This window comes from Arachis hypogaea, chromosome 15 (genome assembly GCF_003086295.3).
Source record: "Arachis hypogaea cultivar Tifrunner chromosome 15, arahy.Tifrunner.gnm2.J5K5, whole genome shotgun sequence".
Taxonomy (NCBI): Eukaryota; Viridiplantae; Streptophyta; class Magnoliopsida; order Fabales; family Fabaceae; genus Arachis; species Arachis hypogaea.
This window is the reverse complement of record NC_092050.1, coordinates 32687976-32832154: the sequence shown is the minus strand read 5'-3', so window position 1 is coordinate 32832154 and position 144179 is coordinate 32687976. Positions and strand designations below refer to the sequence as shown.

General features: G+C 33.5%; 6 protein-coding genes and 1 non-coding gene across 8 annotated transcripts; 5 read left to right on the top strand and 2 right to left on the bottom strand.

Moving 5' to 3' along the window:
• The first annotated feature begins 22274 nt into the window (after positions 1–22274).
• Positions 22275–25668, top strand: LOC112750148 (zinc finger CCCH domain-containing protein 48). Its single transcript, XM_025798721.3, has 8 exons — positions 22275–22475; positions 22970–23471; positions 23742–23927; positions 24028–24129; positions 24282–24440; positions 24678–24857; positions 24973–25070; positions 25181–25668. Exons 2-8 carry the CDS (start codon positions 22974–22976, stop codon positions 25323–25325), a joined length of 1368 nt encoding a protein of 455 aa, XP_025654506.1. The 5' UTR covers positions 22275–22475; positions 22970–22973; the 3' UTR covers positions 25326–25668.
• Positions 25669–45712: 20044 nt separating this feature from the next.
• On the top strand, positions 45713–53660 carry LOC112746982 (exocyst complex component EXO84A-like). Its single transcript, XM_025795074.2, has 7 exons — positions 45713–45886; positions 47622–47719; positions 48288–49338; positions 49956–50462; positions 50808–50996; positions 53245–53381; positions 53534–53660. The coding sequence occupies exons 1-7, from the start codon at positions 45713–45715 to the stop codon at positions 53658–53660; spliced, it is 2283 nt and encodes a 760-aa protein (XP_025650859.2).
• Positions 53661–65209: 11549 nt separating this feature from the next.
• LOC140179190 (zinc finger BED domain-containing protein RICESLEEPER 1-like) lies at positions 65210–66918 on the top strand. Its single transcript, XM_072217854.1, has 2 exons — positions 65210–65897; positions 66347–66918. The coding sequence occupies exons 1-2, from the start codon at positions 65210–65212 to the stop codon at positions 66916–66918; spliced, it is 1260 nt and encodes a 419-aa protein (XP_072073955.1).
• Positions 66919–69508: 2590 nt separating this feature from the next.
• LOC112750147 (uncharacterized) lies at positions 69509–71758 on the top strand. The gene has a single exon (XM_025798718.3). It carries the CDS (start codon positions 69732–69734, stop codon positions 71679–71681), a length of 1950 nt encoding a protein of 649 aa, XP_025654503.1. The 5' UTR covers positions 69509–69731; the 3' UTR covers positions 71682–71758.
• A 6479-nt stretch (positions 71759–78237) lies between these two features.
• On the bottom strand, positions 78238–82417 carry LOC112750146 (uncharacterized). 2 transcript variants are annotated; one of them, XM_025798716.3, is made up of 10 exons: positions 82152–82417; positions 81711–82023; positions 81226–81309; positions 80741–81124; positions 80478–80613; positions 80159–80321; positions 79929–80057; positions 79452–79646; positions 78706–78828; positions 78238–78441 (listed from the first exon to the last, which is right to left on the bottom strand). In XM_025798716.3, the coding sequence occupies exons 2-10, from the start codon at positions 81928–81930 to the stop codon at positions 78334–78336; spliced, it is 1542 nt and encodes a 513-aa protein (XP_025654501.1). In that variant the 5' UTR covers positions 81931–82023; positions 82152–82417; the 3' UTR covers positions 78238–78333. The 2 variants fall into 2 exon arrangements, with proteins under 2 accessions (XP_025654501.1, XP_025654502.1); XM_025798717.3 differs by having other exon boundaries at positions 81711–81967.
• Positions 82418–87670: 5253 nt separating this feature from the next.
• LOC140179189 (uncharacterized) lies at positions 87671–111132 on the top strand. Its single transcript, XM_072217853.1, has 9 exons — positions 87671–87881; positions 87929–89148; positions 89254–89413; positions 90277–91191; positions 91300–92277; positions 109763–109843; positions 110517–110641; positions 110729–110827; positions 110914–111132. The coding sequence occupies exons 1-9, from the start codon at positions 87671–87673 to the stop codon at positions 111130–111132; spliced, it is 4008 nt and encodes a 1335-aa protein (XP_072073954.1).
• An 18915-nt stretch (positions 111133–130047) lies between these two features.
• LOC112753181 (small nucleolar RNA R71) lies at positions 130048–130155 on the bottom strand. The gene has a single exon (XR_003177576.1). It is a non-coding gene; the product is annotated as a small nucleolar RNA R71 (small nucleolar RNA).
• Between the last annotated feature and the right edge of the window lie 14024 nt (positions 130156–144179).

Sequence of the window (144179 nt, the reverse complement as noted above, 5' to 3'; positions counted from 1 at the left end):
TTTGGTCAAAATCAATCCAAATCAAAATAAGTTATTAAATTAGATTAATTTATCTTAAATTAAGATTTATTAAATTAAATTCTACGACAAGGTCTCTAAATTTTAGGAGAGCGATAACCAATTTCATTTTTTTATAATGCAAATTTGAAATTTCCTAAATCATAACTCTTAAATCAGATTTAATTGAATAGATCTCGCTTTTAATTTTATTCAAGTACCAAGACCATCTTTATTTAAAACAAGTTACCAAAGCTGATTTCAATTTCTTTTCTAAGTTTAAAACATTCCTCAGAGAATCAGAAACCATTTTGTTTCGTCAAAAGCAAATTCAAATAAAATGATTTTTCAATCCAAATTTTTTCAAATAACACTTTAAATCAAGTCTTCTAATCTCTACTTTAAAGACAACCTCTTTTAAAGGCCCAAAAATCATCCAGTTTATAAACCAGAATCTTAATTGAAACTATATCATCAGTTTTATTTTTAAACAATTTTCTTCAAGTCGCAAGAATGCTGCAAAACGAAATCTTTTCCATGATTCGTAAAATCGAGTAAAACTCTTTTTTATTCAACCAAGTTTCCAGAACAATTACGAACTTCATTTACTCCTAAATACTCATTTTTTTTAATTAACCAAACTAAAGTAAATAAATTCTCATTTTTTTCATTATTCAGTTTAATCCAAACTTATGAAAATTTCAGCAATATCTTTCCTAAAATTTGGACTTTGCCATTCTTCTCGGATCCCATCCAAATCATTTCTCAACCTTTTTCAACGGATTAAAAGCCAAATCATTTCGAAATCAAACCAATTTCAATATCGAATCATTTTTCAACAATTCAAGAAACGAATTCACCCACCACCAATTCAATAAAATCAATCAACAACCAAAACATCCAACATTTTCAATCAATCAATAAATCAAAATTCTCAGTGACTCTAACCCAATTAAATACTCATTATTTCTCGGTTCTACAACAAATACAGCGACACTTCAACAACAACCAATTAAACATTCTAAATCAATTAAACAAATAATTATATCAATTTTTATAAGCTCATGATTAGGAGTGGCAAACGAGTTAGCCTGCTCCGTCCCACCTAATGAGATGGTTCCGAATTCCTCTCCCGCCTCGCCTAACGGCGGGTAGCCCGCCAATTTTTTTTAAATAATAAATTATTAAATATCAAATAATATATATAATTTCACAATCATTTCAATAAATTTATAATTTCTAAAGACATAAAAAAATTATAATTTCTAAATTCACAAACATTAAAGTCTTTATAATTCTAAATATGTAATAAACATAATTATTAACCAAGTTTTTTGAAATAAAATAATAAAATCAACATTATAAAATAAAACAAACATTATCCAAGACATATAATTAAACATTTTCAAGTCTCTAATCAATTATGTTGGAATAAATTAATTTTAATAACCCAGATCATCCATATTGAATCATCAAAAATATATCATATCATACTCGAATGCGGAAGCGTACCTGAATTCATAAACATGAATCATACGATCGGAAGAATTTGGATCTTGTGGTTCTTTCGATCTTCCTCAACCAAAGCCTTCTGTATTCCTAGGAGGCTGAACTGCAACTCTTTTGATGGGGAAAGAGTAACAAAGGCGGCTTTGGTATATTGGGGACCGAAACCCTGAAGGTCTATTTATATTTGAGCATGGCACCCATTAAACCCTTAAGCCCAAATAAAATAGTATCTAAGGCCCAAAAGATAATATATCTAAAATCCAAAAGATAATTATCTAAGGAACAAAAAATAATATCCGGTTTTATTCTTATTTAATTCCAAATCAAAAATAATAATGACTTATTCAATTAGTATTTAAAACAATAAATGAGATCATCATTATATAAGTCATTTAATTTGAAATAGCATAATTTGTGATTATAATTAATATATGTATTGCCCATAAATAAGTTAGGAAATCAAATAATTTCCTAACAATCTCCCACTTGGGCTATACATATATTATTTCTTGACATAATCACATCTTTATAAACTTTATGCGCGCATTTGAATGCTATTTCTCTCATTACTTTAACAATCTGGTCCGTCTCATACATTAGATATGGAACTACCGCAGCTTTTATCACATTAAATGCCGTGACTAAACCACGCCAATCACCATCCTAATATACTCAACGACATAGATCAAATTTGGATGAGTAATATGGAAATTACATGCCAAGTGATCTCATGCATGTCTATTTCCAGCCGGTCCAACTTTATTGAGATCAAACACAATACAAATATTGTAAAATGAACATTTCACATAACATGAAATAAACCATCAACTTAAATCTGCAGAAAAATAACTCAATATCTGTCATAGGATATATAGCATAAACTCCCACTAAACCAAGGCATCACAAATATTGACACCCATCCGAGCAGTGTGCTCATGAAAAACTTTAGGGGTCAATCCCTTGGTAATGGGTCTGCTAGCATATACTCTGTTCCTATATGTCCTATGAAAATCTGTTTTTCTCAAATTTTCTCCTTGACAACTAAGAACTTGATGTCTGTATGCTTCGATTTTGTCAAACTCTTATTGTTATTGGAGTATAGTACTGCTGACTTATTGTCACAAAATATCTTTAATGGCCTTTCAATGTCATCAACTATATGAAGCTTAGTGACAAAGTTTCGCAACCATATGCCATGAAATCGGAATCAGAGTACCTAATGATCTCCAAATTTTCTGATCTCCGATAAATAAGCATGTAATCCTTTTGTTCTCTTTAAACAACGCATTACGCATTTAACAGCTATCCAATGATCCATATCCGGATTGCTCAAGTATCTACCCAACACTCCCACTATAAATGATATATCGGGATGTATGTAGACTTGAGCATACATTAAATTCCCTAGTGCTGATGCATAAGGTTTATCATGCATTGTTGTCTTCTTAAGATCATTTTGGGGCATTGCTTGAGACTAAACTTGTCTCCTTTAACTACGGGTGTGTCCATTGGTCTATAACTTTCTATGACATATCTACTTAAAATCTTTTCGATATAGTTCTTTTGTGATAATCCAAGAATACATTGAGAGTAATCTCTTAGTATCTCGATTCCTAATACAAAAGAGGCATCACCAAGATCTTTCATTTCGAATTTGTTCGATAGAAATTTCTTAGTTTCATGCAACAAGCCTATATCGCTACTGGCAAGTAGAATGTCATCAACATGTAAGACCAAAAGAATGTATTTACTCCCACTGAACTTGCGGTATACACGCTCATCTATAATATTTACCTCAAAACCGTATGAGGTAATGACTTGATGAAACTTGTGATACCATTGATGGGAAGCTTGTTTGAGACCATAGATGGATTTTCTCTTTTCTATTAGATCTCCTTAATGACACTTCTTGAGGTTGTTGAGCTTGCTGTATGGATTGGGATTGAGGGGAATTCTCATTATTTTTTCTGTGCTGTAGCAGTATCTTGAGCAACAACAATATTCTCATTGTTCTCTTGTACTGTAACTAGATCTACAGTAGGATTCTCATTGTGCTCTTGTACTATAACTGTGTCTTGAACAATAATAGGTACAAAGACCTGATCATTGTCAGTTATAGAATCCTCATCAAAAGCAACATTCCTAATATTTCCTTCCCCCCAAACTCAACATCCTCAAGAAATCTTGCATTTTCCGTCTCAAAAATAGACCTTGATGCAGGATTGTAAAACTTGTACCCCCGTGAACGCTCAGCGTAACCAACAAAGTAGCAACTAATTGTCCTTGAGTCCAATTTTTCTTTCATGCAGCCTATAAGGTCGCGCCTCAGCTGAACATCCCCAAATATGCATATGCTTTATACTAGGCATTTTCCCAGTCCAAATTTCATATGGGGTTTTGTTAACTGCTTTGCTTGGCACCCTATTAAGGATGTACACTGCGGTCTTTAAGGCTTCTCCCTAGAGTGATTCAGGCAAGGAAGAATGACTAATCATACTTCTCACCATGTCCTTAAGAGTTCGGTTCCTTCGCTCTGCAACACCATTCATGCTAGGTTTGCCTGGCATAGTGTATTGCGGAACAATGCCACACTCCTCTAGGAAAAGAGCAAAAGGCCCAGGACGTTGCTCTCCTGAACCGTCATATCTTCCGTAGTATTCACCACCACGATCAGATTTGACAGCTTTAATTTTCTTTCCAAGTTGAAGTTCAACTTCATCTTTGAAAGACTTGAAAACATCCAAGGCTTGGGACTTTTCATGAATTAAATATAGATACCCGTAACGAGAGTAATCATCTATGAACGTAATAAAGTACCGTTGTCCATTCCAAGAGACAGTAGGGAATGGGCCACATATATCGGTATGTATTAGTTCTAAGACATCTTTAGCTCTCTCGGCACCTAATTTCCTTTCGTTTGTCCTTTTCCCCTTTATGCACTCAATGCAGACTTCAAAGTCCGCCAAATTTAGGGGTCCGAGAATTCCATCCGACACGAGCCTCTGAATTCTCTGTTTAGAGATGTGGCCTAGGCGTTTGTGCCATAATGATGCCGAATTCTCATTCAGTTTTTTTGTTTTGTACCCGTTTGCAGTATTTCATTATTATAGGAATTTAAGTTAAGCCTATATAGATTATCCACCAAATGACCAGAGCAAATATTATTCGAATTGTAAAAGAGACTGACTTTATTGTCTCCAAATGAACAAAAATAACCTGATTTGTCCAAACGAGAAACAGAAACCAAATTTCGTCTAAATGACGGTACATAAAATGTCTCTAATAAATCCAAGTAAAATCCACTCGTGGAACATAATCTAAAGGTTCCTATAGCTTCGACTGCAACTATATTACCGTCTGCCACATAGATGTATCTTTTAGCATCACTTGGCGGTCGGCTCCACAGGCAACCCTGCATAGTAACACTTACATGAGCAGTAGTAGCAGAATCTACCCACCAAGTATCAACAGGTGCATAACTTAAACTAGCCTCAGAACAAACGAAAGTAAGAATTATACCCTTCTTTACACGCCAAGTGGCATATTTGGTACAATCCTTCTTCATGTGTCCCACCTTCTTACAGAAGAAACAAGTTGAAACTTGATCTTGTTTCTTAGCCTTTTTCTGCTGAGAAGGCACATCCGCAGTAGTATCACGCTTTCTTTTATACTGAGAAGATGAAGCCATGTGAGCACTTTCAGTCTTATCTTGCTGTAGCCTCTCTTCTTCTTGCACACAGTGAGATATAAGCTCATTTAAGGACCAAGTGTCCTTCAAAGTGTTATAACTCACTTTGAATTGCCCAAAGTGTGCAGGAAGGGAAATCAAAATGAAATGCACGAGTAAATCTTCAGACAACTCTAACTTTAGTGCTTTCAATTTTGAAGCAAGATGAGACATTTCCATAATGTACTCCCTTATGTTCCCGTTACCTTTATACCTCATGGAGACAAGTTTGCTCAAAAGACTACTTGCCTCCGCCTTTTCATTCTTAGTAAAGAATTTTTCTACATCCTTTAGGAACTGTTTGGCATCTTTATCCTCAGTGATTGAGCCCCGAAACGCCTCAGGAATTGAGCGTTTCATGATCATGATGCTCATTCGATTGGATCTCTCCCACTTCTCTATTTTAACCTCATTGAGGTTTTCCGGAGTGGAAGTGGGTTTCTCCTCTCGAAGTGCTATATCTAGGTCCATACAACCGAGGACAATCTCCACGGTATCCTTCCAAACTTTAAAGTTTGAACCATTCAGCATAGGAATACTGCTAATTTGCGCAGAAACATTGGTAGCTAAAGCCATAGTTTCTGGATCAGAACAAAAAGAACATGCAGTAAATATTAGTTATTAATGGGTAAAAAATCCATATTGAGATATCTAGCACAACATTAATTTTCAATCTTTGGATAGAAAAATTAACTGTAAGTGATACTCTCATTGCAGTAATCAAATATTGTCAAAATTCCTGTCACACATTAAGCCTTTCTTTGGACCGACTTAATGCGCACATGGAAACTTAAACTTCGCAACCTATTTATTACCGCATATATTCTCTATTAATTGGCCAAACAATAACCTTCCTTTGGGCCGATTATTGACCGCATAATTAATAGAAAATAAACAGAAGTATGCAATGCTTATTATTTGGCCAAACAATAAACTTCCTTTGGGCCGATTATTGTTTGTATAAATAATAAACATTACTTTATTCTTAATTAGTTACCCAAATATTTATTTACCATTAATATGTGTATGTAATTCGGCCAAATATAGGCCTTCCTTTGGGCCGACCAATATTCGCATGAATTACATATCACCATATTCTTAATGTTTTAAATAAATCAATTTTCACAAAAGAGGCTACTTTGGCAGCATAATGTTCAATCAATTTATTTCAAAACCAAATCTTTATAAAAATAGATGGGTATACTAATTTAAATTGTTACCAGTTTCCTTATGTAACAAAAAAAAATACTTAAATCCTAAAAAGAATTAAATCTTAATAATGTCTTTTAAAACCTTAAAGAAAAACATGATTATAACTCATGTGTCGAAAATTCTTGATCCATTAACATTAAAATTAATCATTATAATTCAATAATACTTTATTAATGTTTTAAAAAATAAAACATTTATTTATTATATAAATTAAACGCCAGTTCGGTTTCATGTATATATAGTTATACCTTAAACAATGATAATATATATAAACAATCATACATGATAACACATTTATATAAGGAATTGCAATATCACGGCACTGGCATTAACAAAAGGAAATTAATCTGTGTTTGTGCAATAGTACCAGTATACGACGCACACACATCATACACATTTATTTCTGAATTCACAAATCAAAGGCGCAGTACATTCACATGTACAAAATTCATTAACAAATAAATCAATACATATAAAGAAGGCACTGCAATTCATAAGGTCAGTGTATACACATTAAAAATTAAATAACGAATTCACCGGATTCACAAAATTGAATTCGATCCGAACAACGCAAACATGTTTTGATCCGGTGAAATAAAAAAAAATTAATATTTTTAATGGCTCAATTATGGATGGCTCTGATACCACTTGTTAGAATAAATTAATTTTAATAACCCAGATCATCCATATTGAATCATCAAAAATATATCATATCATACTCGAATGCGGAAGCGTACCTGAATTCATAAACATGAATCATACGATCGGAAGAATTTGGATCTTGTGGTTCTTTCGATCTTCCTCAACCAAAGCCTTCTGTATTCCTAGGAGGCTGAACTGCAACTCTTTTGATGGAGAAAGAGTAACAAAGGCGGCTTTGGTATATTGGGGACCGAAACCCTGAAGGTCTATTTATATTTGAGCATGGCACCCATTAAACCCTTAAGCCCAAATAAAATAGTATCTAAGGCCCAAAAGATAATATATCTAAAATCCAAAAGATAATTATCTAAGGAACAAAAATAATATCCGGTTTTATTCTCATTTAATTCCAAATCAAAAATAATAATGACTTATTCAATTAGTATTTAAAACAATAAATGAGATCATTATTATATAAGTCATTTAATTTGAAATAGCATAATTTGTGATTATAATTAATATATGTATTGCCCATAAATAAGTTAGGAAATCAAATAATTTCCTAACAAATTAAACATAGAACATAATCCAATTATAACTTAGAATATCTTCAATTATCATCATCAATTACAAAAAAGAAATGACGGGCTCGCCAGAGAAGTCCACCCCACGCCGTCGAAACTTGCCAAAGTCAACGTATTAGACAGTACAGGTTAGGCGGACTTTTTAATTATGACGGTTTTAAATTTTCAACTCAACCTTTTTTTTTTTTGCAAATTAAGCAAGCCAACCCGACAAATTTTGACACATTTGCCATCCCTACCTATGATAAAGAGATTAGTTGCTCAAGTTATTGTAGCACTTCTTGATAAGGAAAACTAATTTTAATTATTTGAGATTAATTTTCAATACATTGTTTGAGCTATGAATTCAATTTTAATTTAGTTTTAAACTACCTAACATGGAAAATGCATTTTTATTTTATTTTTTGATATGATAAATAGTATAAATTGCATAAAATTAATGGAACATAAAATCTAATTTCATCTAAAACTTAAATTAGATCGAATTTAATAATTAAGTTAAACAGTCATGCTACACATACAAGCCTTTTTGGCTTATCAGTCTTACAAGTTGGACCAAGTCCAACAAAAACCACTCTCACCCAACTCAAGCGTGTTAAACACGCGTCTTACTGAACCGTTTCCAAAGCGCGTTACTACATTATGAACGACTCTTGTTCTTCTTCCTCAATAAAAAACGCAATTCAAGGCACATTCGAAAGCTCTGATGAAACATTCAAACTCCTCGCTAACACTTGACGAAATCAATAAGCAAACATCAAAATCTCCATCAAAAAATACCAAACAGAAAGAAGAAACATTATTCAAGGTACTGTTTCACTGTTCTTCTAGGTTTTTAAGATTTCTCTTTCTGATTTCAAATGTGAAGCATTACATCGTCGTATACACTGTTTAAAGTTAATCTGTTTCACTGTTCTTGGTTTAGATTTGATAGTACTATTCTAATGAAACTTTTCAAGTCGTTTACACTATTTTACGTACTTCTAGTGAATAGTTTAACGTGTGTTTTTATCTGTTTTTGTGCATGTTTTGTGCATATTTGCATGTTTTTTAAGTGAGTTTGTATTCGTATAAACTCTGTATTGTATTTCAAGTGAAATCATTTTTGGGGGTATATGGCCGATTTTTGGGTGTATATGTCGGAATTCGAATGTGACTGGTGCTTCTAGTGGCATTTTGAACTTAAATATCATTTTGAACTCATATAATGTCATGTAATCCAAAAAAAAAAATAGAGGTGTATGGGACTAATATATATTAAGAGTATTGAAGTGTAACTGGTGTTGTTGTACTAGTGCTTGACCTTGTAGTATCATTGTATGTATTTTTGGTTGAGTTGAATATCATTTTGAACTCATTTAATTTCGTGTAATCGAAAAAATAATAAATGTGTATACGACTGGATTTGGGTGTATGAGGATGGTATTTGGGTGTACGTGATTGGAATTTGGGTGTATGTGTGTGATACTTGCCTGGTATTTTTATCTATTGACAGTATTTCTTATTTCTTACAGTAAAAATGACAACCAAGAGCCAAGGTAAAAAAAATACAATGTAAGCACATATATATATCTTAGAACAAATCAATTATTCCTAATGTAAATATAGGTTATTTAAATGACTCTCATTTTGCTTTGTTTACGGCAAACCAAAGACTTGAAATGTGCCACGAGATTATTCAGTGAAAAGTTTGAAAACATGAGCGAGCCAAAGAAAGCCATCGTTCGCGAATTAGGATTTGGTGGCCTCATGCACATCCCGCCAATGAATGTGCCACATAAACTGTTAAAGGAGTTGGCTAACTCCTTTAATTTGGACAATAACAAACTGGACACAGGCTATGGTTCTTTTAAAGTTAAAGCCAAAATAATAGGGGCTGCCCTTGGCCTCAATGCATCAGGTAACTGATTACAGAAACCTCTATGCTTGCATTTTCTGTAATATATTCTTTGTAATATCTTATTCTGATATCATGTAATCAAGTAATAAATTTAGGTGTATATGAGTGATATTTGGGTATATTTCAAGTGATTTGGAGCGTAAATTATTTTCTTTTTTATAGGAGATCTATTTCCCGATAAAGTGAGTTATAATGATCTCTCGGAGGAGAACAAAGTGATTTTTAGGAGGTTCCAGAGGAAGATATTAAAAAATCTGACCGATGAAATGATGAATATCAGTGTTGACAACGACCAAGATTGCCTGATGTTCAAGAGAATTTTCATCCTCTATATTAAAATGGCATTTTTGTTGCCAACTATGATAAACAAAGTATCTCCTGTCCATCTAGCTCCAATTTTTCAGATGGACAAGATAACGGAGGGCAACTGGGGTGCCCATGTGTTGAATTTCATCATCAAAGACATAACCAATTACCATTTGAAAAAGAAAAAATCAATTGACGGCTGCCTCTATGCCTTGATGATCATCTATTTCCATCTAAAAAAACACGCAGACAAGAAGGAAGAAGCAATCCCTGGACCTCCTTGGGTTAGCCACTGGAATAGAGAACTGTTGGTTGCGAGGATCAGAGCAGAGATTGATGGTCATATGGTAACTAAATAGAATACTTCTATCTAGTTTGGATGTATTTAGTCAATATTTGGGTGTATGTCATCTGAATTGATGTGTAATTGGTTTTAAATGTTTTAAATGTTTCAGGGCATCGTCAGGAAGGCAGAAGTAAAAAAGAAGTTGAAGAAAATGAAAGAAAAAAAAAGAAAGAAAAAAAAAAGAAAAAGACAAAAAGGAAGAAGGCAAGTTCATCCGAGAGTGATTCATCGGAGAGTGAACTTGATTTTTCCTCTGAGTCTGAGTCTGAACAAGACTCAGAGCAAACAACAGAAATAAGGAAACAACCTACCCGTATCGCTAAAAAGTAAGTAATATTTTGGGTGAATTTTATAATTTTTAGGGTGCTTTTTGCTAATGATTGGTTGCCCTCCAAAATGGTATCCAGAAAAAGGAAGCAAATTTTGGAGGATTCCACTTCATAGAGTAAAAGTGAATCCGATGATGAGTAAGATTCTAAATTGTTATTGCATTTCTTTCTTTTCTATTTATTATCAAAATTTAATATTTTAACAGAGTATTTCTCATTTAATTTTAGAAGTGAAGAATCGTCACCAATAAAAAAAATAAAAATCAAACAAAAAATTAAGACTCCACCCAAAAAGTATGCACTACTTTTGATAATATTTTACCATCAATTTTGTTGTGTTTGTCTGATTCATACTTTTTTTATTTCCAGGACGCAATCCAAAAAGAGAAAGCACATTGTTGAGGATTCGTCTTCTGAAGAACAAATTCAATCCTATGATGGGTAAGATACTTTGTAAAACTATCTTACCCTTTATCATCAAAATTATATTTGTTAACATGTTCTTTTGCAAGTACTGTCAGAACTTATATTTGGGTGTATATTATCGATTTTAATGTTTTTTGGTTTCTAATTATTGTTTTTGGTTTCCCAAGATGAAGGGAGTTGGGCTGCCATCGACGGAAGGTCACTATGACTCATTCGAAACGTAAGATCCTTTATTTGATAGAATTTTGATATCCTAATTTAACTAAATAGTATTTTTACTGAATGAAGTTTATTCTATGCTTAGAATGTCGGAGGTGAACTTAGGAAGTGAGAGTGATCCTTTGTTTCAAGGACAAACAGATCAAAGCAGCGTAAACAAACCCGCTGATAGCATGTAATTTCTATTTCTAATACCAGTTGCTTAATTCTTTTTTTACCATCTGCTTCTAATTCTGTGTATATTTTTTTTAGAAAAAAAAAGCCCTTTAATGTTTTACGCAAGAAAAAAAAAGGCAGGAAAAAAAGAAAAATTTGCAACTAAGTAAGTTATAAAAAAACAGAGCCTGTGTTTCTTTTCAATTCTTCAGGTGTATTTTGACATTATTTGGGTGGATTTCAGGTTGAGTCTGGAAGAAGAATCGGTCAGTGACCCAGCTCAACAGAAGATTATTATTGTTCCGATGGAGACACATTCGGAATCTGAACCACTTGATATGTGAGTTTTACAACTAAATTTCCACATTCTAATAATCTATTTTAAGGGAGTTTCTTAACTTTTTATTTTTGTCTTGTTTAGAGTTCCAATACAAGTACGCATGCCTCTATCCCAAACAACAGCAGCAAGCCCTGTGCCACCAGTTGAACCATCCCCTCCCCCCCCCCCCCCAAAAAAGTCCCCAAGCAAAAAAATTAATGTAGAAACAACCAAGTGGTAAAGAATGATATTCGGGTATATTTGGTTATTATTTGGGTGTATTGTTCTCTTATTTGGGTATATCTCTTCGGAATCCTTTTCTCTTACCCTGCAACACTCCACAACTCCAGAAACCTGATGAAAGCACACCCACAGTGCCACCGGCTCCATCTAAAATGTAAGTTTTATACAATATAACTCTCTTTCGATAACATTCATCTATTCTTATTCTTATAATATCATATGTGTCAACATGCAGTAATCCACCCCCTAAAGCCACTGCTGCATTAATGATGATCGCCAACACAGCATCCTATGTACCAAAACAATTTCTGGCATCGTCATTCAGCCTCAGCTTCACTGATTCAAGTCAAGAAGAAACCTTGACTCAAGAGGGGCAACCAGGATCTCAGAAGGGAAAAATTCCTCAGACACCTATACTAATGAAAGAATTAGAGGAGCTGGTGGAGAAAATTGCAAGCGCTGGGATTAAGGTAGCAATGGACTTTGCAAAGGGTAAAAGTCCACCGCACGAAAAGCAATCGGCTGGCCAAATTTTTGAAAATTTTGAAACTCTTGCAAGGAGTAAGGAATTGTTGGCTGAGATGAAAGAGAAGTGCTATCTTAGGGCCACATATGTGAAAACATACGGGGATGGAAGTACTAATGAGTACGACCCAGTGTGCACCCTCAATGCCCAAGAACCATTAATACTGTCAAAAATTCACTTTGCATCTCTAGCAGCTAGCAAATATATCGAAGCTGAGGTAAAATTAAGACAAGATTAATGATTTAATTATGACATGTGATTGCAATGTTGGTTGATTTAATTGATTTGGGTTTTGTTTTTTCTAGATTGTCAATGCTATGTGTCTGATTCTGAACAGATGATGAGCGGATATTTTATACGCTTTTTGCCATCATTTTCATATAGTTTTTAGTATGTTTTATTTAAGTTTTATTAAGTTTTCATAGATTTTAGTGTAAAATTCACATTTTTAGATTCTATTATGAGTTTGTGTATTTTTGTGCAATTTCAGGTATTTTCTGGCTGAAATTGAGGAGCTAGAGCAAAAGTCCGATTCAGAGACAGAGAAAGTGTTGAAGATGCTGCCTGGATCTGAACTCCTTGCACTCAAAAGAGCTTTTCTGGAGTTATAGACATCTAAATGGAGCGTTCTCAATGGCTATGGAGAGCTAACATCTAGAGATTTCTAGCAATGTATAATAGTCCATACTTGGATTCAGAATTAAAGGCCCAAAACTGGCGTTCAACGCCAGCCTCCTGCCCTATTCTGGCGTCCAGCGCCCAAAGGAGAAGAGACCAGCGTCCAACGCCCAAAAAGGACACCCTAGCCAGTGTTCAACACCCTAGAGGCCTCCTAGCATATGGATCTCAATTAAGCTCAGCTCAAACACTCACCAAGTGGGCCCCTGAAACGGATTTTAGCACTAAAAGACTGTTTTACCCTTTTTTATGTAATCCTTAGTCATTAGTTTAGTATTTAAAGTAGAAGATCACTCTTTGTAAAGGAAATTTCGATCTTCTTCCAACTTTTTGAAACTTTACACGTTTATCATTGTATTTGATGAGCGAATATTTTATACGCTTTTTGACATCATCTTCATATAGTTTTTAGTAGTTTTTATAGGTTTTAGTGTTAAATTCACATTTTTGGATTATACTATGAGTTTTTGTGTTTTTGGGCAATTTCAAGTATTTTTTGGCTGAAATTGAGGAGCTGGAGCAGAAGTCTGATTCAGAGACAGAGAAAGCACTGCAGATTCTGTCCAAATCTGACCTGCCTGCATTCGGAAGAGCTTTTCTGGAGCTAAAGAAGTCCAAATGGAGCGCTCTCAATGGCTATGGAAAGATGACTTCCAGAGCTTTCCAGTAATATATAATAATCCATACTTTTCTTCGGATTAAAAGGCCCAAAACTGGCATCCAACACCAGCTTCCTGCCCCCTTCTAGGCGTCCAGCGCCCAAAGAGCAGAGCCTGGCATCCAAAGGCCTAGAAAGGACCCCCTAGCTGGTATTTCACGCCCAAGAGACCACAATGCACGTAGATCTCATTAAAGCTCAGCCCAAACACTCACCAAGTGGCCCCAGAAGTAGATTTTAGCACTAAATAGACGGTTTTACCCTTACTAGTCATCTGTTTAGTATTTAAGGGATTAACTTTATGTAATTCGGAGTCTTTTGACCACTTTTATGTCACTTTCCAATTTAGGAGAGCACCATTTTCGTTTTTCACTTTATTTTTACTTTCAGTATGGGTTTCTATACCTCCTAGGTTGAGGGGAGGAGCCCTGCTGAGTCCTATGAATTAATAAAACTACTATTTCTTCTTCTTCGATCTGTTTCTGATCTATCTCTAAGATGTATATCTGATCTTCATCGTGGTAAACAGGATGATCTAACAAATTAGCTCTGTTCATCACATTAAGACAAATGTGCCTGACGAACACCCGCGTCTACTTGGGTTCTTGTAAATACTCGAAAGGAAAAGCACGAGCCAACAGCTATGTTTATACATCTCACAGACGGTTAATCCACGATTTTGTTGGGGACTTCTCGAGACACCAGTTCAGCCGATTTTCGGAGAGATTAGGGTCTCCGTGGTATAGGCTAGAATCCAAAGAAGTATCATTCTCTGATTCGGAAGATTTGACCTTGTTTGTGGCGTTTTAAGTAGGATCGCCAAGAGAATGGACTGCTATGCGCTTCACCCTTCGTCAAATTGAAAATCACGACCACTGGCCACGGCCGTGTTCATTCTGTAGCAGAGGAGATCGATGACCACGGGCAATGGCTTTGATCACTTACAGCCTGCCATAGAAGAAGATCATTCACAAGCAAAGAAGACAGTGGTACTAGAGTTACTTCAGAAAGACAAAGCAACTCAAACTCTCAACTCTATTCCTATCCCTAAAACACTTGTTTTACAGATACAAATTATGAATAGTTTTCTCTATCTAACAACCTTTTGAGTCTGCTTGACTAAGACCTGCAAGACAACCATAAGCTTGCTTCAAGCCACAATCCTCGTGGGATCGACCCTGACTCGCTCAGGTATTACTTGGACGACCCAGTGCACTTGCTGGTACTTCCTGCTGTACGAAAAGGTGTGGGATTTTGCGTACGTGCGCACCAGTATTCTCTATCAGTCTGTGTCACTAAACCTCCTAAGTTTAGGCTAGGAGCTCTGCTGAGTTTAATGGATTAATAAAAGTACTATTGTTCTATTTCTAATTTGTGTTTGATCCTCTATTCTAAGATGTATCTTCGTTCTTCATCCTAAGATCACGTGCTTGACAACCACCCGTGTTCTTCTTGGGTTCGTGTGACTACGTATCTAGAAAGTATTGAACCACTAGCTTGATTATACAATTCTTAGACGGTTAATCCACAACTTCAATGGGGACTTCTCGAGACACCAGTTTAGCCGAGGTATGGAGAGATTAGCGTCTTTGTGGTAGAGGCTAGAACCCAAGGCACAGCGTTCTTTGATCCGGAAGATTCGACCTTGTATGTGGCGTTTTAAGTATGATCATCAAGGGGGAATGAACTGCAGGAGCTTCACCCTCAATCATACTGGATCCGCACTAAACCTAGGGTTCAGCATTGGAGGAAGATTAGCAACCGCGACCGTACGGTGTTGATCACATACAGCCTGCCATAGAAGAAATCATTCACATTTGGAGTAGGCAGTAAGACCAAATTGATCCAGAGGAACAAAGTATCTCCGAGGCCTTAACCATCCTCCTATCATTGTATTCACCATCAATTGAGTAACGTTTTCTTTAATTTACTTTTATGCGCTTTAAACAAACAAACAACTCTTCTACCCGCCTGACTAAGATCTACAAGATAACCATAGCTTGCTTCAAATCACAATCCTCGTGGGATCGACCCTGACTCGCTCAAGTATTACTTGGACGACCCAGTGCACTTGCTGGTTCAGTTGTACGAAGTGTGGGAATTCGTGCACAAATAGACAAAATATTAAAAGATTTGAAGAAGAAATTTACTATCACCCCCCCTAATATTATGGTAAGGTGTATTGGACTCAATTTTGGGTACATTTGTGTAATGTTTTAGGTGTATTAAATATTTCTTCTGGTGTTTCTTAAATGCTGCAGAAAATGGCTATTAGGAATCATGGCGGTGGCGAGTTCTTACAACCAAAATAAAAAAAGCCATTTATGATTGAGGACTACAAAATGTTCATTCCTTTTTTGGATTTGAAAAAATTGGCATCCCATCCATATGTAAGTTTTCTTTCTAAAACTTCTAATCAAAATTCTTTTGTTTATGTGCCAATTAAACTAAAACACTATTCAATATAGCCATACTTCAGATATTTGCACATGTTTGCTATGCGGAGCATTGGTGATTTTGGGTGGCTGATGTTAGAAAGAAAAAATTTTGGATCCTTGACCCAGATCACAAGACGTGTCCCTCCAAACCTAGAATGAAGCTTAATAAATTTGTTGTAAGTTGATTCTGTTTTTTGTGTTTTAATCTTTGAGTGTATTTCTGTTCAAAATAAGGTATAGTGTGGGATCCTTTGGGTGTATTCATTTATTAGATTTATTCTCTCTGATATTTTGCTTTGTTTTTTGTTTTTAGGGGTATGTGATTTCCCGAATGAGGGTATATGCCGGGGGGCACCTCTCAAAAAAAATAATTGTGAAATTAAACCGCCATACATCAACATTTCAGGCCAAAAGACAAGGTATGGATCTTTCTCTCTAAAAATTGTATTTTCTGTTGCTGTGCTATTTTAATTTGCTCATTTATTTTTGGTTTTCAGCTATGATTGTGCTGTTTATGTAATGAAATGGCTTGAAATTGTCGAGCCTCAAAATATTAAAAATGGGAAGTATGACTGGGACAATTGGACACAAGTAATTGTGTTTAAAACTGTATAACTCTCTATTAATTAACTAAATTAACAGAGTTCATTGAACGCTTACTCTTTTAAACTGTAGGCGGAGGTGGACCACTTTTGAGTTGAATATGCTTCACGAATTATATTTCATGAGATTAATCGAGACAGAGATATAGCAATAGAGAAGGTGAAGCAATAAGATTGTCCAAATCATCTGCAGTGTTATTGAGTCCATATTGTCAAATAGAATCAGATGATATTGACAGTGATTAGTTGGAGTGGTGTATAGTGTTGGAATAGTTTGAACATTTTTTGTAAATATTATGAATATTTAATCCAATCTTATTATAAATTATTTTTCATAAATAAACTGGCTGTGCTGTATTCAAAAGATGTCAATTATAGGTAAAAAAATGAAAGAAAACAACACCATACGTGCTAATATGCCCATTTTCTTTAGTAATACACCCAAATATAGCCGGTATACACCCAAATTGAGTACTCACATATTTCTATGAAAAAACCAACAAGGTGGTATGGAAATTCTAGTATTTGATTGTATACGTATAGTAAATTTAAAACAAACAAATATAAACAAAACACTAATTTCTAACACAAACAGCAGCATCTGAAAAATATAAAAAAAGAAAAATGTCAAATACAAGAGACTGCAGAAATACACCAAAAAAATTGAATGTTACACCCAAATAGTTTCACTATACACCCAAAATTCTATCCCGTGTTGTTGGATCCCTGAACTGATAATTCATAATATGTCCGTGATATTGGCTGGAATTCGTTTGCAATCTGTTTGTCCAGCTTTGAACCTAGCCTATTTTTTGGACGTCCTCTTGTTCGAACCTTTGGAGGGATTTGAAGCTCGTTAACCGATTCCAAGTTAGCATCTTCGTGAGATAACGAACATGTCCCCTTCCTTTTGGCTTTCAGTTCTTCTATCTCAACCACGACGTTATCGTAGGCACGGTGCAGAATGGCGGTGAGCTCCTCAGATTCTGATGCAAATTCACATATATTTTGCGAACGAAACACCAATTCGTCAAACCTCTTGCTTTTTGGTGCCAACAATGGCTTGTCGTGGCTGCTCTTGATGTGTGTGTCTCTTCTTTACGTTCTTGCTCCATCGTTCCAATTCGTCACACTTTGGTTACTCGTTCAAAGCTCAACACGCTTAAGGATTGACAGCACAATATCCCTCTTGACTCGAATAATAAGCACTGGCATTTCACTTGGGCTGCTACCAAGTCATACGTAATTGTAAACTTATTGAATGTTGAGCTAGAAACTTGTTCAGCAACTTCGTATACTGAATAGCCTAAAGCAGAGTTCGTTAACCTTGTGATGCAATTCATCTTTCCTCTAAATTGTGCTTGGACTTTCCTAAACTTTTGGTGAGTGTACACATGTTGAAACTGAGCTTCTATGGAAGATTTTATTGCACAAGGTATGACAGTGTAAAAATCTGCAGCATCCAATTCTCTCTCTCTTTGCTCCCTGCTTCCGAGGCAATTATCATATTGTTTGACGAATTGGATAAGTGAGTTGTTCCGGGTAATGAACTTGTTTAAAAATGCATGCATGCTCTTGCTCCTTTATGTGTTTCTCATCCCGGCCCAAAAGTGGTGATCCAGATAAATTGGAATCCATATATGACAGTCTTCGTATAGCTCTGTAAAACACACCCAAATCAGACTATAATACACCCAAAAACATGCAATTTACACCTCTACTGCAGATTTTAAATGTCATTACCTAAAAGCCACTTGTTGTCCAGAAGACCATACTTCAACAGAAAATCATTCCAATTCCTATCAAATGATTTTTTGGTATGAGAGTTCCAAACAACATGGCTCATTTCTTGTTCGATTTCTATGTGTCCCTGGAAGCCGTTTAATTTACCTGGAATCTTCTTCATGATGTGTCGATACACCAATAGTGAATTGTTATGGGCATACAAGCCTCAATAGCCCTTTGCATCGATGTGCATTGATCGGTGAGAATCCCTTTTGGAGCCTTTCCTCCCATACAATGAAGCCAACATTGAAAAACCATTTGAATGATTGAATATCTTCATTTTTCATCAAAGCGCATCCAAGAAGTGTTGACTGACCGTGGTGATTCACCCCGACAAAAGAACCACAAACCAGATTATACCTGAAACAGATTACGACAAAACAGAATTAAAATCATTAAATACATCCAAATAATGACTTTATACACCAAAAAAATCCAATATATACCTCTGCAGCATATTCATAAAACAACATTAATTTAGCATCATAAACCAGAACAGCATATTAGCTGTTTGTATTATAGGTGGTGTCGAATGAAATAACATCCCCGAAATACTCACAGGCAGCTCTGCTCCTTGCATCCGCCCAAAAATCATGCTTAATCGACTAATCATCCTCGAGTTCGAGCTCGAAAAAGAAATTATGATTCTTCTCTTTCATTCTTAATAAGTATTTGCCAAATTCTTTTGCATCGTCTAGTTCTGAAACATTCCGCACTTCTCTCGTGATGTAATTCCTCACGTCTTTTTCGATAAAATTTAACTCACGATGACCCCCAGCTGCTACAACAAATGATTGGTAAGTTTTGCTTGGTCTGATACCGACTTCCTCGTTATTCTCTATGGTACGACGCATGGACATGCTTAGTTCCCTATGCTATTTGAGCATCTCTGCTTGATTTGGATATCAAGAATGTGAATGATGCAACATGACCTTCGAAATGATCCAAACACCAACGTCCTTTAATATGTGTATATAAATTCTTGCAGGACAATTTAAACCAACAGAGGGATTTGTCTTTTCGGTGGGAGATATTTTCGATTTTCATTTTTCCTCTCTGCTATATGTAATCAATTGATTCTTAATTCCGTTTTCCTTCTTATTTGTGCTCCGAACTCTTGTAGAAAAATCTGCAGCCTTCGCATAATCCTTGTAGAATTTTGCATCATCTTCAAGTGTGTTAAAAGTCATTCCAACCTTGGGAACAAACTGCTCTTCAACGACACAGAGGGGCTGCAAAAAACACCCAAAATACACGATATTAAACATAAGCATAAACTATAGAATGCAAATACAACTATAAAACTATCATCAAAAATAACAAAAATTAGATTCATGAATCATCATTAAACAGAAACAGAAACTGTAAATACACCCAAACTTTCCTAAAATACACCAAAATATTCCTAATTTACACCCGAACGTCTGATATAAAATGCAGAAAATTCATCAGAACTAATACATTAGATTCAATTCAAACAAGGAATAGTGAACAGCAAATTTCACAGGCAAGGTTCATGCATTATTCAGCTACACAATCATAAACTACTAACTGGATTCAAATTCAAATTCAATTATTAACTATAATTAAACCACACCTCAGGAACTTCATTGGATTCAAATTCAAAATCCACTTCACTCTGGTTCAGCTGACAATCTGAAGTTGAATCATCCATTATCTTCAAAACGGTTTTAAAGCTTGATTTCAGAAACAATGGAAAAGGAAAAAAACAAAGAAAGAGAACAGAGAGAGAAACTTACGTAAACGGCGACAGAAAAGGCAGAGAGAAACACACGAAAGAGATAGAAGAGAGAAGGCAAGAAAACGCAGAAGAAAGAAACGAAATCCTTTCGAAGAAGGAAGTAAAATATTCGCGCGTTGATTAATTGAAAAATCTGTTAAGAAAGTGCGTGAAACATACGTGCCATAAGAGGCGCGTTTTAGGGCTAAGGGAATTTCAGCACTTGTAAAACTTGTATAGTGAGAAGGCTTGTATGTGGAGCATAGTTATTAGAACCGGACCGGATTGGACCGGCCGATTCGACCGAAAAACTGATAAAACCGGACCCAATACTAGTATAGTCCGACATTTAGACTGCACAAAATTAAGAACCAAAACGAACCAGTCAGATATAGAATAAACCGATAAAAACCAGTCAAACTCGCTAAAGACCGTCTGACCGGACCGCTTGAAATTAAAATTTCAAGAAATGTGTGAGGTGGGATTCGACCCCTGTCTTCATGGAAAAAGAACGTCCTTTATATCCACTGAGCTAGCATTCCCCTTATTAATTAATATACAAATTATAATATATAGGTATCTTTCATCAAATAGTTTACTTCTATATAATTTATTTTAATTTTAGTTATAAACTTACTCATTCTTAAATTAATTATATTTTTTCTTTTCATAATAATATATTATTTATTAATATTATTTTTTAATAAATAATTGTAATATATAATAGTATAATAGATATAAACTAATTAATAAATTATTAAAATTTTAAAATAATAGTTATTTTAATATAAAAACAAAATAAAAATATTTATCATGGAATAAAAGTAACAAAATACTTCATATTCTATATTATTTTAGAATAGCTAGATGATATTCATAAAATATTAGTAAAAATATGTATTTTAAATTTTAATTTTAAATTTTTTATTATTTTTTATTTTTTATTTATATAATACCGGGTTAATCGGTTCAACCAGTGACCCACCGGTTGAATCAATAATCTAATGACCTAATAGTTTGACCGATTTGATCACCGATTCAGTTCTGATAACTATGATGTGGAGATTAATTATAAGTTAAAAAGTCTAATATAAACATACCTAATAAATCATAAAATTTTGGTTGGAATGATTTCTTTTAAATTTGTTTAAACCGTACCGGAAACATGTAATGAATGAATAATCATGATAATGATAGTGTGTTAGGCTTTTAACTATTAACTCCAATTTGAGTTTGTGTTTTGATTTTTTTTTTCCCAGTTAGTTTTGATATTTATGTCAGCTTTAAACTTGAAATCTAGAAAATTTAAATCTTATTATTTATACCCCATAATAGTTTAGATTTGAAGAAGAGGATTTAGATTAGATTTTAAATCTTTTTCAATATAAACTAATTTTTATCGATTTAAAAATGATACACATAGGAGAAAAAAATGCTAAAATTAAAGTATCATAAAAAAATGACAAAGACTAATGTATTTTAAAATGTAAAAAATACAATATTTTTTTAATTTTATCATCTAAATTATAAATCCTAAACTCTAAACTCTAAACTCTAAATTATAAATTATAAATTATAAATTTTAAATTATAAATTATAAATTTTTAAATTTTAAATGTAAATTATTAATATAAAATATAATAAATAGAAAATTAAATTTTGTTTAATTAATAAAGAATATAGAATTTTTTTATTTAATAAAGAGCATTTAGGATGAATTTAGAAAAATCATATAGTGAATGATTGAATAAGATACTTCTATTACGGTTATATAATTAAATATATAAACTATAAATAAATCACTTCAAACTATAAATAAATCCAATAATAAAATTATTAAATATTTTGTTATTTATTATATAAAAATAGCTCCGTTGATTTTTCCCGGTTTAATTTAATTTCGGATCGTATGAAATTTTTTTTTCTGACTTACCCAAACAACCAAAATCATTTACATTGTAACTGCTCAGCGCAAACGTAACCTATAAATAAAGGATCTTCACTCCAATTTTTCTTTGCACTATTATACAAACACTTTCCTTTTCTTTGAATCTCTTTGACTTTTTGATTCACCGATTGAAGTCCTTATAGTTTTACTGCGCATCTGGATCCCAATTCTACTCTCTACTCAGGTTTGCTCCTTAGAACGCTAGCTTCTTTGGAATTCTCCATTTACTTTCTCCTCCTATTTTGCCATGGATGATCTACGTGAGGCGTTGTTCTCTCCGATAGGATTGACCTCGCTGAAGCTCCGTGCAATTTCCTGGTGGAAAGTTTGTATTTTTATTTTAGGGTTCCATTTAATTTCATTTAGTTTGACGTTGAGAGCAAGGTTAAATTATTTGAGGGGGTTTTGTTTGATTTCTCATCAAACTATGTAAATTATTGTCATTATGAAATTTCTTTATTCTCTTGCTGTTCATAAGTTGTATTTTAATTAAGCTGTGTTAAGTTGGTTGATGGAGAGTTGTGGAGTAACAGAATTTGGGTTTTGATGAGGGAATGGGTTCTGCTGCTTCTTGTGAATGGGTTGCTGTTTGAGTTTTGGAAGATATCAATGAGCAATGAAGGGTCTCGTTCATAAGAATACTGTGTGTCTGATGTAGATTGTGTTTTTGTTTCATAGTATTATGGCTGTTATAACAACAACAAGGAGGACTGAACTTTTGGGTCGAACAACATCCCCAACATGTAAGTACTGGCTAGCTGGGAGATGCAACAGAAATCCTTGTAGATTTTTGCATAAGTTACCAACCTTGTCATCCAATGTATACTATAAGCATTCAAAGAAGCCCCATTCTTGTGTTGAGAAGATGAGAAGTTCCTCTGTTAAGAAGCCAACAAATTGCGCACCAAAGGCCGTCAAGAAACCAGCAAATTGTGCGCTGAAGTCTGTTGTGTCTGCTGAGAAGCCAACCAAATGTGAACAAAAGGGTGTAGTGATTGAAAAGATTGAAAATGTGGAAGATGTGGCCGCTCTTGCTATGGCTTCTGTGGAGAAATCACGCAGTATTTGTAAATATTGGATGACTGACAATTGTGTGCATGGTGACCTGTGTCAGAATTTGCATTCATGGTTTTATGGTGATGGGTTTACCACACTTGCAAAGCTTTATGAACACAAGAAGGTACATGTCTCATTCCACCTTTTATTATTTGATATTAACATATGAAAGTATATTTTGTTTAGTGGTTTTGCTAAACTAATTCTTTAGTGAATTGCTTTGGTTTATGAACTTAGATGGTACATTAATTTTGAAACTGAAATAAGTTTGGGTGCCAATAAAATTATTTTTTGAAATGTTTACTCTAATTAAGTTACTCAGTAAGTGCCATTGAGTTAGATCCTACTATGCCAATATTAGTGGAATAGCTAAGTATCAAATTTTTGTTGACAGGTTGTCACTGGGATTGCACTGCCATCTGGTTCAGACAAACTTTATTCTGGCAGTACTGATGGCACAGTTCGCGCTTGGGACTGCAACACCGGCCATTGTGTTAATACGATAAGTGTTGATTCTGAAGTCACCTCATTGATATCTGAGGGCCAATGGATTTTTGCTGGCATAAAGAATGCTGTGAAGGTAAGAGAATACTTCACTCTTTTATTTTAGTGTAACAATGATGTCTTATTTATAGGAACTTTAACTGTATGCTGATAATTTGGTTGTGGTTGTTGTTAAGGCATGGAATATTCAGACTGGTGCAAATGTTACTCTTGATGGACCTAAAGGGCAAGTCCTTTCCTTGAATGTTGGCAATGATATCCTCCTTGCTGGAGCAGAGGTAAATTACCTTGCAGTGATTTATGGTTGTTATAATTCAATCGTTGTTTATAGTTAGCCATCTGCTAGTTTTGCTGTTTGATTAAAGCTGTCACATTTCTGCTCGTTCTGTTGTCTATTAGTTTTTAAATAATTTGTTTATTTAAATTGCAGGATGGTGTTATTTATGCTTGGAGATGCAACTCTGAACCCAAAGCTGAGTCTCCTTTCAAACTGGTTGCAACACTAAGTGGCCATACTAAACCTGTAGTTTGTCTTGCTATTGGATGCCACAAGATGCTGTATTCTGGGTCCATGGACCATAGCATTAAGGTAGTGTTTTCTGTGAACTTGCAATTTGTTTATTTATTTATTTCAATGTGAGATATGCTTCATGTAGATCCTTTACACCATCCTCACAATATTTTGTTTTTGGTGAATGGTTTCATTTGTAATTTAGTGATGATCAGTCTTGGCTGTTTATACATTATTTCCCTGTTAGTTATGCAATCAGTCTTCTTTTCTAAACCAACAGTGGGTCTAAAATATTTGTTTTCCTACTGTCTACAGGTTTGGGACCTTGATACATTACAGTGCACGATGACACTTAACGGACATACTGACATAGTCACATCACTTATTTGTTGGGATAATTATCTATTATCTGGTTCATCTGATTGCACGGTCAATGTGTGGGTGTGCACTGAGGAGGGAACTCTAAAAGTGGCATACACTCACATGGTCGAAAATGTAAGTTGTTTAACTACTGATATTTATGCACAAATATGTTTTAGCTGATATTTTAATTTTGTTTATGAAGGAGGTGATTGGTTTGTATAATTAACATTTTTTTTTCTTATTCTAGGCTGTTCTTGGACTGTATGGGATGTCTGATGTAGACGCCAAGCCAATATTGTTCTGCTCGTGCAAAGACAATTCAGTTCGTATGTATGAATTGCCTACGTGAGTCACCATCAAGCTTTTGTCTAGTTACTTTTGCTGCAATGTCTCTGTATTATATGGGGCTTGTTTTTTCTTGCTGCTGTAGCTACTTAATGTGCTAACTTCTACAGGATTTTAGAGAGAGGTCGACTATTTACCAAACAAGAAGTTCGATCCTTTGAGATAGGCCCTAATGGACTTTTCTTCACCGGAGATGGGAGTGGTTTGTTAAATGTGTGGAAATGGTTGGAAGAGCCCAAGGTGCCAACCTCCTGAGCTACAACAACAAAAGGTTTTTGGATGAAGAAAGTCTACAAGATCATTGGTTGGATCATGTTCTATCTGTGATATAATAGGGGGAATTTTGCATGTATAATACCTATGATATGAGAAAATAGTGATGTTTGTGTTTCAATTTGTTATGCGGTGTATTTGTCTTTTGTTTTGTTGGATAAGTTGTAATTACTCTTTGGTTGGTTCCTTGTTCCTTGATGGCAATGCCGAAGGGGAATAATTAACTGGCCATGGAATGTTGTTTTGTTCTCCTCTTTTCTGGGTTGAGTTGTATAGAACAATTTAAAAAGAATTTTGTATATATAATATAACAGTTTATGTATTATACAATTTTCAAGATCATAAATTTTGAAAAAGGTGAATGCTTTTTTAAAATTTTCACACGTTATTTAATTATTATAATATTAGATCATAAATAGTTTTTTGGGTGACTACAGATAATTAACCATTGTCGATTTTGATTAAAGACAGATCCAAAAGTCAAAATAATAAGTCAACATAACAAATTCAAACCACAGTTTATATATAGTTAGTTTAGATTTTAAATCTTTTTTTATATGAACTAGTTTTTTTTTTAGTTAAAATGACACAGACAAATAAAATCTCTAACTTAAGGTATGATGAAAAGATTATATGGTGAATGCTTGAATAACGAGTTTAATTTATGTGGTGTATAATTAAATGTTTAAGAATATTATTATGTATCAAATAAATTCAACTTCAAGCTTTTTTTTGGAAAAAAAAAGTTTTGCTTTAATATGGGGTTTTCAATTAAAAAAACATGATTCACATGGCAAGTAATTTGGAATCGAAATTTTGCTGAAATAATTATCATATTTATAATTGTGTTATGAATAGTATGGGATTAACACTTCAAAAAGAGTTTTACGTTGTTGAAGAATCAACACATTAAAAAGAGTCTTATAAAACATTAAAACCTTCGACTCCCCCACTATATGAGCTCATTTTTGTGGTGATGGACGGATGGTTCTCCGGAGCCTACGGTTAATGAACTAGCTCATGTGGTGGGAGAGCGCAAAATCTTATAAAGCTCTTTTTCAGGTGTTGGCTCTCTCAGATTTTCTTTTTGGAAAAGTCTAGGGCCAGCAACTTTTTTAAATTCTGCCCAGCATGTAACCAGCAAGGAAAAGTGAGTCATTAGATGAAATTTCACACCAATCTCACACTATTAAAATCATCATTAATGACTATTTGATGGCTACAAATATCAAAAGTTGCTGGCCCCCTAGCACTCCTCTTTTTTTTAAATAAATTTAATTATTTTATTTATCGAAATATATAATTTATAACGTATTTATTAATTTACATCACATAATTTATCTCGTTTATACGATAAAAGAAATAATTATGAATGTAAACAGAGATAAGCCAAATTTTGTTTTGTACATATCTCATTTGTAATGTAAATGAGATAAGTGTATTATTATTAAAAAATTATAATTAAAATAATATTAATAATTCAAATTTTTTAACGTACAATTAGTACTTAAAAAGGTTGGCAGATTAAAATAAATATATTTGAACCATTAATACTCAAAAAGAGTACATAAAAATTTTTAAATTAAATTATAGATTAAATTGGATTGATTTAAATTTTAAAAAAAAATTATGTGTTCAAATTCTATGATGAGAATAAATACGATAATTGTGCCAACTCCTACAAATCGAAAGATAGAAATCGTGAAGTTCACTAGGATAAATAAAATAGAGAAAGAATGGAGAGATAACCGTTTCAATTGTGTATCGATTAATTGTTAGGAGATGTTGATAAGGACAAATAAAAGTATAAAACAGAAAAAGAGTGGAAAATAGCTATTTCAATTGTGTGCCAATTGTGAGGAGATCCATTTCAATTCTCTTCCTATAACACCCTAATATTCAAATCCTTATACTCAAGTCATAAGTCAATGATAATAAGGTGATACCACTGTTAAGGTGGATTACAATACATAAATATAGATATAATTGAAAGGAAGTATTAATCGAGGAGTCTGAAAAGAGTGAAAATAAAACCGTGAAGCGTAATACTCACATATCGACAAGAAGATAAAGCGTGAATCAAGAATGATATAAAGATAAAGTCGTAGAGAAGAATAAGAAAAAGACAGAATATAAATATATAACATAAGTAAATAGCCACTAGTCGCGACTCGCAAAATTTAGACCGGCTAGGATACAGAATAAAAACAATTTGACAACATTAGGTCCTATCTCTCCCAAAATATACATAAGGTCTCTATAAGCAGGTTCCAAAAGAGATTAATACATAATATAAGTTCTTCAAAATAAATCCGGAGAGATTCTAACAGAAAGTAAACAAAGTTCAAAGATCTTCCCCATCTCTCAGATGAAACACAGCTCACTGCTGCGCACCAGGACCTGCATATGAAAAACAAGAGATATATATGGAGCCCGACCCATGGGTTTCCAGTATGGTAAAAGTGCCAAATAAATACAATGTACTATAATAAGAATTCACTAAGCATCTTAACTTCACACCTCATCATATCCATCTTATTATTCTCTCTACTCCATAACTTGGCAACTATCTTAAGGGATTTCTAAGTCTAAGTCAACAATTCTCGCCTTTCTTTAACTCTCCAATCAAACAGAATCATAACCAGAACAAACACCAGCCCTCAGCGTCAACCAACACCATCATGAAAGACCTCTCAATTGTACAAACACAAGCAATACAATCAAGTAATACACAAGTAGATTCAAGTAAAACATGTAGCATACAATCATGTAATATGTACAATTAGGCAAACCAGACAACTAAACAAACCCAAACAAATCAAAATATATGCAAATGATGTATGCCTGCCCTATGACCAATGATATCATCTGTCGATTATACAGTCAAAACTGACACATCTGGTAGCTAATCCGGATATTGTCATCTCTACTATTTACTCGCTATATTGCATAGCCTCGCAGGGTGAGTGCCTTGTACACCTCACAGACAGAGGAAACCTCGCAGGGTTGAGTGCCCTATACACCTCGCAAGCAGGATAGCCTGTATTTCTCGTAGGGTTAGTATCCTACCATATCATCATATAACCATTCACGATTTCACCATCATTTTTATTATCTCGCAGATAGAACAACCTGTATCTCTCGCAGGGTGAGTGCCCTGTACACCTCGCAGGCATAAAACTTGTGTCTCTTTTTATAACCATAATAACTAAGGGAAAATTCTCAACCCCAACTCGTCCATCAACCTCAAATCATCGTTAGTCATCTCCATTTTCTCATCTCAATCCATTCTCACTCTCACGTCTCAGCATTTTAGGGATATAGTGCCCGGCACATTATTGTTCCAAGAATATAGTGCCTGGCACACTTTCTTTCAATAACTAACAGGTTCGTTATTCTTCTCCAAGTTCTCAACTCATAAATTCTCATTCTTAGCTTCTCTATCCTCTAATTCACCGGCTCTAGACTCGTATCGAAGTTTATAAAGCTTTAGGAGACCAAAAGAATGATTAAAATACATAAAAACACACTTTTTAAAAAATCTGAGGGTTTCGCGTACGCATGCAGGTGGCTCGCGTACGCATGCAATGAAAACTGGGGGGTGTCGTGTACGCGAGCTTTGGCCGCGTACGCGAGTGGTAAAAACAGCAATGTTTACTTACGTCGCATACCACATTCGCGTACGCGAGTCTTTAATTTCGACACTCCCGCATACGCTTGCCTCCTTCTGGGTACGCAAGGCCACTGGACAGTGCCCAGTGCCCGTGTCGCGTGGCACCTCCGTGTTCACGAGTCTTGCAGAAAAGGTAAAAAGCTATTAAGTGTAAAAGTCAGTTTTTAAACCCAACTTTTAAACCTTTATATCTTTTGGTACAAAATTCATTTTTCAACCATTCTTGAACCGTTGAAAAGATCGATGAATGAATTTTTATAAAATTTTAGTTTTTTAAAATTTTCAACTCCGAGGGCCGAGTTACAACCCATCAAAATTGACCAAAAATTTGTTTTTAACCAAAAGTGGTATTTACCAATCTTTCCAAATGTCCACAAGCCAAAACAGTTTTCACTTATCAAATTGACCACAAACCAACCACATTCACATATTTACACTCAACCAAATTCAAACCTACTTCATCCACACAATTTAACCCAAATCGATCAATTCCACACCTCAATGCCTCAATTCTCATTATTCATAATCATTCCAATTATTCACACATTTAATATCTAAAATCCATTCAATCTCATATATCATCACACCATACAAACACCACTTATATTTCTTACTTTTTTTCAGCCTCCGGCCCAAGATTCACGATCTCCGGTCCAATTCATCAATTGAATATATATAATTCAACACATACTATCATCATTCAAATATGCAAAATCAAACAATACTTATCCAAATCATTATTTTATGTAACATATCATCTATACACATCAATTCTAACAAAACAGACAATTCAAACTTAATCCTATGAGCAATCAACTTAGGAATTCTCATCACACTACACGGTACTTAAATGAAACTTAAACTATACCTTGTTAACGGTGGTTCACACCCACACTTAAGCCTCGTTCACAAAGACACCCACAATAATTGAATTTCCACTTCCAAGCTCACCCAAGAGTTTTACAAGCTAATTCAAGTTCCCAAGAGTACCAAAAATTTACCCAACAACTCTAACACAATCAATATAATACATATGTCAACATAGGATTCATAAATTTGATAAATCACAAGAATTTTGAGGTTTCTTATCTTAACTCATGAAAATTTGGAACGAAACTCACCAATAGCTCATACTAAAGTACCTCTAAACAACCAAAACCACAAAATTTCTCAAAACCCAAAGTCAAAACTTGAAATTGAGAGGAGAATGAAAATTAGGCATGAGTTTTGAAGTTTCATATCACAATACCTAGATAGAACTAAAGATCTTGTTGAGAGCAACGTGTGGCCACAAATGGCTCGTCAATTGGAGCTCTGGATCAAAAGTTATGAAGGATTGAAAGTTTAGGGGAGTTAGGGTTTCTCTCAATCCCTCTCTTCTCGTGCAACTGCACACTCTCAATAATGAGGGTTGTGTTGTGCTTAAAAGGCTTAAATGAAGCTATATATATATTAGGTTTGGGCCCAATTTGAGTCCGGTTTTTAATCAATTTAGCCCGTTGGCCCAATTTTGGGCCAAAACCTTTAAGATTAGCGTTTTAATCCACGCTTTAAATTATTTTTATTTTCCCAAAATAAAATTTAACTTTTTACCCTCTATACTCACAATTAATTTTTTCAATCGCAATATCGGCCAGTCGTAAGCCAGCACTGCCGACTAAAATGCCACTTCGCGTTTTACGCCGAAAACTATATTTTCCAACTTGGAAAAGTCCTCCGAATCCAAAAATCATATTTAAATTATAATTCTAAAATTTTCATCTCCGACAGTCCATATTTAATTAATTAATTATTTATTTAATTTTCGTTAAATTGAGATTTTACATCTTATCCACCTTATTTAAAATTTTATCTTCAAAATTTTCTTTTCTATCTTCATATATGTTCCCTCAAGTTCAACCAAACTCGTACCATCTCATTCTTTATAAAACATCCCTTCCCTTCAAGGGTTCCATCTAAATTAAATCAATCTCAAATCCTTCTCAATCATCTCATACACCAAATAATTTCTCAACACTTTAGTCTAAATCAATCCATTGTAGCCTAAACCACACACTCACACATTCCATTCTTCGATCCTTCATCAATCCTCGAAACAATTTCATATCCCACGTCACTACAACTCTAATGCCACCAATCACCGCGCTTCCATAGCGCAATTCTGATTATTAACCACCAAGAATCCAATCATGCATTCACATCCTATTCGCTTATCGAATCACAAAATCTAGGCTCACTTTTAAGATTTCTCACCCTGGCCTAAATAATGCTTACGCTCACCCAAGAACTCAATCACAATCTCTTAAAAATTCTTAACCTTAACACTCACATTAGCTAATCATTCAAACATATACATCAGTTTTCTAACAATAGTCATAATCTTATTCCTACATAATTGCTCACATCCAAAATATACCAATGCCATTTACAAGTCTTCTCTCTACTCAATCATCAAGATCCAATCAATTCAAGCCTAATTAAACCAATCACTTTCAACTATTCGCCTCCAAGTATTTCACTCAACAATCCAAAATTAACACACCAATCTCATATATCCCACAGCCAAGATTCCCATTTCGAGTACCTCGCTCATGTCCATGAGACGACATTCGAGTTCTGTCCACACTAAACAAGTAACACCAAGGTGATCAATCTCAATATCCCAAGTTAAGTGCTTCAATTTACCAAAGGTATGCTCATTAACTTCATGCTAGACATATTAGTTAGATACCCTAACTAGTACAAGCACGGACTCAGAGTATGCATTGAAGCATAAGTAGTCCATCCCTCAGGCTCACGAGGACGAACTACTCTGATACCATAATGTAACACCATAATATTCAAATCCTTATGCTCGAGTCATAAGTTAATGATAATAAGGTGGTACGACTCTTAATGTCACGGCCCAAAATGAGCCATGATCGGCGCTCAGGAATATAATCCCCAAGCAAGCCTAACCGACTCAAATATAAGTTGAATAAGAAAATTTCAAATATTTTAAATAAATTTACAATGTCTAAAATGAATAATTACATATTTTTAACAAACAAAAATATAAAATAAATATGAGTGGATCCTGCCTGTGACATATGGAGCAGATGACGTCTAAGAACTCAACAACGAATAGATACCCATTGTAGATCATTACTCTTAGATAGAAAGACTCACATAATCAAATATTTATTCCTGAAAAATATTTTTAGAAAAACGGAGTGAGTTTTGCAACCCAGTGACTAGACAGTACATCTATAATTCACATGAGACCATATAAACATAATTTCAGTTAGAAGATAATAATTTATATAAATAAGTGAATCAATAAGGGAGTTCTCATACAGAAATCAAATCAAAAGTCCACACTTGGACGGCTCCACCTCTATGGGTAGCTCTTTCCTCTTGTGTGTCCTAACGGAATATCAGATCTAACGTGTGGCCTACACGTTAGGCTAGCAACACCCCTGCTAGCTGGAGTCTGAGTTAGATGCATCTAAGTTAACGTCATAACCGCCGTTAACTACGGTTTTCTAATACGAGCCTCCCAAACCAATTCAAAATATATAATTTCAAATGTAATAAATTCTTCAATCTTGCAAACATATAAGGTATTAAATCAAATCAATTCATACTTTCTCATCGAAATCTCTTTTCAATAATATTTTCTCAATCTTAAGGCATTTCAAACATATTTCACAATTCCAAAGTAAGAACCAACCAAATCTTCAATGCTTCAAAAAATACATATTCAAGTAAAATCAAATATTTTAAAATAATATAAAACTTCATGAAAAAATATATATAGTCTCATAAAACATATAGTCTCATGTACATATTAAAATGAGTTTAACAAGGATAAACATTTAGCTTTAACAAATCAAATATTCAAGCCAAATTAAAATCCTTTGATAATAATCTTATAAATATAATTATAAGTTCAAAGCGCTGTATATCAAAATAATTATAAATGCAAAGCCAAACAATTATAAATGTAAAGCCTACTCACAAATTGGTCCCGAGAGACCGAGGAAACCAAACCAGAGTGCCAAGATAAAATGTGAGAAAGGTTGAAGTAGAATGGAATGAAAGAACACGAAATTCGGACCGAGGTAGTAGCAACAACTTCGATTTCTCACTGCAGCAACCTCAACAACAACCCTAGTATCAATAACATAGAACAACCACAGTAACAATGGCAGCGAATCTAATAGCCTATGGTGGTTTAAAAACTGAGCAAAAACAGAAATAAACATCAAGCAGGATAGGACAGAGTCAATAATAGAGCTTTATGGCAAGACAAGGCAGAACAAGGTTAGTCTTACCAAAGAAAAAGAAAATAAGGGATGGAGCATCAGCAGCTCCGGTGACCGGCCGACGTCGACGGTGAAGGACACAATGGAATAGCGGTGGCGGTAGTTCCTCTCCTCTGACAGCGACTCCCACAGCAACACCACAAGCTCTGAAGAAAAGGGAGAGGCAGGGCTCAGCCCCCGGCGGAGTAGAGCAAGGGTAGAACGCGAAGCAGGCAGGCTCAACGGCGAGCTCTGGCGGTGGCAGTTGGTCGACGACGGCGTAACAGCTCCTCCCTCCTCCACATACCTATTTCTCCTTGGTCGACCCTCACGCTTGCCACCACAGCGACGACAATGACGGCAACGGTGTGACTCGACGGCAAAGGTTCCAATTGGCTCCAGAGGCAGGACGGTGCATGACGGTAATGGCGGTACATCTCCATTCTTCTCCGTCGCAATCTCGTGTGCGGGCTCATCTCTCTCTCTCCCGTGACAATGACGCGACAGCGATGCGGCAGCATAACCAAGCCTTGTCGTGCGGTCTCTCTTCTCCCTCCTCTCTTCTCTTCTTCCGTCTCCGTCTCCGTCTCCCTCTGTTTCTTTCTATCTCTTTTCTTTCCTTCTTTGTGGTTCCAGAGAGTGAAAAGCATTGGTGTTAGCGCGTGTGTGTGTTAGGAGAGGGTTAGGGTTTAGAAAAAGGGGTAAAGGGTAGTTTAGGTATCTTCATAAAATTAGGGGGTATATATAAAATGTTTCAAAAAAAAAAAAAAACTTGAGATGTTACATTCTACCCTCCTTAAAAAAATTTTCGCCCTCGAAAATTGATACAGTATAAAAAATGTTATATGCGTTTAGCCTTTTTACCAAACATGAGAAAAAAGTATTATCGGGTGCAAAAATTACAACATAAGTGTGTGTTAAAAAGATGCGGTTGACATTTAACACTCTTGTTCTCTTGATAAGTCAAATACACATGGCGCTTTTCTCTCTGTCCATCACTCTCAAAGTAAATCCGAAAGTCAAATATCAAGACTAACTTTTCAACTTGTACCAAAATCTCCTTAACTTCCTCCTCGAAATACTCTTTCTTCATAATCTTCTTGACGTCGCCATGTCCTAAAACTAACGTATTGCTCGTTGTATCTAGAGATTACACGTTAACCAATAGAATCTCGAGTTTACTCAAAGGAATACAAAACTTAGGAAGAGAAGAACAAGCATCTCAGATGATGTTCGCAAGAATTCGGAAGGATGTGTAAGATCGCAATTAAACATGGATGTTCAGAAACAACGAAGTGTGCTAGAAAGAAAGTCTAATCACGTCTTAACAATGAAATCTAAATCCAGAAATTTCGATAGAAACAATAAAAGAAAGATAGAGTATTAGGTCGAAACAAATTCAAGTTGAATAGGAGTGCATAACTCACAAGAGATGACCACTAAAGTCGATGGCAGTGTTCACAAAAATTTAAGAGAATAATTAAGAACACAATCAAGTAGGATATCCATCTACAACAGATACAACTAAGAGAAAATCATTTCACAATCTCGAAGAAAAGATATGAGACGAACATTTCAAAGAAATTATAAAAGCATAAATACTATCACGTCAAACAAATTCAAGTTGAAACAAAAAGATGAAAGGTCTATGAATTGAAGATTAATAAGGGTTATATGCAAATATTTTCCCTCAAAAACCCTAGAGGATACTTAGGTGTACCATCAAGCAAGGATATGCATAAACAAAAAGACAAAATCAACAACAGAGAAAGCAAAGCAAAACACAAATTAAAAATACAACACCACATTCTAGAATAGGCAACTTAACCGTCATAAAAAATCGAAAACGGTAACTATCCCAAAAATTAGTATGCTTCTTTTTCCCTTTTTTTTTTATAGAAACCTTCAACTAAGTACCTTTGAGATTATTATCATGACTTTGGACATTAAATAATTATGTCAATACAAATTTGATATCTCCTAACTCAAAATAGTAAATAGATTATGTAAAACATGACAAGAAATGCAATTGATCTCCTCGTTGTCCTTTAAGACAAAATTTACATATATATTTAGGTATTTAACTCATTATGGTCACTGTTGGTAAAATACAATAATGTGATTTCCTATAATCATGCAATTAGACTTAGTATTAAGTTAAAAATAAATTCACATATAAAATAATGATAATAATAAAACTAAAATTTAAAGTATTGGCAATTAACATACTAAGATCAGTTACTATAACTATTTTTTTTTTTTGGTTTTTTTTTTTTTTGACATAACCCAAGCACATAGCAAAAGAATTTCAGAAAATTGGTATGGGATCATATTTCATGTAAAGATAAAACACCAAAAAGAGAATTCACCTTCATAAATAGTTCACTGAACTAAAGACAAACTCAAATATATATATATATATATATATATATATATATATATATATATATATATATATATATATATATTGGATCTAAATATAAAAAAATATATCTCCGAAATTCTTGTCGTATCTTGAAAAATATATCAAAAAAAAAAAGAACCTCCTTTTTTTTTTAATAGTGTCTTTGACAAAATTACAACCCGACTAAGAAACACAAAAATAATCACTACATACAAATCAAAAAACTCATAAGTCCAATCAATCACAAAAGAAATTGACTTGTTACTTAGAAAATCCCAATGATCTCTATTAATATTAGTCATATAATCACATTTTGAGTTCAATCATAGTAGGAATTCACTCATCACTCTTCTCTTCATATACATTGTCCTGAGTTCCCATATATACGAATTGTAGGCTTGTAGCTTTTTAAAGAACATTTAGCTCATGCTGGATTTTATTATCTTGTTATCAGAATATAAAAAAATCAGTCAAAATGGCAAAATTAACATTAAGAATACTGTAATAAAATTAAGGTAAAAATATCACTTAGATTATCAAAATCAAGGTACAAAACTTGGCAAGACAAATTAGGAAGGATGTAATTTCAATGTATTAGAAAGTATAGCAGATTTATTGGTGAATCTCTATTTTAAGTCAAAAGTTCTTGTCTTCTCTATACCAAAAAAATTCACAAGAATAGCATTTAAGTATATACACAAAATACAAAAACCAAAACGCAACTGTATCACATGAATGGCATGAGACATGATAAGTGTGGTTCGTGTCAATATTTTTGTTGTAAGAATTAATAACAAGAAAAGAAAAAAAAGTTTCTTTTTTTTTTTTACCAATTAATTCATGGCGATAAAAAAAACATAAATAGTAGTATTATCCCATGCACCCCATTAACATAACACTTAACATTAGAACTCCCAACATATGCAACAATTCAAGGTTCAAATCAGAACATGGTTAACTTGTACAAGGTAAAGTAACTTCAAACAAAATATTTTTTTTTGAATCGTAAATTTGGAACAAGAAAACAGCCGAAAATTAGTAAATGAATTAGGAACTTGTGAGTAAAGCGTCTTCAGTGAAAATCCAAGCAAGCAAAGCATTGTAGAAGCACAAGGGTAAAACTTGCATTGATTAAAACAAAGGTCTATAAAGGAAGGAAGCTTGAACATTCAAAGCACTTTTCCATAAAATAAATAATGTTATAGTATTCAAAAATCAAACAAATAAAATGCATAAAAAGAGAGAAATAGCTAACAAGTATAAGTTCAAAACTTTTGAAAGGTATTCAAAACAATGCTCAACTCGGGTGTTGAAAAACAACAATAAATCTTAGATTTCAGAACATGATTGAAAAACAAATGAAAGAGGAAAGAAATAACTTTTCCAGAATTCAATACAATATTCAGTACACAATAAACTAAACTGGTTTGAGTTATTTTTCACAGCAAGATAAGAGTATTAATCCAAAGCAGCATCAACCAGTAGGAAAATGAAAAAGGAAAAGAAAAAAGAAAGCACGGATTTTGAAGAAGTGACTACTACACAGAAATTTCTATGCACAAAATTCATGCCCCCATAATTTGCATGCTATTTTGAGTTTTCTTACCATGAAAAATATGAAGCGCTGTCAGTACAGAGCATAAGCAAAATGAGTCAAAGTTGAAATCCAAAAATTTTAGAATTAAAGGAATCATAAGATTGAAAAGGGAAGAACTTGAAGGTTCCCAGAAGAAGTAGTGCCCTTGAAAGAAAAGCCACGTTCAACAAAGAAAACCATAGCAAAACAAATTATCAAACAAAAAAGCTCAATCAAACTTTCAGATCGGAAAAGATCTTCAAATCAGCTAACACTTCATAAAAAATTTGCCACACCTAAACAGAAAAAATTATAATTCCAATATAGCAAACAAGAATAACACTCCATGCATATGTTTGTCACGTAGTTCTTCTACCTGAGCAACCGAATAACAGCTTTTTTAAATTTATTGATTCGAAAGAAAAAATTACGAGTGGTTCAAAATTATGTTAACTTCAAAGATCATCAACATAAGAAGAACAAACTTGTTTTATCAAAATTCAGAACAAAGAATCTCAATCAGTAGCTAAGTAAATCCATAATCCATAAATCTAAATACAAAACTATAACAGGAATAAGATAATAATTCACAGCAAAAACATATCGAATCTTCTAGATAATGGATGAAATCTTGAAATCAGAAACCATAGAAAACAACATGAATATGAAGAAGATTAAAGCAAATATTTACAAAAACGAGGAAGATTAGAACTAGCTACAAGGCAGGAATCGCGAACCAAAACCGAAACTAAAGTCATTGCAAAAGCAAGTTCAAGAAAAGCTACCAAATAATAACTCAAGGTTGGGTACAAAGAAGAGGAAAGAGGTGTCAAGAATCGACAGATGACTCGTGATGACAAGAACCAGAAGACAAGGATGACCAAAAAGACAAGGATGACATTCCTATAGGCCTCTGATAGTGCCACAATTTGTACAAATAGGCGCGCTTCTATTTATACAATTGTGATCCTACCATAGAACACTTGCTCCATATTACACAGATTAAACCTAAGCTCTGATACCACTTTGTCACGGCCCAAAATGAGCCATGATCGGCGCTCAGGAATATAATCCCCAAGCAAGCCTAACCGACTCAAATATAAGTTGAATAAGAAAATTTCAAATATTTTAAATAAATTTACAATGTCTAAAATGAATAATTACATATTTTTAACAAACAAAAATATAAAATAAATATGAGTGGATCCTGCCTGTGACATATGGAGCAGATGACGTCTAAGAACTCAACAACGAATAGATACCCATTGCAGATCATTACTCTTAGATAGAAAGACTCACATAATCAAATATTTATTCCTGAAAAATATTTTTAGAAAAACGGAGTGAGTTTTGCAACCCAGTGACTAGACAGTACATCTATAATTCACATGAGACCATATAAACATAATTTCAGTTAGAAGATAATAATTTATATAAATAAGTGAATCAATAAGGGAGTTCTCATACAGAAATCAAATCAAAAGTCCACACTTGGGCGGCTCCACCTCTATGGGTAGCCCTTTCCTCTTGTGTGTCCTAACGGAATATCAGATCTAACGTGTGGCCTACACGTTAGGCTAGCAACACCCCTGCTAGCTGGAGTCTGAGTTAGATGCATCTAAGTTAACGTCATAACCGCCGTTAACTACGGTTTTCTAATACGAGCCTCCCAAACCAATTCAAAATATATAATTTCAAATGTAATAAATTCTTCAATCTTGCAAACATATAAGGTATTAAATCAAATCAATTCATACTTTCTCATCGAAATCTCTTTTCAATAATATTTTCTCAATCTTAAGGCATTTCAAACATATTTCACAATTCCAAAGTAAGAACCAACCAAATCTTCAATGCTTCAAAAAATACATATTCAAGTAAAATCAAATATTTTAAAATAATATAAAACTTCATGAAAAAATATATATAGTCTCATAAAACATATAGTCTCATGTACATATTAAAATGAGTTTAACAAGGATAAACATTTAGCTTTAACAAATCAAATATTCAAGCCAAATTAAAATCCTTTGATAATAATCTTATAAATATAATTATAAGTTCAAAGCGCTGTATATCAAAATAATTATAAATGCAAAGCCAAACAATTATAAATGTAAAGCCTACTCACAAATTGGTCCCGAGAGACCGAGGAAACCAAACCAGAGTGCCAAGATAAAATGTGAGAAAGGTTGAAGTAGAATGGAATGAAAGAACACGAAATTCGGACCGAGGTAGTAGCAACAACTTCGATTTCTCACTGCAGCAACCTCAACAACAACCCTAGTATCAATAACATAGAACAACCACAGTAACAATGGCAGCGAATCTAATAGCCTATGGTGGTTTAAAAACTGAGCAAAAACAGAAATAAACATCAAGCAGGATAGGACAGAGTCAATAATAGAGCTTTATGGCAAGACAAGGTAGAACAAGGTTAGTCTTACCAAAGAAAAAGAAAATAAGGGATGGAGCATCAGCAGCTCCGGTGACCGGCCGACGTCGACGGTGAAGGACACAATGGAATAGCGGTGGCGGTAGTTCCTCTCCTCTGACAGCGACTCCCACAGCAACACCACAAGCTCTGAAGAAAAGGGAGAGGCAGGGCTCAGCCCCCGGCGGAGCAGAGCAAGGGCAGAACGCGAAGCAGGCAGGCTCAACGGCGAGCTCTGGCGGTGGCAGTTGCTCGACGACGGCGTAACAGCTCCTCCCTCCTCCACATACCTATTTCTCCTTGGTCGACCCTCACGCTTGCCACCACAGCGACGACAATGACGGCAACGGTGTGACTCGACGGCAAAGGTTCCAATTGGCTCCAGAGGCAGGACGGTACATGACGGTAATGGCGGTACATCTCCATTCTTCTCCGTCGCAATCTCGTGTGCGGGCTCATCTCTCTCTCTCCCGTGACAATGACGCGACAGCGATGCGGCAGCATAACCAAGCCTTGCTGTGCTGTCTCTCTTCTCCCTCCTCTCATCTCTTCTTTCGTCTCCGTCTCCGTCTCCCTCTGTTTCTTTCTATCTCTTTTCTTTCCTTCTTTGTGGTTCCAGAGAGTGAGAAGCATTGGTGTTAGCGCGTGTGTGTGTTAGGAGAGGGTTAGGGTTTAGAAAAAGGGGTAAAGGGTAGTTTAGGTATCTTCATAAAATTAGGGGGTATATATAAAATGTTTCAAAAAAAAAAAAACTTGAGATGTTACACTTAAGGTGGATTATAATATATAAGTATATATATAATTGAAAGGAAGTATTAATCGAGGAGCCTGAAAAGAGTGAAAATAAAATTGCGAAGCGTAATACTCACGTATCGACAAGAAGATAAAGCGTGAATTGAGAATGATATAAAGATAAAGTCGTAGAGAAGAATAAGATAAAGACAAAATATAGATATATAACATAAGTAAATAACGACTAGTCACAACCCGCGAAGTTTAAGCCAGCTATGGTACAGAATAAAAGTAGTTTGACAACATTAGGTCCTATCTCTCCTAAAATATACATAAGACCTCTATAGGCAAGTTCCAAAAGAGATTAATACATAATATAAGTTCTTCAAAATAAATACGGATAGATTCTAAACAGAAAGTAAAATGAGTTCAAAGATCTTCGCCATCTCTCAAATGAAGCACAACTCACTACTGAATACCAGGACCTACATCTAAAAAATAAGAGATACATACGGAATCCCTGATCCATGGGTTTCCAGTACGGTAAAAGTGCCAAATAAAAACAATACACTATAATAAGAACTCATAAGCATCTTAACTTCACACCTTATCATATCCATCTTATTATTCTCTCTACTCTATAACTTGGCAACTATCTTAGGAATTTCTAAGTCTAAGTCAACAATTCTCGCCTTTCTTCAACTCTCCAATCAAACAGCATCATAACCAAAACATACACCAGCCTTCAGCGTCAACCAACACCAGCATGAAGGACCTCTCAGTTGTATAAACACAAGCAATGCAATCAAGTAATACACAAGTATATTCAAGTAAAACAAGTAGAATATAATCATGTAATATGTACAATTAGGCAAACTAGACAATTAAACAAACCCAAAAAAAATCAAAACATATGCAAATGATGTATATCTGCCCTATGGCCAATAATATCATATGTCGGTTATACAGCCAAACCCGACACATCTGATAGCTAACTCGGATATTGTCTCCTCTGTTGTTTACTCGCTATATTGCATAGCCTCGTAGGGTGAGTGCCATGTACACCTCGCAAAGTTAATACTCTGTATATCTCACAGGGAAAGTGACCTATATACCTCGTAGACAGAGAAAACCTCGCAGGGTTGAGTGCCTTGTACACCTCACAGGCATGATAGCCTTGTGTGGGCCTGGATACGGATGCTGTCAATAGGACCGCTGCTGATGAATACCAGCTTTTCACTCGCTCGCAGATAAGATTTAGCTAAGATGTGGATTTTGTGATTTTTGATGTAGTAACTGATATTAGAATAAGTTATGATTTAATTTGATGATATTGTGGTTGATGGTTCAAATAAGTTATAAATTGAGGAACCCTTAATGGTGGTTTCCATTTTTAGGGGAGGTTATATCCAAATTTTTATAAAAATATTGGTTGTTACAATATGCTAGGTGGAATAATTATCAACCAGCTATCGAGCAATATAAAAATTGGACAACCACTGATGTTAGGAGAAGGTTGGACGATCTTTCTTTTGGATTGGGTATGTGTTTTGTCATTTAGACTTTTTTATTTTAAATTAAATTAATAATTACGCATTTATACCTTTGAGATTTGATATATTTTTACTGTTTGTGTGGGACGCATACAGTCCCAACCCGATTGTGCCGCATCTTATTCTATTTGAGATCAACGACAGTGCAGATCTCTAGAGTACAACTGTGCCTTTAATATGCTTTGAAGTTGTAGAGTGGCATCCGACTGATAGGGTCAAAAGACAATTTTACTTTCATTAAGACCTCCAGTCGAACCTTTGAAACTCGGAGCTTCCCATAACATAGTTCTGACGGGTCCAAAAAACAAGAACTGGGGCGTAGAACACGAAAAATGGATTTCACAGTAGTTAAACAGTCCTGCAGCGTATTGACCGGTGCACATGTCAACCACTATCAACCATCTGACCAGTGCATGGACTGGTATGTTTATAAAGTCGATGATCACCTGCGACTCTCCGAGCATGCCAATCAAGAGCAACAACCATAGCAAGAGAGCAACCACATCAATAAGAACAACCACCTCAGCAACAACATCCACCTCGGCAAGAACAACCATCTCGGCGAGAACAACCACCATATCCACAACCATATGCATACCCACCGTATCCATACCTACCATATCCACAGACATATTCATACCCACCACAATATTTATATCCACTATACCCACCATACTTACAAGAATACGCACAACCTTCTACCCAGTCTGTTATGTCATACCCACCATATACACAGAAATGTGCACAACTTTTCAACCAGCTTACCATACAGTTATACAGTCAGCTCTCTACTATGTACGGGAAATACATACCGACACAGATACCGCACTATTCATTATCACAATGACTAGGAACAACAGCATAGGATGCAAAATAATATAGGTACATTATTGATTGGGTTCAGGGTTCTGAGTCATCTCAGTGGGTGAATAATTTATTCTCTACCCAGGATCCTGAACAGGTGTCGATGCCTCAAGTTGTTCCAGGTCAATTATCTTTGGATGTCAGGCGTCCACCACGGTCCTATTCTGAGCACTCTATGCTGAGAACTTCTGTTGATTCAGGTAGAAATGTCCATAGGGGGATTGGATGTTGTGAGACTCCAACACGTATTTCTATGTCTGAGGGTGATGAGGAGGAGAACACCGATGAGGTTGATGAGACTTGTGCAAGTGACGATGTTGTTAATGAGACTCTTGCATGTGAGGATGAGGTTAATCAGGCTGGTACAGGTGATGATGTGGTTCGTGCTTCTTGTTCAGGTGATAATGTGGGTGATGAGCCTATTTCAGGTAATTTAATTGTTGTATTTATGATTGATCCGAATTTAAAAGAGTCCCTTTATACTTTTCATACAAATGTGTGCCGTCAATCTGGACTAGTGGCTTGCAACTTCTGAATGTTTTAATACAAGGGTAAAAAGCCTAGAAGACTTGAGTCAGTATCCAGAGATCCTCAATTAACTCATTCCCTCGGTAACCATATGCAGTTTCGTACTCTACAACCAAGTAAAATACCTAACCAAATTATTATTAAGGGTTTTAAATTCACGCGCTCTCTTCCTCCTCCTCCTTTCCCTCCTCTTCCTCCCATGTTGCTGCTACTTCTTCTTTTCCTCCTCCTTTTTTCTCATCTTTCTCTTTCGTTATCATCATTGCCGTCACCACCACCTCCTCCTCCTCTTTTTTTTTTTCATTTAAATTTGTTTCTTTTCTTTTTCTGCTCCTCCTTCTTTTTCATTTAAATTTCTTCTTCTCCTTTCTTTTCCTCCTTCTTCTCCTCCATCTTTATCATCATCGTTATCGTTATCGTTATTTTCGTCATCGTCGTCTTCTTCTTCTCCTCTTTTTTCCTCATCTTTCTCTTTCATTATTGTCGTCATCATCACCACCACGCCACCACTTCCATCTCCTCCTCCTCTTTCTTTTTTCATTTGAATTTCTTCGATCTCCTCCTTTCTTTTCCTCCTCCTTCATCATCGTTATTATCGTCATCGTCGTCTTCTTCTTATATATATAACAGTTCAAATTCATAATGCACCGAAATTCTTTAATAACGGAGACACACAAACAAACTTAGTTCAAAATAAGTTCGGACCAAAAGTGCACCTTATTTAATCCAGAATGCGCCGAAATTACATCTAGAATGCACCAAAATTACTTAATGATGATGATATATGAACAAACTCGATTCAAAACAAGCACAGATCAAGTGCACGTTATTTAAATCCAAAATGCACTAAAATTACTTAATGATGATGACACACAAACAAACTCAATTGAAAACAAGCACAGACCAAAAGTGCACCTTATTTAAATCTAGAATACACCAAAATTACTTAATGACAACTCAAAACTCCTCCTCCTCATTCTTCTTCTTCATTATCATCATCATCTTCTTCTGTTTTTTATTCATCATTTTCTTCTTGTTTTACTTTCTCATGATTCTTCTTATTTTACTCTCTTAATAATAATAAAAACAAAAAAAAAATCAAACAAAGAAAAAGAAACACATAATGCTACAAAATCACTAGCAAGAAGATGAACCTACATTCATTCAACTAAATAAAATTGTAATACATTACAAACATGTTCATTCAAGTCTAATATGAGAAGCAATTCTCCTAAAAGAAGAAATAAGAGCAACAGAAAAAGAAAAAATAAAGAAGAATAAAAAAAGAAGAAAAAAATACAGCATTAAAGAAGATATTTTTATACTTTTGTACTAAAATTTTAGTGTAAAAACTAAAAAAATTATGTGTTATTGTTAAGAAATTTCGGTGTTATTTGTTCTGATAAATTCTGCATAATTTAAAACTCTTCCTCTTCCTCCTCCTCATCTTGTGCTGATATTTCTTCTTCTTTTTCATCTTTTTCTTTTTCTTTTTCTTTTTCTTCTTCTTATTTTATTTTCTCATAATTCTTCTTGTTTCACTCTCTTAAGAGGAATAAAAAAAATTATTGCTACAAAATTATTAAGAAAAAAAAGGAGAAAAAGAAAAAAAATGTAGCAACAATAGCAGCAATAAAAAAACGACGATGGAAAGAAAACATGCAAAAAAACAACGCGAAGAATAAGCCAAAAAATGCGAAGAAGAAGAAGAACGCAAAGAAAAAGAAAGAATGTAAAAAAGAACATGGATATGAACATTCATGTTCATGTTAGTGGCTGGAGAGTTGGAAGCGTGTATTCATTTTTTCACTAATAAATTAATTTTTATTAGACTTGGATCAACTTAGTTAAATTTAGATGTAAAAAAAAATTGAATGTATAACAAAACTGTTTTCAAAATATCTTCTAAAAAAAATAAAAGTAACTTTATGTTTAGATATTTCATTTAAAAAAATCTTTTTGTTATTAATTATGTTTAAGTATAATAATATAAAAATATTTTTTTATTTATTTATTATATAAAAAATATTTTTTTAAAAATATAAATGATAACTTTTAAAAAATATTTTTTAATTTTTTAGTATTTTTATTTTTACTATTAAAAATTTACTAAATATATTAAAAAATAAAATAAAAAAAAATCTTTTTTCTATCAACTACACCAAACAAGCACTTTCAACTGATTATTCTTCGACGTGATTTTGTTCTCTGCATGTTCTGCAGATCTTCCAATTTATATAGCTATCTCAGTGTTGTGTGATTCGCATCAACGCAACGCAAGTGTTGTGAAGGAGGTAGGAAGAATCATAGAAAATGTCAATGGATCAGATGGCGTTTGTGACTCCGAGAGGGTCAATGTCGAGCATCGGAGACTCGACGGAGCTTGAGGTCAATCCCAATCTCACTCTCAGCGATAAGCTCAGGGTTTTCAAGAGTTCCTCCTTTGATCCCAATGCCTTCATCCAAACCAAATCCCGCGCCATGAATGAAAAGGTACCATGCATCATCATGCCAACCTTAATTAATTTATTCCAATAGTAATCCAGTTAGGTATATTTATTTTATACTACCAGTTTTCAAAGTGTTGATAATTTTGAAGAAGACCAACGTTGTATACCAAAAAACGCGGTTGTTCATTTTATTATAATGATTCATGTGCACATATTTTCTTTCTGTTAACATGTGTTTGCAGACACTCTATCTAGGTGCAAATTATATTATTCATGTGTGCACGTGTTCGTGTACATGAGTGATGCGTGTGCAACAGTTGATGGAATGTTAAAAGTTTGGTCTGTTGATCAACTGTTATCTTTTCTTGTTAAGAACTTGGGATGCATAAAAGTGACTGATTATAAATTTAATAGTGAATTGGAGAAGAGAGTATTGTACAGGATTCATTTACTATTTATTTTTTGAAACATGTCTAGAACACCTAATCATTTCTTTAATCATGGTGCATAATTTATAGTGTAAAACAAAGGAATTAAGAGATGTTTAAAGTAAGCACGAAATTAAACGTGCAAATAAAATGACAGCCTTTGTTAGTGTAGAACTGAAATGTAGTCTAGATGCTCTGCAAATGTCTGTGAGTATGTGCCAATATAGTAGGATACTTATATTTTTTATGACCGAGTTACATGTACCACTCTTGTGTACATAAAAACTGGTATATATTGTTAGTTTTTGTTTCTACAATAAATTCATAAACTATATCTAACGCCGATATAAAATCTTAAAATTTATGATTATCATATGATAAGAATATAATTAAAAAATATACCAGATTCATGTCAGTGTTGTTATTGGCTTGTGGTTATTCTTTGATGTTAGAGCCTAGTTCTTATCCGGGAACTTGTAACTTGTGAGTTATGGACACACTGTGGTTTAAATGATTGAACTATTTTGCAATCTCCTAATAAGTTTCTGTTTTTAGGTGTTTTTCTCCTCTTTTTCTTTTACCTTCACACTTTTTTATTGATGGCACAGAGAATAAATGTTGTTGAGCAGAGACATTTTTATTCTCTTATCACGTATTTCTTTTGAAAAATGTAACCTCTACTTTTCTATTCTGAAGAGAGGAGGAGGAATATCCTTTATTTTATTATTTAAAACTCTCACTAATTCTATTTCTTTTATTGAGTAACATCTATCATATTTATCTCATTATAATTAGAATTAGTTTTATTAATTACATAGACCACGTTATTATTTTAATAAAATAAGTTACAGATATTTATCATTTTTCTTTATGCCTCTTCATGAATAATGTATTTATGCTGCTAATAAATGCTGTACTGATGCTAAGTGATCTAGTAGCTTCTTGTTTCTACTATTTAGAAAATCCAGAAGGAAAAGCTTCCAACCAAATAGCATTTGTTGCAGGTTCTAGCCTTGCAACGTTTTTAGTTTTCATTTGGAATTACAGAACCATGTTTTCAGCAAAAGTGCTTTTGAGCAATTTCCAATAATACTTTGGAGATTTCCAACTGAAACCAAACATGCTAATAGGATTCATGCTGTTATAGATTTTGGTGTAGAACTCCTAGATATTAGTTTTGCATGCCTTGAAAGTGTCGTTGTAATTATAATTTTAATGCACTTAAGTGATTCTTATGCAGTTTGCCAAGTGCTAACACCATTAATTCTTGGCACATAAAGTCACATGGTAATGGAATAATATTATTACTTTAGTCTACCTATTCAATCAGCTTTTTTTCTCTGTTTACAGGAGATAAGGCATTTGTGTGTTTATCTTGTTGACCTGAAGAAGGCTTCTGCTGAAGAAATGCGGAAAAGTGTTCTTGCTAACTACTCAGCCTTCATTCGGTGAGCATGCGCGCACACACACAACCCTCAGTATGGTTTAAGGGAATTTGTTAGTGCTAATTGCATATCTTAGCTCAGGAACCTTTGTTGCTGCTGCTATGTTTCCAAGTTGTTAGGAGAAGGCATGTGATTAAATTTGTAAAGCATGTTTGGTTACTACCATTGTGCATTTACATAGGTCACTTTTGACAAAAAAAAAAAAAAAAAAAAAGAAGCACACAGATATTAAGAAATTATTAACTTAAAACTTATTTAGAGTATTTGGACTAATTTAATTAAAACTATTTAGTGCACACTGTCAATCAGTGAGTTGCCTTGAGAATGAAAATACGGGGATAATTAGACAACTAAAGAAAGAATCCATAATATAATCAAATCTAGTATCAAACCATATGGATATCATCAAGTATCAAACTATATCCCTCTCAGCCGGCATTGCACTTTTAAACATTTGAATAAGGGACTATCACTGATGATTGTTGTAATTCCAACATAAAGGCATGCACTATGAGCAAGCATGATTACGATTGCTATGTTGAAAACTATCTGTGAAAATCTTTATATGCAGTACATCCAAAGAGATTTCGGATCTTGAGGGGGAGCTAGTTTCCATGAGAAATCTTCTGGTGACGCAGGCCGCATCAGTTCATGCTATAGCAGAAGGTTGTCAGCTTAGTACCTTGGTTGCTAGAAAAGAAAACTCGGACATGGAAGAGATACTAAGTCAAAAAACGGATCTATCCAAGACAGAGAAATGGCTGATAGAGTTTCTAGAAACGCTGGAGGTTTTATTAGCAGAGAAAAGAGTGGACGAAGCGATGGCTAAGTTGGAAGAAGGCAAAAAAATGGCAGAAGAAATTACTAGAGAGAAACTTCTGAGTCCAGTTTTGTTCCAGGCATTGGAAGATGCCCTTGCTGATAAGAAGAAAAAATTAGCTGATCAGCTAGCAGAGACTATGGGCCAGTCATCCACTCGAAACTCAGAAATTCGTTTCACAGCTTGGGCTTTGAAAAAGCTAGGAGACGGTCCTCGTGCTCACACATTACTACTAAATGCACACAAAGAAAAGTTGCAGCGTAAAATGAATGGTTTTGAGTCCACCAATGATGGAAGGGTTAAAGCGGCTGGTCAATACACAACTAGCCTTTCACAGCTTGTCTTTTCCATCATTTCACGAGCTGCAACAGATTCTTTGACAGTGTTTGGCAAACAAGAGCCTGCATATAGTTCGGAGCTGGTTACTTGGGCCGTAGGGCAGGTTGAGAATTGTGCTCTTCTCCTAAAGAAGCGCATCCTTGCCTCGGCTGCTGCTACAGGAAGCCTCAGAGTTGCAGTTGAAAGTGTTCATGTTTGCATGAGCCACTGTCAACTGTTGGAGGCTAATGGATTGGCCCTTTCCCCTGTCTTGCTCAAACACTTTAGACCATTAGTTGAGCAAGCATTGAACAATAATTTGAAAAGAATTGAACAAACCACTGCTGCAATTGCTCTTGGAGAGGAATGGTCACTTGTTTATGCACCAACCAGCAGGAATTCAGGCCTCGCTCCTGCTTCTTCTGTTTCATCATCCCAGCCAAAACTTTCAAGTAGTGCTCACAAATTCAACTCATTGGTTCAGGTGATTATTCTTTTTAACAAGGTGCATTTTAGCCTTTTAACTTGTATGCTGAGTTATTTTAGTCCTTCAAATTTTTAGTCTCTCAACTTTCAAGACGTGAGTTAAGTTCTTTTATTCCATTTATATTTTTGCACTATCCTATTTTATTGATATGTCACACTAAACTGATAAAAAATATGTTCAACTTAGTTATTGTTTTGGTGGACTAATTTATTTATTTTTTAATTGATTCTACATCTGAAGTGATGCTGGATGCTCTCGTGTTAATTAATATGACAAATAAATGAAAAATGAGATGGCACAATGACTATAAGCTAAATTTTAAGAACCAAAAGAATTCATGCATACAATAGTTTTTGGTAGACCTCACACATACAATCTCAAAAGACTAAAATGAACTTGTACTCATATTTTTCATCTTAATATAAATGTTATCCAGGCTTGATTTGACAACTGTTGGCATCTGATAGCTTCTGTAAGAAAGAAAAGCATTGCCAAATAGCCTTGACAAAATAACTTTTGTCAACCAGAAAGTGAGGAACAAGAAGCTCAAAGTGAGTATTTTTCATGTCCTTTGGCTCAAAATGAATAACTCTTTGGTTTGATTGTTTGTGTAGGAACTTTTTGAAGATGTAGAACCTCTTGAAATCTTACAGTTAGATGGTCTTGCATATGAAGGCCTTCTACGGGTGTTCAACTCCTACATCAATCTGCTGATAAATGCATTACCAGGTTCGGTAGAAACTGAGAACCTGGAAGGTACATCAGTTCATAAAATTGTAAAGATTGCTGAGACTGAAGCACAACAGATAGCAGTGCTAGCCAATGCAATATTGCTAGCAGATGAATTAATCCCTCGTGCCGTTGTGAAGCTTTCACACAGCAGCAAAGGTGATGAGTCTCATAGAAAAGGATCAGACAAGCAACAAAGGCTTCCTGAACAGCGCGAATTGAAGAAGAGACTCCAGCGGGAAGTTGATCGCCTCAGAGACAGTTTCTGCAGGCAGCATGCTCTTGAGCTCATCTTTAATGAGGAAGGGGAAACACGCCTCAATGCAATGATGTATTTGAGTTTAGACGGACAAGGCCAACAACCTGAATGGTTTCCTTCTACAATTTTTCAGGTACTATAATGTGCTTTAGCATTTTAAATACTATTTTATCCTTCAAATTTTAACTATTAGTTAATTGTCACATTTTTACTAATTTCGCTTCAAGTGAAACGTCGGCATACCAGGTGCTTTTGAACTACAACATTGGTCAATGTTACATGTCACGCCACATTGACAAACAATGATGGTTGATCAATGGTTGACTAAAATGACCTATCGGATGTGATTTCAGGGACAAAAGACAAGCATATTGAACCTTTACTCCTACTCTGAAACATTCATAATGCATAGATACATGTACTGTAGTATCTCTTAATTCTAATAGGGTTTAGTATATCATGTACTATGATGGTTCAGGAGCTCTTTGCAAAGCTTACAAGAGTGGCAACAATTGCAACAGATATGTTTGTGGGAAAGGACAGGTATGCAACCCTTTTGTTGATGAGACTTGCAGAGTCTGTGATCCTTTTTCTTGCTGATGACCAAACCTTCTGGGGAGAAGTAGAGACAGGCCCAACGCCTTTGGGTCCTCTTGGCCTTCAACAGGTACTCACTTTGAACATTAGTTCATTGAGTCTTTTTCTTGTTGTGAGTGACTCCCGTCTTACATAATCTGAGCTAAAGCTCTGTTGATGCTCTATAAAAAAGGATGCTAAAGTATTAGAAGAAGCCATTAGGAGCCTATAAAAATAGGAAAAGTCTAGGACCAGTAATTTTTCCAAATTCTGGTCAGCATGTGAGAAAAGTGAGTTATTGGATGAAATTTCACATCAATCTCATACCATTAAAATCATCATTGATGGCTATTTGATGGCTACAAATCACAAAAATTACTAGCCCTTAGCACTCCTCATAAAAATAATATATAATATATTCTATAAAGGAGAGTTGTATGGTGATATTAGTTTTGGTAATTAAAGGTGGAATGAGTTTGACCTATAAATAAAATATTGACATATGGCCAAAAAAATTAAATTTAACATTAAAATGATTTTCTCTCTCTTATAATTTTTATGATTATTTTTATCAAAATAATTTTTTATAATTATTTTTATAATTATAAAAATAATTTAAAAAAAATAACACTAAAATAATTTTAATTATATTTATAATTATTATTTTATTATTATTTTTATTTTTAAAAATAATTTCTTATAATTATTTTTATGATTATTTACTAAAATGATTTTTTTATAATTATTTTTATTTTTTAATTATTTTTTATTATTATTTTTAATAATTTCTAAAACTAACATCAAAATAATTTTTAATTATTTTTTATTTTTAAAGAATAATTTCTTATAATTATTTTTATTATTACTTTTACCAAAATTATTTCTTTAATTATTATTATTATTTTTACCTTTTTATAATTGTTTTTTTTATAATTTTGAAAAACTAACACCAAAATGATATTCTTTCTCTTGGTGTTAGTTTAAAAATAATCATAAAAAATTATAAGAGAGAAAATATCATTTTGGTGTTTGTTTTTTAAAATTATAAAAAGAAAAAATAATTATAAAAAAATGTTTTGGTAAAAATAATAATAAAAATAATTAAAAAATAATTTTACTGTTATTTTTAGAAGCTATTAAAAATAATAATAATAATAACTAATTAAAAAATAATTAAAAAAAAATCATTTTAGTAAAAATAATCATAAAAATAATTATTAAAAATTATGTTTTAAAAATAAAAATAATTATAAATATAATTAAAAAATTATTTTGATAAACATAATCATAAAAGATTATAAAAAATTAATGTTACTATAGAAGTTCATACTATTCTTAATCACCAAAATTAATGTTACTATAGAAGTTCCTTCTATAAATACTTAGAATGGGCCACACACACTCATGTGAGTGGGTGAGACAGTGAGACTTTCCAACTTAGTCGACATGAGTCGTTGTAACATGCTTCATTTAGAAAGTAGTAAGTGTTTGCTAAATGGAATGTAAATACTAAATAACAGTATAATAATGACAAATAGTGATGGTATTCAATGTAATTTTGTGAAACCATTTAGATATATTCAAAGCGAGCCATAATGTATTTTGAATGTGATATAACATAGATATAGTACAAAACACGATATACTTATGTGAGCGTGAGTGACTATTGAGATAAAATAATATATTTGTATATTTATATGAGAAATTGTTGTATTTTGATGTCCGAATATTTAAGTCAAATAAATAGTCAAATATATTTCTAAAAAATTACATGTTTAATTAAATTTATTTTTAAAAAAATTTAAGTTGTTTATATTAATTTTTCTATCACTTTTGTTGTTCATTATATCAGAATTTGATAATATGACACGTTAAGTAACGTTACATTATACACTTGATAGTCCTAATTGACTACTAAATATAATAAATTTATAAAATTAAATTAAATAAATATTAAATTAAGAGATTTCAATACTTCAAGGTCCCCACAATTTAGGATTGATTTGATCTAATTGCATAAATATATCATGTTAGCAGTTAATTAAAACTACCAGAGATATGTACTATAGTCAATATAGTATTACTTAATATACCACATCAGCAACTTTTAATGCCGCAGCAGAAGTGACAAAAGAATTAATGCGACTAAAAATTCGGAGACTAATTTAAAGAACGAATGATATTTCAGAGAATATTTTCATCATCTATTGAACTCATTAATATACTGTAGATTTTTAAACAGAATTCCAAACCAAACAGCTACTTATTTGAAAAGTTAATTGAGACTAATCTTTTGAATGAATAAAATTAACACTTAGAACCCATTATTTCATGTGCAGCTTTATTTGGATATGCAATTTGTGATGATATTTGCATCCCAAGGTCGATATTTATCTCGTCATCTGCACCAATCTATCAAAGACATCATCAGTAAGGCTATTGAAGCTGTTGCTGCTACAGGACTAGATCCCAACAGGTACATCTACTTAGCATCAAGAACATTAATGGCGGAAATATGTTTATGTTCTATAACTTCACATTGATATAGAAATGCATCATATAAGAATATTTATGATCAAATTGCCCACAATCTACTGCTTCATAGTAATTGAACTTTGGTCATGGCAGTATATTGCCAGAGGATGAGTGGTTTGTTGAAGTTGCTCAGATTGCCGTAAAGACGTTAACTGGGAAAGCTGCCTTTGATATAGATGATGATGTCGGTAGCCCCTTTGCCGCCGGCGCTTACAACTAACCAGTGATAATTGGTTTTATTGTCAGCTGCTTCATTCACATGGAAGTAACATCATTTCATACACTAATCAATCCTGCCATATATTGTAGATAGAATCAAAGAAGAAATTGAAGAGTAGCATTATCTATCAACTGGCTAAGGTTACTCACAGATTGTTCAACGAATGTGTTTCTTTTCAATTTGAGTGGGGATGGACGGATTAGAGTTTAGCTGTTATTCTTGCCTTTGTAAAAGAATTTTTATATTTCCTTCTAATCAAATCTTTACGTTTGTAAGAATTCTAAGTTAGGAGTTGATTAAGTCAAATATTTTTTTATTTTTTATGTGATTTGTAAGAATCAAAAATAATTAACGTAGAATAATAATAAATTAATTATTTGAAACAAGTTCGAAAAATTAGAAATATTAATTAAAAAATATAAAGGTAAAATTTGAATTTAGTGAATTTTTTTAAACGAAAAAAAAATTTTTTTACTGAAAATACGTAAATGCGTATCGATAATTTAGTAGGCAGTACCGGTTTAAATGTGTCTGGTACCGCATATGAGTGGATAAATTTAGGAAATTGAATTTATTAATTAGAAAGATAAAAATAATTTAGATTTGAAAACTGGACGCTAATTCTAAAGGTTTGGCCCAAAGTTGGTCAAACAAACATAAAACGCTAACGGGTTGAATTGGACTCAAGTTGAGCTCAAACCCAATATTTGTATACAACTTTTATCGAGCATTCAGCTCATTTTAACCTAATTTGAGAGAGAGGGGCACTCAACTTGTGAAAAGAATAAGGAAACCCTATTTCACCATTCATCTTCATCTTAGCTTGTTTTGCTTGTAACTTGATCTACGGAGCTCCGATTGACGAGTCGTTTGTAGCCACGCGAAGCTCTCATCGAGCTCTTCAATTCTAGCTAAACAAGTTGGTAAGAAATTAGATTTCTCTAGCCCAGTTCTCTCTTCCCAATAAATTCAAAACTTTGCTTATGGTGAATGAGTGATTTTTGTGATTTTGAGTGTTTAGGTACAATCTAGCACTTGATTGTTATTGGGTTTTGTACTAATCAACGTTGGATAAGGTGAGCATATTTGAATCCCTTGTGAAATTTTGTATTTAGGAACCCTAGATATTGATTTTTATGAATTAATTGTGTATAGCTTGATAATTGTGATATTGGGAGCAATTGGAGTTGAGTTGGTGGCTTGATTGAGCTTGGTTGTGATCAATTGGTGATTTTGGTGCATATTGGTAATCGGCCAAGGTATGGTTTCAATTTTCTCTATGTAATATGTAATGTTTCGTGACACTTAGGCCAGTAGACCTTAGGATAGTATTGAATTGGTTGTTGATAATTGTTGGATTGATGATGTATGATAATTTTGATGGATGTGATGATTTTGATGAGATCATGATGTTATTGTTAATGAATGATGTAGAGTATTGATATTGGTGTTGAATGATGTAACTTATGAGGATTGAAGATGATATATGATGAATGAAGTTTATGAATGGTTGAATTGTGCAAATTTGTTAATATTGATATTTTGATTTGGAAGTTGTAGGTTTTGTTGGATTATGGTAATAAAAAAAAAAAGGTGGAAAGATTAAGTAAAATAGGTATGGAAATGATTAAAGTGCAATGAAATGGTAATTGTAGTGTGTGGTAGTATTTCAATGAAATTGGGTAGGTTTGGATTGACTAAGTTTTGGAAGTTTTGGAAACTAGAGAATGTTGCATGGTTTCGTAAAACATTATTTTTAATGAACTTTGGCATATCATAACTTGAGCCTTAGACATTGAAATGGAATATTTTTTTATTTTAAATTAAAGATAATTTCAAGAACTTTAAAATGATATAAAGTTTGAGGAAAATGGAGTTTTATAGAGGAAGTTATGAGCGTTTGAAGTTCGGTGCAAAAATCTGAAATTCTGTAGCTTTAAAATTTTTCCAAGTTTGCTAAGGCTCGCGTACGCGGCACACGCACGCGTACGTGGGTAATGGATTCTGTCTAGCACTTCCGTATACGTGGCGCATGGACGTGTGCGCGGCATGGTCCAATATTACTTGGATGCATACGCGGGCACTGCATACGTACGCAGACGACCCAAATTTCAAGGCATGTGTACGCGGGGCAGGAGTTCGTGTACGCGAAACTCCTGTTTTGCTGAAAAATAGTTTTCTTCACCTTTTCAAGGATTCTCTAGCTTTCTAAACTTTTTAAATTACCGTTTAAGATTTCTATCTAGTAATTAGGTCCTAAGACTATTAGAGGTGAGTTAGTAAATTAAATTGATGAATTTCTATATAAGTTTAGAAGACGACGACTAGGCTTGGAAAGTTCTGTGGATAGAATAGCTTGAGTATCTGGGCGGAGTGTTGAAGTGACAATGAATTGAGAAACATAAATGATTATGGTTAATGAGATGAATATAAGCAAACTTGTGCTATGAGCAGTGATCTCTGAGATTGAATATGTGATTTTGATATGCATTGTTCTCCGTCATAGGGGCTGTGGCAGTGATAAACCCATATTTTATGATATATTTTGTGCTTAATTTGAGTGATTTATTCAATCCTTCACCCACTTATTCATATTAATTGCATGATTTTACTTCTCCTTTCTTATTATGTGATGTATGTGAAAAACATGTTTCCTATGCTTAAAAATTAATTATTTTAATTACCCTTATTATCATTCGATACTGTGATTAGTGTGTTGAGTAGTTCCAGATCTTCTAAGGCAGGAATGACTCAAAGGATGGAAAGATAACATACAAAAAATGGAAGGAAAGCACAAAACGGAGTTTTTGGAGAAACTGGCATCCACACGATCGCATGGGCGACGCAGACGCATGCCAAGCGCGAATCAACAGCGACGCGGTCGCATGACTGACGCGATCGCGCGCCTTAAGCAAAACACATATGACGCGGCCGCATGACTGACGCGACCGCGTGACAAGAAAAGCTCCGAATGACACGACCACGTGACCCACGCGGACGCGTGACAGAGGCTACGCACCAGAAATTGCAGAAAACGCTCCCAGCGATTTTTGAAGCCCTTTTTGGCCCAAATCCAAGTCCAGAAGGCATAGACCAGAGGTTATGAAGTAAGGGAAGGCATCCATTCAAGAGGGCTGGCCAATTTAGTTACTTTTGATGATTTAGATTTAGTTTGGAGAGAGGTTCTCTCCTCTCTCTCTTAGGATTTAGGACTTCTCTTAGTTTTATGAGTGACTCTCGATCTCAGGTTTAATGTTCCTTTACTTTAAGCTTCCCTTTCACTTTTATTCATTCCATTACTTTAGTTGATTATTTATTTTTGCCATTTAATTTATGAATTCTTCTATGTTCTAGATTATTTGAATTAATGTTATTTGAGGTATTTCAGTTTATTATTGCTTTCTTTTATTTATGTCACCATTGCTTTCAATCTGAAGACATTTTTACTCCAGCAAATTTACTTTTTCCTTTTTGGTCTTGGTTAAGAAATCAGTAACTCAAGAGTTATCTTGGCTCAACATAATTGATAACTGTTATCTTTGCTAATTGAATTGACTTTCAATAATCCCAATCTTTTCTTAGGAAATAAATAGGATTCGAAGGTCAAACTAATTAATCCATTGACTTTCCTTTGCTTTAGCAAAGGTTAACTAAGTGGAATTAAGATTCAATCTTCTTTATTATTGAGAAGGGTAACTAATTTGGACTTATAATTTCTCATACCTTGCCAAAAGTTTGCTTTACAGTATTTATTTATTTTAATTGCCATTTAAATTATTTGTCATATTTGTTCCTCATTCTTGAAACCCCAAATTTACAATCTCCATAACCAATAATAAGAACATACTTCTCTGCAGTTCCTTGAGAAGACGACCCGAGGTTTGAATACTTCGGTTAACAATTTATTTAGGGGTTTGTTACTTGTGACAACCAAAACGTTTGTATGAAAGGACTTTTGAAGGTTTAGAAACTATACTTGCAACGAGGATTTATCCGCAAATTTCTAGACCACGCGAAAGTTCCTCTCATCAGGCAGTCTCCCGCCTACGTTCGGATGTGAGGACTGTGGCAGTCTCCTGCTCACATGACATGCATTTAATTGGTAAGTTGCTATGCGCCTCGGGCAACGGCTATGGCAGTTTCCCGCTTGTCAAGGTAGTGGTGCCGGCATAGGGGCCGAGGCAGTCTCCTGCCCACGTTGAGATGTGAGGACTGAGACAGTCTCCCGCTCACATAACCTTCTCTGCCGCCAGAGTGAACTCGGGAACTATGACCCGAAAGATTGTGTTAGGCACTATATCTCACGGGGCACAAGAAAGAGTGAGCAAGGCACTATATCCCTGGTCGTGGCAGAAAGGTGACATCCCGGGGATGTGTCGGGTTGGCAGTTTGAACCGACAAGTTATATTACGAGCCAAATAGGATAGACATTCATCATATGCATCTTTTACATGCTTGCTTGCTTTGATTACTTGAGTTATGCCTATTTGAATAACATGCCTAAATGCTAGTTGATTTACCTGCTATATATGTATACTATTTGTGCTTTATTTGTTTATATTATATGTTTTACTGGCGTTGAGGAGGATCGGTAAGCAGTGGCGATTGGATCGCACGGAAGGTAGTTGTTGAAGGTTGTGGGACAGCGGTGATTAGTATTAATTAGAAATCTCTTAAGTTAGAATACCGTAATTACGATTTATATTCTATATTTCATTAAGCTTGAATAACTGTATCGAGATGAAGTTCTAGGATTGCCTTTGGCGTCCCGAAATCTTATATCTTATATATTGGGCACTGTTACCATACTGAGAACCTCCGGTTCTCATACCATATGTTGTTGTTGTTATTTTTCAAATACAGGTCATAATCCACCTCGGTGAGTTGCGGGATGGTGACAGAGCGGAGGATCTTTTGCTATCTTTTTGTATTTTGGTTATTATGTTGTAGTTCTCTCACTTTTGTAATTTATACTTTGTTGCCTTAGAGGCTAAACTTGAGAGACAGGATGTAAATGCTATTTTAAATCAAATACTCCGTTAAGTCTATATATAATTAGTTAGCCTAAACTCCGCGGGCTGCAGCTAGTATTCTTTTAGCTATTATACTTATATATATCTATATCCCTTGTGATATTTTGTATCCTTATCTCATGTATCTTATCCTTACGCTTTTAGTTATCACGTGAACGCTTCGCGCTTTTCTATCTTTGTTTTGAGCTTTATTTCTTCATTGGGCTTCTAGTATTATTAATTCTTTCTATATATAATATTATATGAGCTTTAGAAATGTTGTGGCACTTTGTTATCCTTTGGTATACGGCATGAGGTAAGGTTTAGGGTAATAGGGTGTCACATGATTAAGTCAAATATTAATCTCGTTTGCTATGTTTGGTTGCTTTGCAACAATGTTTAAATGGAAGAATTCATACACATTATTTATTCAACTCCGCTAGGTAACCAACAGGGATCCAGCCAACTCCTATCAACTCTTGTTGGGCTGGATCCCAAAACCCCACAAAAAAAAAATAATTCCCTTCTTTCCTTCTTGATCCTAATTCAAAATTTAGCTTTAACCTTTTCACATACTCCTTTTCACCACCATCTATGTTCTTCTTCTCACCTCCATCAACGGCACTATCTTCATTGCTCAACATCCTTCACTCGCCGTCTTTGTCCCCGTCGACATGTCTCCTCGACGTCGCCTCTGCCTACCACCTGCCCAGCCCGAGTTGCTCCCCCCACTCGCAAGGACATCGTCGTCTTCAACACCACAACAAAACCCTGCCGCTACTGCTTCTCACGAAGGTTGACACCGCCGAAGCGCCGCCGATGTTGGTTCTCACGGAGGTTGACGTTGCTGCAGGAGTCCTTCTTGTCTGAAAGCGTTGCCGTAACAACAACCGCCTCTGTGTCCATGCTGCCCCGCCGCGTCTTGCCGCCGAGCGTCGCACGCCGCTCTCTGCAATCATCCCGATGTTTTCCAATTGGTTAGTATATTGTTAGGGTTTTAAGTAACAGTAGATGTTTTTACTTTGTTTCAGGGTTCAGATTCTTGGTATTCGTGGTTCTTATATGATGCTCTTCTAATTTTTGTTGGATTAATGGATTTTTCATTGATTTCAATTGTTGGATGTTTCTTCTGGGATAGTTTGATATAATTTCTTTGTAACTTTTCTCTAAATTGCAGTTCATTGAGCTTCTTTAGTTCATGCTTATCTTAATGGGAATATAATGGTGTATATTGATTTTAAGGCCGAATTTTGATTTTGGACTTTCATGTCATGTAATTTCATTTAATTTTCATTTGCCACTATGTGTTTGTTACTTGGTTATATGTATGTTTGGTGTAACTTTGCTATTTTTTGCTATATGCTATGATGAGTTTATTGGCTTTTTATTGGTTATATGCTACAATGAAAACACCATAGAATTGGATTTATCAAAAATCCATCATTACTAAACACCAATTAACTATGATAAAATGTTGAATTAGTCATGAATGGCTAGTCTTTGTTTATAACTTTGGTAAATTTCTTCTGTTGTTGATTTAGGAGCAAAGTAGGAACTTGTAAATGGTTGATCACATGGTGCTTGATATGAATTCCTAAGAGAAGGTTTGTTCCAATTTTCTGGGAGATGCATAGCTGGAGAAGAAACAAAAGATTGTGTAATATAGAGAAAGACTTGATAGGACCCTTGCCTCACCTGATCTTACAAATGATGAGATGTTCAAAAAACTTGTCGAAAGCCAACTTTTATGTTCTTTAGAACAAAAAGTATAATGTCACAACATTTTCTTGCGTCCTTTGAATTCATTTAGGCAGAAATGGTACTAGTTTGGTGGAGCCATTATTTTTAGTTAAATTATTCTTTTATAGGTTCTTAAAATGCTTTGTTTGATTAATTAGCATACAAGGAGAAGTTGTTAGAAATGAACATGGCAGAGGTGTCTAATTTTCTTGATACAAGAGTGCTTCTTCAGATGATATCTTTTTGCTTTTGTTAAACACTGGTTTTATTTTAACCGGTTGATACTTAGATGTGTCTTTAATAGATGTGTCTTCTATTGGATGTGTCTTATGTTTAAAACTTATTTAGATGTGTCTTTAATGAATGTGTGTTCTGTTAGAAGTGTCTTTAATGGATGTATCTTCTGACTAAATAATTTTCCTAAATAGGGGTGTGTCTTTAATGGCTGTGTCTGCTGTTAGATGTGTCTTTAATAGATGTGTCTTTCGTTTAAAACTTGCTTGGATGTGTCATTAATTTCATAACTACTTAAAATCAAGTAAGGTTTAGATTCGCTCTGGTGCACCCTAATCTAATCTTTGAATACAAGCCCGGTAAGGAAGACCAACTTTTAATCAAGACTATAAAAAAATGAAATAGATAATTATTTATCATATGATCTGAAGATAATTGACTACAACCCAAAGTTCATAGTTCATGAAACTAAACGATAAACTTCATATTTGAAAAAAATATTATGTCATATTCCGAGGTTGATAATACACAAGCAAACAGCATGTTTGAATAATAGGCTTGTAAGCAACACCACTATACATTGTAGTTATCATGCTTTAGGCATCTAATTTCAACAAAATATTAACAACTTCACAGTCACCTATGCAAAAAGCAGAAAATCTGACTAAAGAATTTAAGAAACATTTTAAAAACAAATCAATTAGTTATTATTTTGGTCAGGCTCAGCATCAGAGGACACCGCAGGGTCTTTAGATGGAGTAGGCTGCCTTGATCTATCTGATTCAATTGCCCCTCCCAGCATATGATCTGCTAATACAGAAAAGAAAATTAAATTTGAAAGTTAGAAACTTATGTGATCAAGCACCAACTATATTCTAGAACTAAGAAACATAATCATCAACCTGAACCACTTATCTTCACCACCATGCTCTTGGCAATCTGGATCTCTGCTTGATATGAACTCACAAGTTTGATCTGCAACCATAAGACAAATTCTACTTTAAAAACAACATTATTATTTTCTTTAATGACCAACACATTTAAAACAGGATCCTGAAAATGCAAAAACCATTCTTGTGATTACATGTCCTCAAAATCATTCTTGATTTTCAACTTTAAAGCTTTGAGATCCTGATAAAACACAGGATGTTATAAGCATTATCACAGTAAATGCAGAAAACCACTAAATTAACAAAACAAGAATAATCTTCATTAGTAATAACAGAACACAAAATCTCTAAAATCAACTAACAGCGCAAATTGCACAAGGACCCAACAACAACAAAAAAATCATGAATTCCAATATAGATCCAACGTCTGCCACCCTCATCATCATAGTTTATAACAGAAATAGCATAACACCAACAAAAATTCCAAAACCAGTGAATGACATACTTGATCATCCAAAATTCAAATACCATACACATGCACTTGGACAAATAAAAAATTTAGAGAGGGAGATTGAACCATTGAGTGACTGTACCTGATTCAGATTCGAAAACAATGCGCCGGTGTTGATCTCTCGGGAGGCCTACAGCAGCGACCAAATAAAACGGGCTGGCGGCAGGAGGAGATTGACGTGGAAGGGCCGGCGGCACTGGCTCAGAAGACCTGCAGCAGCGACCACTCAGACGTGTGAAAGGGTTGCAGCGATGGTGGCGACGCCGCGAATCGCGACGAGAATGGCGATGCAGTGGTGGCGAGCTGCAAATCGTGACGAGGGCGCTGTGGTGGTTGGCGGCGCTGCGAATCGCGACAATAATGGCTCTGCGGCGGTTGGCAGCGCTGTGAATCGGGAGGGAGGCGCTACGGACTACGGTGGTGGCGGGTTGCAAATCACGATGAGGAGGGCACTGTGGTGGTCGGCGGCGTAGCGAATCGCGACAAGAACGGCTCTGCGATGGTCGGCGGCATCGCGAATCGCGAGGGAAACGCTGCGGTGGTTGGTGGCTGTGCAAATCGCGAGGGATGACGACAGTGAGAGTAGTTTTAGTGGGGGTGAGACGAGATTGCGGAGCATTATCACGATGAGAAAGAGGAGAATACGGGATTAAGGGGAATTTACTAATCTTTATAATTTAAAATGGTAATTAATGCTGATTATTCAGATTTAATTTTTTTAATTTTAAATAAATAATTATTAATTATAATAGTTAAAATTTGGCTGATTATAACTTGTAAGTTGTCCCCTACTACTTTTCTTATTTAAATACCTTGTTTGAAACCTAGGAAGACCCTCTTAAAATTCAGCCTTGTATAATTAGGGGTGTATAAAAAAACTGGTTTGACTGAACTGAACTGAAACTGAATTGAAACTATTTTAAATAAACCAGTTTTTTAAATAAAAAACTGAACTGAAACCATAGTTTTTTTATAAAAACTAGTTTATTAAAAACCAGTTTTTATGGTTCAGTTTAGTTTTAAACCAAATCAAAATTGGTTTATTCACATCAGTAACTTCAATCTTCCAAATCAAAACTGGTTTGAAAAATGTGAAAACCTCAAAAACCCTAATCGCCGTTTCAACATCCTCTCTCGTCTCTCCCCTTCTGCCGCCGCAACCAACCCACCGCTGCCACCATCAGAGTCGCCGTCGTCGAACTAGTCGCCGCCGTCGAACTAGTCGCCGCTGTCGCTCACTATCGTCACTCGTCAACTTCTACAACTTCAAGTTCTGACGCTGGTTGCTGCCGTTGCTACCATTCCTCTCTCGTCTCTCCCTTGCTGCCGCCGCTACCAACCCACCACCGCCATCATCACTGTCGCTACCAACCCCTGCTGCTGCCATCTAACACAGTAGGTAATCACCGTCGTTACCCATTTCTATTTTAATTTAATTATTACAGCTTTTTTGTCTTTTTTAGATTCTGGCATTTTTATTTTATTTTGGTATGTTTAGGTTCATGGCATTTTAGTATTTTATGATATATATTTATCTCCATTGATTCAAGAATTTTGTGTTTGGGAGTTGGAGGAAACGGAAGCAAAATGGATGGCTTTTAGTAAAAGATTATAGTAAGATTCTGAGCTTGTTCACTAAAATCCAACTCACAAAAGACTTGCATACCTCGTATTCTTGGTACAAGGATCTATTAGAATAAACATAGACATCCTAGTGATTTGAAGTTGCAGAATCCTGGAAGTGTTGCCCCTGCCACCAATTCAAGGCTCAAACCACTTAATCCTAAACCTGCTCAATTGATGACTATGCCCTAATGCCCCTTTGTTGTTGCTTTCACTATTTTGTAGAACTGAATGTATTGCTTGTGAGTTAGATTTCTCAATTTAATTTTAGCATCTTGGTTTAATGAACTTGGTATTTTCTTAGTAGAAACTAAGAATTTTTATTACATAGAGATGTACTAACACTAGCAACCATTTAAAAAGAGTCTGAAACGTTTATTATTGGAATGATTAACATGACACATTCTAGTTTGATATTCTACTACGGTAAATTACATTTCATAACTTTCATGTCATTTCTTAGCATAAATGCAACATTTAATCTTTGTCTCTTCTGGTAGTTTTATCTTTTGTGATTGGTAGATGACGTCTTCTAGTTCTATGCATGTATATATATATGTTATCTAATTGTAAACGTTGTAGTTTTTTTTTGGGGGGGGGGGAGATAAGTTTCCTTGTCCTTGTATCTGATTGTTGCAATGTTGCCACTTCAGAATTCTATGAAGCTTAAACTCATGTTTCTTGCTTGGGGAATAATCTTCCATTACATTTTGTTTTGCAGCTGGAATTGTAATTGAGGAGAAGAATTGGCCACCATTTTTTCCAATCATACATCATGATATTACAAACGAAATTCTAGTTCATCTTCAACGAATTGAATATGTTGCATTTTGCTCATTGTTAGGTATGTTTGCCTATCTTTTGACAGTATTGCTTTAATTTGCATTATCATGTTGTTTTCAGGCTAGCAACTCTTGAGGCTTTTTTCCTTTTCATTTCTTTTATGGAAGCATTGCCTTGTTACATTTTGACCTTAAATAAAATGTATCTATAATGTGTATTTTGCATGTTATGTTTTTGGAGGTGACATATGCTTATCATATTCAAGTATTTCTCCTAATGTGTGTGATGAGTTGCTTATGAGTTATGATTAGTGTAACACTTTCTAGTGCTGTATTATTTCGTGTGTTCCTGAGGCAAATATAATTGCCGTGTTAGATACTTAGATGCAGGGTATCATTAACTTTAGCATTTCAGACACTTACAGCTTTAGTTAGATACATGGTTCTTTTGTTTCTGTTATGAAACTATCCTATATACTTTGTTGAAAAATAAAGGACCAGCCATAGTTTGTTTCGCTTCTCTTTTGTAGCAATTTTCAAGAAGTAAAGAAAAGAATTTTCTGTCTCTGTATTTTTGCCTAAGGTACCATGGTAAAACTATATGCTAGATGTAGTTATTGTAAAACAAATATATATAGGGTATGTAGTAACTACAAAATGAAAATGAATTTTATTATTAAATTGAGAATCTTAATTATGTTCAACGGATAGGAATACATACAACAAATTTATTATTCAATACATTAGGCTGCCAAAGATGTCTGAGAGAGAGGAGCATTCAAATCATGTTGTTCCTCTTGCTCATCCCTCATTACCTCCTCAACCTAGTGGATCTTCTGGGCATAAAAATCGATCAGAGATATGGGAACATTTCATTCCAATCGAAGGGATAGAGAAGTATGCGAGATGTAAAAACTGCAACGGTCAAATAAAATATGCGGGGGGAACAAGTGCTATGCGGCAACATTGGAAGCGATGTTTTGACTTGAACAACGAACAGAGCAAGAGACAAAGGATAGAAGGGGGAACAAGTGGTCTTATATCCTCACCAAGTGTTACAAAGTTTGACCAAGCAGTATCTCGAAGTATCCTCACTGAGATGTTTGTGACTGAAGAGCTAGCTTTCCGATTTGTAGAAAGAAATGTGTTTCGAAGGCTCTTGCATAGCTTGCAACCTAAGTTTAAAATCCCTTCGCGTACTACATTGGCCCGTGATATACTTTCTTTTTATGAAACAGAGAAAATGAAGTTACAAAGTTATCTCTCTCATAATTGTCAAAAAGTGTGCCTTACAACTGACACTTGGACGACATCGAGTCAAAATTTGACTTATATATCTCTAACGACACACTTTATTGACAATGATTGGAAGTTGCAAAAGAGAATATTGAATTTCTGTCGGGTTGAGGGTCATTCAGGAGAGGTACTTGGTAGAGCTATTGAAGGTTGTTTGGATGCTTGGAAATTGCATCAAGTTTTACAGTTGATAACGCAACTTCTAATGATGGTGCAATTTTATACTTGAAAAAGAGATTAAATGCATGGAATAGTCTTGTTTTAAAGGGGGACTATCTTCATATGCGTTATTGTACTCATATCCTAAATTTGATAGTGAAAGATGGCTTGAAAGAGATTGATGATTCAATTACAAGATTTTGCAATGCAGTAAAATATGTCAAGTCATCTCCTATGAGATGTGAAAGCTTCAAAGCGTGCATTGAGCGGGAGAGTATCAATTATAAAGGGTTTCTTTCTTTGGATGTCGAAACTCGGTGGAATTCAACATATTTAATGTTGGAGGCAGCATTGAAGCTTTGAGCAACGTTTGATTTGCTTGAGTTGCAAGATGATAAATATATTAATGAGCTGAGCAAATCTTATGGTGTGCCTACAGATGATGATTGGACTTATGCGGAGTCAATTTTACCATTCTTGAAAATATTCTATGATGCTACATTGCGCATTTCTGGGAGTTTGTATGTTACTAGTAATAAATACATGAAAGAAGTCTTTAGCATCGGAAGAAAAATCAAGTTGCATTGTGAAAATACTGATTTGAGCATAAGGTTAATGGCGTCCAAGATGCAAAGAAAATATGATAAGTATTGGGAAACTCCAAATGTCATTAACATGTTGTTGTTGATTGCAATTGTGCTTGATCCATGTCACAAGTTAGATTTTGTAAATTGGATTTTGGATGAGTCATTTGGTGTTGAAAAGGGAGGAGAACTCAAGTCAAAATTGTCTACTTGCTTGAATTCCCTTTATAATCACTACCAAGGCAAAGAAGATGAATCTCAAAGCAATCAAGATGCAATGATCAATGAAGAGGATGAAGATGATATCCTGAATATTTATTTGCAGTCAACTGGACGTGATTCAGATGCTAAATCTGAACTTGACAGATATCTGAAAGAAGATTGTGAGCCTAGAAACAAGTCGGCAGAGTTGGATATTTTGGGTTAGTGGAAAGGAAATTCAACCCGATTTTCTATTCTTGCACGTATGGCTCGAGAAGTTTTAGCCATACCGGTTTCTACAATTGCTTCTGAGAGTGCGTTTAGTACAGGAGGAAGGATTATTGACCCTTATCGGAGCTCCTTGACACCATATATGGTGGAAGCTCTTGTATGCACTCAAGATTGGGTAATAGATGACCCTTTTGGACTAATTGAAAATTTTGAAGAGATCGAAAAAGTTGAACAAGGTAATATATTTTTTTTCTTATTGCTTGTTTGTTACTAATTGTTAGTTTTCTATAATTAATGAGATATTTTTTATGTAGGGAGAAATTCTTCAACAAATGTTGGCACGCTTGTTTCTCTTGAAGATGATTAGAATATTGTAATAGGCCAAAATTGTGTTAGATTTGAATTAGTTTATTTTAACTTCATTTAGGTTAGTGTCATATTATATCATATTTTGAATGTTGTCATTGAACAAAAAGTAAGACCATGCTTTAGTTTATTAGTATGTGAATATTTTATGATTCTTTCAACTTTTGATTTAGAGAGAGGGGAGAGAGAAAGTAGAAGGGAAAGAGAGAGAGAGAAAGAGGGAGGGAGGAGAGAGAAAGTTGAAGGGAGAGAAAGAGAGAAAGGGGAGAGAGAGAGAGAGAGGAAATGGGAGAGAAAGGGGGAAAGGGGGGAGAGAGAGAGAGAGAGAGAAAGAGAGAGAGAAGAAGAAGAGAGAGGGAGATAGAGAGTGGAAGGGGGAGAGAAAGGGGAAGGGGAGAGAAAGAGGAAAGAGAGAGAGAGAGAGAGGGAGAGAGGGGGTAGGGGAGAGAGGAGAGAGAGAGAGAGAGGGAAAAGGGGGAGAGAGTGGGAGAGAGAGAGAGAGAGGAGAAGGGAGAGAGAGAGAGGAAGAGGGAGAGAAAGAGGAGGGAGAGAGAAGAGAGAGAGAGGAGAAGGGAGAGAGAGAGAGATAGAGAGAGAGAAAGAGAGATAGAGAGAGGGGGGAAGGGGGAGAGAGGGGAACGGGAGAGAAAGAGAAAAGAGAGAGAGAGGGAGAGAGAGAGAGAGAGAGAGGAGAAGGGAGAGAGGGTGGGAAAGGGGGAGAGAGAGAGAGAGAGGAAGGGGGAGAGAAAGAGGAGGGAGAGAGGGAGAGAAGAAAGGGAGAGAGAGTGGAAAAGAGGGGAGAGAGAGAAGGGAGAGAGATTGGGAAAGGAGAGAGAGAGAGAGGGGGGAAGGGAGAGAAAAGGGGAGAGAGAGAGAGAGAGAGAGAGAGAGAGAGAGAAAGAGAAAGAGAGAGAAGAAGGGAAGAGGGGGAGAGAGAGGGTGTGAAAACTAGTTTTAGCCTATAAACCAATTTAAACTAATTTTTTTTTAATTAAAACCAGTTTTATTTTTATGAATTGGTTTAAATTGGTGCACTGTATTATAAACTGGTTTAAAACTAATTTCTTATATGACAAAATAGTTTGGTTCAATTTTTAAACCATTTAAAATGGTTTAATGCAGTTTCAGTTCAGTTTATGAAAAAACTGAACCATACATGTATAATGTACTTACTTTTTGGTACTTGTATAAAATAATTAAGCACGCATTAATCATTAAAGAAGGTTCACAAATTTAAGCGTTCTATTGGAATTTCAAACTAGTGCACTAAAATTTGAAACAGATATATTTAAAAGACAATAAAAATCCATTTAAATTAATCTAAACTTATTTTATTTTATATTTATTAATTATTTTTAAAATTAATACATAATATTAGATGTAATAAATATCTAATTTTAGATATTATATATATAAAATTATAAATATTATGTTAAATAAAATAATTTTAAATTATTATCTTTCTAACATTATTGAATTATAATATTTAAATTATCTCCTCTTTTTAAGTGTACGCATTAAATGTTATATTTGGATGTTATTAAATTATATAAAAAATAATTTTAAAAAATATATTTTAAATAACGTTAATGTGTTCGACAAATCTTTTAAAATAAAAGTAAAAATATTATAAAGATAAAAAAATATATTTTTTTAAAAAACTTGACAATTTTCATACCTGAGCATAATTGATATAAAAAAATATTTTCATATCAAACATTTAAACATCAAATTATTTTAAATTTTTTAAAAAATATGATCACTTGAAAAAGATAATGCTGTTAAAACCTCGAGTTGATAAACATGCAAAGGGAAACTTCCAAATTTGCAGATCCATCAGAATATATCAAACGTTATAAGATTAATCATATCCATGTGATTGGTTAGCTGTCATTCTTCAAATAGGAAATTTAGTTCCAACTACTACATCACATTACATTACAATATCTTAACATAGAACTCCTAGATTTACTGATTACAAACAAAGAGTGAAACATGTATTTAACTTGATTATATCATTTATTTGTGTACTTTACAGCTTAAGCTGAATTAGGCCGGGCAAACTTTCAAGTAACTATGGTCAAAGGTTTAGTTACTAATAACTTGATGTATTATGAGTACAAAATTTCAGTCGATAATCTAGGTAACCAAATGGGCCATTCTTTGGAATCTATTACTCTTTAGTACTTTAAAGCACAACATGATCAAGAAAAATATGCTTTAGTAAGCATTAAAGTTTAAAAGGGATACCTGAAAGTGACAAAAAGGAAAAGAAAGCTAAGCCTGAAAAACCAACACTAATTTGGTTTTATCTGTGTCTTGGTGTACATGGTAAAATTTACCTGTCTAAGCCAACAAAACATTCTTAAGAGCCTTTTCAAGTGTGCAAAGCAAAAACATTCCACAAGATAAGGTAACAAACACACTTCCATTCTCAACAACATGGAGAAATATCAGTATCAACTGATATTGAAAATAGTTTCACTGCTTTTAACAGTGAAAATTGCATTTGGAGAATGGTGCAGTTCACAAGACTTGGAAGGTTTGATTGGTTTCAAGAATGGAATTCAGATGGATACATCTGGAAGATTGGCAAAATGGGTTGGTCAAAGATGCTGTGATTGGGAAGGCATTGTATGTGATAATGCAACAACATCAGGAACAAGAAGAGTGACACAGATTCATCTTCCAGGGTTCATTTCCACAGATAAAGACTTGTTTCAAACCCAAATGATTGGTCACTTTTCACTTTCCATCACACTTCTCACCTCACTTGAAATCCTTGATCTTGGAGGCTTAGTAGGCCTCAGTGGAACAATTCCACAAACACTTGGCATGCATCTGCAAAAGCTCCAAAAGCTTTACCTTTATGGAAACAACTTAACAGGCTCAATTCCAGAAAGCATTGGTGAGTTGCAAAACCTACAGCAACTTGCAATTCATGAAAATAGGTTATCTGGGTCAATTCCTTCTAGCCTTGGAACCCTAAGAAAACTGAAAAGTTTGCTGCTTTATTCAAATAAAATCTCAGGTACATTACCACTCTCACTTGGGAACTTGACAAATTTGGTAGAATTGGATCTTCATGAAAATTCCATCAATGGTCACATACCAAATAGCATTGGTCAGATGCAGAATCTTGAAAAGCTTGACCTTTCAAGCAATTTGCTAAATGGGAGAATCCCTTCATCATTATCCAATTTAACTTCCATTTCACTTTTGTATTTGGACACAAATAATCTTGAGGGAACAATCCCATTCCCTTCAAGAAATGGTGGTGAAAATATGCATTCTTTAGGGTTCTTGAGGCTCAATGATAACAATCTAAGTGGAAATTTACCTTTCAATTTCGGTCAACTTGTTTCTCTTCAAAGGGTATCATTGTCAAACAACAAACTTGAAGGTGCATTGCCTTCAAGTTTGGGGAATTTGCATCATTTGACTGAGATTTACCTAAGTGGAAACTTTTTCTCTGGCCAAATACCAAAATCATTAGGCCAAATTTCTCACCTCATAATGTTCAACATTTCCAAAAACTTGATTCAAGGGCCATTGCCAAAAGAGATGTCAAACCTTCAAAATCTTCAAAAAATTGATCTCTCTTTCAACCCTTTGAACCTCACTTCCATCCCCGAATGGCTGCCAAGTCTATTGTCGCTCTCTGGCATTTACCTTGCAGGCTGTGGAATCCAAGGCCGAATTCCAGAAGTTTTGAATACAATCAAAAGTCCAATTCAGGAATTGGACTTATCAATGAACTTTCTCAGTGGAAGCATACCTTCATGGATAGGTTCCTTCAGCCAACTCTACTTATTGAACCTCTCAAGAAACTCACTTGATTCATTCATCCCTCATTCCGTTGCGAAATTGCGCAATCTTGCAATTCTTGATCTTCACTCAAATAGGCTTACAGGATCCATAATTGAGGCATTTGAAATTGAACAAGATTCCACTGGAGGATCACTAACATACCTGGATCTTTCACATAACAATTTCTCTAGTGGAGTTGAAGAAATTGGTGTAGGAGGGCAATTCAACATTCAATTTCTGAATCTTTCTCACAACAATCTGAAGGGTATGTTGTCAAGTTCACTTGGGAGGCTAAAATCCATTCACAGTTTGGACTTGAGCTTCAACAAGTTAGCATCAAATTTGCCAGAGTTTCTTGCAAATTTGACCACATTGGAGATACTTAGGCTGCAAAAGAATCACTTTAGTGGCAACATTCCTAATGCATTTCTCAAGCTTAGAAAGTTGAAGGAGTTGGATCTATCAGATAATGTTCTTGAAGGGGAAATTCCAGAGGGTGAACCTCTGATTAACTTCCCTGGTAGTTCTTATTCTGGTAACAAAGGTTTGTGTGGAAAGCCTCTTGGTCCTTGTAAACTCTGAGGATTCTTCTTCCCTCACATGTCATTGTAAGAACCCTGAAATTTTATTCATTATTATTATTATTATTCTATCATCAACATATTAATCATTCCAAGTTCATTCACTTGGAAAAAAGTGCTTGAGATTTCTAAATTTAAATTCAGCCTTCTATAAATGAAAACTTGAACCAAAATAGAGAATTTTCTGTGCAGGTAACATTGAACCGATATCAGGATTCAGTTATGTGAAACTTCTAATTTTCTATTAACTTAATATTGCAATAAAGATTCTTTTATTTTTTGTGGTTTTTCCTTTCCCTTCTTTGGTGCTTTCTTTCCACAGTGAGTATTAAATATAATTTAAACAAAATGTTAACTGAGAATAAAGCTACATTAGTGAAGGTTATATATTAACCATGAAACTGTTTTTGTCATTTTAATGGTACATCCTCACATGAACATGCTCAAATTTGTAGATAGTAGATTCAATCTAAAATATTGACGCGTGTTCTACAGTTAATTTAACCAAATTAAACTAGAGAAGACAGTTGATAACTGGGTGTAAAATAAAAATCTAATGTTTTTCGATTAAACTAACTACATAACACATACTAATATTATTCGAGTTTGAATCTTTGTAGGTGAAGATAATTTTAGAAATCTTCATCTAAATTTCCACCATAAGATGAATAGAAAAAAGAGTTAACCTAGATTAGTAGAAACATATAATGACACCACAGTTAACTGCTCCTGTAACAATTTTTCTTTTTTCAATTAAAAATAAAACAAAATAAATTTCAGTTTTTTTTTTTTTTTTCTGAATTCATTGGTGCAAACCTCATTTGGATGTGTTGAAGTTGGAGTAGCACATCCACCAGTTGCTTTCAATCACAATGCACACGCTTTCAACTGCTACGACACCAATAGTTTGTACACTTCATTTATTTTCCAATGGTTGTACACCAATCTGGCTTTTGGTTGCTGCCGTGAAATGATAGAGACGTGTCTCTCTCATATTTTATATTTTAGTGTACAAAATTTTACTTCAAAATCGTTGGAAAAATATCTCTTTATATCCATCTATTTTAAAATTTTAAAAAAATAACTAATTTTTTAAGAGAAAAATTTAAAGCCAATGAATAATAGTTCAAATGGCATAGTCTTCCCATACTCAATTAAGAGGTTGCGGGTTCGAATCTCCTATTTTTGGTAAAAAAAAAATTAGAAATTTTCCTACCATTATGTTTTTCAACATGTTTCGTTTTCTAAACATTTAAAGTTGTTTTTAATTAAAATCTATAGATATAAAATAAAAAATGTTAGAAGAACAGTAGAAAATTTTTTTTTGGTTAGTAGTTAGTTAATAATATTTAAAAGTGTAGAACTAAAGATTAAAGTATGTTGTAAATTATTAAACTAAAAAAATTAAATTAGTAACTAAAAATATTAATTAAAAATAATAAATTCTGCTGGTGGTTAATTTTTGTTTATATAAAACACATATACATAATAATTAGGACATACATAAGTATATTTCATTACATTGAAATAGGGTCAGAGAGATAGTAAAATTGGAATGCGTTTATCTCAAGTCTCAACTAGTGTATTAGGATTTAGGACATGTATAATAATTAGGACATAACTATTGATTCGCTTTTTTTTTTCTTGATTAAATACGGAGTAAACAATCAAAATAGTTCTCAAAAATTTATATTATTGATAAAAATAATTCTAAAGGATGCTAATAATAATAAATTTTTGAAAAAATAAAAAATGTGACAAAAAAATTAGATATTAAATATATATTCTAAAAAAAATTTTAAAAAATTAGATTTTGATGTATTTTTTTACAAGTATTATTAAAAAAATAAAATATTTTTATTTTTAAAATTTGATAATTTTTTGTCAAGTGAAGTTTTAAAAAAAAATAATTATGAATGACCAAATTCTTTTGAAAAATAAAAAAAAAGTCTAAGTTAAATTTTGTTTTAATTTTTTTTTGTCTGTCTTCTAAATATTTATTTAAATATTTTTACAAAAATTTAAATTAAATAAATATATGACTTATAACTTAATTAAGAGATTTTAAGTTCAAATCTTAAAAATAGTAAAATAAAATACTTTTTAATGAATTATGTATTTATTTATAACAAAAAATATCTGAAGAAAAAAAGTGAGATACTGATTCATCTCATTCAGTGATAGGAAGATTTTGGAAAGAGAAGAGCAGATGATTGAAAAAAAAGGGCATGGGACCTAGCAGTAGAATTTGGAGCAGTGTAATGCGATGAAGATGACAACATTATGGCGATTCTACAAGAACAGAACGAAGCGCTTGCCCAAAAGAGGAGGTTGGCTAAGCAGAAAGAAAAGGCACGAAGGTGCAGACCGAAAAAGCTCAAAAAGGTATGTACTAAAGAATTAAAATAATTTTTAGCTCTTGGAATGTAAGGGGATTAGGGGGATTGGTAAGTTGAGTATGGTTAAAGAGCTGAAAACAAAACATAAGCTGAATATGTTAGGTTTGGTTGAATCTAAAATGCCAGTTATGACTAAGTTTGATGTAATACGTATTTGGGGGAGCGATGCTGTAGGGTGGGAGTATGTAGGCTCGGAAGGCTCGTCCAGGGGGCTGGTGTTAATGTGGGATATTATGATGTTTAAAATGAATAATTGCTACAAAGGGGAGAGATGGTTATGTGTTGAAGGAGTCCTACTGAAAAATGATTTTCCTTGTGCTTTCTGCTTGGTATATGGTGCTCATAATAGAATAGAAAAACTTGTTGTGTGGGAAGAACTGAGCTTTATAGTTGGTGTATGCCAAATACCGATATGCTATATGGGTGACTTCAATGAGGTTATACAGGTTGAGGAGAGGAAAGGACATGATAGGTTAACAGGGTGTGCAGAAGACTTCAGGTATTGGGTACAAGATATGCAGCTAGTGGACCTATCGTTGCAGGATCGTAAGTTTACCTGGTTCAGAGGCCGCTCATGCAGTCGCATTGATAGAGTCCTAGTGAGTATATAATAGATGGAGGAGTTTCCGGAGATTCGGCTAAAAGGGAGACCAAGAGACCTGTCAGATCACTGCCCAATTATAGTGGAAGATACCATATCCAGAGGTGGACCACGACCCTTTCGTAGCTTAGATTCCTGGTTTACACATGACGGGTTTCTAAGGATGGTTAGGGAATAATGGAGGAATCTCGGTGAGGCACGGTTCACAGATAAACTGAAGGCTTTAACAGTACCTCTGAAAAGATGGCACAGAGACAATTTTGGGGACATGGATAAGAAGATTCAGCGCTTTGAGGAAGAAATCAGGAAGATAGACGAGTTGGCAGGAAATGGAGTTTATGATGATACAGTGGAGGCTAGACGGAAGGCACTAGTAAGCTGTTGCAAGCAGTGGTATGTCAGAAAAGAGATACACTGGAAGCAGATGTCGCGATCCAGGCATGCGAAAGATATGGATAAGAACACTAGGTACTTCCATAATTTGGCATCGGCAAGAAGGAGGAACAATAGAATTGATGCCCTGCTAATTCATGGTAGGTTGATAAGAAATCAAGCTCGGATCAAAATTGCTATCAAAGATTTCTATAAAGATCTATATCACCAGGAGAGATCACCGGTAGTGGGTTTTAGGGACGGGCTGGTAAATCGGATTGAGGAAGAAGATTCGATAGCTCTGGAGAGAATACCAACAATGGAGGAGATTAAAGAAGCCGTCTGGGATTGTGAATCATCCAAGGCTCAAGGCTCCGGGGAGTGATGGGTATAACATAAATTTTATCAAGAAGTGTTGGGATGAGATTGGTGTGGAGTTCACAACAGCTGTTCTGGATTTCTTTCGATCGTCACGGTTACCTTCTGAGGCCAATATTACTTGGGTGGCCCTAGCACCTAAGTTTACCGGAGCTAAGGAGATCAAGGACCTTCAGCCGATTAGCATGGTTGGTTGTGTATATAAAGTAATTTCCAAAGTAATGGTTAGAAGGATGAGATCAGTCATGCCAGGTTTAGTAGGGGAGACCCAAAGCGCATTTGTGAAAGGGCGGAAAATCCATGATGGTGCTCTTATTGCATGCAAAACAGTGCACTGGTTAAAAAGTAGAAAGAAGAAAGCGGCAATTATCAAATTAGATTTCCAGAAACTTATGACCGGGTAAAATGGTGTTTTGTGGATATTGTGCTGCAGAAAATAGGTTTCGGTTGGAAATGGAGGACATGAGTGAAGGAGTGTATTGGCACAGCGTCTATGTCAATCTTGGTAAATAGCTCACTATCTAAACCTTTTAAGATGGAGAGAGGTTTGAGACAAGGTGATCCATTATCTCCATTCTTGTTTGTTCTGGTTGTAGATGTGCTGCATAGGATGGTAGGGGAGGCAGTCAGAAATAAACGTATTTTGCCGCTGCTGATTGCTAAGGACAATATAGAGTTATCACATTTACAATTCGCAGATGACACTATATTGTTCTGTCCACCAGAGGAGGAGACCATTAGGAACTATGCCAGGTTGCTAAGGTGCTTTGAGATGATGTCAGGGTTGACTATTAACTTTGATAAATCAAGTTTAATTCCAATAAATTGCAAACAGCAGTGGACCTCCGACATGTGCAGCTACTTGGGTTGTAAGGAGGCCAGTCTTCCAGTAAGATATCTTGGTATTTCTTTAGGAGCAAACCCAAGACTAGTCAGGACTTGAAAATTAATTATTGACAAAGTGGAGGAGAAGCTCAGCTTGTGGAAGGCAAAACTACTCAATAAGGCGGGTAAGCTTGTCCTTATTAAATCTGTGTTAAATAGCTTGCCGGTGTACTACTTGAGTCTGTATAAGATGCCGAAGGCAGTGTCAGACAAGTTGATATCGTTGCAGAGGAGATTCCTATGGAGCAAGGAGGAAGGTAGGAATGGATTGGTGTTAGTTAAGTGGGAGTTAGTTCAAACCCCTAAAAAGGCGGGTGGGTTGGGGGTGGGTGATGCAGTAATTAGAAATACTGCACTTCTTTTCAAGTGGTGGTGGCAGTTCTCAAAAGAGGAGTGTCCATTATGGAAGAAGGTCGTGTGTTCTTGCTATGACCTGAACCCCAATGTGATGTTAACGGCTCAGACTCTACCGACTAGAGGGGTCAATGGAAGGATATCTGTCAGCTGCAGATTAGGGATACTGATGTGAGAGATAAGATGATTGCGGGGTTATCTATGGAGGTGGGTGACGGAAGGAGGACTAGATTCTGGGAGGATGTCTGGCTACAAAGTGGCTCGCTAAATATGAGTTTTCCGAGGCTTTTCTCTATTTCAAACCAAAAAGGATCTGTTATAGGGGATTGTGGGTTTTGGGATGGGCTAGAGTGGATCTGGAACTTTCAGTGGAGGCGAGAGTTATACTAATTGGAGTTAGAATTAGTGGATCAATTACATGAAGCTTTGAGGCCTATTAAAATAGCACATGATAAGCAAGACAGAGTTGTGTGAAAATTTGACAAGGAAGTTATTTTTTCAACTAACTCATTTGTGCAGGTAATGCAGTCAGAGTCCCTCCCGGAGGAAATTACCAGCTACAGCTTTACCAGAACCATTTGGAAAGGTTTGGTTCCGCCACGAGTGGAGTTATTTATTTAGTTTACTTTGATAGGGAGAGTGAATACCAAAGAAAGATTGCATAGACTGGGAATTGTTGAACATGGTGATAATATATGCGTACTGTGTAAAAAAGACGTTGAATATATACATCACTTGTTTCTGGGTTGTGAATTTACTTGGCAGGTGTGGTGTTGATGGCTATCTGACTTTGGGAGATTGTGGTATATTCCGGGCTCCCTAAAGGAACACTTTGAGAGCTGGACAGGTGTTGCTAGAAGGAAAGGAGACCGCAACAAGTGGCTCATATGCTTCTTTTCTGTTATTTGGAACATTTGGCTAGAAAGGAACCGGCGGATCTTTAATAACATGGAAGGAGATGCAGAAGAGGTGTTCCATAAAACTGTAATCTGTTATAGAGAATGGTGTAGTTTGGATCCCTTTTGTTGTTGATGGCAATGCCAGAAATAACACTAGGGACATGTTTATTTTCTTGTCTTTACAGGTTTCTTGTTTGTTCGTTTTTTCCGCTCCACTGACTGTGTTGAGCTTCTTTGTTAAAAAAAAATTAATATTGTTTTATCTTTATTTCTGTGCCACAATAATTATATTACTTATTTATTCCTTCTCAAAATAACTATCTTTTTTATTTAGGTTTATTGAGATTATCTAAATATATTAATTTTTTGATGAACTTAAAAAAAAATTATTTTGAGAATGAAAAGATATATATAGAAAATGAGTAATGAATTGAGAGTTATGGACCCTCCATGTTCTTGACTTAAGTAGGCAAAGGTAGGACCATGTTTATTGTTTTTGGTGGCAGTGTGAGCCCTCCTTTGAGGCTGGCTTTGGCCACAATATGACATAATAGTAGCCATCAAATCATAACACACACGCTCTTGTTGCCTCCATTATTTGCATTATATGTGACAAGATGTCCCAACCTCTAAAATCAAAACACACACGCCATAGAAACAAATAACACATCTTCAAATGACCAATTATTATTAATCATTAATCATATTAAATAATAATAATAATACTAAGGATTTACAAAATGCTCTTTTCTAATGTTGTTGTAGTTAGAGGGGATCTTGAGTTAGTCCCAATTGATGGTAATTCATGTAGTCAATGCCGTTTAATCTAACACAACATAAAACTTGCTCTGGCAATTCCTCTGCTTTGTTCCCCTGTTTTACATCAACCAAATATTAATATAAAGATAAAGAGCTAAAACATCATAATTATCTCATGATATAATCCATTCAAAATGATGACTGATTTGCCGACAAATTAACCTTAATTAATTAAAGGCAAAACAGTAGTTTACTATGACGAGAATAAAACATCATAAACTTTTAGGTGTGTGAAAAAAACTCACTTTTGAGTAAAAAAAATATCTTTTTAGGGCCAAAATAGAGGTTTACTAAGAAAAATTAAGATAAAGGACTTGCCTGAATTGTGAGACCAACATCTAAAGTGCAGATTTTTAATCTGTCCAAGAAAGCTTCAAAGCCTTTCCTAGAGATATAACTAAATCTATGCATATCCAAATCAATCTCAAAGTAATTCTCTCCCTACAAAACAAAAATGCAAAATATTGGTCAGTGAATTAAAGCAATAGTATAGTATAAAGTAAAGTACTAACATGTGAACATCACTAGTATTCATTTATAACGAAATGACACCACTATTAAATTGCGGGTCCAAACATGATTTAAAAAAAATAAATAAAAAAAAGGCACCATAAAGAAATCCATAAAGATGGAGCTAAATTGTACTATGCAAATCAACAAGGGGAAGGAGCCCACAGATAAACTTTGAATTTCACCATTTCACTTTCCCTAAGTCTTTATTTCATCATGATATGCATTTTGTTTTTTTCTTGGATTCATCATCATTGAAGAGATCAGAGACATTCATGGCGACATTTACTCTTCAATGGGACATCAAATCCTCTATGCAGATCCATGAATTTTATAGAAAAGTTGAGTGATTTTCACAAGCCATAATCATCTTCAACAAGTTACTTCTTCCATAAAGTGATGATGTACCAATATGATATCAATGCATTTAACTTAAAAGTTTGGTTTTGATATCATCCATCATCATTCATTCAAGTGTTTTATATTCATCAAGCCGAAATATTACTGAAGAGTACATTAACATTATATTATAATAACAAGTGAATGGAACTTACTGAGTAAAACTCATGCTGGGGTCGCGAAAGAACCGGTTTTTCGTTGTAGGCATGCATAAGCTTCCTTTCTGCTGCACTCAAATGAAGGTCTTCGAGGTTGACGACACGGCCTAATATCTTCAACCTTTCCCGGAACGGTGCGATTGTATCGACAGGAAAACCCTTCACCTTTTCAACTTCATCATCCATCAGCTTCTGTAGGAAGAGAAGACAATAAGACATAGACAAATGGCATTTTCCATCAGCAACTAAAGAAATTTTCAGTAACATGAAGTGACAGAATTGAAGGACAATAATGGAACTAAAGAGGATACTAAAACACAAGGGAAATTTTTTACCAATAACTTTACCAATATTAATCCTTCTGAGGGTTAAAAATTACTTTTACCAAAATTACTTTACCCCATTGAAGAAATTTTAGCAGGATGTATTAGGACTAATGAGAAATAATACTGACACAGAAATGGTGAATCTTACTCTGATGCTTTCTTGAAGATGCAGAGGAAGTTCCTTTGAGTAACCTTCGGAAAGTTTAAAGTACAACACAAAACTCATTCCATCCCCATCAGTTTCACCTTGAAAAAGTGTGGCAGGGTAGAGTGGAATCTAAAAACCACAAAACAAAAATTACAACAATTTTTTTTTTGGCAATGTGCATCAATCTGTTAAAATGGTAAAAAGGGTAATTGAACAAATAATTGGAGTACCTGCACATTTACAACAAGAATTGGTGGCAATTTCCCAGAGGAACTAATAAAAGGAAGTTCCACAAATCGAGCTATATGGTCCACCTTCCGTGGCGATAAGAATACGTCTACGCCAAATGGGTAATACGCAGAATAGTTTGGAGCAAAGTCCTTCTTCTTGTCCCTCCCATAAAGAAAAACACAGGCAAATCAGACATTGGTATGTAAGTGTAAAAAACATCACAGTAAGAAATGTACTTATTCAAATTGTTTGTGCATTTTGGTTTTTATGTCTGTTCAACTTTCAAACAAATTATCAACAACATAGTACTCATCTTACTTAAAATAGTTTACTCCCCGAACTTTAAAAGTGCTTGGATCAATGTGTGACCAACAATCAAGCATTTTCTTATCGATTGGACAAAAGGGTACTTGAGATCCTGCAATTGGTCTTTGTAAAAGAGTCTTTGTCGACACTGAAAAGGAAACACGTTGAACTAAAATTATTCACTGCAATGATATAAGATGAATTATCATAATAGATTAACTAGATGAAACTTGCAATGACAAAAGATCATGCTTCTTTTGAGAATTTCAACTCACATAGAGTAGCATTTCCATGTCCTTCCTTCCATTTAAAGGAGAGTTTCATAGGAGCCTTCTTCCTTGCACTAGGAGGACTAGAACTCGAAGATCTTCGTTTCTCGATAGAAGGCACGGTAGAAGCTAGACACGGCAAACAATTGTTTGGAAGGATTCCACAATTGTCCAAAATCCCTTCTTCCTTGTTGGAGTTTGCATCCACCGAGGAAATTTCATCGACGAACACGGGTTCATTCGCATCGACTATGTTTCCGTCGGATTTACTTTGATGATCAGTTGCATCTACACTAGAAAAACGTTGAACGTCTGAAGTTCTTGCAGCCTCAGAGATACTTGCAGTTGAAACTCTATGGTTGGCATCATTTCCATTCAAAGATAACAAATCTGCATATTAAAATGCCGCTTATGAGATTTCCACTTTCTCCAATAGCATTGCTTCTAATACAAAGATACTTTTATTTGAATGAATGTAACAAAAATCATACCATCAGGAACACTCTGGTAATCGTCATCGCAGTCGGAGTCAAATACCACATTTGAATCAAACCATGCCTCCTCAATACTTCCACCTGCCACAGATTACAGTTCCAATAACACATGAGTAACCATGAATGAAGGCCATTACAAAATCAAGCATGTTTATGAGAAAAATAACAACTATGAATTAGCTGCAAATTAATATGAGTTTAATTAGGACACTGAAACATCAATATAGCAACAATTACTCCAAATTTCAATTCCAATTTCTCCATCAATGCATTCTTAGTCCAAAAGTTGAAACTTCTCATAGAAATATTGGCATTGCTTTCAAATATTGATAATTGCTTAGGCTTATCTTTTGCTTTTACTTGAGAATTCACAAAGATTAAAACCATTCAAGCATATCCCAAAATGGATTACCAAAAAAAAAATGGAAAAATACCCTTACAAAGAAGAAGAAGAATCATTTCACAAAAAAAAAAAGGAAAACCTTGGAAAGTGGGGTTGGCAAAGGAACTAGTTGGTGGTGGAAGGTCAAGAACGTTATTATCCAATGATGATGATCCCTTGTACAATTTAGAAGAAACTCTTCTTCTAATTCCACCACCACCACTCCTTCTACTCCTCTTTCTTTGTTGCTTATTCCTCTTTGAAGAAGAGCTCAATCTCCCTCCAACACACCTTTGTGGAGCTGAAACACAAGCTCCCATGGTGCTTCTTCTTCTTCTTCCCTTGATCCTTTATTCACTACCTCCACCACCACAACACAACAACAACAACCATCACCATCCCACAACAAAGCACTGTCACATACAACCACAATGATAATAATAGTAATAACAAAAACAGAAGAAGAAAAATATAATTCTAAGAAAATAAAAATAAAAATAAATATATTTATATATGGTTGAGGTTGAGGAGTTTAAGCTACCGTTTGCTTTGGCTTGTTGAAGTTACAAGAAAGTCTTCAACGATTTTGGCTTTGGCCCCAATCATCATGCCTTGTGAAATCAATAAATAAAGCCACCCCAGAAAAAAAAAAATAATTGAAAAAGAAGAAACGAATAAAAAAGTGGTCAAATTTTCCATCTGGGGATGGATGTTGTTTATAATATTTCAAGGAAGAAAAAAGAAAATATCTAAAAACGAGGAACACAAAAAATAAAAATAAAAATAAAAGTTTGAGTAAACAGTGACGGCAGTTGTGTTGTAGTTGGCAGAAGCTTAAGGCGCCAAAGGGTCCCACCTAGAAACGGGTTCTCTTGACACGTGGGCAGATCTGATTGGCTGAACGTGTGGAAGAGAGATGGCAGAGATTTTGGACCAATTTCTACGTTGTTACTTGTTATATAGATCACATTAAATCTTTTCATTTATATATGTGTATGTTATAAATACGTTATATTCTCTTTTTTATAAATATACTTGATATATAAATTAAGAATTTGTTAATTTAAATAATTAATATTATGGAGAAAATTTTTGAATGATAAGATGCAATTATTTGTGTGTTGGTGGTTTCTGTAGGTTTTGGCATTTATGTGACGTGGTTTCACACACTCACGTAAAGCCAGGGTTGAGTATATGCTAGTGTTTATAGGGTTTGCGTTTTTTAAGTACATTTTATACATTCATAACAGTACCATTTTTGTCAAAATTATGATATGGGGTCCCCTCCCCACACCCCCTTCGATTTTAATGATGCATCGTGCACTGTTAGACTCAGATATTGCAGCACGTTTAGATCTCCGTCAATCAAAAGGCCTACTACTTTTTTTTTTTCTTTACACTGAATTGCTTTTAAACTTATATAATGTTAAATTTTGTGGTTAATTTTTTTATGTGAAAAAAAATATTAGTGTTTTTATTGAAAATGAGATTATTTAGTATAATTACAGATGATTAGCAGGGTGCATGTTGATACGTGTTAAGCTGCAACAATAGTATTGACGTTTTTTGTACATCTATAATATTATAATATATTTCAAATATCAATATTCAATCAAAACATATCTTTATCTCCAGTCATATTAAAAATAATTTTTAAAATTTTTTGTATTTGATTAGTTTATTTATATATTATCAGTCAATTTAAATTAATTTAATAGTTAATTTATTAATCTATTTAAATAATTATTAGAAATTTATTCAAATTCTCTTTATATATATAATAATTTATTGAGCAACGACAAATTACTAAATAATGTGAATTAATTTTTAGTCCATCGAAGGGAGGGATATTATAAAAAAAAATTTATATACTATTAGTATACAAATATTTATTTATCTATGGCATGCCATCAAAATGTTTGACTAAATTATTTTATTATTATTGTAAAAGAAAATCTTATTTCTACTACTGTTTAATAATACTGTTTTGTGATATATAAGTCGTTTGGGGTAGAATAATAGTGAAGTTTGAAAAATTAAATTCAACCTTTAATGATGTGATTGTGAATAATAACAATAATAATAATAATAATAATAATAATAATAATAATATGCAGAAATGAAACCAAATTTGATATTTAAAAATCGCAATATATTTATTGTAAAGCATTAATTGATGTACTTCAAAATAAAATTCAGTTAAATACTGGATTTTCTAAACATTTTATTAGGTAGAAGAAAACAAAAGGGTAAAGATATTGTCATCAGTCATCACTCATCACTCATCACTCATCACAAATAAAAAGTGTTGCAAAAGAGAGGTTAATAATTACATACAAATAGAAAAATGTTATTCATTCTTTAAAATATCATTCTTTAAATAATATTTAAATTTAATTATTTAATTATAATATTTTTTAATTATTAATTTTTTAATTTTTTTAAAAGCTATATCCATTGGGTTAAAAAATTTTAATATGAAAGTAAAATAAGTGATATACTTTAACATGGGAAGTTTTGGTGTTTTTTAAAATTGTGGGAGTACACAAATCGGACCCTCCGATTTATGTTTTAAAAAGTGAAAAAAATTCAGAGTACACAAATCGGAGGGTCTGATTTGTTAAAAAAATTGAAAAAACTCAGAGTACATAAATCGGACCATGCAAGTTGTTTGATTTTAAAATTTTGCTTAAGAAATCGCATGGTCCGACTTGTGGTTGGGTAAATATGAATTTCGGAAGCTAAAAAACGGACCCTCCAAGTTGTTTGTTGTTGTCAATTTTTTCACAAAATTGAATATCCAACGCAACTTGGACCCTCCGAGTTGTTCTACTGACACCACATGACTATGAAACACCTGTATTCCCCATGTTTGAGTTCAACACTACTTTTACTTCCATATTCAAATTAAAAAGCGATATCCATTGAGATTTAGTTTAACTTTCCTTAATTCTTTTTTATTTTTTAATTTTTTATATTATTAAACTCCTATTAGTTATTTTATCTTAAAAAGGTTAAAAACACATTTGTTTAGAAAAAAAAAATCCCAAACCAATAAAGTATTGTTAAGTTTAATGACACTAATTCTAATAGTCAACAAAACTTTTTTTTCCAAAGATAAATGTTATTTTATTAATATAAAATAAAAGTGTTTCCATAAGGAAGTACAAAAGAATTGGGTATTCCCATTTATCACCAACTGTGACCGAAAGACTAAGAGCTTAAAGAAGAGTAAAGTAAGAGTAAATAAAATTAGCAGCATCTATCAGGTATGGCTCACGAGTTCACGCACTAAATTGCTGGCTTCTTTCACTATCTTTGGTGCCGGGCTTATTACCTTCTCAAAAACACACCGATTCCTCGCTTTCCAAGTGCTCCAACACAGCGCCGCTATGAGAGGGTCTTTTGTCTACCGTCGAATTGAGCCGCTACCCAGGATAAGACTCGTTGCCACCAATTGAAAAAGGTCTCTTCTTCTCTCATCCATAGGTCAGGGGTTATTAAGCTTAGACTCTATATTATTGAGGACATGGGGCATTGGAACAAAGCATGAGAAATTGATTCAGCCTTCAACATGCATCTTGGACAAGTGGCAGGAGTGGATGCGAATCGGCTGTGAACTTGTTGCAACACCGGAAGCTTTTCATGAAGACTTTTCCATAGAAAAATCTTAATTTTATGTGGTAATTTCAACTCCTAAATGCTATTCCAGACTCTGTTGTGTATGTTCTGGGGCCTCAATGAAGTAGGAGAATGAAAGAATCCATAAGCAATTTTGTATCCTGACTCAACTTCATATATACCAGATTTTGTCTAGCACCAATTAACTTCATCCTCCTCCTCTGTTGGTTTGATTGAAAAAATTTTATTGTATATATCAACTGAAAAAATCGACTCAATCAGATTTCTATTCCAACTTCTATCAGGATTTAGTAACGCACTAACGTAATACACTTGCAGATTTGGCGGGATTGTGAATGCATTTTGAGGGACATTAAGGGGCACTGGTGGTGGAAGCCAGGGGTCATGGAAGATGCGAACATTAGTGCCAGAGCCTATTTTCCATAACAAGCCTTTCTCGATCACCTTGCGCCCTTCAAGAATACTTCTCCAGCCCCACGACGGTACACTTCCTATCTCTGCATGTAGAAAATCTGTATATCTAAAATATTTAGCTTTGAGCATTCTTGATAGAGTAGAATTAAGGTATTTCATTAGACGCCAACATTGCTTGCCCAATAAAGCCAAATTTTGCACCCTTAAGTCCTTGATCCCCAGCCCTCCATCTTTCTTTGGTCTCGTCATTGTGTCCCATTTAATCCAAACCATTCTTCATTCTGCGCATTTTTGACCCCACCAAACCCTTCAATAGCGTGTGCCTACCACCCGATGACAATAGACTTCTTTTTCAACCCATAATTCTCTTCTGAACAATAGTCAACAAAATTTGAAAGGCAAAGACAATAAAATAAAATAAAAAAATGAGAAAATAGACAATTAATTCTACAACTGTCACATTTATTCTTCAACGATGTTTATTTTAAAAATAAATACTTATTTGTAATTTTTAGTGGTGTTCTTTAAAAAAGTGATTTAATTTACGGTATAATTTTTAAACTATATTCAAGACACATCTAAAATAATAAATAATCAATAAAATATTTTTAAAATACATCCGAAAATAAAATACGTATAATATAAATTTTTTGGTAAAATTAAGTAAACACATCTAAAATAATAAATAATAAATTAAATATTTCGTAAAAACACATCCAAAATTATCAAAAATCACAAAAAGATTGATACTATCAAGTGTAAATATAACCGTTACTATATTTATTTAGCTATAATAGCTTCTCTCAAATACAAACAAAAATATAAATTTAAAAAGATAGAATCTTTTACCATAAGAGGTCGAAAAGCCTTAGCTTATTTATAGTTTTTTAGTTGTGTCTTTAAAAAAAAGGGATTTAATTTATGGTATAATTTTTAATTATATTCAAGACACATCTAAAATAATAAAGAATAAATAAATATTTTAAAACATACCCAAAAATACATATAATATAAATTTCTTTAGTGAAATTAAGTAAACACATCTAGAATAATAAATAACAAACCAAATATTTTGTAAACACATCTAAAATTATCAAAATTATAAAAAGATAGATGTGAAGATAGCCATTATTATGTTTATTTAGTTACGATAGTTTCAAAGTTATTTTTAAAAGAATGAAGCTTTCTCCCTCAAATACAAATAAAAACATATATTAAAAAGATAAAATATTTTACTAGAAGTGGTGGAGAAGACAAAGAGCGCATTATACATCTAAATTTCGATAGAAATTAAATCGGAGCACAGCAAAGATGGGAGGAGCACGGGATGGAAAAAGAGTGCGGCGCGATGGAGGAGCACGACTCAAGGGAGGAGCGCGGCAAGGAAGAGAAGTGTGAGGCGCTGCAGATCTAGATTTTACGAACGGATAAAAGATTTAATGGAATGATGAAATCTGTGTTTTGAGATATTTAAAGTATGTTTTGGAATGTATTAGAGTTTAAAATATTTAAAATTTAATTATTGAATTTTAATTTTATTTACACTATTTTTTAAATTTATATTTTAAATTAAAAAATATTAAATCTATTTAAATGTGTTTGTTTTAATTTTTTTAAATTAATTTAATAAAAATTATTTTAAGGATAAAATTAAAAGATAACTAATCGTATTGATACAAATACTAAAGAAAGTCACGGTTATCCAAGTTGCTGGTTGGTTTTGTAACATAATAGAGTTGTATAGCTGTCAAGTTGGTTAGTTTGTTAGACATAATTATAGCACTATTAGTTAGTAATTTATTTTCCCTTTTGCTATATATATTGTAATTGGTACTCAGTAGTCTGTGGTGGTTCTTTTAATCAATTATTCTCTCTTTTCACTTCTTTTCAATTCTTCTTCCATTACTTTAAATTTCAATGACTTGAGAGTACATCACCAACCTTCTTCTTTTCTTATAATTATTTTTGTAATTCACTTGAATTTTAAGCTTGGTATCATTTTACATGGTATCAGAGCGAGAAGATCCAACTATGGCAGATAATTTAGCTAATCCGAATGCAAGCCCTTCATCAAATTCCGCTGCAGATTTTGAGAATTTCACCGCTTTCATGCGTCAATTCTCTCAGTTCCAGGCACATCTTGGCAGATCTAGTTCCTCTTCTGCAATTTCTGATCCGATTAGCCCTTATTTTCTTCATCCAGGAGAAAGTCCTGGTTTGGCTCTAATTCCGCTTAAATTGACACCTCAAAATTATTATCAGTGGTTGCACGATATGTGGAGAGCACTCAGATCGAAGAACAAGGTGAAATTCCTCGATGGATCCATTCTAAAACCAGTGAAGGTGATCCTAATTTTGAAGCATGGGATAGGTGTAACAATTTTCTCCTCTCCTGGATCAACCTCTCTCTCAGCCCTGAAATCGCTAAGAGCGTGATGTGGATTAGCTCAGCTCCAGACTTGTGGAATGATTTAAAACGTCGTTACTCACAGGGAGATGTCTTTCGAGTTGGTGCGTTAAAAGAAGAATTTTATGCACTCAAACAAGGTGATCTTACTGTTACCTCTTACTTTGCTATGTTGAAAGCTATTTGGGAAGAATTAGAAAATTTACGTGCTATTCCTAGTTGTGTTGCTTGTGTTAATGGATGTTCATGTGGATTACGAATTGTTCAAGATTATGCTTCTGAGGAATATGTTGTCAAATTCTTAAAAGGATTGAATGAGCAATATTCAAATGTTAAATCACAAATCATGCTAATGAAGCCGTTACCTGAAATCAACACAGTACTATCTATGTTAACCCAACAAGAGCAAGAATTGAATTGTGACCCGTCAAATAGCAACATAGTGACTAACTCTTTAGAGGTGCAAACCTCAACTGGAGGCGGTTCATTTTCTGGAAGAGGCAGAGGCCGTGGACGAAATTCAGGCAGAGGAGGAAATCAAAAATCTTATAGTCGAGGCTACACTTCAAAGTTTTGTAGCTACTGTAATCGAATTGGTCATTTAGCAGAGACATGCTATAAGAAAAATGGCTTTCCTACTCACCAAAAGCAGCGAGTAGCCAATCAACTTAGCACTGACGAGATAGTTGAGAATTCTAGTGCTGAGATTGCTGATTCTAACCAGGATAAAAAGAGCAATGATACAGTACTTGTGTTGACTCCAGATCAGAAGGAAACCTTACTAGCACTCCTTCAACAACCACGCATGCCAACTTCAAATAGTGTAAACCACATTACTTCTTCTGCCACCCTTACTCAACCAAAAGGTAGGCATTGCTTGAGTGTATCATCAAATTTTACTAAAACTTCTTGGATACTTGACAGTGGAGCTACTGATCATGCATCCTATATTCAAGAGTCTTTCAAAACTTTTCATTATATGAGACCAGTTTTGGTAAATCTACCTGATGGTTCTACCACTACAACAAACATTTGTGGCACTGTGCAACTCTCTAAACATTTGATTCTTACCAATGTTTTATTCATACCTCACTTTAAATATAATTTGATTTCAGTGTCTAAACTCACAAAGTCATTACATTATGAATTAAAATTTACTGATTCTTTTTGTGAGATACAGGTACTCCCATCATTGAAGATGATTGGGCAAGTTAAAGTCATTGGTGATCTTTATGTGATGGATGCTCAACCTTGGAAACTAACTACACCAGAAGTTAACACACATTCTGTAAATGTCACAGTGCAGCAAGATTTAGGAACTCTATGGCATGCTAGACTAGGTCATTTACCATTCAAAAGAATGTCAATCATAAAAAATACATTTCCATTTATTGAATGCATTTCATCATCTCATGTTTGTGATTCTTGCCACTTGGCTAGACAAAAGAAATTGTCTTTTTCCATTAGTAATACACAATCAGAATATATTTTTGATTTGTTACATATAGATATTTGGGGACCACTCTCACTTTTATCTACTGCTGGCCATAAATATTTTCTTACAATTGTAGAAGATAAAACGAGGTTTACTTGGATTTATTGCATGAAACTAAAATTTGAAACTAGAGTGTTAGTAGAAAATTTTGTTCAAATGGTGCAAACTCAATTTCATAAAGTTGTGAAACAAATTAGAACAGATAATGGGATGGAATTTAAAATGAACTCCTTCTATAACTCAAAAGGAATATTACATCAAACATCTTGTGTTGAAACTCCTCAACAAAATGGAATTGTTGAGAGGAAGCATCAACATATACTGAATATTGCAAGAGCACTTTTGTTTCATTCTAATGTGCCAAAATGTTTTTGGCACTATGCTATGCAACATTCAGTACATTTAATAAATAGACTACCAAGCACCTTCTTGAATCATCAAACGCCTTATGAGGCACTTTTCAAGAATAAACCAAATTTGACTCATCTCAAGGTGTTTGGTTGTCTTGTTTTTGCTACCACTTCGAGTACTAATAGAAGAAAATTAGATCCTAGAGCCAGAAAATGTGTTTTTCTTGGTTATCAATCAGGAACAAAAGGGTCCATTTTATTGATTTAAAATCCAAAGAAATTTTTATATCAAGAAACACTGAATTTTATGAACACTATTTTCCATTCAAACAAATATCAAGCACTGATTTTTCTATAGATCAGCCTTCAATTGAATCATCCAATTTTGACTCTTTTGCATTCTTTTATAATAACTCTGCACATACTTCTTTATATGAGCATACTCATGGCATAATTGCACCTCACACCATACACACTACACCTGATTTATCTGCCACTTCTACATCACCTATGGCATCTCTTCATGATATAACAGATTCTGCATCACCCGCCACCTTAGAATCAGCATCTGCATTGGCACCATTGGAACATTCATCTATTCATATTGAGTCACAATCTGCTGCACCAGTTTTGAGAAGGTCTGAACGAGAAAGAAAAACACCCTCTTATCTTAAAGATTTTCATTGTTTCCATATTTCATCACATAGAGATCCAATCAATGCGGCCCAATTACCTTCAACATGTAAGTATCTCCTTTCTCACCATTTGTCATATTCATTGTTTACTCCCAAGCACCAAGCCTTCACTTTTGCTCTCATAAATAACTCGGACCCCAAACACTATTTTGAGGCTGTTATGCATGATTGTTGGAGGATGGCTATTGAGGCAGAACTCACTGCTCTTGAGCAAAACAAAACCTGGATCATCACTTCTCTTCCTCCTGAAAAGAATGCAGTTGGTTGTAAATGGATTTTTCGCACAAAATTCAACCCAGATGGCACTATCGAGAGGCATAAGGCACGTCTTGTTGCCCAAGGTTTCACTCAAATTCCTGGAGTCGATTACATTGACACCTTTAGTCCCGTTGTGAAAATGAGCACTGTGCGTGTTCTTCTTACCGTTGCAGCAGCAAAGAATTGGCATCTTCATCAACTTGATGTGAATACAGCTTTTCTCCATGGAGACCTACATGAGGACGTTTATATGAAACTTCCAAAGGGGTTGCAGTGTTCCGATCCAAACTTAGTCTGCAAGTTGACAAAATCTTTGTACGGTTTGAAATAAGCTAGTCGCCAATGGAACATCAAGTTGTCTGCTGCACTTGCTGATCTGGGGTTTACTCCATCTGAAAATGATCACTCGCTTTTTACCAAATCCACAGGTACAACTTTCACAGCTATTCTTGTTTATGTTGATGATCTTGTGTTAGCTGGAGATGATTTGAGTGAAATTCAAGCTGTCAAAATGTTTTTGGATGATAAGTTCAAAATTAAAGACCTTGGCCTTCTTAAGTTCTTTATTGGGATGGAGGTAGCACGAAGCAATGCTGGTATTGCACTGTATCAAAGAAAGTATGCATTGGATTTGATCACAAACTGCGGTTTGCTTGGTGCAAAACCAGCATCTACTCCTATGGAGTACACTACTTCTCTGTTTAAGGCTTCAGGCTCCCCTCTTCCTGATGCAACCATCTATCGTAGATTGGTGGGCAGACTTCTGTACCTTACTAACACAAGACCAGATCTCAGCTACTCTGTTGGATGCCTATCTCAGTTCATGGATTCACCAACTGATGCCCACTTGAAGGCTGCCTATAGGATCATCCGGTATCTAAAACAATCACCAGCAACTGGCTTATTTTTCTCTGTCAACAATTCTTTCACACTATCTGGTTACACTGATTCTGATTGGGGGGCTTGTAAAGACACCCGAAAATCCATCAGTGGTTATTGTTTCTTCCTTGACCAAACTCTTATTTCTTGGAAGAGTAAGAAGCAGGCTACAGTCTCAAGGTCGTCCTCAGAAGCAGAATATCGCGCCCTTGCTAATGGCACTTGTGAACTCGTTTGGTTACTCAAACTACTAAAGAAATTCAACATTCTTCCTCCTCTCCCGGTTGATATCTTCTGTGATAATAAATCTACTATCTATATTGCTTCAAATCCTGTCTTTCATGAAAGAACCAAGCATGTTGAGGTTGATTGTCATGTGGCTCGAAACAAGTTCAAAGAAGGGGTTTCTAATCTTAGGCATGTTGTCTCCAGTGAACAACCGGCTGATCTATTCACTAAATCCCTTCCTCCACGACCATTCTCTCATTTGCTTTCCAAGCTGGGATTACTTGATTTGCACAAACCACGTAATACCAGCTTACGGGGATGTAACATAATAGAGTTTGTTTTTTGTATAGCTGTCAAGTTGGTTAGTTTGTTAGACATAATTATAGCACTATTAGTTAGTAATTTATTTTTCCTTTTGCTATATATATTGTAATTGGTACTCAGTACTCTGTGGTGGTTCTTTTAATCAATTATTCTCTCTTTTTACTTCTTTTCAATTCTTCTTCCATTACTTTAAATTTCAATGACCTGAGAGTACATCACCAACCTTCTTCTTTTCTTATAATTATTTTTGTAATTCACTTGAATTTTAAGCTTGGTATCATTTTACAGGTTTGAGTGTTTTTTATTTTTATTTTTAATAAAAATATTTTTAAAAGTAGAACAAAGTTGAAAACACTTTTTTCTTGTTTTCAGAATTTTTCGTTATTAATTTTGAAAACATTTTCACATCAAAATACGGGATTTTCAATTTTGGATTTAACATTCGAGTATCTCCAATTTCTTTGTAACTTTTTTTTTTGTGTTAATTATTTTATCTCCTCCCTCTTGTCTGAATTTCATGCGCTCATTTTCTTTCTCCTTTCTCTTTTACCATCAATCTCATGCACTATTTTTTTTTCCTCCTTACTTTTTAACCATTAATTTTCTAACATGCCAACTCCTCTCTTCTTTGCCATCAAATATTATTGCGAGATTTTTCATTTTTTAATCAGCTTATATAAATATTTTTTTTGAAAATGTGAAGATAAAATTTTTAATATGGTCAATTTTTTAAATAAAATTTTATTAATTAATTTTAACTAAAAAAACAATATATTTTCTAATATAAGTATAAAAATAAAATGAGGTCTTCCAAGTTCAACTAAAATAGGCAAGTACAGCAACCAGTGCTAGAAGTAGTAAAACAAAAACCCAATAAAAATATGATGAATTTAGTTCTAAAATTTAAAATTAAATAAGTGTATTTGTTAAATTCTTTTATTTAATACTTATTACATTCTAATTGAATTAAAGAAATGATAGTGAATAATAGATTAATTACTAGTTTTTTATAGTCTTATTTTTTAATAATAAATCTATATAAATGTAATTAATTATTTTAAGATAGTAATTTATTTAATATTTGATATTGTATAAAAATAAATTGTTAACATCATAAAAAAATTAAATAACTAAAATTTTACATTTAATAAAAATATAATTTTATATTCTAAAACATTGAAAAATATATTTTAAAAATAGATCAACTAAATATATTTTTATTATTTTTAATATTTAAAAATAAATCTTTTTTTTTTTACAAATCAATCACGTTTTTTTATATATAAAAAATTAAAAATAAAAATTATTTTCAAAAAGTAAAAACAAAAAATAAAAAATAAAAAATATTTTCGGAAAACAATCCACCCTTAAATTTTTCATTTAATTCTAGAACTAATCGGTGTCCACTCCTCCTTTTTATTTTCAATTTATTGATTGAGTCAACTAACACTCTACAAATGACGAAGTAGATTTATATGAGAGACTATTTATATAAAAGTCTGCGACTTGTTCTAGCAAACAATTTAATTATGTAAAAATAATTGATATAATTGACAAAGAAAGATTTCTTCTCTCATAAAATACGAATTCAATTAATATAAGACTATAAGTCTATAAGCCAGAGTAGATATGAGTATATTTATTTGTGATTGTTTGTAATTATTGCCGCTAACCTATCGCCAGTTTTTTTGATAAGCATAAATAGTGATAGATTAACGACAGGAATTTTTCTCGCAATTTTTTTTTACTAATAATAACATATTTTTCTAAATTTTTCTGTATCTAAAAAATCTCAAATTATGAAAAAAATTAAAATGGATTTAGTTTAATTTGTATTTTTCTTTTTATTTTTAATATTATCTTTTTTAAAATTGTATGAAAAAATAAAATAAAAGATAATACACAAAAAAAATGATTTTATTATTTTCAGTATTTTTTTTATAAAATCTAAAAAAAAAAATATAAGCTAAACGTACTCTTGTAGTCTTATCTTCTTGTTGATAATATGTAAGAATTTGAAAAGTACATTAGGAAAAGAAAAAAAACCCCTGTAGTTATGGCAGATAGTTGTCGTTGGATCTGAGGTGTTGGTACAGCTGCAAGAGAGAGAGAGAGAAAGAGATTGTGGTTTGGTTGTGCTGTGCACACTGCACACTGAACACGGGAGATTAATGATTTTCAAACCTAAAATTTGACGAAGCTTGTGTGCCATATGTCACTCTCATCCCTCATGTTTAATTATGCCAATTATAATGGGGCCAACTGAAAAATAAAATTAAAGTTTTTTTTTTTTAAAATATCCTCTCGTTGAAATGTCCATAAAATTTCACCTAACCATTCATAAGTCGGATAAATAATCAAATTTGTTGTTAAGAGATCACTTATTTTTTAAAACTACTTTCTAAAAATTTTTTTAATTAAATTTATTTTTTTAAAATTTTAAATTAATCACATTAGTTTTTTTTGTTATTTTTTTTATTAACCATGCTAAATTTATTAATGTGGCTCATTAAATGATACTACAACATACATATAAGACTACAAATTTTAATTGACTATTAGCATAATAAATTTGAGGTATTGAAATCTCTAATATAAGATTGATTTGATCTAATTTCATAAATTTATCATATTAACCATTAATTAGGACTATTAAATATGTGTTGTGGTATCACTTAATGTGTTATATTAACAAATTTTGACGTGATACAACAGAATTAACGAAAAGACTAAAATAATTAATTTAAAATTTTTAAAAAATAAATTTAATTAAAAAAACTTTTAAAAACTAATTTAATAAATAATATTTTAGAGACTAATTTAACTATTTATTTTTCATAAGTTATATTAAATATCTTAACTTATATAATTCAGTATTAATGATTGAGTGATTGATCGTATTATTTTCTTGATAATATTTATCTTATAATATATATAAAATTTTAATTAATTTAAATTGATTGAATAATTAATTTATTTTTTTATTTAAATAAATATTAAGAATTCAATTTTCATTTTTTATATGCAGAATACGGTAAATTTTTAAATAAAATTTGAATCCTTCATAAATTAGTTTTTTAAACTATTGAATTAAAAAATTATTATATATATTGAATGGTTCTCTCATGATTACTCGAGTTGATAAGGACCCGGAAATTAATGTAGCAATTTTAAAGATGAAAACAGTTTAATAGTCAAAACCTAAAGAATGAAAAGATGGAAATAATAATAGCTACAGGAAAAGGCCAGAAAAAGTTATTAATTATATATTGAAAAGAAAACACTGATGTCAAGTTCTCATAAGTTACTAACTTATAATGGTTAATTAATTAATGTAATTGTTATTGTTGAGCTTTCCAATCAAATTAAACCTTGACAACGTCCAATATATAAAAGGTGGATACTACAATGAAGATGGCATAATTGTCTTCATATGAGTATATTTCTTTTTGACCTTTGGATGATGGATTGTATGGTTAGATTTTGATATTTATAAAAGTGTTGTTTTTGTTTAAAGTGTGGCTAAATAAATAAACCACACTTTTAACCAAAGCATCTTCATGAGAAGATATTTTTGCCATCTTCATTGTAGTATCCACCTATATAAAATGTATCAAAGAAAAACTCCTTGGACTCGAATTTTTAAGGAAAGATTTTTGTTGGAGGCACGGCGGCGTCCCTACCTCTCGGTCTTGGCTTGCATCACGTCGCCCTCTCCTCTCTTATGTGACAGCGTTGACGATGGTGGAACGAACTCGGGGTGCAGTATTAGACGCGATGGCGGCAACAGCAAGTCGCAGCACCTCAGTGACGACGGACGAGTCATCTTATTTTAAAAGATGTTATAAAAAAATAAAAATAATTTTATGTTTAGATATATTATATAAAAAAAATTTTTATCTATTAATAATTATGTTTAAATATAATAATATAAAAATATTTTTATTTATTTATTATGTAAAAATAATTTTTTTAAAAAAAATTATAAAAAATATAAATTATAATTTTTAAAAAAATATTTTTTATTTTTTTAATATTTTATTTTTATTATTATAAATTTATCAAACAAATTAAAAAATAAAAAATATTTTTTATTAAAAAATATTTTTTTATTAACTTAATGACGTCTAAACAAACACTCAAACATCACTATAGAATAAGTTAATTATGTTAATTTTTTTTTATTTTAAAATTTAAAAAAATAAAATAGTAAAATTTTTAATGTAATATATCTATTTTTCAACCAATTAACTAGAATTGGCTTTACGTCTAATTAATTTCCTAACACAATCAAAAGATTTTATCATTAATAAAACATGTTTTATTTAGTTTTCGATAAACTAAACTTTAATTTTATCTTTATCATTTCAAAGATTTTATTTTCATTGTATTTTTTATCTTCGGCTCAAAATTAAATTTATTCTCATTGAAAATTTTCTTTATTATCATTATATTTTTTTTCTTCATCTACCACTTTCGCTAACAAACCACTATAACTATTATCACCATAATCACCACAATTACAATTGTAGCTAGTATACAAAAGAAAATGATAATGAAAAAACAAAGTATTTTTTGAAAAAAATTATTTTGGCTAAAAAATTCAAATTAGATGAAATGAATTATTTGGGACAAAATCACAAAAGTAAAATATTTTAAATATTATGAATAAAATTAAGACTTATTCTAATTTAAAGACTAAAATAATATTATATATATATATATATATATATATATATATTAAATAAGCTGTTATTACTGATTAGCCTTAATGATATAGTTTTTTATTATTTTTACTTAATTATCACATAATTATTCTTCAATAATTGATCAAATTCATTTACAATTTGTCTCAATAGGTAAATTATGGATTCACATGAATTTATTTTATATATTTTATTTTAGTATAAAATAACTTTACGTTGTCCTCAATTAACAAATTATATGTTATTGTATCCGAGACTTATAAAATAATTAATTAATAAGTACGTAAATTAAATATCTTTTAAATTTAAGAATTTATATTAGGTGTAAATGTAAATTATTATTTTATAATATATCAAAACTAAATTTATTAGTAGTACTTTATACTTCTCAGATCTCCGTAATAAAAATAAGAGAAAATTTTAGGAGTCAATAATATTATACAATTAATATTATAACCAGTATTTAATATAACAAATAAAATATTCAAAATTTTTAAAACAAAAATATCCAAAACTCAATCAAAAATAATATTCGAAATTTAACCTCAACAAAAAAATTATTTTTAATGAGTTTCATCATAAATTTATTTAATAATTTATTATAATATTAGTTGAAATTAACTGATATAGTTTTGGTTCCATAACATTATACAAAATCTTTTTATGTAAACTAAACAAGTATTCTACACAATATTGTAAATTTGTAATAATATTATTATACGCGTATCAACTTTTATTTTAGAAATAAAACAAACACCTTTTGTTTATCGTGGTGGGTCAAAATAATTAAAATATCAAAACAAAAAAATATTTAATATAAACATGGGACGTTATCGATATTTTCTTTTATATGGCTTTATAATATGAAATGGGTCCACCTTCCTCATATATGAATGGAAATGGATTCTCTCTATTTTTTTTTTTAATCGAAAAGAATAAAATGTGATCTCTCAAATTTAATTCTATAAATAAAATAAAAAATTAATAAAAGAAAGAACAATAAATAATAACATAAAATACTGGATATTATTCAATTTTTTTTTCCACTCTACTCCCTATATGAACTGTGATGAAGGTCCACCCTCGTATACAAGTAATTAACTACACAACAACGTATATAAACATTTAAAAAAACAAGGGAGTGAAAATATAGTCAATATTTTGCAGGCCACATATAATTGTTTTCTTTTACTTTTCAAAGAAGCAATGAAGAGAAAGAGGATTAAATGCGATTGTTGAAGAGAAGCTTTTGGGAGTTAAAAGATATGATGCGATGCTTAGCATTTAGCAGATGACGACACAGAATAATTATATACTAAACAGAACATAAACTAATTCCTCAATATGCTCATCTACCAATCATGCTTTTCTGAGGTGATTTAATTTTAGTTTACAACCATATGCATTTTTTGCGCTAAAAAATAATAGTTACAGGGAGTAAGTGCTAGTATTTTACAATAATTCTTTAGTGGTAAAAATTGATAATAGTGAAGCATCAACTTTTGAAACTAAAAATGAATTAGAAATAGTTAAGTTAGAGAAATTTTTTTATAACTGGAATATACTTATAATATACAAAAATAAAGTATATAAAAAAAAGATCATTTAAAAAAAAAAAAATTATGAAATACATGAGTTAGAATATTGTAAACTTGGAACAAGTAATAATAGGATCGTTACCATCTTAAAAGGAAAAAAGTTAAAAGAACATAGTAACAAAGAATATAACTTTATCTATATAGGATTAATATAAGTAGCAGTAAAACCCAATTTTAGAATAGAAATAAATGTTCTTATATTATTATATTTAAGAGATACAAGATCTCCAAGATTTAGTAACTCATTAATAGGAATATTAGAAAGCAACTGTCATGATGGACCAATTTTCTTCAATTGTTATCCGAATTACGCTATGAATCTAAGAAATGAATATACTTTGCAAACTTTAAAATTACATGTCCAAACTGATAAAAAAATTATAAATGAAAAATATGATCCATTTAAAATAATTTATAGAATATACTATAAAATTACTAAGGTTAATTATAACTTTAAAACATTAAGACAATTCTCAAAAGAAGAAACGATAATTATGCATACAAATCTCAAAAAGATCTAATATACAAACACCTAGAAAGCTAAGACATAAAGAATTATTAAAAAAAAATACCTGAAGAATGGACAATATCCGATATTATTGAAAAATCACAAATAGAAAATACTAAATTAAGAGAAATAATAAGAGAAGGAACAGATATTAGAATTAGGATGAATAGATCACAATCTCTAAGAATTTCTGATAATATTGAGACTATTAGTCATAGAAATTCTATAAATAATTCGACAATAAGAAATATAGATAATATTATAGGAATTAATAATATAAGACCTCATATAACTATCTCTATATATAAAACAGATTCAGATTACGATCCAACTAAATCACAAGTATTAGGAGTAATTTTTAAGAAATTAAAGAACCATTTGAAATTGATAAAAAATGGATAAGACAATATTTTAATGCTGATTATAATAAACCATTAAGAGATTGGTATTTTACCAATTATTCTAAAAATGAAGTTATTAGGCTTAGAGAATTATTTTATGATTTTATGAAAGAAAATAGAATTAATTTATATTTTTTTGACTAGTACATTAATTATTATTCTGAAAATAACAAGAAATTATGTCTGTTAACAAAGACAATTGTTATATGAAAAATTAGCTCGAGATGAATAATAGAATCTGAATACCCTCCTAAAGAAACTATTAAAATACCAGTTAAAAAAGATTTAGAAGTTGAAACAACACTCTATAAAGATAACAACGCATAAGGAAACATAGAAAAAAGAGATATTAAAAAATTACATCAACAATTAAACTTTAGTAATACCATATTAGATATAATGAAAAATTAATTAGAAAGAATGAAAAATATAAAAAAATCAATTAAAGGAGAAAAACCTATATATAAATTACAAAGCTTAGAATATGACTCAGAAGCATTTGAAGAATATCCCAGCATATAATATTTAGTAAGAGTAATACAAATCAAATGGTGGAACAAATATGATTTGGATTTATAAGAAAAACAGCCATTGATCAGTGGTAAACTACTTCATAAAAACACCCTGCCATATCAGCTACGAGCAGTAATGTTAACGAATATAAAAAAGAATCTCTATTCTTAGCACAAAAATAACAAATTATGGCAGTCCTAGTAGCAGCAACATCAAAAAAAGATATCCAAAATTCATTCCAAGCAATCCAGGCCGTGCCTTTTAGAGAAGACGAAGAAGTTCAATCTAGTCCGGCCCATTACTTTCAAGATTCTTTTAAAATGTAATAGAATAGCAATAAGAACCGTACAAGAAATCAATGTAAAAGCCCAATAAAAAAGAAAACGATCTCTGAGAAAAAAGGTAAACAATAAATGTCAGTAAAACAGTAAAAGTAAACAGTAAATGTCGACAAAACAGTAAATGTCGACAAACAGTAAAAACAAACAGTACTGTCGACAAATAGTAACAAAATAGTAATCACTTGAGGTCTATAAATACTGAAGACCTCATTCATTTCAAATGATCAAAAATTTGAAAGCTCTAAAACTCTCTCTATTCTCATATTCTCTTACTTCAAAGATTCTCTGAAAAATTTGTAATCATCTTTAAGATTGTATCAATATTACAACAAATAATAGTACAACTTCATCTCTGTAAGCTTACTATCTTATTCCTCCTTTTCTTATAATCATTATTCTTTATTATCTTAGTTATTATTTATATTCTTATAATATGAAAGAATTTCAAAAAAGACTTATCTCTTTAAAACTTGTTAGAAGAAATATGAAAATAAAAATAATGGCAATAACAATAAAAATAAGAAGATTAGCACTTGAATCTTTAGAATTAACAGTAGAAATAGAAAAGTTAAACAAAAAAATAATCAGAGTTAGAAAATTGATAAGTAATACTAAAACCAATAAATCATTAGAGAGTATTAAAGAAAGTATTAAAAATAAAAGAATCTATAGAACTAGACAAATAATTCATAGAGCAAGAACGATGGATTTATAAGAAATGTTACAACCAGCACCAGTTTTTCAAGTTCAAATGATTCAACCTTTTACCAAATCAGCCTTTATAAAAATTTTTACAAATTTAACCTTACAAGTGATATCAAAGCCTGCCTAAAAAAAATATCTGATAATATTTATAAATGATATATATTTATTGTAATAGCAACAAAAATTTAATATTGATAATAAGTGAGGCTCATTTTTTTCTATATTATAAATAATTTGGTGATATGCATTGATATTTTAGAATTATTGTGTTTTACTCCGTTATAGTTCTGACTCAATTTTTTTAAAAGGGGTGAATAATAGTTTTTATGTAAATAAAAATAAAACGGTGTCAACATTTTGTATTATTTTTTTTAATTTGTTTATATATAAAATGGAAGTGACGTTTTGCATAATTATTATTTTTTAATTGGCAAAAAAAAAAAAAAAAAGAAAAAAACAGCAATGTCGTTTTGTGGCACCCGTCAAAAACTTTCACAACAATGTTAAACACAGTTTTTTTATTATTTCCATAGGTTACAATAATTAAGCTCCAATATTAAAAAAAAGTTCAATAAGTGAAATTTAAACTTAACATTTTATATGTTATAAGATATTACGTAAATACTAAAAATTAATTATCAAATAATTATTTTTAAAAAATATATATTTTTGTGTTCATGAAAAAAATATCGTTATACAGCTATAAAAAAATTTAATTACTCTATTTATTATAGATAATATATATTTTGAAAAAATTAGCTTATGGGATAGTTCGTAAAATTGGCTAGTCAAATGCCAACTATCATAACCAATTAAGTTAGAGTGTCACAATTAATTTAACAACATATTAAAAAAATTAGTTACCGAAACTCTTTACTCTAAGTTAATTAGTCAGGACGTATCTGTATATATAAATAAATGACCAGGTTAGATGTATATTAAAATAAACTATTAAAAATATAAAATATATTAAAATATAAAATATATTAAAAATAAATGAAATAATATATATATTTATATATAAATATATAATAATTGATTTTAGTGTAAAAATAATATTTTTTAATAAACAAAACATGTAACACATACAAACTCAAGTGAGATTCATCACTCTAACTCATACAATTTATTTGTAGAAGCTTCAAACTTTGCTGGCAGGTTATTTAAGAATCTGTTTGAAAAATTTTAAAAGTTATTTTTTGAATTTTGACTTATGAAAAGTAGTAATATTAAGGGCAAAAAACTAAAATAAGTTAAGTGAGAAAATTTTTATACAAATCCGTTAAACTAAAATTTACTTCATGAATCCACCAATGCATATTTATATGTAGTTCGAACCAGCTAAATTCGAACTTCATTTCTACATAATTCGGACCAGTTGGGTTCGAATTATACACAAACACACGCACACAGTAATTCAAATACACAGTAATTCGAATCAGGGTGATTCGAACTACACCCACGCACATATTTCCAAGTAATTCGAATTTGACTGATTCGAATTATTCATGGTATAATTCGAATTATGCTGTTAAAAAAATAATAATTTATTAAAAAAATTTTATTAAAAATTTTATTTAAAAAATTAACAATTTAAAAATTAAAAAAATATATATTTTATTTCATATATTTAAAAAAAGCTAACAAAATATTTAATTACGAGACTTCTTTAAAATATTAATGAGCTATCAATTCGAATTCCATACAATACTCTTTTGTCAATTTTTAATAGCTCATGAATATTTTTTAATAAATTTTTTTAAATTATACCACAAAAAAATATTTTATTCTATGCAAAATAATTTAAAAAATGGCTTAAAAGATGTTAGAAGTACTAAAAAAATTTGTAATATCCTAATGACTTAGGACATTAAAGAAATACTCTACATAGTCACTAATAATTTAGAAATTAAAGAAAAAATATTTTTATCATGTATTTACCTAAATCACTAGAATATTACAAACTTTTATAGTACTCATAACATCTTTTAAGCCATTTTTTTAAAATTATTTTGTATAGAATAAATATTTTCTTTTATTTCTAAATTATTATTGACTATGTAGAATATTTTATTTAAAATTTGAGTACATGAAATAAAATATATATTTTTTAATTTTTAAATTATTAATTTTTTAATAAATTTTTTGATAATTTTTTTAATAAATTATTAATTTTTTAACAGTATAATTCGAATTATACCATGAATAATTCGAATCAATCAAATTCGAATTACTTGGAAATACGTGCGTGGGTGTAGTTCGAATCACCCTTATTCGAATTACTGTGTGTGTAATTCGAATCAGGTAGATTCAGGGACGGATCCAGAAATGATATTATGGGGGGCCAATAACACATATAATATTAAAAATTATGTAAAAAATTATATAATATAAGATGTATTATAAAAATATACGGATAGAGAATATATTTTAAAATAAAAAATATGTGTATACTTTTTACTAACGAAGTGGTCGATTCTTCGTATCATAAAATTCACTGATAATAATAGAATGTGTCAAAATTTTCAACAATTTTCTTTTCAATATAATTAAAAGACAACTAGCAAGAAATTCATCTTTTATTTTGTTTCTAAGTTATTTTTCATAATATTCATAGTTAAAAAAGATCTCTTAATTGTAGCAGTTGAAATAGAGAGAATTAATACCAAACGAATAAACAAAACGGCCACAAGAAGAAAAAGAATTCACTTTATGAGATTTAAAAATTTTTATTTAATTAAAAAATATTAGTAATAATATCTTTTTCAGATTTTTTTAATATTGTTACTTATTTTTTAGATATTAAAAATTATTGATATTTAAATTAAACTGAACTTTTATTTATATTAGACTAAATACTAAATATTTTTTAAAAAAAATTAAATTATACATAATAACTTATTACTATTAAAAAAAGTTGGGGGGCCGAGGCCGCCAGTCGCCCCCCTTATGTCCGTCCCTGGGTAGATTCGAATTAGTGTGTGCGTGTTTGTGTATAATTCGAACCCAACTGGTTTGAATTATGTAAAAATGGAGTTCGAATTTAGCTGGTTCGAACTACATATAAATATGCATTGGTGGATTCATGAAGCAGTTTTCGTTTTGGCTGATTCGTGTAAAATTTTGCTCTCCTTAGCTTATTATTGTGATTTGTCCTAATTTTAATGTCTAGTGCAAATTTCAAAATCAAATCGTAACTTTTTAAAAAGTTATTTAAATAATTATAAAAAATTAAAAAAATAATTTTTTTATAATAAAAAATTTTTTATCATATTTTTTTTAAAATAAGTATTTTTAAAATTAAAAAATTAAATATAAAATAATTTATTTATAAACTACTTTTAATATAAATATTTATTATTTAAACTATCTTTTAAAAATAAACTTAGTTAAGCTGTATAACCAACTAACTCTAGAATAGAGTTTTGACATGATGCAATGACCATGGAAGTTATAAGCAATGTGAGTATCTCAAATTACAAGATTTTGAAAGGGATAGATTTGTGAAGAACTTGAAAAGTTTAATCCAATTCTAATGTGTGAATGTGCTAGTCAATGCTCATCAAGTTTGATGAAATCTTTCTTTGATGTGTCAATGACTTTTTAGTTACTTTTTCAACAAGAAAATTGAATTAGTCTGACCTGTTAAATTCAAAAGTCCTCATCAATGTTGTAGTAAATAACAATTATCAAATTAGAGAAAGAGAGAAAGGACATGTAACTAGTCGAAAAAGAGGACAAGGACTCTCGATCAAACTGTGTGTTCATTATGGTAATATTTTATATATATACAAAATATACATTTTTATCGACGATAAAACTGTGGATAAATAATAAAAAAATATTATTTAATTTTAAGTCGTTGGTAATATTATACTATTTATTAGGGTAAAATATTTATTTTACATCTAACATTTTTAAAATTATTTTTAATATTTAATTTTATTTAATTTTATCTTTAATATTTAAAATAGTTTCAACTTTATTCCTACTATCAAATTTTTTACCGTTAATAGTTAATTAAATTTTCTTTTATCAATTTCACTCTTAGAAAAAATTTTGACTCTAATTCCTTTTTTCCGTCATTATGGTCCCATTGTTAGATTTGAAACCCACATTACCAAATTTCTATACGTTTGAATTTCAATGCTTTTACTTGCACTCCTTTTACTACAGCAAATTCGAGCTGAGACAATCCGTTAAAAATATTGCCTATAATAAAAAAAGTGTTGTCTTTGATAAAAAACAACACTTTTTGACAAAATACAACGTTTTTTAGGGGTTGGCTGTACGACCGTTACATTTAATCTAAGACAAAATTTTTGTGTAAAGGGAGCCCCTTTTTATGGCAACCTTTAGAAAACGTTGCCTTTTCTACTAAAAAAAACTTCACGTAAAGGTTACCTTAGAATACCCAAATACAATGCTTTAATATAAACTTTATGGCAACAATTTTTACGAGTTGTATTTTCTAATACATAAAGTAACACTTGTCCAAATTTTTTTAAATTGTCTTTTCATATACCTAAAGCAACACTTGTATAAGTTTTTTTGGGTTGTTTTTTCATATACCTAAAGCAACACTTGTCCAATTTTTTTAAGTTGTCTTTTCATATACCTAAAGCAATACTTATCTAAGTTTATTTGCAATTGTCTTTTTCTAATACCTAAAGCAACACCTTATTGATTTTTTCTTAGGTTCTCTTTTTTTTTTTTATATCTAAAGCAATATATTTTTTACTTTTGCTATATTTATATGACATTTGAAGCATATATAATACACAGTAACAATATTTAAATATTTAAATTCAATATAATCAATATAAGAAGAATAAGCTAATAATATATATTATATGTATAATCAACTGCGCCTCCAACATGGCCAGTGCAAGATCTTGTCTCTGGATCGGTGGTCTCTCACGATGCCCTTCGTTTTGAAACAACTAAGGTGAACAGAAGTCTTTGCTTTCTTCCAGTTGTTGGGTTCTTAAGCCTGCCAAGGTCATTGCTCTCCGGGAAGCACCAACCACCACCCTGTGATGGTCCCTCTCATTCATAGGTGTACCTCCTCATCTCAACGATCTCGACTCTTCTAAGGCTGCGATTCGCTACATGGTATTAGTTGCCACCGCAATTGCTCTATCCTCTCTCCTCCATCCGCTCTCTACCTCTCTTTTTTAGGTTTGTTTATTATTATTATTTTTAAATGAAGTGTGTGGTTTACTGCATCATTCTTGTGAGCAGTAACAAGATCATCTTTATAAGAACAACCCAATTCAATTAGAGCATCGATCAATTCTGTTTTATTATTTTATTTTGTGTTAACAAGTATAGAGTTTATAAAATAACTTGTGCAGTTTTTGACATTTCTAGAGATATTTGTGCATATTTCTCTCATTAAGTTTTATGGTTAAAATCATAATTTTCAGAACTATAATTTGTTAATTTTATTCCATTTGATATCGTAGTGTGTTCTTATTTAAGATATTTCATGTTTTAGGGACATTAATAGTCTTAAATGTTGAAGAAAATATGAATAAGCGAGAAATTTCATGAAAAAAAATGAATATTGTTTACAAATACATGGATGCGTATGCATCCTAAAATGTACATGCATGATTTGTGTGCATGCAAGCACCGACTTTATTATTCCCGTCATCATCTTCCAAACCAAGGTGGCAAATCCTGCAATCCCTACTGTAAACTTTATTGTTTATGGCAAAATGAACCTTAAACTCAGGTACGCCACTTTCAATTTGAATCTCAACTTTATGTTGTTGTTGATTAATGGATGTGGATAGACAATACTAACATAATGCAATACCATAGTGGGATGTGGCAGTAGCTACTATGATGGCAGTGGTGAGTGAGAGAGTTCGCTGTGTCAATGGTGAGATGATGGATGTAAGAGTTCAAGTAGCAGTGATGGATGCGATGATGGTTGTATTGTTGGTGGTGAGATGAAGAGCTAGAGAGATTAGGTTTAGATTGAGTTAGGATTAGGGTTAGATAAGTGAGATTAAAATTGAAAAAATAAAATTTGACAAATTGTTGACTATAAAAAATTTGACGTTAGGAATAAAATTGAAATGATTTTAAACGTTAATGACAAAACTAAATCAAATTAAACGTTAAGAGTAATTTTAAAAACGTTAGGGACAAAAATATATTTTATCCTATTTATTATTATTTTTTTATTGCCTGTATTAGGCCGTGGATAAAGTAAAAATAAATATTTTCACACTTTAATTTATCAACAGTAGTAGCCATTAATAATATTATTTTAAAATTACCGATGGCTACTGATCATCGGTAATATTGGTCGGAATTTATGAATGATATTTTTGCCGACGATCTTTTACCCACGACTTAATCGTCTGTAAAATTTGTGCTTCTTGTAGTGAAAATGGCTACCTGATTGACACTAACTATCATAAACATGGGTTTCTCCCTTATAAATATGTATCAAAAATCACAAATTTATACTATTAGTAGTTACTGAAAAAATCTAAAGTTCAGACAATAACTTATCTAATAACAGAAACACTAAAAATAATTTTTTTACAGTCTATGTAGTTAAATAGGCAATACTAAAGATATTCCAAATAGCAAATAAAATGTCAGAAATTAAAATATCAAATATCTAAATTTTTATCTTGTAAAAATCTCCAAAAGAAGGAGAAAAATTCAAAGAACTTAGTCCATTTAAAATATTGGGTACATAATTTGTCTTCATAGTAGCACTAAAAAATCTCAACAATTAACAAAATACATCATCAAAACTGATGGAATCAACATAAACTCTCCACAAAGTGAGTATCTCAAATCAGACAAAAAAAAAAACAATACAACTAGCAAATTATATCCTAATGTTTATCTCTACACCAAGATCAACATACTAAAATTTCATAAAAAAATAGAGCAAATTTACCAGTTTAATAAGATCAGACGACACTATCGTTTTCCCCTTTTCTTCTTTTCTTCGACACTTATTCTCACCTCTCTCTATCTATTTCTTTTCTTTTCTTTTGTCGGTGTTAATACATACTCTCTCTTCTTTTTTTTTCTTTTACCGTAGTTAAAATCACTTTTTTTTTATTTAGCCTGGAGGCCCTACTTGAGTTGGGACCACCAACAATAAAAATGACTGACTATTACTTCTTTCTCGAATTAGCCATTGTATCAACGAAAAGCAAAAGCAAATTATAGTGTCTTACTCCTCACTTAATGCATAATACAAAATATTGACTGTAGCAACTCGTGAAGACCTGCCAGAAATTAATTTTATTATGGAGAGTGAGTTAGTGTAGGACCACGATATGGAGAGCAGGGGAGCTTTACCGACCTGTGGTGTCAAGAAGAGAGTAATCGGACCGTGCGAGTGGTAGCAGGCAAATCGGACCGTGCGAGTTTCGTCTGCAAAACAGACCATCCAATTTGTTCAACTCCAAGCCACGTGTCGCATGCGTGTGGCTCCCCAACGACGGTGCCCCTTTAACCCTACAATTTCCCTTCATTGCATGCGTACCCAGGGACTTGAGTCACTTTCCTTCCTGGCTTCCTTCCCCACCCAGCGTCCATTCCTTCATCTTCTCCCTCCCTGAACGCTTTCTGCTTCATCTATTTGAGGGAAAAAAAATTAAAATGTCCGAGAAATCAAAATCTAGAAATGTTGATCGTCCGGAACTTCACATTGTAAAATATCTCAACTATTTTGATTATGTAAGTTTATTTGTTAAATTTTTTTTATATTTCAGAATTATAATTATTATTTTTAGAAATTTACTTATATTTATTGTTGTTAGAAGTTAAACTGAAGAAGATATATGTGATTTAGTATATAATTTTATTGATAGAAATTTAGAAATAAATGTTTAAATAAGGTGTAAATGTAGTTGATTCTTGTGTAGAATTATTTGTAATATAATAGATTATTAATAAAAAATACCTTTTTAGAATTTTTTGGTATAATATTAGAAGTTATAATTAAGTAGTTATAGTTAATTGTAAAAATTTAGGAATATATGTTTAAATAATAGTTAGAAATATATATGTTTAAATGTAGTTAATTCTTGTTTAGATTTTTTTGTAATATAATAGATTAGAAATAAAAATATAGTTGTTTAGAATTTTTTGTAATAATATTAGAAATTATAGTTAAGTGGTTAACTGTTATAATTAAATTTAAAAATTTAGGAATATATGTTTAAATGATAGTTAGATAAGTGTGTTTAAATGTAATTAATTCTTGTTTAGAATTTTTTTCCAATATAATAGATCAATATTAAAAATGACTTATTTATAAATTTTTGTAATAATATCAGAAATTAGAGTTAAGTAGTTAACTGTTATAATTAATTTTAAAAATTTAGGGTTATATTTTAAATAATAGTTAGAAATATGTGTGCTTAAATGTAATTAATTGTTGTTTAGAATTTTTTCCAATATAATAGATTACTAATACAAATGACTTGTTTATAATTTTTTGTAATAATTTTAGAAATAATAATTAATTAGTTAACTGTTATAATTTCGGTGTATAATTTTTTTGGAATAATGTTGACAGAAATATGTTATTTTAGTTGAGGTTTTAATATTACTAGTAAAATTATATGTTTTAATTAGATTTTTTTAAATTATCTATGATAGTTGTGGAATTTGAATCGTGATTTTGCTATGCTTTTGTAGAGTTACGGATGTTGACCTTTGATCACCCTGTCCCTCCGGATCGGTACAATGAAAGGGTGGAGGAGCATTTACGATCTACTGGTTTTTACCATATGGCCCAGATTGGAGTAATTCAATGTTAGAAAACACTGGTAAATACTTTAGTAGAAAGGTGGCACGCGGATACACATACCTTCCACCTTCCGATTGGTGAATGTGCCGTGACACTGAAAGACGTGGCTATGATCTTCGGTCTTCCGATCGACAGTCTTCCAGTCACAAGGATGACTTTGAGTAGTTTTGAAGCCTTAGAGGCAGAGTGTCTGCACCAATTTGGGGTCGCACCGAGAAAGTCGGATTGTAGAGGAAGCTGTATTAAACTGACGTGGCTACGGGATTTAAAAGAACAGTTACAGTTGACTGATGAAAATAGTATATAGGTGTACGTTAAGTGCCACATTATGTTGTTGATCGGTACGATCTTGTTTGGAGACAAGTCTGGGGCATCTGTTCCTGGAAGTTTCTGCCTCTGCTTAGTGATTTTGCTAGTATCGGACAGTACAATTGGGGATCAGCATGCCTAGCACACCTGTATAGGGCATTATGCAGGATATCACGTTTTGACTGTAAGGAAATCGATGGTCCGTTAACACTTCTGCTCTGTTGGGCTTGGATTCGCCTACCATATCTAGCACCGGTTCCTAGGGAACCCCGCAGTTTTCCGCTTGTAAACAGGTAACGTTATCTTACATTTACCTGGTATCTTCATATTTAGAATCGAATTGTGTTAATGAGATAAGTCATATTAGGTGGCGTAACTGGGAGCGTGGAGACCGAGTCTATAGATATCTTAAGCTTGCTCATTTTAGGAAGGCCCTGGATGATCTTCAGGAAGGCCAGGTGTGTTTTCATTAACGTAGTATTTGGTTCAGGTTTAGTGATATAGTTATTTGGATTGTAATAATTTGTTTGCTTTATTGTTACCAGTTTTTATGGGTTGCATATTCTGTTGATCGTGTTGATCCAGACATAATTCTTGCAGACATCTACATGCACTCGGTTGTTTGGAGTGCAACGGTGCCGTTGGTATCTTTTGAATGTATTGAATGGCATGCTACCGACAGGTTTAGACACAGTTCGATTTCGTTCAAGGAGTTCCTCATGAGGAACAGAATCTAGACAGGGCACACAGAGAAGTCTTGACTGGTCCTAAGAATATCAACTGGGCCACAGCCACGACTCATTCATTTTGGGTGATGCAGTGGACAAACAAGTATAATCACGTGCTTACTGAGCTTCCCATAGCTCCGCAGCATCTATTAGATATTTACATGTACTGGTACCGTTCAAAATATGGCAATCACTTGAACTTGTCGGATCTTGTGGTCTAAGAGGATGTTGAGGTAATTAGGTTATGGATGACGAAAATGAAGAGCATGAGCCACAGTCACTGCCACCTCCATCTCCACCTCCACAAGAACAACCTCAGTCCTCAAGCCAATATGTACCTCAGACACAGTTTACCCCGTCGTTCCCAATACATCAGCAGTATTGGAGTACACCACAGTTTGACTCAGGAGATGGAGCTTCTTTTAGCCAGTTGCTTGGGTTAATGGCTTCAGATGCCGGCCAAGCACAATATGGCCATCAAGCTGATTTCATGGCGGGTAGGCATTCGTTTGACATGAGGCATCCATGTTTCACTTCCTCGGGTGCATTTGGAGGATTCGTATCTGGTGATTCTAGTAGGAGTGACGGTGGTCGAAGAATTCTTAATAGTCAAAACCCTCACCGTGTTTCGATGACTCTGATTGAAGAAAATGCTAAGACATTTGAACATGAGACTGATGAGTATCTAGTGGATGAGCCAGATGACGAGGAAGACGAGGAGGATGAGGACAAGGACATGGAGGAGGAAGAAGATGAGGACATGGACGAGGATGAAGAATCACGTAATGATGTAGGTCCTGTTATTGCTTTACTTGTTTGGTCAATTGATTTTATCATATTCATGTATGGTATCTTGGGTAGGATTGATTATATTATATACTTGTTTGGTCAATTGATGTTATTATGTTCATGTATGGTATGTTGGTTAGGATTGATTATATTATATACTTTCATGGTCTGATTAATTGAGATGGTCTGATTATATTATATACAGCTGACGCATGTACTCCAGATGAGACAGGCAAAGGCTACAATCTCAGGATTGATCCGCGCGTCGTAGCGCTAGTCGATATACTCCGTCTGTGTTCAAAAAGGCCGCAAAGAAATGCAAAAACCTTGTGAAAGGTGTAAAGTGGGCAGCGAGAAAGTAGTTGTTGTGTAGTTAGTTTTCTTTATGTGTATCAGTTATCTTTTCCAAGTATCAGTTTCACTATTCTATGTATGAGTTAAGTTTCCTAAGTACCAACTAACTGTTGAATGTTTCAGTTGAATTTCCTAAATTTCATTAACTATTATATGTATCATTACTTTGCATGTGATGTAATACTTGGACAAGCCAATATGTTTCGAATATTGTAAAATGTATGGACATAAAGTACAATGTTTCAATTATCATAAAGTACATTGACATAAGTTATAATGTTTCAATTATCATAAAGCACATTGACATAAGTTACATCCTTTCAAATATCATATAAATCCACTGCGCATTATTGTCAGCACTTGAACCACCTCCCTGACAGCATCTACTACGACTGTGTCCCTCAGCCCCACATTGCTTACATCGCCTAGGACGACGTAGCATTCGTGTGTCCATCTCATTCAAGAAGCGCGTCATGCTGGGGCGACCTTTGGTAACGCGTCTCAGGTACGAATTCGGTACAAATCGAGGACCATTGTAAGAAGGCCATGTAGTAGGATTTCTGAGTGGCCTAAGCCTAGCTCGATAAACTCGTCTAACTTGGTCTATCTTATAAACGTCATGCACATACACTTGCCAATCTAGTCGTTGATTTGCACAACATGCAAATACATGCCGACAAGAAATCCAGTCCACCTGGAACTCACCACAGTCACATCGTTGACGACGGAGGTTGACGGTATACTCCAGTCCACTTGGCATCTCAGGCACTTGAAAGACCTCATTCTGCCTATCGAAGCAATTAACCTGGATGTTTCCTGCTGCAAGTTGATTTGCATGAATTTTAGAGGTCACAAGTTCAGAAAAACATGGCCAGCATTAATCTGAGCCTCCGCCTCGACTCTTTTCCGAGTGAACAACTCACTAAGTCTGTAGAATATTGCTTTCACAAGTGCAGTGATGGAGAGATTGCGTGCACCCTTCATGACTGAGTTGATGCATTCCACTAGATTAGTTGTCATGTGACCCCATCGGTAACCACCGTCGAATGCCAACGCATACTGTTCGTGGGGAATACGGTTTAACCAGTTAGTGTACGCCTCGCTCCGCTCTCGTAAACGCTGGTAACGCACTTCATACTCACAAACCGTCCTCGAATATCCTGCACAATATCAGATACCAAACATGAAAAAATAAGGATGACAAACGCTAGATTGGTCACAGCTATGTTAATAACGAACTTTGAATTACTTAATGTTACCTATATTGACGACAAGCTTTTGCAGGTACAGTGCCTTGAATTTCCTCAGAAAGTTCGACTCTATATGCCTGATGCAAAACATGTGGAAAGCTCTAGGAGGTGACCAAGCTCCGTTACTGCGTGCACAGCTGCATTTATGGATTCATGTCGGTCCGATATCAGTCTCACACTATCCCGAGTCACAACATGTTGACGCAGGTTAGTAAGAAAAAAGTGCCACGCATCAGAAGTCTCTCCCTCCACAATAGCAAATGCAATCAGGACTATATTGTTGTTAGCATCCTGGGAAACGGCCACTAACAGGCAACCCTTATACTTTCCGTACAAGTGAGTCCCATCCACCTGGACAATTGGCTTACAATGTCTGAATGCTCTAATGCAGGGGTAATAGCTCTAGAAGACTCGATGCAATACCCAGATATCACTTACCAAGTCATTGCCTTGATATGCAGGCATAGTCTCAAAATGGACGATAGCTGATGGCTCCTTATGACACATGACCTCAAACCATATGGGCAACGCTTCGTATGATGCTTCCCAACCTCCAAATATTTTCTCTACTGACTTTTGCTTAGCCAACCAAGCTTTCTGATAACTGACGGTGTAGTTGAACTTCGATTGCACTTCTGCAATAACTGATTTTACCTTTAACGAGGGGTCAGCCTCAACCAACGGCTTTATGGCTTCTGCAATTGTATTTGAATCCAGCTTCAAATGATCCTGAAAAATGGTTGCTCTGGTACAAGTGTGACTGCCGTTATACCTCCTTATAACCCAACAATACTTTCTGCTGATCATGCTAACTTTGATAAGCCAATTACACCCTGACCCGTACTGTGTACACTTGGCATAAAATGTCAACGGCTCCAACTCATACACACGGTAGTCTACACTTCTTCGGAGGGTATACTCTTTTCTCACCTTAATACCAGCTTCCCTAGAACTGAATTCCATCCCCACGACGAATTCACCATCTGCAACAATAGGAACTTCTGCCACGACGGCAGCCATACCATAAGTATTTAATACTGACCGAAATTAAAAATAAATCAGTACTCACAACATTAATAATTATATAAATAAACTTTACATTAGGTTATTATCTCAATCTCAATAAAATAAAAACATAAACACATTAATAAATATTGATTAATAAATACAAATTAACTAAATAACTAAAAATAAATACTAATCAGCTAAATAACTTCATAAATACTATAATAAATACTTATTAATAAACCCTAATTAACTAAATAACTAAATACATACTGGTTCCTAAATACTAATTAACTAAAAATATTATTATCTTAAACTTGACTAAATAAACACTTTTACAAATGCTAATTGAGTATATTTTCACAAGTCACTTAACTATTTGGTCTATCAATCAATATCAACTATTACAAAATTCTATTCCTTCTTATAAATATACGTAATTACGTACCTGCATTCATATAGTCCAAAAACTCCGGAGCATGCATGGCTTCCAAATCCAAAACTCGCATAAAAGATGGCTCCTCAAACGGCACTTCGTTAGCGAGTGCATTTGCCACGTCTGTCACATTCGGAGCCACAGTGCCGTCATCTTGATCTTCATCTCCGTTTGGACCAACAACTTCGTAATTACTTTCGAACTCTTCCTCACTATCACTATTGTAATCTTCCCATAAAATATTTCGGTCGGCCTCAGATTGTTCGAATTCAATGTACAACTCGATGAACGAGATTTGAGCACGACTTTCAATATACATTGAAAACATCTCTTGCATGCTCGCTTCATCCGTTATATATTTGGTCTGAAATTGAACGAATCCACCAAATAATGGTACGGGATATCTGTATAAAATACATGATATTTTTTTTGACATCTTCAAATCTATCTTCTCACAAATCACGCCTTTAAGCTCTTCAAATGAGATTGTGAAGAGAATAACATCTAACGGATCTTCACAAATAAATTTTACTCCTTCTGACGTCAGCAACAAAATCTGACCAAAATAATACACTTTCAAAAGAACTCTATCATCCATTTCTCTCACTCACTTAAACAGAAATAGAAACTTCACTATTAATTTTTTTCAAACTCAACAAGAGAGACACCGGACCATGAGAAAGAATAAGAGACGTCAAAGAAGATGAAGAAGATTGGATCTGATCGGCTAATTACGATTTACACACCTTCATATGTATATATATACACACACAACTCAGACCCAGCGACTTGTTTAACCTAATTAAAAAAAATATATAATAATAAAATCGGATCATCCAATTTCATTAAGGGAAAATAAAAAAAATTTAATTCATGCACAACATGTAGGGTCCGATAAGCTTCATGTAATAAATTTCAGATCTTCCCTCCACGCAAAACGGACCCTCCGATTTGTTTACAAAAATTTTTCAACAATGAAATTGGAGGGTCCAATTTCTTTACACCAAATCTGAGCAAAATCTGTCCCACAGATTGGTCTAGCACGTCTAACATCCATAACCACGCACAACATATTCACAACTTCCATAACAAAAAAATTCAGCCAAGACCTGTGGGTCATTTTGAATGACTTTAGAATTTTGAGAAAAAGACTTGTACTTTAACAACCAAGCATCCCTCCAAGCATCCTTCCGCATAGCTACTCACCCATTGTTTCATGAATGCGCTAAGTATATAGACATTAATTATCACATTATGGAATAAGATAAACCACTAAAAATGCACTTAAATTATTTTTATATTGACAAAAATATCCCAAATTTATCATCGACAAAATACTTTCAAATTGTTTACAAATGTGACAAAAATACACATTTGGGAACGAAGGCATTCTACGTTAATGACAAATAATGATGTGATAAACAGAATTTTTTATGTAAGTGAGACTGTGATATTGACAAATAAACCACGTAACATTTTTTTGTTAACAGAGCAAATCTCTAACCACAGTTAGATATTTTGACATATTTTAAAATTATTTGAGAATATTTTTATTTATTATAGAATTCAAAAGTTTTTTTAATTAATTTTAAGATATTTTTAGTGTATTTTTTGTAGTTTACATGTAGAATCATCAAGCCCCCCAATCACTTGTAAACATCAAGTAGCTTGCAGATGTACTTATTGAATCACGTCGTTAGACTGTTCTCTTCCTTTCATGATGACAAGCTCGAAATGATTGACCTACATCTTCTAACATTGAAGGGGGAAGTTGGTGGAAAATAGATTATTTGTTGTATATATGATTGAAAAAGTTAGTTTTATGCAATAGTTGGTGGAAGAAGCAAGTCATATATGCCATCTTCATAACCAATTCAGTTAAAATGTCACAACTAATATAGTTATCACATTAAAGATGCATGTTAGTTACTGAAACTCTTTATTCTAATTTAATTTGCTTGGACCTATTTGTACATAAACAAAATGTGTACCACAAAATCAAGCGAAATTCATCACTCTAAATCACAAATTATTTTCATCAGAAGCTTCAAATTCTGCTCAAGCAAGCTCTTCAACTCTCATTACAACTCTCTACATCTTGAAAAAGAATTTTTATATATTTCAGAATGAATAATTTAATTATGCTGCTATAACAATATTTTAAGATTTAATTACTTTATTGGTACTTATAGTTTTATCAAATTTTCAATTAGATTTTTATACTTTTTTTTTTCTTTTCAATTGGGTCTCTACACTACTTCTAATTTTATAATTACGTCATTTTCATGTTAAAAATGTTAAAATTAACATAATATTTTTACCAAAATACATGCGGTCAAAGATTTAATTAAGTTTCTAATTATAAATACCTTCAATTTATGAAAAAATATTCAATTAACTCTAATATTTTTTACACTAGGAAGGACTTAATTACAAAATTAAAGCAATGTAGGGATCTAATGAGTTAAACCCTAAAATGAACTAGTTTGGTGTACGACATTCAATTTCAGGGACTAAAATGAGTCACTTAATGCAAAGTGAGGGACTAATTTGGTGCATCTACAACGATGACATAATAGACGACACGTGGACGAATACTGTTGCGACATGTGGCAAAAACGGACACGTGACCAAATAACATTGTTACACGTGGCACAACCCTCCACATCAGCATGCCACGTGTCACTGGTCACCACATGATCATATCATTACACGTGGCCAAATCATGGAGTGACACGTGTCACTTACAGTCCACGTCATCAAGCCATGTCATCACGTCGTTAATGGGTCAGGGACTAATATGGTGCATTTTTGTCAATCTTAAGGACGTAATTAGTGCAATTGGAATTTCAAGGACGATTTTAGTGCACGACGCTAATCTCAGGGACCATTTTGGGATTTAACTCGGATCTAATTGAAAAAAAAAAGTATAAAGACCTAATTAAAAATTTGGTGAAACCATAGGGACCAACAGAGTAATTAAACAATATTTTAATCATTTAGTTGATTATTTTATTAAAAAATACGTTAAATAAAATATATAAATATTAATAATATATAATTACTAATTTAATGGTATTTTTAGAGTTCATGCAATCTTTTTAATTTAATAAACTATGATAGATAAATCTTATTGGCTGTACAACATTTATAAAACAAAAAAGAAAAAAGGATAGTTCAGAAGATTCTAGCTTTTAGAAGAAAGCAGGCAAGCAGCCAAACTTTTGGAAACATTACTATTCTTTTTCGAATAGACATCATGGGTAAGACAATTTACATGAGAACCATGTTGATTACCCTTTCAACACGGTTTTGATGAATAAAAAGCATAGGCGAATATGAATTGTCTGACCCTTTTTTATGTATTTATATTTATAAATTAATTATTAAGGCAGTACAAGTCTAAATTTGATCAAGTAATAGTTTACAACTTTTTATATTATATAATAATAGTTTGTTTAGTAATTACTTAATGTATCAATATCTTTATATTAACAACGCATGCATGCACATATAAATTACATTTTTAATTTAATATTTAGTATATCCAAATATATCCAAGGTGATAATAAATACTAGTTTTTCTATTTTAAATTATCCATTACTCTCCTAATATTTTTGTGGGATGAGGCTCTATTAATAAGTATATATGCACATTAGAATTTTTCAAATGAAGAATATTTTAAAAATAAGCTTGTATTGAGATACATATTAAAAATACAAAATCACATTTAATTCCGAACCACACGATGACAAGGAAGGAGCAGTCATAACTTATAAGAATACTCCATATTTAAGTGGAGAGATGAAATGAGATGCGAGAAGCTTAGGATTCATTCAGGAGAAAAGATTTGAATTCAACATTTGTAAACAGTGAAGTTGGTGTGACACTGAATTCATGCAGGTTTGACCATAGTACTACATATGGTTTAATATTAATTGGGAGGTGCACATTTTGGTTGCTGATGAATTTCCACTATCATAATAATAGAAAAATTTTCACATATTCTAACTACTTTATTGGAATAGTAATATACCAAAAACAATAAAAGTATTGTCGTTTTTGTTAACTTGAATAAATTAGACAAAAAAAAAAAAAAAAAGACAACAAAGGCTAACAACGGTTTAAATATAGGAACAGTTCTTCTACTTAAGACTATTTTCAAATTTTCAAATTTTTTTTAAGAAAAAAAATTTTACTTGACAAAAGTTATAACCATATTGTTATCTTTATCATAATATCCATTATCTGTTTGTATCTTTCATAATCAAATGAAAGTTAACACGCTAATTTTAATGTATGATATTCTTTATTTTCAGTACCAACGAATCAATAAACCCCAAATGATCTTGATGATTAGTAACAAAATGAAACGCATCCACGCAATCTGTTTCATAAATAACATCTCATTGACCCACATTCTAAGATAAGAGATAACTTCTCTAAATAGCAAATAATTCTCCTTGAAGAATATTATTACTCTCAATCATTTTCAAACAACCCCTTTGTCAACACCCATTACAATCTCTTATAGTACAAGCAAAACCAACACTATCACTAGAACCAGGATAACTAGCATCACAATTAATCTTAAAAGTACATATAGATGGAAGATTCTAATAACCACTTATAATAGAGGAGAGGTGTACATTGTAATTCAAAAACACTCATAAGCTCTTTTTTCTAAAACTAAAGCCAGACAAATAACTTTTTTTGGAGGTCAAGTCTCATGAAAATTAAAGATGTCATTATTCCTTACTTGCCATATCCACTAAAATCTGAAAAGAACCTTAAAGAATGCTCTCTGCTATAATACAAGAACTAATTCTTCAAATTCAGAGGATGACAAGAAATATCCAACCTATGTCATACAAGTTGAGCTTATTCGGACAATCCCGAATACAATATAAAACTGATTTTTGGCAAAAAGGCATCTTGAACACCTATCCGATGATGACATTCTTAGCCTCTTTTGAAGTGAAAACTTGCAGTAACAAGAGCCTCTCTAAAAAGTATTATTGATTAGTGTGTTGTGTAATATTTTAGGTTGCATTTATTTATAAAGATATGATATTCAGACATAGACACAGAGATACAAAATTATATTTGGCAGAGGTGAGATATACACAAAGACATTGTATCTTCTTGGAATATTGAATTAGTATATTTGTGTTTTTTCTGACAGGAATGATACAGAAACATTGAACAAAGATACAATTTATTTTATTATTATTATTATTATTATTATTATTATTATTATTATTATTATAAATTTTGTATCAAAAAATAAAGATTAATTAAACTTTTTATTATTTGTTCTATCTTATTTTCAGTTTATCACCAAACAAAATACAAAAGACTAATTTTTATATTTTTATCTTTTGTATTATGTTCTTAGTACTTTGTATTATCCTTATATCAAATATCAAAATCAAACGTGGCCTAAAGGTCCATGAAAGGAGAATTAAATGACGGTAAAGGACAGTAGAAAAGTGTAAGAATCGAAAAATTAATTAGTCGTTTAGTTAAAAATAGAATAAAAATAATTTAATTATCCAAAATAGGTTGAAAGTAGTAAAATATTAAATTAAAAAACATTTAAAAGAGAAAATAAAATTTATCGTAAAAAGTTAAATTATCGTGAAAGGAAGCGTATCGGCTTAAATTATCTGGCACGGTGAGTGAGAAAAATTAAATTATGAGTAAATAAATTTAAGAAATTTAATATTTATGGTTTAAAAGAATAAAAATATTTAGAGTATGAATTAAAACACCAATTTTAAAAATTTTGGTCCAAAGTTAGGACAAAATGTTAAGCAAACGAACCTAGGCCACTATTGGGCCTAAGGCCCATTCACTAAACCCCCCTAAGTGTGCCAAGTTCAGCACACTAAACACACAACAACACAAAACATTTCAGCCAAGTGAGGGAGAAAGAGAGAGAAAATTCTTCTTGGTTACTATTCATATTCTTCTTCTTTAGATCATAACTTTTGATTTGAAAATCTGATTGGCATACCGTTTGCGGCCACGCATTCATCTCGCTGAGCCCTTCAATTATATCCGAACAAAGTGGTAAATAACTCGAATCCCTTACTCCAGTTTTTTATCCTAACACATTCAAAATTTGATTTTGGAAATTTGAGTTTTTTATTATTTTAGTTGTTTAGGTGTTATCTAACTTGGGTGATTGTTGGGTTTCATCCCAAGTATTAGTGAGTAAGGTAAGAAACTCTAAATCTTTATGTTTTGTTGAATTTGTGAATCCTAGTGTTGATTATGGTGATTTGTTATGAAACTAGTTTGAATTCATGTTGATTGGAGTTGAATTGGCAAATTGGAGTGTTTGAAATTGAGTTTTGGTGAGTGAAACTTGTTGATTTGGTTTGGTGGCTTACTTGGAAGCTTGGAAGAAATCGGCCAATATATGGTTTCTGTTTTCTTTAGGTAATATGTAATGTTGTGTGAAGTTTAGGCTAGTAGCCTTTAAGATAGGTTTGAATTGCATGATTTGGTTAATGGAATGTGTGTGATTAGTAGAATGGAGGTTTTATATGATCATGTGAATGAAATTGATGTATATAATTGAGATTTGTTATGAGGCTATAGAATGAATGATAAATTCTGATTTTTGGTGATGATTGATGATAATTATTGAATTTGGATGATGATTGAGGAGGTAAGAATGTGAAGGTAGTTAATAATAGAGGATAAGGGTGATTTATTCGGGAAGCAAGATAAATTAGGTTTGGATGGTTGGAAAATGATTGAGGAGTAATTGAGAGTTTTGAAACTAGAGAATTTTGGTAAAAAATCTATTTCTAACCTAATTTCGATGGGCTATAACTTAGCTTCCGGACCCTCAAATTTTGTGAAACTGGTTTTTAATGAAAAATTGGGTTTGTGTAGTTTATGACGTTCAAAACCCGGACGGAAAATGATTTTTAACGAAAAAGTTATGTGCGTTTGAAGTTGTGTAACAAACTGAATTTTTTGCACTTAGCAGCTTTCTGGAAAAATATGCATTCATGCGCATGCAGAGGTCATGCGTACGCGAGGAAAGTGTTCTGTCCAGTACTCTTGCGTACGTGGAGGGCATGCATACACGACAATTGAAAATTTTGAAGTTTCGCGTACGTGGCAAGTGGTACACGACACGGGCTAACCACTCTGTTCAATATGTCCGTGTACATAGAGGTGGCTTGCATACGCGGAAGGCATGCGTACGCATGACCACTCTGTTTTGAAAAAAATTGGATTTTTGAGTTTTTGACTATTCCTTTAGTTTTCTAAACCTCCGTAGCTATTATTTAAGGTTTAGGGTTTGGGATGAGCAAGAGTGTATTGGGTGAATTAAAAAGGGTATTTTTTGTTATAAGTTTAGAGACGGTGACTTAGATTTGTAACGTACTGTGGATGGAATAACTAGAGTGGGTTGGTGGAGTGGTATGTCGATGATAATTTGAGAAAAGAAAAACTAATGAGGTATTATTGTTGGTGAATTGTTATGTACCTGGCAAGGACGGTGGTTAATCCCGCTTGTAAAGGTTGTAGCTCATCAGATTATTGATAAATCATTATGTACCTAGCAAGGATGGTGGTTAATCCTGCTTATCGAGGTTGAGACTCATGAGATTATTGGTATGTCGCTATGCGCCTAGCAAGGACAGTTAGTTAATCTCGCTTGTCGAGGTTGCAGCACTAGCGTAGGGATGGTTGGTTAATCCCGCCTACGTTCAGATGTGGGGTCTATATCCGATAAAAGTGTGCTCGAACACTATATCCCGTAAGAGTGTGGTAGGGCACTATATCCCAGGGTGTACACACACACACACACACACACACAGATATATATATATATATATATACGTGACAGAAAGGCGACATCTTAAGGGAATGTGTTGTGTTAACAATTGAATCGACAAGTAATATCACATCCAATAGAAAGACATTCATCATGTGCATCTTATCTTTGTTTGGATTGACTTCTTGCATTATGCCTAATTGTATAACAGGCTTAAATGCTACTTGAGTTACTTGCTGTATATCAAATCTACTTGTGTTTTACTTATTTGCATTTAATTGTGTTTTCTGCTAGGATTGAGGAGGTTCGGTAGGCGGTGGCGATAGATCGCATGGAGGATAGGTCGATGAAGGTTGTGGGACAGTGGTGTATGTCTGTTAGAATAGAAATCCCTTAAGTAAGAAAACCTCTTTATAGAATTAAAAATGTATTATAATGCTATGTTTTAGGAAGTCCTAGGATTGCCTTTGGCTTCCGATACTTTATATCTTATCTATTGGGCATTCTTACCATATTGAGAACTCCAGACTCTCATACCATATATTGTTGTTATTTTTTAGATGCAAGTCGCAACCTACCTCGGTGAGTTTTGCTGATGGTGACAGAGCAGAGGATGGCTCCAGTTTTACTTTTGTTTCTTTTGTAGTTATCTCTATCTCTTTTGTGTATATGCCTTAGAGGCTTTTATTTTTAAAACTCTGAGAGATAGAATGTAGCTGTTTTAACTTCAAAACTTTATTGTATCTTTTTAACTAGCCGGCCTAAACTCCACGGGGAATGACTAATTTCTTCTTTATTATTGTATATATATGACTTGTTTTTCTTATATCTATTACCTTGTATATCTTAGAGCTTTTGCAAGGATTTATATACTTTGTTTTATTCGTGCCTGCGCGCCTTAGTTATCGTGTGTGAACACTTCGTGCTTTATTTTTTTTGTTTTTACTCTTTGATCTTCTGTTCTTTTTATCGGGCTTCTAGTTTGTAATACTTTCTTGGACTATATATTATTATATGAGCTTAGAACTCTTGTGATGTTTTTATCGCCTTTGCTTTATGGCTGTAAGGTAAGGTTTAGTGTGATAGGGTGTTACAAAAACGACTAACTGTGTGGCTATGTGATAAGTGTAGTTTGTAATTAAGCTACATCAGAGTAGACTCTAAACGACTTGGAGGTGATGGATTGTTTTGATACAGCTCCAGTTATAGTTGGAATAATTAAGACATTTTCTCTTGATCTCATATCTGAATTTGTTGGGCTTTATGTTTTATAATATTATTTTTTTACTTCACCGTCAAGTATGATTATAAATCAATATAATAAATAAATAAATAAATATAAAAGTGACAATGAAAGGATATATATTATCAAGATTTTAAAAATTGGACCGGTCATCGAACTGTTCAACCGTTTGTTCAATTGAAAAAATTATTTTAGAATAAAATAATAAATAAATATAAATAAATACACTAGAACATAATTATAGTCTAATATAAATTTTAAAATATTATTTAAATTTAAATTTAAAACACTATATCAACCAAAGTCTTATGATCTTATTTAAGTACAAACTCAAAAGTCAAATAACAAAAAAAAAATCCAAATATGAAACGCTAACATAAAAATTTGTCATCAATATAAAAATTTGAAAAAACTTGCTGTAGATTCACTGCGTTGGGATCAACTTCATCTTCATTTCCACCATCTTGAGCAAAAAAAAAAAAATGTAGCATAAAGACTACTACTACCATCGCCACTTTGATAAAAATCATTAGCATCAATATTACCTAACAAAATAGAAAATACACAACATCTTAGCAATATGTTAAAAGCTAATCTAATGATTAGAAAGTATAATACGCACGTAGTAAGTTTTTAACATTACTAGAAAAATCAGATTCTTTCTTTATAATATTACCAGAAAATTATAAATCATAACATATGTTAATAACTTTTGAGCTCATCAATTTAAATAGAAGCTCATTAAATTAAAAGGATAATCAATTTAATTGAGTTAATTCAATTCATATATTTTTTTATTGAATTAAAAATCTGATCATAATCAATTTACTTTTTCCATGACAAAAGACTAATAATAATTTTAATAAAGATTAACAAGATTTTTAGCAATTTTAGCAAGATTTCAACACAATTTTAACAAAGATTAACTAATGAATTATAATCAATTAACCATTCAATGATTCAACATAAAGCAAGAAAATAGAGTATAATATAGCACAGGAGTATAGCTAATCATTCAATGATTCAAATTTCAATATGAGTAGCACCAGTAAATCCCAAAAAAATCAATATTCTGAGTAAAGAATAAAGAACAGAGAATGAAAATAAAAAAAAAAAGAAGTCATTACCTTTGTTATGAGCAGTCTAAGCCGAGGGGTAGAAGAATGACGGAGATGGAGGCCGAGCGACAAGCAAGACGATGGGTGGCGACAGAAGCACGGCTGAGCAAATGAAGAACAGACGGGGGATGTCGAGCTTGAGGAAGAAGCTGCGCTTGGTGAATGAGGAGAGGGTTTGGATTGTTGGAGACTTCGACCACGATGACTAGACCAAGACGATTGTGCTTGAGCGCGACAGATAGCGACAGAAGAGCGGCTGAGCAGACAAAGACCAGCAACTAACAACGAGTTCAAGGAAGACACACCGATTACTGAATGCCGAAGAAGCGCAGACGACCAGACGAGTACCCAGTGGTGCCTGAGCGCAACGGACGACGGCGCTGAGTCTCATTCCTTGCATATTGTATAAATATAGTTGGTCATTTTTTAGAATTGCATTAATTGACATCATATTGTTATTGTTGGTCGTCTTTTCAGGTGTGTGTCGCTTATTAGAAACTTCTCCATGAGAAAGAAGATGTATGAACATGATGGAGTTTGTAATTTGTTGTTTATATTTTGGAGATTTATGATTCCTTATTTTTCTTGTCCTATGTATCTATCTAGTTCATTAGGGTTCTTCAATGTGTCTTGTTAGTTTGTACTTTAAAGTTTATATGTTGAAGTTTTATAAAACAATCTTAGTTAAATGAAAGATATTTGAACTATCTATGTTATTATATATTATATGAATGTTGACTTGCTGAGTAAATTAGTTAATATATTAATTAATTAAAAAATAATATAATTTGGCAAATTATGCGTGTAATTTGTATTAAAAAAAATATTATAAAATAAATAATGTTTTGTAACTAAAGAAAAAAAATGTTACGAAATCAAGATATATTTTGTAACAAAATTTTATGATAGAAAAAAATAGATTGTCACTAAAAATACCTTGAAGATCAAAATTTGTTACCACTTTTGTAACGACTTCTAGTTTTTTGTATAAGAAAAATTTGTTACAAAATATCACTTTGAATTGTAACAATTCCGTTTTTTGTTACAAGACATACTGCAACGGCCCCTTTTTTTGTTACAAAATCCTTTTGTTTCAAAATTTCGATTTTTTGTAACAAATTTTTTTATTACAAATATTGCTTTTTTTTTGTAGTGTACCTCTGACTATGAAAAAAATTCAAGTTTTAACCCCTGTGCCACATTGGAGGGCTATACTTTATATTAACTTTTTCAACATCAAAAGTTCCGATAGTGATTCTTCAGATGCTATTGAGTCAAAGGATAATTTTTAATGAATTTTTAGAAATCGTTTATTGTTCTGTTTTAAATTCATAAGTTTATAAAAATGTAGATTTTCTAAAATTTGAACTAAAACACAAGAGTTGGATTTTTATTCTTATTCGCTTTGATTTTTTTGATATTTTATTTGAATCCAAATGAAGGGTATTTTCTTATTGACATTTATGTTTTAAAATTAATATAGAATAAGTAAATGTCAATAATATGTTATAAGTAATAAATCGAATCTAGTTGATTTGATTTACTAGTAGTACAACATATATATGTTAAATCGAATCCAATTGATTCGATTTATATTGAAAAAGTGTAAATCGAATCTAATTGATTCGATTTACATATAATCATTCATGACATGCTTATAACAAAAATTAAAATAGGATAATGACATAATTTTGAAGCTGAAATGGTTTATTAGTGTTTTTTTTATCCTAAATTATGTATATAATATTACTTAATTATTCATTTATAGAAAAATTAAAGGTGAAAGACTTATGATTAGAGTTAAAGCTTTAGGCTTAACGTTATACGTATATTACTTTTTTTAACATTTAGCAAATATTCCTCTGATTTAGAGGTTTGAGTTCAAATTTAAGGGTTTATTGTTTAGTATTAGGGTATAGATTTTATTTTAAAAAGTTTAAAGTAATATTAATAATTTATGATTTACGATATATGGGTTATGTTATAACATAACTAATTATTAATTTCTATATAATTATGGTATTATAGTTATGGTAGAATTAAAACTTCAGTATTTAGAATGCAGATTTAATATTGTTTTTTGAATAATTAACAAATAGTAATGATTTTATATTAATTATTAGATAAATTTAAATATTAGCCATAATTAATTTGTTTACACTATATTCATATAAGAGGGAGTTTGGCCAGGGGAGTAATGTATTATTTTAAATTAATGTATTCGTATTTTTTAAATAAAAAAATTTTAAATAAACATACTTGTATTCTTCTTAAATTAGCATATTCATATTTTTTTAAATTAAAAATTTAAATAAACTTACTGTTATTAATTTCATATTTGTATAATTAGTGAATGTTAGATAAACATACTGTTGCTAATTTCATATTTATATAATTAGTAAATATTAGATAAATGTATTGTTACAAATTTCACTCTTCAACATAGTTCTTCTTTCCACGTAAATCATGAGTTTTTTTTTTGTTTTTTTGTCTCGTACACATAAATCATGAGAATCTCTCATGTTTTACTTTTTTTTGGCGTAAAACACAAGTTGTTGCCATAATTTATGCTCAAAAAGAGAATTTAACCACTGCGCTGCACTGTCAATGCATGAATCGTGATACTTCTATGGATTTTATATAATTTTTTAAAACTCTTTTCATCTAAACTCTCTTTATCTTTCTCAACGTAACCCTACCACAACCACCACCATAACTACAATCACCACCATCTTCTCATATTTACATTGTCACTATTACCATTTGCCTTTACATGTTGCCTCTATGTTTTTATCTCCTTTATCTTCTCTAATATTAGTTACTCCTACCATCTTTTTTCTCTTTTTCTTTGCCACTTTCATCATTCGTCCAGATGTAATACTAGAAGGATGTTGCAGAGATTGGTGTTATGATGAATGTTGTCGTCTCGTAGTTGTTGAATTGAGAAAGAAGAGGTATGTGATAGTGGTGGAGACAAGGAGAGAGGATAGGAGAGGAAGGTAATGGTGGTGGTAGTGTTTGGGGTGGTGGAGTTGAGATAAAAGGGCTTATAAAATTAGAGATATGTTTAAAAATGATGAATAATATTTTTTGAAGGATAAAATAAAAAAATAGTTAATTTAATCATTGACCATTAAAAAGGTTAATAGTAAGAATAAAATTTAAAACTTAGCTTATTTTAAATATTGTAAATAATTTTAAAATTTTAAAAACATTGTACAAAAAAAAAAAAAACTTTTTCTTATAATAATTTGATAGATTTTGAATTTTTCAAGTATTATTACTGATAAAAAATGTTATTTATACATTAAAATCAGTTACTATATTTTTATATGTATACAAATACAATACATATTAGCTAAATAACAAACCATTCATGGGTCAAAACAAATTGCACTACCAACCCATTCCTTTCACTAATAAAAAAATCCATGTCACTTCATCGTGTTTTTTGTAATTGCCTCTCTGATCGCATCACTCTCGTCACTTTTTTTCTTTGTGTCCTTTCTTTTTTTTTCAACATTTTTCTTTGTGCGCGTTCTTCTCTTCTCAATACTTCATTTCATTGGTTTCTTCTCTCTTCTTCTATTCTTTTATCAATCTACTTAATTCATTCTATTTTAATTCTGTTGTCTTATCAATACATCAACTTCATATTTCTTTTATTTTTTTATATTCTAGGGTTTTGATTTTTTTTATTGTGTAGTTTGTAGCCAAAATTGAAAAAGCTCAGCTGTTGGAATTAGAATCTATTAGAATTATCTAATTTTAAAGGTGAAGTCCGAAGTGAAAATGATATGTTTATTATTTCATTGCAAACCTTAACTTTGTTTATGATTGATATTGTGCTTAGGATTTCCATTGTTAATATAATAAGGTTTAATTATTCTGCAGATCCCTATAGTTTTACCGAATTTTCAATTAGATTCCTATACTTTTTTTTTTCAATTGGGTCCCTAGACGTTGATTTTTTTATTGGAGAGGACTAGGATTTGCGAATAAGAGTTAGCTTAATCACTTGACTTTCCTTTATTTAGTAAGGGTTAACTAAGTGAAAATAACAACCTCTTTATACTACACTTGAGAGAATTCCAACAAGGACAGAACTTCCAATTAATCATTCCCCCAGTCAAGGCTTTTTAATTAGAATATATAAATCTCTTTTAATTTTTATTGCGTTAATTTACAATTATTTATTTCTTGTTATTCAACTCTCAAAATCTCTCGGAAAACTCCTGATTAATAAGATAGCACCCTTTTGTCAACTCGTTGGGAGACGACTTGGGATTCATACTCCCAGTATTTTTATTCTAAATTTGTGACAACCTTTCTAAATTGATGAGCGGATTTTAGCTGGTTAAGAACTATACTCACAACGCTATTTCTATATTGAATTCTTAATTGGCTGACTTCCACCCTCCATCAATTTTTGGCGTCGTTGCCGAGGAGTTGCAATAGTGTGCTAAATTATTAGTTACTGTGCATATTTTTTAATTTTTGCGTATTTTATTTTATTACCATGAGCTGTATGTTTCTTTCATTGAATGGCGCGTTCACTGCCTGAGCCGAGCTTAGCCGCATTTGATCCTATAATTGAAAGAACTCTTTCACGTATTAGGCGAGCTCGGCGTAGGTTAGCCTCTGAGGGTGGTGAAGTGATTATTATCAATTCACCAGTCTCATCTGAAGGCGAATCTAAAGCGCCATCTGACGAAGAAACAAGCTCCTTTTCTACTACTTCGGTTGATTTAGGCACAGGTAACATGGCGGCACCCAGGAGGATCACTCTCCAGGAAACTGGGGCTCCAGACTTTACTCTGCAACCGTATCAAGTGCGTCATCCAAATCTGGCTGCAGATTTTGAACTGAAGACTGCATTAAATCAACTTGATGTCCAAGTTTCATGGCTTACCTGCTCAGGAGCCTATCAAGCACCTAAGGGATTTTCAGACAACCTGTTCTACTGTTAGGCATCATGGTGCAGATGAAACTTCTATTTTGCTAACCGCCTTCCTGTTTTCTCTTGAGGGAAAGGCGAGGGAGTGGTACTACACTCAACCTGAAGCGACCGTTACTAACTGGGATATGCTCAGGAAAAAATTCCTGGAAAAATATTTTTCAACTGAAGTTACAGATAGACTGAGAAAAGAAATCTCTTGCATTATTCAAGGTGAATCAGAGACTCTTTATGAGTACTGGGAGCGCTTTAAGAATCTTCTGGACGCATGCCCCCATCACATGATTGACAAGTTAGTGTTGATCAGCTACTTCACTCAAGGCATGAAGCCTCAGGATAAGACTACACTAGATGGTGCAAGTAATGGTTCCCTGAAAAAGTATAAGACCGCAGATGAAGCGTGGCAACTGATCAGTGACCTAGCTGAGTCCACTCAGAATCACAGGCACAGGAATAACCACCCCAAGGTTGTTGCAGAGGTTTCCTCTAGTAGTGAGACTACTGCTTTCACACAAGCTATATGTAAAATAACCAACCTACTGAAGCAGATGCAGCTGAATCAACAACAACCTCAGCCTCCCGCACCACAACAAAGTCAACAGCTAGTTCCTCAAAGAGTATGCGGAATATGTGCTGATTACACTCATTACACTGACGAGTGTCCGCAGCTCCAACAAGAAGATAACACCTTGGTAGCTACTCACAATTTCTATGACTGCCCGAATCAAGGGTACAATCAACAAAGCGGCAATTACAACCAAGGTGGAAATTACAACCAAGGTTGACAAGACAACTCCAACAAGGGATGGAGAGACCATTCCAACTAGGGATGGAGGGATAATTCCAATCAAGGTTGGAGGGACAACTACAATAGAGGAGGCAGAGACAAAAATGGAAATCAGAGGTGGAATAACAACAACAGACAGCAGAACCAAAACCAGCCCTACAAAGCACCTCACTTAAGGCAGTCCCAAGCACCTCAGAACAACCAACAGTAGGCCCCTCAGATCACTTACCCTTCTTCTTCTTCTCATGACGAAATGCTTCAGTCTATTGAGCAAAGACAAAAGACCATAGAGAACACACTTAGCTCCACCTTGAACGGTCTAACCTCTGCTGTACAAGCTCTTGCCTCACAGATTGGATTAATGAATACTTCCAATAATCAGCCTTCAAGCTCCAATGGAATTCCTTCTCAACCCTTACCCAACCCCAAAGGTAGCATCAATGCCATAACTTTGAGGTCCAAAACCACACTGCAAGAGAGGAATCAGGAGGAGCCAAGCCCACCAGAACACGCCCTAGTTGAAGACATGGTTGAAGTGGAAGATGTTGAAGAGGAAGAGGAAGTACAAGACATAGTTGAAGAAGAAGTAGCACAACCAAGGAATGGAGTACCAAAGGATTCAGAAGCTGCAAATGGCGCCATTCCTGTTCCATTTCCACACCTTGCAAGGAAGTCCAGGAAGCAGATGGAACTTGATCCCAAAATGGTAGCAATTTTCAAAAAGGTTGAGGTAACTGTTCCCCTTTTCGATGTTATTCAACAAGTACATAAATATGCAAAGTTTCTGAAGGATTTATGCATACATAAAGATATAATTAATGAATTAGAAACTATTCCTTTAGGTAGTTCTATATCTACGTTAATGGGAGGTATACCTGAAAAATGTAGTGATCGAGGTCCATGCATGGTTAACTGTACCATTGAGGGTGTAATATTTTCTGACTGCATGTGCGATTTAGGAGCGTGCGTGAGGATTATGCCATTGTCTATATATGATGCTTTGAGACTTCTTCCCTTAAAAAGGTCGGCAGCTCATTTTGTTTTAGCAGATAAAAGCATCATTACTGTGGTTGGAATCGCTGAAGACGTGCTAGTAAGCATTAAGGGGCTCACATTTCCCATTGACTTCTATATCCTGGAAATGCCCCCTAATGACTCAGGAAGACCATCATCAATCCTGCTTGGAAGGCCATTCCTAAAGACTTCAAAGTTCAAGCTGGATGCCTTCTCAGAAACTTACTCCTTTTAGATAGATGGCAGAGCAGTGAGTTTCAATTTGAATGAAGCTATGAAGCACCCTCCGAAAGATCATTCTATCTTCCAGTGCGACATCATTGATGAAACTGTAGCTGCAGTTCACCAAGAAGAAATAGAAGAGAGGCACATGGAGCAAGATCCAAGTGTGGGGACACCCTCTGAACACAATGAGGACACTTTGCCATTATCACTAGCTCCAGATGATCAAGTGCCTAGCCATGAATAGAAACTGGAATTAAAGCCCCTTCCACCCTACCTCAAGTATGCTTACCTTGAGGATAATCAGAAGCTCCCAGTTATCATTGCAAGGGAACTCACTTCCCAACAGGAGGAGCAGCTACTCAGTGTGCTGAGAAAACACAAGAAAGCAATTGGGTGGAGCTTGGCGGATATAGTAGGCATCAGCCCTCAAGTTTGTGAGCACAGAATATTCTTAGAAGAGGGAGCATGACCTGTCCGTCAACCCCAAAGAAGATTGAATCCCACCATCTTAGAAGTTGTCAAGAAAGAAATGACCAGACTACTTGAAGCAGATATCATTTACCCCATCTCAGACAGTGAATGGGTCAGTCCAGTGCAAGTGGTGCCCAAGAAGTCTGGAGTCACAACAATAAAGAATGAGCATGGAGAACTCTTGAAAACTAGAGTGCAGAATTCATGGAGAGTTTGCATTGATTACAGGCGTCTCAACCAAGCTACTCGCAAGGATCATTACCCCTTGCCATTTATTGATCAGATGCTTGATCGCCTGTCAGGTAAATCCCATTACTGCTTTTTAGATGGTTATACAGGCTATTTTCAAATTCATATAGCTCCTGAAGATCAGAAGAAGACTACTTTTACATGTCCCTTTGGAACGTATGCATACAAAAGGATGTCTTTTGGCTTATGTAATGCACCAGCTACTTTCTAAAGATGCATGATGAGTATCTTCTCAGATCTTATTGAGAACTGTATGGAAGTTTTCATGGATGATTTCAGCGTATATGGTGATTCATTTAGCCTTTGCTTGGATAGTTTAGCTAGAGTACTAGACAGGTGTGTTAGTTCAAACCTTGTTTTAAATTTCGAAAAATGTCACTTTATGGTAAAACAAGGTATTGTACTAGGACATGTTGTTTCTAATACTGGTATTTCTGTAGATCCAGCAAAGGTAGATGTCATTTCTAGTTTGCCTTACCCCTCCTCCGTGAGGGAAGTCCGTTCATTCCTTGGCCATGCAGGTTTCTACAGGTGATTTATCAAGGACTTTGGCAAAGTAGCATTTCCTTTATCCAGACTGCTGCAGAAAGATGTTGAGTTTGAGTTGAGTAAGGACTGCATGAATGCATTTGATCAGCTGAAGATCGCCCTAACACAAGCTTCGATTGTGAAAGGACCAAACTGGAGCCAGCCATTTGAGATTATGTGTGATGCTTCTAACCATACAGTAGGAGCGGCGCTGGCTCAGTGCGAAGGTAAGGATCCTTTTGTAATTGCTTATGCTTCTAAGACCTTAGACGCTGCCCAGTTTAATTACACTACCACTGAAAAAGAGCTTCTAGCTATTGTTTTTGCTCTGGATAAATTTCGAGCCTATTTACTTGGTACTAAGGTGGTAGTGTACTCAGACCATGCAGCTCTAAAATATTTATTAGCTAAAAAAGAGTCCAAACCAAGGTTGATACGTTGGATACTGTTGCTGCAAGAATTTGATTTAGAAATTAAGGATAGAAGTGGTAACCAGAATTTAGTGGCAGACCACTTGAGTCGCCTCGAGAACATTAAAGATGACTCCACCCCTATCAATGATACTTTCCCATTTAATAGCTTGCACGCAGTATCTGAAGTAGTTCCTTGGTATGCACCTGTAGCTAATTATCTGGTTAGCCATACTTTCCCTCCTAATTTTACTAAGCATCAAAGGGACAAGCTGAAGAGTGAGTCTAAATATTATATATGGGATGACCCATATTTATGGAGGTATGGTGCTAACCAGGTAATTAGAAGGTGTGTGCCTCAATTAGAATTCTAGTCCATTTTAGAGGCCTGCCACTCTTCTGAGAGTGGAGGACATTTTGACCCTTAAAGAATAGCTAGAAAAATCTTAGACTGTAGATTCTGGTGGCCCAATCTTTTTAAGGATGCTGCTACCTTTTGTAAATCCTGTCCCCCATGCCAAAGGTTTGGGAATATATCCAAGAGGGATGAGATGCCCCAACAGATTATGCTTTTCTGTGAAATTTTTGATGTTTGGGGCATTGACTTCATGGGTCCATTTCCAAACTCTAATGATTACTTTTATATACTATTAGCTGTAGATTACGTTTCTAAATGGGTGAAAGCAATTCCTACCCGTACTGATGATACTAACACTGTTGTTTCCTTTGTTAGAAACCATATTATCTGTCGCTTTGGATCACCATGAGCAATCGTGAGTGATCAAGGCACTCACTTCTTAACAGGAGGTTAGCAGGATTACTGAAGAAACATAGGATAGTTCACAAAGTGGCAACAGCATACCATCCCCAGACCAATGGACAAGCAGAGATATCTAACAGAGAAATAAAGTGCATTCTGGAGAAGATAGTAAAGCCTCATAGGAAGGACTGGAGCACTAGACTTGTTGATGCGCTCTGGGCGTATCAGACATCGTACAAGACACCCATTGGGATGAGTCCCTTCCGCTTAGTATACGGAAAGGCTTGTCACCTTCCAGTAGAGGTGGAACACAAGGATTTCTGGGTTGTGCGGGAGTGCAACATGGGATTTGAGCAAGCTGGCGCTGAAAGGAAGCTGCAACTGGCAGAACTGGAGACCTTTCAACTTGAAGCTTATGATAACTCCAGATTATACAAAGAAAAAGTGAAGATCGTGCATGACAAGCATATCAAAAGAAGAGAGTTCAGACCAGGAGATCTGGTTCTCCTTTACAACTCTAGGCTGAGACTCATGCCAGGCAAGCTGAGATTTAGATGGGAAGGTCCCTACAGAGTGGAGAAAGCAGAGCCATATGGAGTCTTCCACCTGCGTCATCCTTCAAGTTCCAATTGCATCAAGGTCAATGGACATCGCTTAAAGCTTTATCATGGTGAGAAGATGAAGGAACACAAAGAGCTCGAGGTCTTCCTATTGGAAGATCCACCAACAGAAGCAGAATGAGCCTGAAGACCGTCCAACTTAAGGATGTTAAAGCAAAGTGCTAGGTGGGAGACAACCCATCATGGTATGATCGTTCCTTTTCTCTTGTTAGTTTCATTTAGTGACTCTTCTCATAATTTCTACATATAGTCTACATTTGCATATGCATTCTGCATAAAAAAAAAGAAGAAGAGCACACGACACGCAAGCGTTGCTGACGCGTACGCGTCATATGTGCATTCGAAACAAAGAAGAAAAGAAACAGAGAGTTGCGCGGGAGCAAGGCTGGAGGCGTGTTTTAGGCAAAAACACGCCCACGCGTACGCATCCCTGACGCATCTGCGTCACTTGGAAAATCAGCCTTCCACGCGTACACATCACTCACGCGTACGCGTGACCCTACAAATCGGCGTAAAAATGTATTTAGACAGAAAGTTGTAATGGCCTGGTGCTGGAAGTGGGCTAGGAGCACAAGCCAGGTCATGCGTACACGTTCCTGACGCGTACGCATCATTTTCCCATCTAGCCCATCCACGCGTGCGCGTCCCTTACACGCACGCGTCGTTTAAATTTTTGGCATTTATGCGTATGGGACAGAGAGTTGTGCGTGCGTGAGGCTGCCTCCGCGCCAATCACACAACCCAGGTCATGCGTACGCGTCCCTGATGCGTGCGCGTCACTCGAAAATAGAACGATCCACGCGTCCGCGTGCACCATGCGCACGCGTCGCATGTGCAGCACAGTTTAACCATATCTGCGCCCAGAATTCTTATCTTTTCTCCCCCAATCCTAATTCTTTCTTCTCCCTTCTTTCTTCTTTATTTCTTTTTACTTTTTCTCACTTTCTTCTTTCCTTCTTCATCTTCTTCATCAAGGTTCTTTTCTTCTCCCCCTTTTACTCTTCCAATATTACTTTAATTTATATTCCCTTCTTCTTTTTCTTTCTAATTTTATTATCTATGTTTTTTTGTCTTTCTTTTTCTTTTTACATCCTTTTAATTGGTGTTAGAAATTTAATTGGGTGATTATTTTCTTCTATAATTGCTTATGGATGATTAAGGAGTTGTTTGACAATTATCAATAATTATTTTTGGGTTGTTTGCATGTTCAACTTTAATACTTTCAATAACATCTTTACCATGCATGCTAAGTGTTTGTGAAAAAGCCCGTATGGCATTGTGCATTTTTAATTACTCTACCCTTCTACTCTATTGCCTGTTTTTCACAAAATTCCTTCAATATTTTATTAATTGAATATAATTGTCAATACAAACATGATGGTTAGTTTGTTACGAGTGATAATACAATTTAGTTTTTGATGCTTGATCTATGCTACTCATGCCTTTGCCGGCATGCTAATAAACATCTTGCATCTACTTGCCATAACATGCACTTGCTATATTTCCATTGATGAACTTATCACATGTAGTCGCGACCATGTGTTAACGACATCCTTCTTTACCATGCAGTGCTTATCACTTGTATTGTCCTCCTCCTTGCTTTAACCCTTGGCTTCACATGTTACTTTCCTTTTCCCTTTTCAGGATGGCCACCAAGAAGGGTAAAGAGAAAGCTGCTCCCAAACCACCGGCAAGAAGAGGAACAAAAAGAGCACTAGCTGCAGAACCATCCTCAACATCAGTCAAGCCCTCCACAAAGCGAGTCAAGAGGATCATCAAGGTTGATGAAAAAGAGAAAGCCTTTCTAGCAAAGGACACTGCGCGGTTCCCTAATTGCTACTGTGAGCAGATGTTCCCCATCCTGGCTGAGCAGAACTATAACAATGAGCACCTACTCATCCTCCCGACCCACATTATTGATTTTGTTGAGCCCCGCATTGAGCGCAGACAATGGGGATTCTTACGGAGATAGCCACGACAGGTTAACCTTTCATGGGTAGTTGAGTTATACTCCAATTTCCACATACCAACGCTGTAGTCTGTCTATATCCGTCAGAAGCAAGTCCCTATTTCTGAAGAGGCCATTCAGCAAGCCTTGGATCTTCCTCCTGCTCCAGAAGGATTGGACGCATACCAAGAAGCCTCTTTCAAACGCCAGACATACCAATTTGTCTAGGACGCTGTCCTTAGAGTTATAGCACAACCTGGCAGCAGATGGATCTATGGATAACATCGATCCCGACCTAAGGGAATATTGGCTTCAGCACTAACCTTGGAGGCTCGAGTGTGGGCATAGATTATGTCCCACTACGTCTTTCCGAGAACTCACGAGTCCTCCTTCACTGCAGATATGGTTGTTTTCCTCTGGTGTATCCTTACAGACCAGCCTCTCAACCTACCAAGATACCTCCGGGACGCCATGGGACACGTACAGATTGCGGGCAACCTACCCTTTCCTGTCTTGGTTTCAGATCTAGTCTCGGCAGCCGAAGTCTCCTACAGAGCTGGGGACACCAAGACCATACTTCTGCGGGATGATCTGATTGTCCCCAATGGGAAGTACATCAGACCTCCAGCAGCCACTATCAGATGGACCATAGACCCGGCCGGGGATATTCCTTCTCCTTCCACATCACAGGCACCTTCAACAAATCAGCTGCTCCTACAGATACTTCAGAGGTTGGACCGGCTTGACCGGCAGACAAAGCGAATGGAGCGCCGTAACAAGCGCCAATTTACATACCTTAAGGAGCTGATTGTTGGCAAACACCCAATTGAAGAGGAGCCAGACACTCCGGACTCCACCGCACCTACCAGCACCGGGAGCCATGACAATCCCGATGGTGGAGATGCTGTTACAAGCCCCCTTTATTCCTGACTGATGGCACCGAGGACGGTGCTAAGCTTTAAGTGTGGGGAGGTTGGTCAGTACCTGACTTTCGGAGGTAAATGCTTTTCCTTAACACCAATATTTTAGTTTTTCTTTTGTTAGATAGAATAGATTGCATGATAATAACTGTTTGCATGTATGTTTGCTTGGTTAAAGTAATAAAAATTCTTTTCAAGACTTTATTTTATAATATTTCACTAATTTAAATTAAAATTTTTTTGTTAAAATTGTTTGAAAACTGTAAATTGGAACATGAATTATAGCTAAGAACACACAACCCAGTGAGATTTTTGAGCCTAATTGTATGGTTACATTATCTAACCATGATATTTTATTCTTGTGTATTCTCTTCCCTATGATTGTAATCTTTATTTTGTTCTTTTCTATATGTCCAATGTTTAGTGTATTCACATGCTTGCATATGATTGAGGCCATTATTTTATTAGCTCACTTATCCCAAATAGCCTACGCCTTTCAATTACCTTTGTTAGCCACCTTGAGCCTTTTAATCTCCATTTGTTCTATATTTTACCACATTACTAGTCTTAAGCAGAAAAATAAATTAAATATCCCAATTGAATCTTTGGTTAGCTTAAGATAGTATGTTAACTAAGTGTGGGGAAACTGTGGGAACTTGGGTTAATGAAAGTGTACAATGTTTAAATAATAAAATATTAGAAATTTGGGTACCTACTCATGTGAGACCAGAAAAATTAAAAATCTATGTGCATTGATAAATTATGTTTACTTTTAATTAAAAAAAACCCAAAAATAGTCAATAAATAAATAAATAAGGGGACAAAATTACCCCAATGTTACGTTAATGAAACATCAATGCATATGTGATAAAATTAAAGAAAAGTTGATGCATGAGTATGAGATGCAAAAATAGGAATTTTGGGTAGCTAGGCATGATTTAAGAAGTATATAAAGTATGCATAGGTGAGAGCTTAGGTTATTCAAGGATTCAATTTATAGCTCACTTAGCCATCTATATATATACCCTCACCTTTACCTTAGCCCCATTACAACCTTGAAAAGACCTCATGATATTTGCATTGGTACATTAAATATTTGTTGATTGGTTAGGTGAAGAACAAAGTTTAGAAAGCATGACTAGAGAAGACTAGAGTGGATTACCCTATACACTTGAGTGATTAGAGTGCACATACACTACCAGTGAGGGTTCAATGCTTAATTCTATGTTCCATGCTTTCATGAGCTGTCTACTCACAAGTCTACGTATACTTATTGTGTGATTTAAATTAGTGATATCTGATTTATGTTTGTCTTGAAGAACTTATTTACTTTTAACCAAGTATACAGAATCATCTTAGCATATAGTTGCATTCATACATAGGTTGCATTTCACGAGTCTTACTTTTCCCTATCTATTCTTTTGATCTCCTTGAGCTAAGCATGGGGACATGCTAATGTTTAAGTGTGGGGAGGTTGATAAACCACTATTTTATGATTTATCTTGTACTCAATTGAGTGGTTTTCATCAAGTCCTTGCCCACTTATTCATACAAATTGCATGGTTTTATAATTCCTTGCTAGTTTTATTTTATGGTTGAAAACTTGCTTCCTAAGCCTTAATTTGTGTATTTTAATCCCCCTATATACCATTCGATGCCATGATCTATGTGTTCAGTGTTTTCAGGCCTTATAGGGCAGGAATGGCTTAGAGGATGGAGAGGAAGCTTGCAAAAATAGAAGGAGCACAAGAAAAAAGGAGACAACCAGCGAGCATCGACGCGCATGCATAGCTCACGCGTGCGCATGATCTGGAGAATTTTTACAGTGACGCGCGCGCGTACCTGATGCGTATGCGTGAATTGAAGTTTTGCTAGACGACGCGTGCACATGCTTGACACGTACGCGTGACACGCGAAGATGACCAGTGACGCGTACGCGTGACTGATGCGTACGCGTGACATGTACGATCTGCAGAAATAACAGAAAATGCTGGGGACAATTTCGAGCCGAGTTTGGACCCAGTTTCCGGCCCAGAAACACAGACTAGAGCCAGGGAATGAGCAGAGACTCAACACACATTCTCATTAGCGTAGTTTTTAATTTTTAGATCTGAATCTAGAGAGAAAAAATTACTCTTCCTCTAGGTTTTCTTTACATTCATATTTTTAGTTTTTATGCTTTTTCTTTGGATATTGAAGAGTCATTATCTCCGTTGAAGTTATTGTTCTAGTTTGTTTTCTTATTCCCTTACTCTTCCATATTCTTAATTCTTGTTTAGAGTTACAATTGGATTATTTTTAGAATTTATTAATGCAAAGGATTACTTCCACTTTCAATTAAATTGTAGTTATTGTCTATCATGTCTTCCTTTTATTCCCTATTTAATTCTATGCAATTAATTTTCATGTCAATGGAGTAGATTCCCAACTTGACATGAGGGTTGATTAAAAGGAGACACTTGAGTTGGAATGCTCAAGTGATTAGTTAAATTGGAAGTTGTTAGCTAATTCTCTATTTACTAACGCTAGACCTTCCCAAGGGAGAGGACTATGATTTGCGAATAAGAGTTAGCTTAATCACTTGACTTTCCTTTATTTAGTAAGGGTTAACTAAGTGAAAATAACAACCTCTTTATACTACACTTGAGAGAATTCCAATAAGGATAGAACTTCCAATTAATCATTCCCCCAGTCAAGGCTTTTTAATTAGAATATATAAATCTCTTTTAATTTTCATTACGTTAATTTACAATTATTTATTTCTTGTTATTCAACTCTCAAAATCTCTCGAAAAACTCCTGATTAATAAGATAGCACCCTTTTGTCAACTCGTTAGGAGACGACCTGGGATTCATACTCCCAGTATTTTTATTCTAAATTTGTGACAACCTTTCTAAATTGATGAGCAGATTTTAGCTGGTTAAGAACTATACTCACAACGCTATTTCTATATTGAATTCTTAATTGGTTGACTTCCGCCCTCCATCAGTTACCTCCACAACTTTGGAGGAAGCTCTTCAATTTCTCTTAAACTGAATTCATTAGGTTGAAGAATTCAAGAAAGAAAAAAGAAAGAAATCGAAAATGGGTAATCAGAAGCAGATTTTTAAAGATCCCCAATTCACATCATTTCTCACTTCACGTTCCAATGTCGACCTCAAGGTGCAAAATTCTCCTAATTAGCCTTTTTAATTTTGTATCTTATCTCAATTTAGAGTTTTAAATTTCACCGCAATGTGCCTAATTCCCCTTCATGTATTCCATTTTCTGGATAAATGGTAAAATTTGAGTGTGAGAAAACTGAGTTAAGGCTTTAGAATTTTTAATTTTTGTTCTTTTGTGGTAATTCAGGATAAGTGGCGAAATTTGAGGTTAGCAATGGCACTCAAGGATCCAAAGAAAAATCTAGGATTCCTAGAATAAGGCTGCAGCCCCTACTGCTGCTACCCAGTTACTGCTGCCATTGTTGTTTTTGGGGAAGATGCTATCATGTCACGACTATGATTCATCAACCTGATCCTTCTGTTGCTGTGGGTGATTCCTCTCAAAATGACGAAAATGCTAAGAATCCTCTGCGGTATACGAATTGATGTCACTAATTTTATATGGATTATTTCAATTAAATGATGTGGATTACGATTGTAATTCTAGTTAAAACTGTTGTATGCCTCAACAAAATAAAAAAGGTAATTTTTTACTTTTGAATTGTTCTGAGACTTAGTTGCTTTTGTTTTTCTTCTCTCCAAGTACAATCCAATAATTTTAGAAGCGTTGTCACCTCTAAAAGATGCTAAATTTAACCTGAATGTCATTGTTAAATTCATTGAGGTCAGATTATGAACTTATATCAAGTGAAGGTAGCAGTGAAGAAAGTGATGCTAATTCTCAGAATGTAATTTAGTTTACTTGTCAGTTTACCACTGTATTTCCAAGACATTTTTATGGATTTTTTTCATCAATTATAAGCTTGAAGGACTAAGGATGTTCTGCCATTAAATTTCTTGATGCCAATGAGGATCATAGGAATACAATTCTTGGAGTCAGAAGCTGGCTCTGGTAATAGTATTTGAGGGTGCAAAGATCATGGATGTAGGTAGGGCTGTGTTGGCTTGTCCCTATTGACTTGTTGTTGCAGTTGAATGGGATTTTGGATTCGCATTTAGTGCCATTGAAGTTAAGGTAGATACTGATGAACCCATGCTTATATTTATCTATTTAATTGCCCTTCCGTTATGTTACGTGGATTGATTCCCTTATCTTTAGTTATATTTTGATAATCATATAATGGAATGGTTCTTATTTTAGTATATACATGAAATTTTTACTGCCATTGTTTTGAACTAGGATCTTCCATGAGCTCTTTTATGTTTCTCTGTCCATAGCTAGTAGTTCTGTGATAGAGAGGATTACATAAGCTAGTATAATTACTATGCGCCAACATAAAATCCCAAGTTCTAAGAGACTTTTTTTACTAGTTACTAGTGAGTAATGAGTATTGAGTAGTGGTAAAGGTAAATTATAAACAAATCTTGTTGTCCTGAATTTGTGGGATTGTTTGCAAGAGTCCCTTCTTTTGGAAACTAAATTATGAACGAGTCTGTGACTATTGATGATGTTTGTAATGGTTTAATGCAGGAATGTGGAGTAAAAATTCCGGATTGTTGCCTTATATGTTTTATCTTTTGTCGATACTTGAAAAAATATGTATTGTCTTATGTCTTATCTTTTTTTCAATTTAGACATTAGTTCAGTAGCAGTTACCATTGTTTTCAACAATGGAGGGGTATATGGTGGTGACTGAAAAATTCCCAAAGAGATGAATAGACCTCACAAAGATGATCCTGCTCCGACTTTCTTTGTTTCGAAAGCAGGCTATGTTAGAATAAATTAATTTTAATAACCCAGATCATCCATATTGAATCACCAAAATATGACATAATGCGGAAGCGTACTGGTGCGGATTTTCTAACCACAAACTAACCGACACGTACACCGAGTCGTATCAAGTAATACCTCAGGTGAGTGAGGGTCGATCCCATGAGGATTGATGGATCAAGTAACAATGGTTAAGTGATTAGCTTAGTTAGACTAATAGAAAATGATGTTTGAGAACTCAGAAGCATGAAACAGTAAATTCAGAAAATTAATAAAGCAAACAGTAAAAAGTGCACCGGGTCGTACCAAGTAATACCTCAGGTGAGTGAGGGTCGATCTCACGAGGATTGATGGATCAAGCAACAATAGTGTTTGATAGGCTTAGTTAGACAAACAGAAAAGAGTGTTTAAATATTCAAAGAGCATTAAACAGTAATTCAGAAATTAAAATGACAAGCAGTAAATTGATGAGAATAATATATGGAGAGACAGTTAAGGCTTCAGAGATGTCTATTTTCTGGATTGACTTTTCTTACTAACTATTTTAATCATGCAAGATTCAATTCATGGCAAACTATATATGACTAAGCCCTAATTCCTTAGACCTTCTTAGTCTACTCTAACTTTCATCAACCGTCAATTCCTTGGTCACTTAATTCCAATTAGAGGATGAAGTTCAATTCTAGTTTATGTGCCACAAAAACTCTAATTACCCAAATATAAGAGAATTATATGTCACGTATCCCGTTAAGTCCAGATAATTAGAAGTTTAGGAGAAATTGTTTTCAAGCTGTTGTTCAAGTAAAGAGCTTTTCCAAGTTATACAAGAACTCAATTAGAACAAGGGTCATACTTCCGTTCCACCCAAATTCATAAAATAAAGAACGAAACCAATTTTTGAATTATGAATCAGTACATAAATTAAAATAGAAAAATAATAGTATTAATCCATACAATAGACAGAGCTCCTAACCTTAACAATGGAGGTTTAGTTGCTCATGGTTCAGAGAGAAAATAAGGATTCTGAAAAACTGTAAATTGCAGAATGAGGTGTAAGAGAAGAGAAGACCCCAAAGGGCTGATTCTTTTCCCTTTTATATCTAATCCTAATTAATGTAAATTATAATTTCTAAAACTAAATAATATCTTTTTCTATTTTTAAAATAAAATTAAAGCTTAATCAGAATTAAAATAAAATCTTCGAACAGCCTTATTTTGGACGCTGGGACCACTTGATTTGGGAGATCATGTGCCTAACTTGGGGTTGTCCATGCCTTACTTGGTCCTGCCCGCATGGATTGGAGTTTGAGTGGTTGATGTTGCACCTAACTCAAGGATTCATGCGCCTTACTTGGAGTGTGAGTTGCTCCTTATGCGTGCTTGTTGGTGTCTTGCGCCTAAGTTGAGAATTCTCAAGTTAGGCACAGCCTAGGCAGACTCCTTTTGCACTTTTTCTTCATCCTTGCACCTAACTTGAATTATCTCAAGTTAGGCGCAGCCTTGG

Coding starts and splice junctions, on each gene's coding strand:
- LOC112750148 (XM_025798721.3), top strand. CDS start 22,974: ATGGCTGTTATAACAACAACAAGGAGGACTGAACTTTTGGGTCGAACA. Junction 23,928..24,027: donor GCATAAAGAATGCTGTGAAG/GTAAGAGAATAC, acceptor GTTGTTGTTAAG/GCATGGAATATTCAGACTGG. Junction 25,071..25,180: donor CGTATGTATGAATTGCCTAC/GTGAGTCACCAT, acceptor TAACTTCTACAG/GATTTTAGAGAGAGGTCGAC.
- LOC112746982 (XM_025795074.2), top strand. CDS start 45,713: ATGGATCAGATGGCGTTTGTGACTCCGAGAGGGTCAATGTCGAGCATC. Junction 45,887..47,621: donor CCCGCGCCATGAATGAAAAG/GTACCATGCATC, acceptor CTCTGTTTACAG/GAGATAAGGCATTTGTGTGT. Junction 50,463..50,807: donor TTCCTTCTACAATTTTTCAG/GTACTATAATGT, acceptor ATGATGGTTCAG/GAGCTCTTTGCAAAGCTTAC.
- LOC140179190 (XM_072217854.1), top strand. CDS start 65,210: ATGTCTGAGAGAGAGGAGCATTCAAATCATGTTGTTCCTCTTGCTCAT. Junction 65,898..66,346: donor ACTTGGTAGAGCTATTGAAG/GTTGTTTGGATG, acceptor GTGTGCCTACAG/ATGATGATTGGACTTATGCG.
- LOC112750147 (XM_025798718.3), top strand. CDS start 69,732: ATGGAGAAATATCAGTATCAACTGATATTGAAAATAGTTTCACTGCTT.
- LOC112750146 (XM_025798716.3), bottom strand. CDS start 81,930: ATGGGAGCTTGTGTTTCAGCTCCACAAAGGTGTGTTGGAGGGAGATTG. Junction 81,310..81,710: donor TGCCAACCCCACTTTCCAAG/GTTTTCCTTTTT, acceptor AATCTGTGGCAG/GTGGAAGTATTGAGGAGGCA. Junction 80,058..80,158: donor TTCTTGTTGTAAATGTGCAG/GTACTCCAATTA, acceptor TGTGGTTTTTAG/ATTCCACTCTACCCTGCCAC.
- LOC140179189 (XM_072217853.1), top strand. CDS start 87,671: ATGGTATCAGAGCGAGAAGATCCAACTATGGCAGATAATTTAGCTAAT. Junction 89,149..89,253: donor AACATTTGATTCTTACCAAT/GTTTTATTCATA, acceptor TGTGAGATACAG/GTACTCCCATCATTGAAGAT. Junction 110,828..110,913: donor GGAGTGCAACGGTGCCGTTG/GTATCTTTTGAA, acceptor CATGAGGAACAG/AATCTAGACAGGGCACACAG.